The sequence below is a fragment of the Diabrotica undecimpunctata genome, chromosome 9 (genome assembly GCF_040954645.1).
Source record: "Diabrotica undecimpunctata isolate CICGRU chromosome 9, icDiaUnde3, whole genome shotgun sequence".
NCBI lineage: Eukaryota > Metazoa > Arthropoda > Insecta > Coleoptera > Chrysomelidae > Diabrotica > Diabrotica undecimpunctata.
This window is the reverse complement of record NC_092811.1, coordinates 49,743,302-49,887,480: the sequence shown is the minus strand read 5'-3', so window position 1 is coordinate 49,887,480 and position 144,179 is coordinate 49,743,302. Positions and strand designations below refer to the sequence as shown.

The 144,179-nt window shown below is 34.2% G+C and overlaps 5 protein-coding genes and 3 long non-coding RNA genes across 9 annotated transcripts; 6 read left to right on the top strand and 2 right to left on the bottom strand.

The window, feature by feature from the left end:
* Positions 1–23,864: 23,864 nt before the first annotated feature.
* On the top strand, positions 23,865–24,626 carry LOC140450683 (baculoviral IAP repeat-containing protein 8-like). The gene has a single exon (XM_072544350.1). The coding sequence runs from the start codon at positions 23,865–23,867 to the stop codon at positions 24,624–24,626; it is 762 nt and encodes a 253-aa protein (XP_072400451.1).
* Positions 24,627–46,337: 21,711 nt separating this feature from the next.
* LOC140449512 (uncharacterized) lies at positions 46,338–50,244 on the top strand. 2 transcript variants are annotated; one of them, XR_011951815.1, is made up of 4 exons: positions 46,338–46,572; positions 46,682–46,818; positions 46,928–47,196; positions 47,306–50,244. It is a non-coding gene; the product is annotated as an uncharacterized lncRNA (long non-coding RNA). The 2 variants fall into 2 exon arrangements; XR_011951816.1 differs by having other exon boundaries at positions 46,928–47,367.
* A 1,633-nt stretch (positions 50,245–51,877) lies between these two features.
* Positions 51,878–52,639, top strand: LOC140450682 (baculoviral IAP repeat-containing protein 8-like). Its single transcript, XM_072544349.1, has one exon. The coding sequence runs from the start codon at positions 51,878–51,880 to the stop codon at positions 52,637–52,639; it is 762 nt and encodes a 253-aa protein (XP_072400450.1).
* A 372-nt stretch (positions 52,640–53,011) lies between these two features.
* On the top strand, positions 53,012–56,589 carry LOC140450681 (uncharacterized). Its single transcript, XM_072544348.1, has 2 exons — positions 53,012–53,968; positions 54,046–56,589. The coding sequence occupies exons 1-2, from the start codon at positions 53,012–53,014 to the stop codon at positions 56,587–56,589; spliced, it is 3,501 nt and encodes a 1,166-aa protein (XP_072400449.1).
* Positions 56,590–68,596: 12,007 nt separating this feature from the next.
* LOC140450067 (uncharacterized) lies at positions 68,597–97,086 on the bottom strand. Its single transcript, XR_011951944.1, has 3 exons — positions 96,934–97,086; positions 87,756–87,984; positions 68,597–68,802 (listed from the first exon to the last, which is right to left on the bottom strand). It is a non-coding gene; the product is annotated as an uncharacterized lncRNA (long non-coding RNA).
* A 9,451-nt stretch (positions 97,087–106,537) lies between these two features.
* LOC140450680 (uncharacterized) lies at positions 106,538–107,389 on the top strand. Its single transcript, XM_072544346.1, has one exon. It carries the CDS (start codon positions 106,538–106,540, stop codon positions 107,387–107,389), a length of 852 nt encoding a protein of 283 aa, XP_072400447.1.
* Positions 107,390–107,458: 69 nt separating this feature from the next.
* On the top strand, positions 107,459–111,004 carry LOC140450679 (uncharacterized). Its single transcript, XM_072544345.1, has one exon. The coding sequence runs from the start codon at positions 107,459–107,461 to the stop codon at positions 111,002–111,004; it is 3,546 nt and encodes a 1,181-aa protein (XP_072400446.1).
* Positions 111,005–114,737: 3,733 nt separating this feature from the next.
* On the bottom strand, positions 114,738–131,400 carry LOC140450068 (uncharacterized). Its single transcript, XR_011951945.1, has 4 exons — positions 131,269–131,400; positions 131,085–131,211; positions 130,946–131,030; positions 114,738–115,219 (listed from the first exon to the last, which is right to left on the bottom strand). It is a non-coding gene; the product is annotated as an uncharacterized lncRNA (long non-coding RNA).
* Between the last annotated feature and the right edge of the window lie 12,779 nt (positions 131,401–144,179).

Below are 144,179 nucleotides of genomic sequence, written 5' to 3'. Positions count from 1 at the left end.
TTTAAAAAATTTACATTGTTTTCCTATAATTTTAAGTCTCAGCTTATCTTTTACAGCGTTGTGAGACATTCAACGTGAAAATAAAACAGACATGTTTGCATAAACAGCATTTATTTTGATTATTACATAAAATCATTTACAACTTTAATTTTATAATAATATAAATATTCTCTTAAAGCATGACTTAACAAAGTGTCTGTGGAAATTTCGCAAAACGCAGTTAAAGCTTCAAGTGGTCCATATAAACTGCTTCTGCTGCAAAAGTTTGATTGTATCAAATCTATAACATTTCTATAATAAGCATGAAAATGTAAATTATCCAATAACGATACATGATGACACACCAGACTGCTGTTTACTTCTAGGATTTGGTTGACATCACTTTCATCTAGATAGTATTCCAGACCATGCTTTTCAATAACAAGGAACTTGGTTGAATCATACACTATTTGTTTAATTTTACAATAGTCTCCACACTGAAACTCGATAGGATTGTAATCATCTTGAGAGGTGCTGTTAAAGAAATCGCTAATCTTCTGCTTAAAAACTCCGATTATATCAGCCCACTCGAACGTGTTTAAACTAATTCTTGCATTCTTGTTGTGCTGACACAAAATAATGGCTGATGAGAAATGACGAGCTGGAGAAAGCCAACTTTGATTATACAGTTGTCAAGCGGAAAGGATGCTTCTAGTAAATAATATGGTTCATTGTTGGCTGCTTCTTCGAATTTCGCCAAAACTCTTATCTAATTCAGCATCATAATCGATATCATCTGATGGTGAATCAGCAGCTACCACCATATCGTCTGATGAACTATAACCACTATCTTGAGAACTCATATTGATGAACTGGCAGGAACAACTGGGCATGAGCTTGCAGCATTTATGAAATTTATACTTTTTGTCACCCCCCACTCATTTAGTGTATATCTACGCGGTGTATGTAAAAGTAGATCCTAAATGATGTCTTTAACGTTAATCCAACTATTATGGCTACTATCGAATCCCAACCATTGAACATACATCTTATTTCCACGCCTGCGCAGTACTTTCTCTACTAAATATATGTCTTTATTTTTTGTTTTCTGTAATTCTTCTTCGTAGAATGCTCCTTTGATAGGCGCTCCAGTCATATCTTCAATCAAGTATGTTGTGGGATTCGTTATTTTAATTTCAGTAATTTTAAACAGTTCTGTTGTCCAATTCGGTTTATATCCCTTATCAAAAATGTGTTTATTTTTACTAATGCGAACCACGTCACCAACTTTCAATTTTCTTGGGCCAGCAATTTTCAAGTGAGTATAATATTTTCGTAGAATTTCCTTTTCGTTAGATGTATTAACATCAATAGGTCTAAGTCGAATTTTGCTGTGTATCGTGTTATTATACTCTTTTGTAATTTGAGGCAAGATATCAATCCATTTGTAAGTTCCATTAAGACTGAAATACTTGTAAAGTTTTTTCTTCAATGTTCGAATAACTCGTTCACATATGGCTGCTTTTTTAATACTAAAGGTATTATAGTGATTAATACTATGTTTTTTCATGAGATTTTGAAACTTGGAATTGAAAAATTCTGTGCCTTGGTCTGTTTGTAAATTTTTCGGACATCGTCGAGTATGAGCGAGAATATCCGAAAATGTTCGAGTAATTTCCTCACCTGTTTTCGTCTTTAATGGTCGAGTCCACACAAACTTTGAAAAACAATCAATTACAACAAGAATGAGCTTGTAAGATTTATTTTGACTGGCATAAGGCCTCATCTCAGCAAGGTCCATTTGTAACAAATCATCTAATCCTTTAATGATTGTTCGTCGACGAGGATAATTTTTTCGTGCAGGTTTGTGTAGCTCGTTAACTAGTTGTATCTTCTCCTCGGTAAATGCCATGTCTAGCTTCCAACGATTCGATTCTTTGAACTAACGCTAATTCGTTGTTCCGTTAGCTTTATTATGTGAATTAAGATCCGCTGTTTTAATCTTTTTTTCTATTTCCAACGTTTTCATCATAATTTGTGCATTTTGGTTGGCGGCATCTGTAATATTCTTCGTCATTTGTTGTTTAAATATATCAAGATCATTTTTAAATTCATGCATTTGTTTTGATAAATCAGATATTTTCGAAGCAGTCATTTTATTCTCATCAGACAACTCGTTAACTTTTTTACTTAAATTAACTTCTATTTTACTAATGGAGTTTGAGATTTTTTGTTCGAGTTGAGTATCTTTTTGAATTCTATTTTTTTTGTATCAAATTAATCTCTTTTCTTAGAAAAGTTTTCGCACGAACAATGCTGTCATCTACATATTTCTTATTGGAAAGATGAATACCTGCTACAGGAGGATCTCGTGTAATGTCTTTATGTACTTCATGTATCTGGTTTTGTAAATCCAAAATGTATTGCTTTAAGCCTTCACGTAGCTTTTTAACAACTTGTTCATTAGAACGGTAATGATGACGACCAAACTTGTCAACACTCATGTTGGAAATGATGTTCCAATAATCCAAACATTAATATATATCTGCTTCACGTAATTCGTTGATAATGGCAACAATTTCGTTATTGTGGGATGTGTTTCCTGCTTCTTGGGAAGCAACCAGCAATTTGAGTCTGTCGCATAGTTCGTTTGGATCATCCCAATATACATATTCAATAGGATTATCGTTGTAGATCAAATGAGAATTATCGACGAGCCCTGACCCTTTGGAGCTAGATGGTGAAGATAACGATGTTCGAGGAGACGTTGTTATCGATGATGAACGAGTCGTTTTTGCTAAACGAACAAGACCTTCGAAAGGTTGTCTCTTTAATGCAGTAGATCGAGTTTTCGGTGGCGATTTCTTTGTTGTTTCATCGGTAGGTTTAAATAACAGTTTGATAATATGATGATATGTTTTCCCAGTTGCACCTTTAAGACGACCTTTGGAATCCAGATGAACTTCTGTACTATTTAATAAACTTTTATAGTGCTTTAAATCTGTATCATTATAATCTTCAGGGTTATCATAGAAAATTAGTTGGTATAGACCTGGCGTTCCCGGCACCCATCCTCCTTCCCCACTACCATCACTGATGACTTGTATACTACCTTTGTGTTTGTTAAAGTTTATTCGGCGTTTACCCAACATCCAGCCAATTTCATCATTGTAAATAGGTCCATAGTTTTTATCAATTTTATTATCTTTCATCCAAAATTCTTTTATATACTTATGGCTCATTGGAGGATATTGCTCAATATATTCATCAATAGCCTCTTTCGAAACATTATTAGGATCAAACATTTCATGTTCGTTAACTTGGCCGATTGATACTGCATCGGAAAATACATCGTCATCGCCGGCTTCTTTTTTTATCTCTTCCTCCGTTTTCACCTCTTCTTTTTTAACGTGTCTAAGCTTGTTATTAATAGCATGATGCAACGTTTTTGACGATTGCGCAATAACTGTTAGAGGTTTAGCTATGGGCTTAAAGAGTTTATTCAGCGACTCATCTTGTTCTGTTTTACCTAACTTTAATGCCAAACACTTTTTGCGAATGACACGAGCTAGTTCGGCAACTTTACGCTTGCGCGCAGCTACCTCTTTGTCTGACATATTGTTATACAATGCGTGTTTTTCGATCATACCTACAGTTTTATAAACTTGTCGAAACCTTTACGATATCGTCCGTTAGAAATATCGAAATCCTTAACAATGACGAATGTGCCGTATTTGTCCTTCCAACATTCGGAACAAAATTGTTTAAATTGCTCAAATGTCATATCAGTTGATACGTGGTCATCAAAGACGTGTTTCAAATTGAGCTCATCTTGCTTAAACAATACAATAAGATTCGCATTATCACGTAAAAGTTGTTTGCCTGCTCGACTGTATGATTGACATAGGTATGCACAATCAATGCCTTTATGTCTACCCATACAGTAATATTCACGTATTGTTTGTTGTGGATCCGTTGATACGTCATCAAATATGAATATTGAGTTTGGTTTAGCTTTACTTGGGCTTATAACATCATCATTATCTTTAAATGGAAAATAACCTACTTCTTTCACAGACTCCAACACTTCCTTCAAAAATTGATACTTGGGCTGAAACAACGACTTTGAATAAACGTAAACATTTTTGAATTTAGCGCCATTCAGGTCAAACAGTAATGCCAACATAACATTAGTTTTTCCACATCCGCTTGGACCACATATGATAGCACGAAATGAATGTGGTAGCAATGCACCATGTTTGCTGGTTCTTGTCACGTTGTCGACAAAATCCAAGTTTTCCACTGCTAGTGTCTTGTCTTGTTGAATGACCTTCATCTTGTGATTGAGATGTATTTTGTAGACATGGTTATATAAAGACATTTTGCAAAAAGCGATTCATTTCAATGTTGGTCGTTCAAGGTGAAAGAGTGTTGAATTCTCTGATCAATAGTCTACCGTTTGAATTGCATGCTCCTGGTTACCAATATCTAGGACCTGGAACTAAATTACAGAAACGTCTAGCTCGTGGAGATCTGGGGATAAATCCGTTAGATCGAGCTGCGAGAGATCACGATCTCGCATATTCCCAAAGTAATTCATTGAAAGATCGACATAAAGCAGATTGGGTGTTGGAAAATAAAGCGTGGGAACGAATTAAAGCAAAAGACGCATCTTTGGATGAAAAAACCGCTGCCTGGTTAACTACTACAGCAATGAAAGCTAAACGAAAACTGGGTATGGGTATGAAACGTGGTAAAGGTGTTGGTTCATTTAAGCGACATGTGTTACAGCCAATTATCAAAACATTGAAACGTGCTCCTCCGTCACCAAATCTGCGTAAATCCGCTCTACTTGCACTTACAGCAGCTAGAACAGCCGTTAAGAATGTAGGTGGGAAGAAAAATGTACGTGTTCCAAGAATTATTCCATTTGAACCAAAATCTGGTGGCATTTTACCTTTAATCCCAATCTTTGCAGGCCTATCAGCTCTCGGAAGCCTCTCTGGGGGCGCAAGCGCGATAGCGAAAACTGTCAAAGAATGCTCAAAAGAAACTAGAAGAAGATAAACGTCACAACAATGCAATGGAACATCTAGGCAAAGGATTATACCTGCGAAAAAACGCTAAAGGTGGCTTTGGATTATATTTAAAAAAGGCAAAAAACTTCCGCTGAAGCTACCTAATAGACCTTTAACCAATGTGGATTTAAATAGATTTGTTAAACTACTTAAAATTTCAAATTTCCGCGGCGTGTTCATGCGAGATAATTTACCACGTAGCCCTCGTAAACATGAATGTGCTATTATTAATCTCGACATTTCCACAAACCCCGGTACACATTGGGTAGCTTACAGAAAGATAAACAACGATATAGAGTACTTTGATTCATATGGTTGCTTGAAACCACCGCGAGAACTAGTATCCTACTTGAACGGTGGAAGAATTTTCTACAATAACGACCAATATCAAAGTTATAACCAAATTAACTGTGGACATCTTTGTTTAAAGTTTCTCTACAATGGAACCATCTAACGATATATTGGGAAGTGCCATTTGCATTTTTATGAAAAATATAACGAGCGTTGTTTGGTATGAACTACCTCAAGATATTCGTCGCGCACTAGAAGATTATTTACCCTGCAAGAAAGACTATGATAGACATGAATGGAGTGATGTTTGCGGCATGTATATGGAAAGTAGATGTGTATTTTGTAATGTGTCATATTATGAGAACAATTTGTAACAGTATAAGAATAAATAAAGGAATTTTTAACATATTTTGCTATTTAATTTCATACACCTATTCAAATGTATCAGTCATGTCTCGATTGTTGACCTTGACAAGTACTTCCAACGAGTTTTCGTTTACTCCTCAAGTACCTCTTGTGCTTGACCCTAACCGACAGTATTATGTAGCAGTGTTGGGATTTCATACATTTAATTCGATTAATCGGTAATTCGGTAAATTTTCACTGTACACCGGGTGTACGAATTAAACTGTGTTTTTTTCTTAAAGTTTGCATCACCCTGTGGAATATTCTAGCATTTATAAAATATTGAAATTAAAACTTAACTACAGCCTCATATTTTCTCAACATTTTGTTTTTTGATTCATTCGCTTATGTTGGATAATACAAAAGTTAGGTAGTTTAACAACTAGCCATGTTTTTCATCAATACAGACGATTTAACTCACCAGCAAATTTATCCCCTCCAACTTTATTATTGTTTTGTTTACATTACCTGTGACAGTTTGTTTCCTAAATTTGTGTCATCGAAGGATTTTTGACATAGTCGTTGTACGACATTGTTGCAAATCTGTTTCCGTGTTAATAACAATTCTTGAACAATTTGTAATTAAAATTAAATTTGTAATTAAAATGAACAATTAAAATTGTAATTTTAAATTATTGTGAGCGAATATTGTTTAAGTTGACATTTTAGTGCTTATTTATTGTTTGTGATCTTAAAAATGCCACTCGTTCCAACTGATTCTGCTAGGGCAGTGGCTTTAGTTGATGCTGGTTAGAGGCAACGTCATATCGCTGGTATAATCAATGTACCCAGAACTACGGTACAAGATGCCATCACACGATTTCGGGGGACATGATCGTACAACCGCAGGCCAGGCGAAGGCCGAAAACGATGCACTTTAGTTCGAGATGACCGCTTCATTGTCACTAAAGTATTGAGAAATCGCTTTTGCACCGCTCCTGAAGCTCGTAGGTCACTTCTTGAGGTGAGAAACGTTAGTGTGAGTAGACAAACGATTAGAAGAAGACTATCAGAAATAAACTTGAGGGCTTTTTATCCAGTTCGCGCACCACAACTGCTCCCACAACACTGTAAGGCTAGAGTTCATTTTGCGCGAGAATATGCAACTGGACCATGGCGGAATGGAAGAATATACTGTTCCCATATGAGAGCAGAATAGCCCTAAAAGGTCCAGATGGACGCCAACATGTCTATAGGCGTCAAAATGAAAGGTTTGCTGCATTCGCTATAACCAAAACAGTGGCTTACCGAGGAGGGTCAATAATGATTTGGGGAGGTATTTCTTACGAAGTGCGTACTGATCTTGTTGTGTCCGGTAGAGGCAGTGTGAATGCCCAAGTATACGTGCAAGAAGTTCTCCAAGACCATGCCATGCCTTTTGCACCATTCATTGGTGATAACTTCAGACTAATGCATGACAATACACGTTGCCATACAGCAAGATCTACCCGTGAGTACCTTAATGAAGTCGGGATTCAAGTTCTACCATGGCCAGCACACAGTCCCGATCTTGACCCAATTGGGCATATCTGGGACAACCTCAAAGTATGGGTAAGAGCAAGAGTATCAGCCCCTGCATCCTTTGAAGAGCTGAAGACAGCTGCGGTAGAGGAATGGCACGATATCCCCCAATCTGATATCCAGGATATCATTAATGGATTGCCAAACCGGCTCCAAGAAGTCCTAACGGCTAGAGGCGGCAACATCCATTATTGATACCCAATTTTTTTTTCAAGTAGACTTTGATTTCCAAAATATTGTTAATTTGAATTTTCTTCGCAGATTTTATTCATTGGATTTTTACTGTAACAAACGACTTTTTTTCAAAAAGATTATTTTTTCTCTCCACGGAGATAAAAATTGATAAAAAACATGTCTAGTTGTTAAATCACCTAACTTTTGTATCATCCAACATAAGCAAATCAATTAAAAAATAAAATGTTGAGAAAGCATGAGGTTATAGTTACGATTTAATTTCAGTATTCTACAAATTCTAGAATATTCCACAGGGTGATGCAAACTTTAAGAAAGAAACACAGTTTGATTCATACACCCGGTATACAATGAAAATTTACCTGTTTAGTAACAGTATTATTATAAAGACGTTATCATGGAATAAGGCTATAACATATTAAAAAAATCACTTAAATCGGACAACAGGTTTAGGAGATATAAGAAATCAAAAATTAACCATTTTTAAGGTGGCCGGTTAATTTTGGCCCAGAGTGTATTATATGGATAAAATTAGTATTAATCAAAGAATTGAAATTATATACAGAAATATATTTAATATGTTAAAATAGTGCATTTGTTAGCAAAACCGGATGAAGCCTCATGATAACGCGGCCCCGCATAATTCAAAACACGTAATTATCTGATAACAAAATTTATTTTTCATTTTGAAACGCCGGAAATAAAACCACAGTTGCTACATTTTGTAAAATGTATGATGATAGTGGTAAGCATATTTACAAGTTTGAAAATTGATAAAAACCGCATTCTTAATTTTGCATGAAATATTTTATCATGTGGTTTTTACTAATAAAAAAACAAAAAATATAACATTTTCAGAACATTGTACATCGCTTATCTTTGTAACGGATCTATGTAACCGTACGCGCATTAGGTTGACGCAATTTGGGCTCGCGTGGCACGATGTGCAGTTCGAGTCTTTAAAAGACCGAGGAGCGCATACGTTATCACAGTGTGCATCTCAAACTTACTACAACAATTTCACAGTATTCAGTACGTTGTCAGTGACTTACATATTTGATAAAGGTAAGCGTTTTTTTCTTTTTATATTTTTATGTATTTATTATGCCTTTTTATCAATGTATTTTATGAGAATTGTACATCTCTGTTCGGATTTCATGCAGTATTTTATGAAAAATGTATACTTTTTGTATTTATTATGCCCATTCTATCTTAGTTGCTCTAAAATATTTCACGACCGCTAGTTTGTTTTTATAAGAAGTGTTCTCTTCTTTTCGTATTTCGATTTCTAGTAATATATGGTTCTTCTCTATTCCCAAGTATGTAATGCTTCTCTCCATTCACGTTAAGCAGAAAAACTATAGTTTTTTTTCAATTATTGTAGATGAATCTATCAAAAATAAACGCAGTTTCTTTGGTTGCAGAATAAAAACCTGCAATAAAATTAAACCAACTGCCCATAAACGAACCAAAGAAAATTCTAGCCGCCAAGCTGGTAAATGCTAAATTTGGTCAAGCAGAATTTGCTGGAACTGGAGGAAAACGTTGTGTTTCTGCCACATAGAGTCACAGACATATATATTCCATTCATCTCAGAATTCGCAACTAAGAAGTATTCCATCATATTCCGAGGACTAGTCAACACTGGGGTTGTTCATCCAGCAGCAAAATTTGAAATAATAGAATAAAGAAAAAACGGTAAGTGATTTTTTCTTCTTATTTTGTGTGTGACTAGCCATGCATAAACAAATAATTAAACAGTCTGATGATTTGATGCACATTATTAAAAAGCTTCGTAAAATAATTTTTGATAAATTCACTGAAAGGGATTGTAAAGTTTGGACAAGACGGTTAAATAGTCAAATTTGGAGATGTTGTAATGTAATTCAAAACAATAAACTATCCGTAGGAATAGTTAGAAAATTGCAAACTTACATAGAAGATTTTAAGTATTTTAGGCAAATTATTTTAAATTTCAATAAGTACGTTGGGTTGGGGCTTAGTTCAAAATTACGCAACAGAGTTAAATGGGAAAATATCATTTCGTGTTTCGCTAGTCGAATCAAAACCGGGGTAATAGTAAATTTATGTCTTACGGATGTAGGAATGTTTTTGGATGATGCATTTACAGTTTTTAGTAGAAAAATTAAAATTATATTGAAAACAAATAGAATAGTTAAAATGAATACTGCATTTTGTGGTGAATTTATTAAAAAATCGAGTGATAGTGAAAGTTTAGATTTAAAATATTTCAATACGAAAAATGCTATTATAGATACATCGACCGACTTCTTCTTCTTCTACGGCACTACAGCCCAAAATGAGCCTTGGCCTCCTTTATTTTTTGCCTCCACCCTTGTCTGTCTGTGGCTGCTCTTCTCCATACACGGACTCCTAAAAGTGCTTGTGCGTCGCTGCTTACTGTGTCTTCCCAGCGCTTTCTTGGCTTTCCAACTGGTCTCTTTCCCTGCATTCTGGCGTTCAGTGCTCGTTTTGGTAGCCTATCCTCTCCCATTCGTATCACATGTCCGGCCCATTGCAATCTTTGTATTCTAATGAAGTCTGACAGGGGTGTTTCCTTATACAGTTGATAGAGCTCGTTGTTATATCGAATTCTGAAGATTCCGTTTTCCCTCACAGGTCCTAGTATTCTCCTCAGTACTTTTCTTTCGAATGTACATCGACCGACTTACATCTTTGGTTTGTTGAATACGATAAAGATAAAATTTTTACAAATTTGTTGAAAAAGATTCGGGGGCCGCGCTATCTAAAGTAATTTCATTGGAGGACCATTAATATTAATAAAGTGGAAATAGGAAACGGCTCATCCTTCATTGAATTACCAATAGAGGTTCAGAAAAAACGAGCGTGTATTAATGTGCATAATTTCGATCAGGCATGCTTTTATTGGTCAATAGTTAGCGCTCTGTATCCTGTTAACAAAAATGCTGGAAGAGTTTCGAAATATCCACATTATTCTACTATTTTGCAAACTGACCAATTAGAAAGCCCAATGCCATTAAGCCAAATTTCAAAATTTGAAAAATTAAACGCCATATCAGTTAATGTTTTTGTATTAGAATTAAATGTAGTTAAGGACAAAGAATTTTACGAAGTAATACCTGCCAGACTGACACCGCAAAAGATGGCAAAGCATGTAAATTTGCTTCTTGTACAAGATAAATATTTTCCGAAATTAAACGATTACGATGTTCTTCCAGAAGATAACGATCAGACTGAAATACGCCTTCATTATTGTCGGATTAAAGATTTAGGAAAATTAGTGAGGTCAAAAGTAAACAAGAACCGCCGTAAAAAATATATTTGCGATCGTTGTTTAAACTATTTTCACAGTGAAAGCAAACTAGCAGACCACGAAGAAATGTGTTCAGATATGAATAAATGCAAAATGACTGTTCCTAAATAAGATCATGTGGCTTTTCGTAATTTTACATACCAACAAACAACTCCGTTTCTAGTTTACTCCGATTTTGAATGTTAATTACATAATTTTACGGATTACAATGTCACATTGAGTAAAACAGCAAAATATCAGAAACATGTACCTTTTAGTGCAGGTTATTATTTGAAATGTGCTTACGATGACAGCTTATGTTATTTTAATAGCTATAGATATGAAAATTGCATGGAGTGGTTCGCAAAAGAAATGGCCGAAGTTTCCACATTCGTAAATTCCAAAATAAAGACAATTGTACCTATCGTCGAGAAGCCTAGCTCAAATGGAGCAACTGTGTGCCATATTTGTGAGAAACGCTTTTTGGCTACAGATACAATTGTTGTAGATCACGACCATTTTACTGGACAAGTACGAGGATTTGCGCACCAAGCATGTAATTTGAACTTTAAAAAATTGTTTGTCGTTCCCATTGTATTTCACAATTTTAGTGGTTACGACTCGCATGTCATGATTATAGATCTTTGCAAACATGGACACTTGAGCTTACTTCCCATAAACAAAGAAAAATACATTTCATTTACATTACAAACTAATCAAGATCAAATTAAATTACGATTTATTGATTCACTAAGATTTATGGGAGCTTCACTCGACGAATTGGCATCAATTTTAGATACATCGGAAAAGAAGATTTTAAGACGAGAATTTAGTCAAATAGATGATGATACATTCAATTTGCTAACGTGTAAAGGAGTATTTTGCTATGATTATATTGACAGTACAGATAAATTAGAGGAAACTTCTTTGCCTTCAAGTGATCATTTCTATAACAAATTGAATGATGAATATATTAGTGATTAGAAGTATGCTCATGCGCAAAATGTTTGGAAGAAATTTAATTGTAAAAATTTGGGAGAATATAGCGATCTGTATTTAAAAACAGATATTCTGCTGCTGGCTGATGTGTTTGAGCAGTTTGGACAAAAATGTTGAGCCACATATCAACTAGATCCAGCATGGTATTATACTATGCCGGGGTATACGTGGGATTGTATGCTCAAATATACACAATGCAAATTAGATTTATTAAAGAATATTGATGATTTTATTCATGGAAAAAGGCATAAGAGGTGGAATATCTGTTTGTATTAATAGATATTCGGAAGCTAATAATAAATGCACATCGCGTTATGATACCACACAGCCCACTAAGTACATCCTGTACTTAGACGTAAACAATCTGTATGGCTGGGCCATGAGTGAAGCTTTACCAATAGGAGGATTCAAGTGGATTGAAGACGTAACCAAATTTGAAGTAAACTCCATTAATCTTCCCGAAGGTCATATCGATATTATGTCAATACCGGATAATGCGAAAGAAGGCTATTTTTTCCAAGTTGACTTAGAGTATCCACGTGAATTACACGACAAACATAAAGATTTTCCATTTGCTGCCGAACACCGCATTCCGCCTGGTTCAAAATTACCAAAGTTAATACCAACCTTATATCCCAAAACAAAATATATTACTCATTATAGAAATCTTAAACAGGCATTGGCCAACGAGTTAATTTTAACAAAGATACATATAGTTTTGAAATTTAATCAATCTGCGTGGCTGCGATCGTACATTGAGTTAAATACCAACTTACGAATAGCAGCCACAAGTAGCTTCGAGAAAAATTTGTTCAAATTGATGAATAATGCTGTGTTCGGGAAGACCATGGAGAACATAAGACGTCATCGTATTGTAAAATTATGTAATAAATGGCATGGAAGGTACGGAGCCAAAAATCTGATTGCAAGTAGTCGGTTTCATAGTCGTACAATCTGTAGCGAAAATTTGGTGGCCATTGAACTAAAGAAAGCAGAGGTATGTTTTAATAAACCCCTGTATATAGGCACAGCAATCCTTGACATATCCAAATTATGTATGTATGATTTTCATTACAACCTTATCTTCCAACGATGGGAGAAAAAAAACTGTTCATTGCTCTATATGGATACAGTCAGCTTTATTTATGAATTGCAATGTTCAGATGCAAAGAGGTTTTAAAAGCACATCCGAGTAAATTAGATACCTCCGACTATGCTGAAAATAACCCATAAGAGATAGAACGACTAAATAAAAAGGTGCCTGGATTAATGAAGGACGAGGCAAATGGAAAAATAATTACACATTTTATTGGGCTAAGATCAAAAATGTACATATTTAAAATGCAAATAACTAACCAAGAGAGAGAAGAGGAAAGGCAGCGTCTAGAACGAAAACAACTAAACAAAGGGAGAATTGAATGTGACTTAGGAAATTTGGGAATAACGAAAAAGGCAAAAGGAGTGAAATATAACGTCGTTCGAAATAAAATTATGTACGAAGAATATGAAAAATGTCTTAAAGAATTCAAAATTCAAACCGCGAGCTAAAGATGTATTCGGTCATACCAACACTCAGTATATAGCATCGAGCAATCCAAAACGGCTCTAAGTTCTTATGACGATAAGAAGAGGTACTTAATACCAAAATCATTTAATACGCTTCCGTGGGGACATTATCTTGTTGAATAACATTTATTTGTTGTTGCAGAAAAACAGCAACATGGTACCAACACTACGCACACAATCTATAAAAAATATTTGTGAAAATATCTTGGACATAACTGACTTTGTTGAAATATCTCCTCTACCGTGGAGTCTTACTTTAGAAATTTGTAATAATTATAGTATTTATCGCTTTCGAAAATAATATAAATCTGATTATTTGCATCTAATACAAGTATGCCATCAAATGGATTTTGAACAAAGAAAACATGAAAATGAAGCAGAAAGAATTCATCTTTGTGGATCACATTATAAAGAGAGAGAATTTAATATGTATTCTGCCTGTTATTCTGCATTTGTAGCAGATGATATTGCTTTAAACTTTTGTTTTGGTTGTTTTAAACGTTTCTATGACGTACTTAAATCAAAAAATAAATGCTATGGCTATGAACAGGTTGTTAGTAGGGATGAACATCATGAATCTGACATAAAATTTTTGTATGATGTAGCAGATAATTGGTGTCAAAATTCGTTTGATCACGTCTTGTTTGATACTACTTGGTCCTATCCATGTAGATGCACTATGCATAAATAATTTTCTTCTTTTAGTGCAGTATATGGCTACTCATAAGAACAAAAAGAGAAAAGATCACTTATCGCAAAGTTTTTGTAAATTGTAGTTTTGTAAATATAAGTATTTTATAAGTATATTACTTTAGAATTTTATAATGTAAGTTTTAATAATAAATTTGTGTAATCTCAAGTTGTTCTTTTTCTTTTGTTTTTATTAATATTAGATTACAAATAAAAGACAACATATTTGTTAATATTATTTATTCAGTTAAATCATTTACAACTTTAATTTTATAATATAGTCCATCTAGAAAGTATCCGGAATTTTATATTTTTCCTAATTTTAATAGATTTCCTTTTTATAACATTTTAAGACAAAAGTAATGCATCAAGTAGGTTGTGCCTATAGTAAGTTATGGACAAAATCGCATGACAACACCATCTGCCAAATATTGTTGTTAGTAAACAGACTTAAGATTTGTGAAATAATGTCGCAAGTAGAAAAAAGAAAAGTGGTGGAATATTTGTATAGAAAGGGTGTCCGAAACGTTAAAAAATTAGTGCAATTGAATGAACTCGGAAAAAGTGCAGTGTACGAGACAATAAAGAGGATAAAAAATGGCATAGATATGAGATATAAGTAGATGTGGGTCACTTGGCACCACTTGACCGCAGGGTGTAAGGTTGGTGCGAAACCGCAGGCGTGTGGTTGGCGGGTTGTCAGTTGCAGGGTGTGGTGATTCATGCCTCTAAAGGGGTACCTAACAGTGTGTTGTTCGTGTGTTGAGATAAGGTTTATTAATTCAATTTGAAAAAACAAAAAATGTAAAAATACTTCAAATTTTGTCTAAGTTCCCAATGTGAAAAAATTTTTTGTAAAAATCTGTAACTTGGCTAAAACCGGTCATAAATACAAAGGAAATGCGAGAGTCGTTTATTAATTCAATTTAAAAAAACAAAAAATGTAAAAAAACTTCGAATTTTGACTAAGTTCTCAATGTGAAAAAAGTTTTTGTAAAAATCTGTAACTTGGCTAAAAACAGTCATAAATAAAAAGGAAATGCGAGAATCGTTTATTAATTCAATTTAAAAAAAAAACAAAAAAATGTAAAAATACTTCGAATTTTTTCTAAGTTCCCAATGTGAAAAAAGTTTTTGTAAAAATCTGTAACCTTGCTAAAGACAATCATAAATACAAAGGAAATGCGAGTCTTTTATTAATTCAATTTAAAAAAAACAAAAAATGTAAAAAAACTTCGAATTTTTTCCAAGTTCCCAATGTGAAAAAAGTTTTTGTAAAAATCTGTAACTTGGCTAAAAACAATCATGAATACAAAGGAAATGCGAGAGTCTTTTATTAATTCAATTTAAAAAAACAAAAAATGTAAAAAAACTCCGAATTTTTTCCAAGTTTCCAATGTGAAAAAAGTTTTTGTAAAAATCTGTAACCTTGCTAAAGACAATCATAAATACAAAGGAAATGCGAGAGTCTTTTATTAATTCAATTTAAAAAAACAAAAAATGTAAAAAAACTTCGAATTTTTTCTAAGTTCCCAATGTGAAAAAAGTTTTTGTAAAAATCTGTAACTTGGCTAAAAACAATCATAAATGCAAAGGAAATGCGAGAGTCTTTTATTAATTCAATTTAAAAAAACAAAAAATGTAAAAAAACTTCGAATTTTTTCTAAGTTCCCAATGTGAAAAAAGTTTTTGTAAAAATCTGTAACTTGGCTAAAAACAGTCATAAATAAAAAGGAAATGCGAGAATCGTTTATTAATTCAATTTAAAAAAAAACAAAAAAATGTAAAAATACTTCGAATTTTTTCCAAGTTCCCAATGTGAAAAAAGTTTTTGTAAAAATCTGTAACCTTGCTAAAGACAATCATAAATACAAAGGAAATGCGAGAGTCTTTTATTAATTCAATTTAAAAAAACAAAAAATGTAAAAAAACTTCGAATTTTTTCCAAGTTCCCAATGTGAAAAAAGTTTTTGTAAAAATGTGTAACTTGGCTAAAAACAATCATAAATACAAAGGAAATGCGAGAGTCGTTTATTAATTCAATTTAAAAAAAAAACAAAAAATGTAAAAAGACTTCGAATTGTGTCACCAATTCAAGTTCTCAAGTTACCAATGTGAAAATTTTTTGTGTAAAAATCTGTAACTTGGCTAAAAACAGTCATAAATACTAAGGTAATGCGAGAGTCGTTCATTAATTTAGAAAACAAAAAATTTTGTAAAAATCTCTCGAAAATAAAAAATAATTAATTTAACGAAAAAAATGGAAAAAAACATGTTGGTTTTAGTCATTACTCATAACAGATAAAATGTTCTAATATTAAAATTATCTATCTAATATCTCGGTACGGTTAATTGGTAAAATCCAGGTGTGATGCATAGGAAGTTATTTGAAAAAAACGGAAGGCAAATTTGGTCGTTATCGACCGTACAATAAACCGATTAATGAAAAAACGGAAAAGGTTTATGGTCATATTGGTAGATTTTGTTAAAAAAGAATTTTCCACATCAACGATGGCATACCACAATAAAGTCTCTATAAAAGATCGAGTATTAAGTTTTTCAATCAGTTTCCGAATTTGTTCTGCAGCAACGTCTAGTTTTTTGTGCTAGTTAATACGACACACCCCGAAGTTCATCAAGTACCCTGCGAATATATAAGGTAAGCATTAATAGTTTTTGTATTTTGTTGTCTGCTTGAGGGTGATGTGTTACTATTTACAAACAAGGTTCTAAATTTTCCTTGTACGTGTCTTTGTGCGCTCTTACTTATAGATCTTTTTGCTTTTGGTTACAGTAGAGTCAAACAGCGAGTCAGTTTGTTACTAATTAAATCCTGCCCAAGTACTTTCACTTCCTAGTCCATCTTCAGGGACATTTCGTCAATTTTGGCCTATCCAGCAATCAAAGACTAAGGTAAGCATTAATAGTTTTTGTATTTTGTTGTCTGCTTGAGGGTGATGTGTTACTATTTACAAACAAGGTTCTAAATTTTCCTTGTACGTGTCTTTGTGCGCTCTTACTTATAGATCTTTTTGCTTTTGGTTACAGTAGAGTCAAACAGCGAGTCAGTTTGTTACTAATTAAATCCTGCCCAAGTACTTTCACTTCCTAGACCATCTTCAGGGACATTTCGTCAATTTTGGCCTATCCAGCAATCAAAGACTAAGGTAAGCATTAATAGTTTTTGTATTTTGTTGTCTGCTTGTGGGTGATGTGTTACTATTTACAAACAAGGTTCTAAATTTTCCTTGTACGTGTCTTTGTGCGCTCTTACTTATAGATCTTTTTGCTTTTGGTTACAGTAGAGTCAAACAGCGAGTCAGTTTGTTACTAATTAAATCCTGCCCAAGTACTTTCACTTCCTAGTCCATCTTCAGGGACATTTCGTCAATTTTGGCCTATCCAGCAATCAAAGACTAAGGTAAGCATTAATAGTTTTTGTATTTTGTTGTCTGCTTGAGGGTGATGTGTTACTATTTACAAATAAGGTTCTAAATTTTCCTTGTACGTGTCTTTGTGCGCTCTTACTTATAGATCTTTTTGCTCTTGGTTACAGTAGAGTCAAACAGCGAGTCAGTTTGTTACTAATTAAATCCTGCCCAAGTACTTTCACTTCCTAGTCCATCTTCAGGGACATTTCGTCAATTTTGGCCTATCCAGCAATCAAAGACTAAGGTAAGCATTAATAGTTTTTGTATTTTGTTGTCTGCTTGAGGGTGATGTGTTACTATTTACAAACAAGGTTCTAAATTTTCCTTGTACGTGTCTTTGTGCGCTCTTACTTATAGATCTTTTTGCTTTTGGTTACAGTAGAGTCAAACAGCGAGTCAGTTTGTTACTAATTAAATCCTGCCCAAGTACTTTCCCTTCCTAGACCATCTTCAGGGACATTTCGTCAATTTTGGCCTATCCAGCAATCAAAGACTGTCATAAACATAAAATTGTACATCACACTACACTACACAAGGACAAACAGTTTAAAAATTTTAAATAGGCGAAGCTACAAAGGAATACAAGGTAAGCGTTATTATTTTATTTTTTTTTTGTATTTTCTTGCCCTCATGAATAGTACATGGTTGTGTGATTTTTAAATGGGTATTTCATGTCTATAAAGCAGAGATATATTTTTTATATATTCTATAGTGTTAGGGCTCCGTTCGTGTCTATTACCTTGTTGTGCGCTGGTCCTTTTTCCTTTTGTGCGGGTTCGTATACAAGCAGCTACGAATATACAGATTAGTGATATAGCTCTACAGGCTCTAGCTGCTCATGTATCCAATCTAGTATGTGGCTAATCTGTATTGCTTATTCCAGTTTTGATTTGTTCTAGAGTTTGTCTCCATGTCGTTACGACATACAAAAACAGCAAATACATAACATTGTGGTACTTGTTTTTTCTACGATTTTTTCGTTTTATGGTATGTCACATTTCAAAAGTTCTCCAATTTTTCGTAGACAATATGTTTTCTGTTACAATTTCTTTTGTGTGTTTCTACCTTCTTTATGTTTTTTATATTCAGACATTTTTATGATCGAGCCGGCTAATAATATTTTGTAGACAATATGTTGTTTTCTTCTGCATTTTTTACTACTATACCTTACCCTTGATATTCAGTCATTTTATGTACGAAATGGCTGCGTCTGTTCTTCTGCATTTTTGAATTTTCTAGTGTTCTTGCTTTTGTCGTTTGTATCTGATAGGCACATAATTAGTATTTGTATAGACAAAAGTTTTTCTGTTATATTCCCTTGTTTGTTTTCTATGGCTGTCTAATCGTTAAATTTGCGTGTTTTTGCTGTTTTTTCTATAGTTTGTATTTGATAGGCACATAATTAGTATTTGTATAGACAAAAGCTTTTCACCAGTTCTGTTTCTAGAGTTTGTATCCATATTTTTACAACATACAAAAAAAAACAGCAAATACATAACATTGTAGTACTTGCTTTTTCTACGATTTTGAGAGGTTTGTTCCACGATTTTGTCGATTATGTCACATTTCAAATGCTCTCTAATTTTTCGTAGACAATATGTTTGTTTTTTGTGTGTTTCTACTTTCTCTTACGTTTTTATTTTTGGCATTTTTATGATCGAGAGTAGGCAGATAATTTTTACAGGCTGTGTGTTTTAAAATAGTGCTGTTTTGGCTAGGCGTGTTCGTAGACAATTAGTTTTTCTTCTGCATTTTACGTCTGTACCTTTGATATTCAGTCATTTTTATGTACGAAATGGCAGCGTCTGTTCTTCTGCATTTTTGAATTTTCTAGTGTTCTTGCTTTTGTCGTTTGTATCTGATAGGCACATAATTAGTATTTGTATAGACAAAAGTTTTTTCTGTTACATTTTTTGTTTCTATGGCTATCTAATCGTTAAATTTGCGTGTTTTTTCTATAGTTTGTATTTGATAGGCACATGTATTTGTATAGACAAAAGTTTGTGCTGTTCCTGGTTTGTTTTCTATGGCTGTCTAATCGTTAAATTTGTGTGTTTATGCAGTTTTTCGTATTTGATAGACACATGTATTTGTATAGACAAAGGTTTGTGCTGTTCCTTTTTGTGTATCACTACATTACAGTTCTTTGTTATTTGTAATTTTGAAATGCCTCGCCTTCTTGATTTCTAGGGAGTGGTCTTTTTGTAGTTTTTCCTGCTTGCTATCCGTATACATTTAAATATTTGTGTCTTCTGGAAAACTTCTCTCTGAATACATATTCGTCGGAACTGTTCTAGAATATTGTCTTATGCTATCCAACAATTTTCGTCATTTATAGAAAATAGGCTTGGTCTTTTTTATTCAGGGTTATTTTTCAGATGGACTCTTTATTAATTCTTAAGAAAACAGTTCGTGTATATATGTGTAAATATTGCAACAGACCTTCTTCAAAGAAGCACGTGAAGCAGCATTTAACATGTAGGGTTTGTGGTCGAACATACAAAACGGTTGTCGGTCGTCTAAATCATAAATGTAAAACAAAATAGCATGAGCGTGAGTCCTGTATTTTCAATTTTGTCCTACAGTCTGTTATGTATGTACAGTACAATTATGGTTTTTATTGTTTTTCATAAAATCGGATGTCTAAGATATTTTCAAGGTTAGTAGTGTTTATGCCTGTAAGATAATCAGTACGATTTTTCGTGTTTATAAACACAACAGCTTTTGTAGATAAGGTGAACTACCGACCTGCGGTTACGCCCGTGATAAACAGCTGTGTTTTAAAAATAGTATCACACAATACATTTTAATTATTGGATGCTTAAAATGGTCTACCTGTGTAACACGTAGACGACGTTAGTATTTTACCGGGCTTTTAGAAAAAACAATAATTGCGGAGGAGGAATTGCAAATAAAATACCAATTTTCATATAATATATTTTAATATATAAAATCATATACAAAATGTAAGTGCAAATCAATCTTCTAACGGTTGTTTTATTCAATAATATCTAGATCGCGCAATTCGTCTACTAATAATTCTGCTTCTTTTCCATTTAAGGCATTGGCTTTTGAAATAAAGTCCCTCTACTAGGAAATTCGGGTCATTGTTTTCATTATAGAGGTGCCATATTTTACTCAATTCCTCGTATAGCTGTCCACTTTCTGGGCTCTGATTAGTTTTTGACTTGTCAACAGGTGTGCTGCTTTCCAAATGTTTTTTTCTTTTCGCATTGACGTTTTCATTTGAAGCTTCATGTTTGGTCTTTAGCTGCTCCACCGGTGTGTGTTTTCTTTTTGCTTCACCATTTGAACTCGTCCGTCCCGGCAAATGTTTTGAAGATGTCTTTCTTCTTCAACATACAGGGGTTTGATGATTTTATTGAATTTATCTGGGAATGATTGATGTCTCAAATATCCTCGGGAATCTCGATGAATACCTGTGACTTCGAATATTTTTTTATAGTTAATGCAATCGTTTGGTGTAAAGTCTTGCGGTTTCTTGTAGAATAGCAAATTATATAAGCCAGGAGTAGCTTTGTACTGGTTATCGTTAAGCATTATATGTTTAGGAGTAAATTTTATTTCCATATTGTTCAATACCCATTTATCAGTCTCCCAAGTTTATAGCGCTGACTACAAATTGACCATGACAACGTCTCTGATGGTATCTCTATCCGGTTGTTTCACTGGCCAGCTGTATCTCTTGTCTTTCTGCTGATCACCTAGCTGTTTTGTCTTAATTTCATCACACAAGGAGGCCACGAATGTAATGGTTTGCCAACAAGGAGTTTGCAAATATTTCAGTGTAATATGAATAGATTGTGTAGTAAAGGCTTTGCTGAATCTGGTTTTTCCATCATTTTAATCAATAGACTATTTTTAGGCGTTTTGTAAAATTGTGTCATTTTTTTAGTCATGTCAGCTAAGCTGTTGGAATATCGTTCACTATCTAAACGACTGACTTCTTATATCCCAATGACATCTTATGGCCCATCTCCCACCCAATGAAACCTATACATTTGAGCATAGCAGGCTTTAGTTACACCGGTCATAATGATAAAGTACGATGTAAATTCTGTGACACATCAGTAAATAAGTGGTTGGCTACAGACATCCCTATGAAAAAACATAAAGCAACATGTTGTTTTAGAAAGCTTTTTAGGAAAATAAAAAAATTAGTTTCCTACGAGGAACGGTTAAACACCTTTGCTAAATGGTTCGGCGACGATGCATGTCAGTACGCGAAGGCTGGTTATTTCTTTAATGGGTCAGCTTTGCGATTTGTAGCCATGACAGATGTATCTTCGTACGAAGTAAGATTAAAGACTTTTGAGTCACAACCCCGACGAGATGCTGAAGATTTAGCAAAGGAAGGCTTTTTTTATTCAGGTTTTAAGTACATAGTGCACACAGATATGTGTATATTATTAATGAGTGCAGAGGTTCGTGCTAACACTGATAAGTTGCAGAATCTGTTTAAACGCTGAACTTCAAATAGTATTTATGCCTTGTAGGCATCTTGTCACATGCACAGACTGTGGTTACATTGTGGATAAATGCGCTATGTGTCGATGCGTGATAACCGATCGTCTAAGAATTTTTATGTGATACTGCAGAATTTGCGTAAAATTACAAAGGCGTTGTTGTTTCAGATGGTATATGGAATGGTGAAGGTGTACAACTACATGAAATTGTTACTATGTATAAATTGTGGTGAATATAAAGCATGTATGGGTCAACCCTATACACACAACCTCGTTCATTTTCGGTGTCATTTTTGCCGAATGGGTGTGACAGGATTAAATCATTTTAAAAAATTTACAAACCGGGGTAATAAACGTACAACGTCTGCTAAAAAACAACCTATGCGTTAGCACACATCAAACTCTCTCTCTATATCTATCTCTCTCTCTCTAGATATATATATATATATATATATATATATATATATATATATATATATATATATATATATATATATATATATATATATATATATATATATATATATATCTATCTCTTAGTCTATCCCTCTTATCATGTCACACCTCGTCACAGCATGTCTCAGATACCCACAGCTCCTTTCTCTGTACGTCTCTGCTACCCTCTGTACGCCTCTGCTACCCTCTGTACGTCTCTGCAACCCTCTCTTACACTCTGTTAGTGTGTCATTGATGACATCTTTCAGCCTCGTCCTGGATCTTGTCGACTGTGTTAAAATCTGGTTTTAGCAAAAATCACAAAGAGTTCTCAAGATATTGGTTTGTTAACCATTTAATTTCAAAGACACACAAGAGAATGTTGAAAATAAAAAAAGGTTATTTGTGATTTGCTATATATTTTTACAGAGCATTAGTTTGGTTTTGAACTGTTTGAACGCAGAACTTCAAATAGTGTTTATGCCTTGTAGGCATCTTGTAGCGTGCGTAGCGAATTTTTAAGCCTCTATAACTACTAAGTGACATGCCTCTATAATTACTAATGTGCCACAGAGTTTTTTATCATGTAAAATATGTGTACCCTTACAATTTTGTAGTCAGTTGTTTTCCTACAATGCGTAGTCGTTTGTTTTTTGTAATTTTTTGAAAAAATAATGCTTTAACAACTAAACAGCAAGTCTAGACCGTTTATACTTTTGAGCCTCATATTGATAAAAACACGTATAAAAATGTAGATATTTTTTAGATGAACCGTCGTGTTGTGATGGTGCACAAGTATGCATGCATGCTTTTGTGTAGCACATGTAAGACGTATCAACCCTGTATAAGTCAACCAGGTACGATCAATGTAGCAACGTTTCGTTGTCATGCTTGTCGTACAGGTGAAGATTCCGGTCGTAACGGTTTCTATAAAATGACTGTCAGAGATGCTCGACGTAAACGTGTTAAAACAAATAATTGTAAACAATAAGGGTATTCGTAGGTATGTTTTTCTAAGCATTCATACAATGTTTTTTTCCACTCCTTTTTTGTCTGACATAATCTTGACTATTGACATTCAAAGCATTGATATAAACATTAATATAGATCTACTTTTTTAGATGTCTAGGCGAAATCATGAAAAATTTTTACTAGTCTGATCAGGTGTAGCGTGTGTCAAACATGCGTGTGTTAGTCAACCTCTATCAACAAGTTTTGTATCTTTTCGGTGTCATAAGTGTCGTACAGGTGTACCGTCTAGTAATAAAACCTTCTATAAAATGGCCGTTAGAGACGCACGCCGCAAACATGTTAGCACAGTATCTTCTACAAAAAAAACATAAAAGCCTAGCAACCAAACATTAATAACGATGTGTCGTTTTTCTTATTTTTTATTTAAATCTTTTCATCTAAAATGTGCTAACTAGACAATAAAGTTGCTCTTACATACTTCACGACTGATGGCTGAAATAGTTGATTTTTTATTGTAGAAAAAATGATAACCGCACATCTACTGTACCCTGTAATCATCAAGCGCTTGAGCTCTTTTGACGAATGGATGCCCAGCCACCCCATCAAACCGATAGTACTAGCTATTGCAGGTTTCTATTATACAGGTGTAAATGATAAAGTCTTATGTGCTTTTTGCGGTGTTGTCTATAATAAATGGCTTTCAGATGACATAACGTTAGATAAACACAAACACGATTGTTGTTTTCTGATTGCCTATAAACAAGCTCAAAAACTGTGGACAGTCGAAGAACGTCTAAAAACATTTACAAATAGGAATATTTCTGCTAAAAAACACGCAGAAGCTGGTTTTTTTTATGAAAATGGTAAGACTTATTATATAACGAATAAAGACATTACTTTGATGATTGTTCGATTAACAACATTTCACGACAACGGTTCGCCTACTCCTCTACGTAATTATAGTGAAATCAGAGCAGCTCCCTGCAATTTTATACATACAGGCCCATTTAAACGAACTATAACTACGGATCTTTGTATTATCATTGATATCTTCAAAAATGTGGAAGACCCTGAGGTAAACGCAAATGTGGAAACACAAGACACTGAGGTAAACAGAGAGGCGAATCAACTTATTATATGTAAAATTTGTTTAAGTAGGGAAATTAACACAGTCGCACTACCTTGTGGACATGCCACATCTTGTCTAGACTGTTCTCGTTTACTTAACAACATCTGTTGTCTGTGTAGAACATCCGTAGAATGCACACCAAGACTTTATATATAATATATCTAATGTTGACTCATTGTTATGTAATGATTGGTTGTTAGTATAGGCTAACCTGTGTATCATGTAAGATCTTCGCAGAATGACCTACATGATTACTACCATAAAGTCTAAACATGGTTTTACGAAGATCTTACATAGATATACAGTGTCGTTGCCATGTGGCTATGCAGCAACGTGCTTAGACTGTTGCGACTTGTTGATTATGTCGAACCCTCCCCCGTAGCTTTCACGACATGACTTTATATTGAATGTTATACAACCGTATTGTCTGTATTTTTTCTGCGGTTTATTAGTCCTTTGTAGTATTTATATTGTTACAAAAAACAGGCACCTAAATAGGTAAAAGAATCTTTTGTTTTTGTTCTAGTAACATGGCTTGTACTGTAACACTTTTGAATCGCCGATATGTACGAAAGTTTGACGCGTATTTACATACATACTCTTGCACCATACCACGCACAAACAATGCTACAGAGGACTTGCTGACTACATTAAATAGTTGTTTAGAAGATGTAAAAATAAAATCAAACTATGTAATAGTTGATAAAATTAGAATTATTGCTAGTAACCCGCGCTTTAATCAGCCCCTTTCAACAGCAGCGTCTACTTCTACCACATTTGGTAGTTTATTAGATCTAATTGAAAACGTCTTGACATCTGACGAGTCGGTCGATATTCACGAAACAACGTTTGACATACAAGTGCTGAAATTACCTAGAGGCTGTGGTCGTACCACTACCTTAAATTTAGCGAGAAACCGTCACACCAAGCGAAGTATAACTGTAATTCGTAACAGTGATAATTTGTGCGCCTTAAGAGCCATAGTCGTTGCTCTAACATACCATACAACAAACATCTTAAACCACTCTTTAACATCTAGACAAATAGCAAACATACGCCAAGGTCGTCAACTTCAAGGAGTGCTAGCTCGTAAACTATGAAATTTTGGACATAGATGCAGCTGTTGGTTGTTCTCTGAAGGATATTCAGCGAGCTGAACAACTGTTTGATGTACAAATTAAAATTGTTTGTGTAGATAACTTCAATTCGGTTATTTATGCAGGACCGCCCAAACCCACACTATTATGCCTGTATAAACTAAAAGACCATTATGATGTCATTAATAATATGGCTGGTTTTTATGGGTGTGTGTATTATTGTCATAAATGCGACACATGTTACCAAAACAAACATAAACATCGTTGTAAAAAGTCTGTAATATGCGATGTGTGTAATCAGCCCGTGCATAAAGAACAACACAAAATTTATTGTAACAACTGTAATAGATACTGTTTTAATGAGGAGTGCTTGCAGAATCACCAGGATGTGTGTGCACTTGTGCATAAATGTACAGGCTGTAACAAAGTGATACAGAGGAATAAAAAACATCACTGTGGGTTTAGCGTATGTACGAACTGTGCCCTGTGGGTGGAAACCTCCACACATACGTGTTACATGCAGAGAAAGCTCGCCAAAGGGGGTATTTGCTCTGTGCCATGCACGTGCAACAAACAATCTGATCAATTAAACACAGGGTGCAAAGCAAATTACAAACACCCTACCATCTGCACCGTTCCGTGTGCCTGTAACGGCCTTACAGATGTCTTTGTACGTAAATGTACTTACACAGAAAAATACCTATTTTTTGACTACGAAACAATGCTTGTTGATGGAGTACATGTACCTATTTTAATAATAGCACACGATTTTGATGGAAATAAATTTGTTTTTAAAGATAACAACGAGTTTTGCCAATGGTTCATTTCTGAGAAGCACCGTGCATACACGGCGATTGGACACAACGCTAAAGGTTACGACTCCTATTTTATTTTGAAGTACTGCGTAAATAACACAATAAAACCCTATACTATTTACAGTGGTTCCAAGCTGATGCTGTTAACAATACCGCACCTTGCTTTAAAAATTATAGATAGCTCTAATTTTGTCTGTGGACCATTAGCAGGTTTCCCTAAAACTTTTGGTTTGACCGAGTTGAAAAAAGGTTATTTTCCTCATTATTTTAACAAACTAGAAAACCATTCATACATTGGACCACTCCCTGACACATCTTATTACATCACCAAATACAATGAAGCCCTCACAAAGAGAAACCTTTTTAAAATGGCATGCTGAGCGCGTGCAAGAAGCATATGTATTTGATTTTCAAAAAGAACTTCATGCTTATTGTGACTCTGATGTCGATATTTTGCGACGTGGTTGTTTAGAACTTCGTAAAGAATTTTTAACCATTGCCAATATTGATTGTTTTCAGTACGTTACGATAGCTAGTACATGTTTAGCCATTTACCGGTCAAAATATTTACCCCGCAATCAAATAGCAGTTGTTGAAAAAGAACATAAGGACTTGTACAGCTCTGCAGCCGTTTCATGGCTATCACAGTTTCCAGGCGTGCAACATGCACTCAACTGTGGGAATACTGTATACCAGTTTCATGGTTGTTTTTGGCACGGGCATCCCTCGTGTTTTTCGTCGGATATTGTACACCCTGTAAATAACGAAACAATGGGTGACTTATATGAACACACGTTACGAAGAACCCAACAGCTCAAAGATGCCGGCTACAAAGTAGTCGAGATTTGGGAGTGTCAGTGTGCAGCAGTACCAACACACATACCTAAACCTTTGAACCCCCGTGACGCTTTTTACGGTGGCCGAACAAATGCAACCAAATTACTGGTTTACGGTAAAAAACTCCGGTATATAGATGTCGTGTCTCTCTATCCAACAGTCCAATATTATGACGCTTATCCGGTGGGTCATCCTCTTAAGATCTACAATCCTGTTGCTTATGATTTTTCGTGGTTTGGTCTTATTCAGTGCACTGTTCTTCCCCCTAGACGGTTGTATCACCCTGTATTACCGCTAAGAACAACAAAGCTATTGTTTCCTCTCTGCAAACAATGCATTGAAGACATGCCAGACACGTGTCTTCATACGGATTCTCAAAGAATGTTTTCAGGAACATGGACAACGTTGGAGATGAAGAAAGCTTTGGAAAAAGGCTATCAAATCACCAGTATTAGCGAGGTGTGGCACTTTGAGCAAACAACTAGGGAGTTGTTTAAAGGATACGTAAAGGACTTTATGAAAATAAAATTAGAAAGTAGTCCACATACTTGTACATCAAACGACGAATATGCTCTGACTGTGAAAACGCAAATGGGAATAGATTTAGATCTGTCTAAAATCTCTGTTAACCCAGGTAGAAGAGAGGTTGCTAAACTCTGTCTAAACAGTCTATGGGGTAAATTCGGCCAACGAGTGAATTTGTCCCAGACCGAATATATCACTAACTGCAAACGATGGTATGAGATACTATTGGATGACACACTAGATATTACTAACTGTTTATTCTTTGATAACGACATGGCTCAGGTAACATTTTGCGTGAAAGAACAGTTTGTGGAAAAATCTAAGGATACAAATGTTTTTATTGCAGCGTTTACAACTGCCAATGCTCGCTTAAGGTTGTACAACATGCTCGAAAAACTGGACGAAGCAGTTGTCTATTTCGATACGGATTCTGTAGTGTACATTGATGATGGTCTTAACACAGTCGAAACGGGTGAACTGTTGGGTGATTGGTCAGACGAATTACCGGTCGATGACTATATCATTGAATTTTTTTCCACTGGCCCTAAGTCTTACACTTTTAAGACAAAGCTAGGCCGCGAAGTAACTAAAATTAAAGGGTTTACACTAAACTATGAAAATTCTTTATATCTAAATCGCGACGTTCTGGTTGATATAAATACTGAAAAATTAGACAATACTGTTTTATATTATGATCAAATATGTAGAGACGTGCATACTAAAAATATAGTTACTACCGAGAGAGTCTCTAAGACATTCCGCATGGACTATAACAAACGTAGACCATTACCAGAAAATAACAGAATAATAGACACGCTACCCCTGGGGTTCTAATAACATTCTAATTTTATCACCTAGTTTTTTGTATGTATACTCATCATACCTAGTTATCTCTTTTGTTATTGTAGATAATGGCTTTGTGGTACACAGCTGTTGTGGATGAGTGCTGGGACGATGAATGGCACGAATCTCCACTGCCGCACATCAGACGTAGATACTTGTCTCTACATTTAATAGGTGATGACCCCCAACAGACGGGGGTCTTAGGCGGTAGTGGTGATTCGTGCCATCCCGAACCGTCTGTGGATGAGAGCTGGGACGATGAATGGTACGAATCTCCACTGCCGTACATCAGACGTAGATACTTGTCTCTACATTTAATAGGTGATGACCCCCAACAGACGGGCGGTAGTGGAGATTCGTACCATCCCGAACCGTCTGTGGATGAGAGCTGGGACGATGAATGGTACGGGTCACCTTTGCCCTACATTAAAGTCGGGGCATTATTTAAGAACATTATTCGGGAGCAACCCCCGAAAATGTCGAAGGCACAGAAGAAGCGCTTTCGCATGGCGGAACGTGAACGTCACAAAATATTGTTCCTAAATAATGCCACTGCGTAAGAAGATTTAATTAATTTGAGTTAATTAAGTTTTTAGTTAATTTTAATTTTTTGTGTAGATTAGTAGTTTGTAGTTTTAGGTTTTAAAGTTAATTGTAGTTGTATTTTTTGGTTTTTAATATAGTTATTTGACACCTGAAGTAGTCTTTCATTCATAGGTAAGACCTTTTTGTTTGTAGCGTGGCTTCCACCGATGCGCTATTAAGACGTTTTGACATGTCAACCCATCTCGATACACACGACATTCTTATTTTTACATTATAACCTTAACTCCTATTCTTGTTTGTACTTAGCACTCTCATACATATTTTAGAACACAGAGCTATGTCTGATGATTATTGTATTGACGACTACGATTTATTGGTGGATGATTTAGAGATATTAAAATTGGCTCAAGAACTAGAAAATAGCATATTACGGAAGTTGCTAATATGTACTGAAACATGTAATATTGTAGATTTCGCGGTTTAAGCTAATATATAAGGTCTACCAAGCTGTTTCACAACCATACATCATGATCTGCTCTATATGTGGAGTGTTTTGCTTTTGCCCCGAAACGGTCAAGTAAGTTACAAAAATATATATATTCTTTTGAGTATTATTTGTGTATTAACATTTTTAGATACTACGCCATAAGCACCATGCCTACTCTAATAGAGGGGTCCTCCTCGGTGTCCAAGGGGACACAAACTGGGGAGACCACCCCTACAGAGGAGGTGCAGAAAGTACTACTGCAGAACCACACAGAAGAGTAAGTACATTGGTGTTTATACTTTCCTAAATTAATTTTTCTAAATTTTACAGGTGCATATCACAGGATAAAATCAGTGTGTATGAGTAAGTAAATCTACTATTGTTATTTTTTTTGCATAAAATAATGTTACGAACATGCTTTTGACATGACTCATATAACGGTTACAACTCTAACAAGGCCGCAAGAACATTCGCGATCCTTCGAGTGAGAGACAGAACAACAGGTCACGTAGGCGAATTAGAGGTGGGACAACTCCTGAATGTTCTGGAACTTAATACTTTTGGTATATAAATGACGCGATGTTAGAAGTTAGTTTAGTTGATAAGAGAGTACCGAACTGTAAAGTTATAAATAAATATATGTATATAAATTCGAACCGCTCGTTTTATTTAATCACGCTACAATAATTTTTACATTTTCAGCCTGGGAAGCGATATAGACTTGTAAGTATAAAGATACAGCTAATGTGTTATGTATATAACGTTATTTTATTACGTTTATAATTATTGTTATTGCTTTACAGAGACATCTTCGGGGATCCGAGTTTATATGAGTAAGTAGTAACGGTGTTGAAATTTGTATATTATAACGTGTCTTTTGTTTCAGACTTGACAGCGATATTGACAGCGATACGAAGGAGGAGAAGGATAAGGAGGATAAGGAGAAGGGGGAGTATGAGGCAGAGGAGGAGAGTCTAACGCCGACACTGACGCCCCCACCAACAAAAAAACAAAAAATATTAAAAAATAAATAATAAAATAAAATAAAATTTTTTAAAAAATTTCATGTTTTTTATTATTTTACACTTTTACAGTAAAAACTACATATAATAGAACCATTAAATCATTAGAGAATCATTATAGTATTACTGGTAGTAGGTGTGAAAACAATGTACACAGTGCCAAAGGTAAAATAACCATCTTCTACGAATACTTCCATCGTTTCACCCTCGTTCACATACAAGTTCTCGATGTAAAATATCTGTCCATCTATAGAAAACTGCAATTGAAGCAAGTCGCCCTCACCATAATTATTACCTAGCCATATCTCGCCATTGTAGACGAAATTATTTATTGTAAAAGTAATTAACACAAAGTCAAGATCTTGTGTGAATTGAATCAAATTTAAGTTGATGAATTGAAAGTTTTCTGATAAAATGTTAATTTGAACAAGGAACTCGCACTCAGACATATTTATCAAACAAACAAGGTATTAGGTTAAAAGAATATCAAAGACTGTTACATTTCCAGGGTGAGATTCGAACTTTATATATTTGTGTAGAAGCAAACAAACAAGAAACCACAGAGCCATTTTGTACACGATAACAGATAAGAATGGTATTCTTTTAAAAGAAAAATCGTAAAAGAGAAACAAATAAAGTGTTTAATAGGTCAATGACTATCCTATCAGAGGGTAGCAGAGGGTAACAGAGGGTAACAGAGCGTACCAGAGGGTAACAGAGGGTAGCAGAGCGTACCAGAGGGTAACAGAGGGTAGCAGAGCGTACCAGAGGGTAACAGAGCGTAGCAGAGGGTAACAGAGGGTAGCAGAGCGTACCAGAGCGTAGCAGAGGGTAACAGAGGGTAGCAGAGAGTACTAGAGACACACCGAGGGTAGCAGAGACCATATAACAGAGCGTACCAGAGGGTAGCAGAGGGTAACAGAGGGTAACAGAGGGTAGCAGAGGGTAGCAGAGCGTACCAGAGGGTAACAGAGCGTACCAGAGGGTAGCAGAGGGTAACAGAGGGTAGCAGAGAGTAACAGAGACACACAGAGGGTAGCAGAGACCATATAACAGAGCGTAACAGAGGGTAGCAGAGGGTAACAGAGGGTAGCAAAGGGTACCAGAGGGTAGCAGAGGGTACCAGAGGGTAGCAGAGGGTATAAATACAGGAGAAGAAAACTATGACATCATTTGTTAAGATGTCGTCAAACAGAGCAGTTCAAATAAAAAGACTCGCCGCAATTGTGAGAGCAAAGTATAATGATCTCAAAAGGATGCAAACTGATCAAAAAGAGCTACTAGAATCGACGTTAAAACCAGTAACTACACCTCTTAATGAAATACTCAACTACACAAATGAAACCAACACTAATAAAACACCAGATCTCGAAGAAGACGAAGCACAAAATATTCAAACAAAACACCTCACTTCCGAGGAAGTTCGACGTACTCCTACATTACCACTTATTAACTTCACAATGTTAAAGAAGGTGGTGGGTTAAACGATGTACATGACTCTTTGCAAACCACCTTGAGCGATGCTTTACAAGATGCCAAAAAGCTGGCTAATTATAAACCTGGTGACAAAATACGTATAGTGGCTTTTAATGATAAATTTAACACGCCTGTATCCACAACTATGTCCAGTAGCACTGATATGTGCGCTTTACTGGACAAAATAGAAGATATCATTACCTCTGACCAAACTGTTGGCTTACATAAAACAACTTTTGATATACAAATTATGAAAACTGCTTAATATATGCTGTTATTTTTTTAATGTAATATACTTTTAAACATTATACTTTGTTGTTATTTAAAAAACATAATGTATCCTCTATATGTTACTGACTTCAGATCCTACTACATTAATTGGTCTCATTTAGCATAATTAAAACCACTTCTTTGATTTTTCTTTTTACCATCGGTTTCTTTTAAGACCACATTTGAGATCTATCAAATTCAGATCTATCAAATTCTCTTTAATATAAGATTGATTTTTATCTTAACATATTCGTTACCACCTCCCCTTTCCATCGATACCTCACACGTTGTTGTACGTTAAGCCGTTTGGATGTTACAAGCTTAGTGTCCTTTTGGCATTGTATTTTGCGTTTGTTTTTGGGTCAAAGTATTCCCCGTCTCCTCCCCGTTCCAACGAGCCCTCGTACGTCACGATCGGACCAATAACAATTGAGATATGACGTAATGCCGTTTTGGCACAGTCTTTGCGTTTTATTTTTGTCTTAACTTATTCGCTACCCCCTCCTCTTTCCATCGATACCTCACACGTTGTTGTACGCTGTGTCGTTTGGACGTTAGCCGATATCTTGTGACGTCAGAGTGGGAGTGACAAAGCCTTATCTCAACACACGAACAACATACTGTTAGGTACCCCTTTAGACGCATGAATCACCACACCCTGCAACTGACAAACCGCCAACCCTGCGGTGCCAACCACACGACAACCCTGCGGTTTCGCGCCAACCACACGCCCTGCGGTCAAGTGGTGCCAAGTGACCCTGGTGCCAAGTGACCCACATCTACTAATATTGTATTTTTCTCTGAATAAATAACAATCACATCTGTTAAAAATCAATATGTTTTTGTCTATTATTTATCATCTCCTTTTACTCTTAATGTAAAAACAAGCACTAAACATTTGAGATATTTCATTTAATTATTATGTAAAATAAATTGATACTATTAGAAGATCGACAATTCTCAAACAAACAACAGGAAATTATCTAACCGGTGAAAACGATAAATTTATTATTTTGTCCGCATATTGTCCAAACTTATGACGTCTGTTACTTCAACCGCAATTGCTTATAAATAAAAACAATAAAATTTTACACATTTTTTATATTCTTTTCTTTAAAGCAGAAAATTTACAAACATTTGCTTACCCTTACTTAGTCAGCGTCTAACGTTGTCAATTGTTGTTGTTGTTGATTTCCAAATATTAATTACAGAGAGCACTGATGTTTCATGTGTTGTCTCGGCTTCTCATCTAAAATTATAAGTTGACATAATTTGTACAATGCTTGTACTGTGTAATATTTTTTCTAGGTAAACATGTATTCTTTATTTTACATTTAAGAATTTTTAATAACACAAAATTTAAAAACGTTTTTTTATTAAGCAAATACAGTGGCATTCTTGCGCATGCTCGTTAGGCATTTGGGACATCTGCATATTGGGCATTTTGCAAAAAAAAAAAAGCTGCGTAGGCATTTTATTTACATGCTTGTTAAAAACCAGGCACATTTACGGTATTTGTTAAAAAACTAGGCATACTTAACGCATAATAACAATATCTTACCTTAGTATCTGTATACTTCGTCTATTCCTGAGCCCTTTACGGTATTTACGCCCTAGGTTTAGGCAATTTAGAACTTTTTGGGATTTTTATAGTAACCGTTGGTATACTCTGTAAGCAAAAGTAAAACTGTTTTAATCTCTTAATTATTTTACCACTTTTTGAAATATTTTACCGGTACAGCTTCCATTTTGTTCATGTGTATTAAATCTACATTTTTTACAAAATAAAACAACATGCTAGCGCTTTTACTTTCCTTACGTTTTTGAATCATTTTAGGCGTCAGTCATTGAAAAATAGTAGTACAGCATATTACTTACCTCTGTTTTCTTCTGTTAAGCGTTGTTCTTGGTAGGTCCTTACACACCTATAACTGTATATTTACATATTTTTTTCACAAAATTTTTACATTTTGTCACATTTTTCTGATTTATACACTATACTCCATAACACACACATTTCTTTGAAACATATTATTTAAAATTAAACCATGAATTCTTCGCTGTTGTTCTACACCTAGCGATAGATAACAGTTTGCGGTTTTGTCGATATCACAGCCTGCTTTTAACTTTATCAATTTCACGTGTTTTTTCTGCTTTTCATAAATAAAAGTATTGCATTCCGAATATTGGGATATGAACTATTTGTTTATATTACGCTTACAATACCACAGAACTTTTGCGGTTTTCTGCAACACTGATATTTAAACTGGAATCTTTACTAATTTGTAAATAATCGAATTAGATACTCGATTCAAAACATAATTCTTTACAACTAAAAACTGTTTTTGTTAAAAATAGTTTCTCTTTATGGTACTTTGAGTTTGCGGCATTTCATATTTAACACACAAGTTTAAATAAAAATATGGCTGCAATAACCATATCGACAACCTTGACGTTATTGTTGTTTTACCGATGCACCGCCACATCGGGACGCGACCCATCGGCCGTCGTCACATCGAAAAGCGCCGTTTTGACACTACGTCGCCATGTTTTTTTGTATTCGTGACCTCCTCCCCACGTATATTCTGTCCTAACCACGACCTTTGACTTTGTTTTTTTTTATACCTATTGACGCCTACCTACTTCAAATGACCGATTGGCCTAGTAGTCTGGGCGTCTAGTCATCAACGTATGGGTCGCGGGTTCGAGTCCTACATGCGCTATAATTTTTTATTTAATAATAATTTAATAATTTGGATTAAAATTGTCTTATAGATAGTAGATAATAAAAATAGTTGAAATACAAAAATAGTATGTAAATTAATTCATATTAAAAATAACCAATTATTACTGGCCGTGCCGGCTAGCGTTCAAACTATGACGTCATCACGGGGCGTGACCGGAGCGCAGATGGGGCTTGTGACGTCAGGGGTCAAAGGTCAAAGTGGAGCGAAGCGCATACCTTTCTACTCTAGACAGTTTATACTTTTTTGAGCCGCATATTGATAATAAAACACGTATAAAATTTTAGATATTGTTTTTAGATGAACCGTCGTGTTGTGATGGAGCACAACTATGCATGCATGCTTTTGTGTAGCACATGTAAGACGATCACCCTGTATAAATCAACCAGGTACCATCAATTTAGCAACGTTTCGTTGTTATGCTTGTTTTACAGGTGAAGATTCCGGTCATAACAGTTTCTATAAAATGACTGTCAGAGATGGTCGACGTAAACGTGTTAAAACAACTAATTGTAAACAGTAAGGGTAACCATATTTTTTTCTAACAACCAAGCATTCATACAATGTGTTTTTCCACTCTTTTTTTTAGACATATAATCTTGACTATTGGCATAAAAAACAAACATTGATATAAACATTAATATAGATCTACTTTTTAGATGTCTAGGCGAAATCTTGAAAATATTTTTACTAGCCTGATCAGGTGTAGCGTGTGTCTAACATACCAAGCGTGTGTTAATCAACCTCTATCAACAAGTTTTGTAACTTTTCGGTGTCATAGGTGTCGTACAGGTGTACCGTCTAGTAATAAAACCTTCTATAAAATGGTCGTTAGAGACGCACGCCGCAAACATGTTAGCACAGTATCTTCTACAAAAAAAAAACACATAAAAGGACATATTTCCTAACAACCATACATTTATAATGATGTGTCGTTTTCTTATTTTTATTTTTTATCTTTTTTTTTATCATTTTTATCATCTAAAATGTGCTAACTAGACAATAAAGTTGCTCTTACACACTTCAAGACTGATGGCTGAAATAGTTACATAGATTTTTTATTGTAGAAAAAATGATAACCGCACATCTACTGTACCCTGTAATCATCAAGCGCTTGAGCTCTTTTGAAGAATGGATGCCCAGCCACCCCATCAAACCGATAGTACTAGCTGTTGCTGGTTTCTATTATACAGGTGTAAATGATAGAGTCTTATGTGCTTTTTGCGGTGTTGTTTATAATAAATGGATTGCAGATGACATACCGTTAGATAAACATAAAGACGATTGTTGTTTTCTGACTGCATATAAACAAGCTCAAGAACTGTGGACTGTCGAAGAACGTCTAAAAACTTTTACAAATAGGAATATTTCTGCTAAAAAACACGCAGAAGCTGGTTTTTTTTATGAAAACGAATAAAGACATTACTTTGATGAGTGTTCGATTAGCAACATTTCACAACAACGGTTCGCCTACTCCTCTACGTGCTTATAGTGAAATCAGACAAGCTACATGCAATTTTATACATACAGGCCCATTTAAACGAACTATAACTACAGATCTTTGTATTATCATTGATATTTTCAAAAATGTGGAAGACACTGAGGTAAACGCAAATGTGGAAACACAAGACACTGAGGTAAACAGAGAGGCGAATCAACCTATTATATGTAAAATTTGTTTAACCCATTATTACCTAGCGTGCCATATATGATACAGAAAATTTTACGGTATTTAAAAATTTATTTTAGATTCTCCGAAAGGTTTAGATGTTTGCAACCACCATTACACATTAGTATTTTATGTTGCCAAACTGATGGTGTACACTTATTTCATATTTTGTGAAAGGTGTATGTACAGTTTAATAACCTAAAAAATTGTAAGAAAAAATATGGCCAGTTCTCGACCGTAAGTAAATAATTTCTATATTTTTCAATACTAACGTTTTATTTTCATTATGAGTATCAAATGAGGTATAAAGAATGGTATGATAACTGCAGTTTAGTTCAATTATATTTTGTAATTATTTTATAAGTCTTTGTTTATTAGCGTACCATATATGACACACTAGGCTAAACGGGTCTGTCTTTTTTTTTTAGTTTGACTCTTAAAGAACTTACGGACATCATTGAATCTGACGAATGGTGGGAAGACGATGATGTTTCTAAAATATATATAGCCCCACTGGACGAACACAATGTGTCAGATGAAGATTCAGCTGATGAAGACTCTGGAGGTTTGTTAGACAATTTGTCAAGTCATCAGTTACAAGCACAAGCCGAAGCTGTTTCCGTAAGCGGTAGAAGGATAAGTTATAAACAGCATGAAGAAAATTTACCAACTACTTCTCACACTAAACAGAATAAAGAAAATATAATATATAATTGGGCAAAAGATACAGATTTGGCATGTACCCTGAGAAACAACAATTTTCCAGAACAGAATTATACACAATATCGAGATAAGACTGCTGTTGATATTTTTGAACAATTTTTAGATGATGAAGTTATAGAATATTTAGTGAACGAAAGTAATAAATATGCGTTATTCATAAATTGTCCGAATCCAAAGATTACCTTGGGCGAAATGAGATGTTTTCTTGGTATATTCTTTGTTTCTGGATATTGTGATCTTCCTTCTAGAAGAATGTTTTGGGATTCAGGTGAGGATGTAAGAAACAATATGGTCTATCAAGCTATGAGACGTGACCGTTTTGATCAAATTATGAGATTCTTGCACTGCAGTGACAATACAAACCTACATAAAGATGACAAAATGTGTAAACTTAGACCTTTGATGAATTTATTAAAAGACAAATTTATAAAATATTTTGTACCCGAAAGAGAAATTGACTATGATGAGTCAATGATTGAATATTTTGGTCGCCACGGATGCAAACAATATATCCGTGGCAAACCAATACGTTTTGGGTACAAAGTTTGGTCTCTCAGCACTAAAAAAGGATATTTGATCAATTTTGAAGTGTACCAAGGATCCACTTCAAATGCCAATGCGGATGATCAAAAACGGTATGGTAAAGCAACGGCACCTCTCATATCACTTATAAATGATCTAGATATTGAAGTCAGAGAGCTACCGTTTAAATTTTATTTCGATAATTTGTTTACTTCTATGAATTTGCTTGCATACATGACAGAACATAATTACGGTGGAACTGGAACAATTAGAGAAAATCGCGTTCCTAAGACTTGCCCTTTGAAATCGGTAAAAGAAATGAAAAAGAAGATGGATAGGGGAACATACGACTACAGCGTATCAAAAAATGACTCGATTGCCATTGTACGATGGAAAGACAATTCCGTTGTCACTGTGGCGTCTAATGTTCATGGGGTATTTCCTCTAACCTCAGCTAACAGATATTGTGCTTCTCAAAAGAAAAAAATAGCAATTCCACGACCTGACGCTATAACCCAATATAACAACTACATGGGAGGCACTGATCAGATGGATGCTAATGTCAATGTGTATCGGATTGGAATTAGAGGGAAAAAATGGTGGTTTTCCATCTTCACATGGTTATTGGATGTCAGCATTCAGAACGCGTGGGTTTTAGCCAGAAGTACTGGGAAAAAAATTTGCCAACTTCAGTTTAGAAGGGAAATAGTTCAATGCTACTTATCAAAATACAAAAATCCACCTAAAGGAGCCGGTCGTCCTTCAACATCTGCTGGGATCTCTAGAGTTTACGAAAATATTCAGTATGATCGTTTTGATCATTACATTGAATACGTGCCTAATTCCAAACGAAGACGTTGTGCAGGGACTAATCATGTAGGCAGTGCCGTACGAACGCAGTGCCAAAAATGTGATATTGGGTTATGCATTACTAGTTTTGCTTCCTTTCATAGAAAAAAATAGTTTATACTTATTTGTCTATTGTTTAAAAGTTTAGTTTTCTTACGTTTAATTTTCTTTTTTAATAAATTTTCGAAAAAAAAAAAATGTTACTTAAACATACCTTAAAATCCTAGCGTTCCATATAAGGCACGGCCTCTAACTCAAAAAATATTTAAACAAATGAGCTTGTTTAAGTTATAAATTGCTTAGAATACGTGTCTCATGTGTTTATCTAAAATTTACTACTGTAACTTAAAAAAAAAATAATTCAGGCATTAATGGGTTAAGTAGGAAAATTAACACAGTCGCACTACCTTGTGGACATGCCACATCTTGTCTAGACTGTTCTCGTTTACTTAACAATATCTGTTGTCTATGTAGAACACCCGTAGAATGCACACCAAGACTTTATATATGATATATCTAATGTTGACTCATTGTTATGTAATGATTGGTTGTTAGTATAGGCTAACCTGTGTATCATATAAGATCTTCGCAGGATGACCTACATGATTACTACCATAAAGTCTTAACATGGTTTTACGAAGATCTTACATAGATATACAGTGTCGTTGCCATGTGGCTATGCAGCAACGTGCTTAGACTGTTGCGACTTGTTGCTTATGCCGAACCCTCCCCGTAGCTTTCACGACATGACTTTATATTGAATGTTATACAACCGTATTGTCTGTTTTATACATGTTTCAATGCGGTTTATTAGTTCTTTGTAGTATTTATATTGTTACAAAAAACAGGCACCTAAATCGGTAAAAGAATCTTTTGTTTTTGTTCTAGTAACATGGCTTGTACTGTAACACTTTTGAATCGCCGATATGTACGAAAGTTTGACGCGTATTTACATACATACTCTTGCACCATACCACGCACAAACAATGCTACAGAGGACTTGCTCACTACATTAAATAGTTGGTTAGAAGATGTAAAATATAATTATATTTATTGTATGTACAGCAAGACAGTTGCTGTAAATATAACATAAAGCTCATTTTTATTTTACCCTTTGAATATGCCTGTACCTGTGACATATAAATGTACAAAGTGTGGTGGTGAAACTGAGATTCCAAATACACTTTGTGTAAATTGTTACTTAAAAAGTATATTTAGACAATTTGGTGGTGACAAAAATAACCCAAGTCATCTATTTATCCAAAAATAAGTATGCCTGTACCAGTAAAGTATAAATGTCCAAAGTGTGGTGGGGAGACTGAAATATCTAATAGGAATTGTATAAACTGTGACTACATAGAATATTTGAGATCCAGATCTGGTGCTAAAAATATACCAAGTAGTATGTTTGGTGAAATGTGAGGTCAGTTGTCTGAAGAAGAGAAAAAATATATAAAGACTTATATTTAGAATAACTATGTATTAATTTGTAAATCGTCTACGAGTACGCTACCAATATGTTAAACGCTGTCATTAATAAATTACCTTTCGAAATGCACATGGAGGTTATAGGTTTTGTGGACCCGGCACCAAATTACAGAAACGACTAGCACGAGGAGATAGGGGAATAAATGGATTAGACGAGGCGTGTCGTGAACATGATATTGCATATTCTCAAAATAAAGATCTATCCGAACGACATAAGGCTGATAAGATTCTAGGTGAAAAAGCTCTTGAACAGTTTCGATAAAAAAATACAGCATTTTCAGAAAAGTTGGCAGCACTTGGTGTAGCTGGTGCAATGAAAGCAAAAGTGAAATTAGGTATGGGTCTAGGTTCTACTAAATATAAAGCTGTAACAAAAAGTTGTAGTAAAGAATTGAACAAAGCTAAAAATAATTTAGAAAAACTAACTGAAAATATAGACCATTGTACTTTATTACTCCAAGGATTAACTATTTCCAAATCAAGTAAACGCAAACAAAATGTAAAAAAAATAAACAAAAAATACAACAAAAGCTTTTAAATCATAAAAGAGCAAAACAATTAGAAAAGAATATGGATGTGGACATTACAGATGATTTTGTTGATGATGATGATGACCTTCTTTCCAAAAGAAGAGAAAAACGAAAAATAATTGATGACAATGTAGTTGGTGTCAAAAAACCAAAAATCAACTTAAATTACTTATTAAACAATACCCAAAAAAGAAAACGAGACATAAACAATGAAGATGAGGATAATGATGATCCAGTTAAGAAAAAAGTTAAGATATAATAAGTAAATTGTATTAAATTAAAAAATATAATAAAAAATATGTAGATACTATATATACGCACATATACCAATAACTAATTCAGTCTGATCTGTATCGTTGTTAATAAGCTGTGTGTTAACAGTTCAACAGCGAAAAAGTAAAGATAACAGTGAAATGGGAGTTAAGAGTTGTGTTGTTGAATTCCATAGTAAGCAAAGAGACAATGCCAGGACAAGACTCTTCGCGAGAGAATTCAGTAGGTATCGGCAAAGAGATGAGGGTGTTCAAGCACAACAACTAGGGAGGCTTAACCATGTAGAACCCCATAGAGATGGCGATTACCCATTGGGAAGGAGACCGCTACCATTTCCAATCGAAGGAGACAACAACATTAGAAGACAGTGATTTTAAAAATTTTTATGTAATTAATAATAATTAATATATGCTCTATTTTCTATTGTCGTTTTTTTTAATGAGATAAAAGACTTGTTGTTGTGTGTATTATGGGTAGTTGGTTGGAAACAGTCAAGATGGTTGGTAATAAGAAAAAGACAAGAAACACCACTAAAAGAAAGGTCACATCCTCCTCCTCATCTTCTAAAAGAAAAGCTTCCAAAAGAAAAATTTCAAAGCAAAAGTCATTTAGTTTATTGAGAGTAATTAGAGACATTAGGAAGAAACTGTTGGAAATCAAACCGAAAACTTTAAAGGAAGCTATTCAGCAAGCATTAAAAATTGTCAAATCTTACAAGACAATTAAAAGCCACGTGGTCGAGTAATCCAAGTTCCAAAAACTGGGGGTATATTACCTCTAATACCGATATTTGCTGGATTGAGCGCTTTGGGCACTATTGCTGGGGGCACATCAGCTATCGTGAAGACTGTTAACGACGCAAAAGCAGCTAAAGATGATTTACTCGAAAAACAACGTCATAATCGTAAAATGGAAGCACTGGCAATTGGACATGGTTTGTACTTGAAACCATACAAAAGAGGAATGGGTATTTTTTTATGAATGAGAAAATGGATCAAATAAAGATTCCAAAACATGCTTTGTCAAATGTAGGGTTACAAAAATATGCAAAATTATTGAAAATCCCCCACTTCAGAGCTGTATTTATGAGAAATGGGTTTCCGAAAAAAATTTGGCAATATGAGAGTGGAATTATTAATTTAGACAATAAAGACGGACCTGGAACTCATTGGAGGTCAGAAAGATCAAATCTGATGCAGATAAGTTGTTATTCAATGTGACTGCATTTTTATGGGTCAAAAGATCAAATCTGACGCAAATAAGATGTTGTTCAACGTGACTGAATTTTTATGGGTCAAAAAGGTTAACTCTGATGTAAATAAGTTATTTGCAATTTTAAAATTACAAAGTCAGTTTAATGTTAAATTGTTTTTTCTCTCAGTTTCTTGTTATAAATACAGACAGTCGTTTAAGACTAATCCAATTGTAAGTAGCAAGCAGTGAACAAACAACATCAAGAATGGCAACAGTACCCTGTCAGTTGGTAATTTTAACTGAAGATCCGGTTCATTTTCCTATTGAAACGGCTTTCCTTATTATAAAGGAATTGTTTGTGTAAGTATTGAGTTTATTGTTTATACACTTTTTTCCTTGTTTATTTCACCATATTTGCATTTGATTTTATTGTTTATCTAAATATTTATAATAATTTTATTTTGTTTTGTTTTACCTCTTGATATTTTATTAATTTATCTCATTTCTTTTTTCTATATTCTATCTATGTATTTTTTATTCTAATGATCGTATTTTAATAACATTTTTATTTATGATTGTTTAATTTCGTTAAATTTTAGATATGGTGTCAAAGAGGTGTCTCTTAAGGGAAGTTAAATATTTGTGAGTCTCAGCTATACACCCAATAGCAAAAGTCTTAAAAAGAAATTTGGGAATCTTCCGGTTCGGTATATGAGGACCAAAGTAAAGACAGAGCAAGAATTCCAAATTTTAGAGAATGTCGTAAAACGATACAGATTTAACTTGTTGGACGATGAATTGGAAGAGTTTGAGCGACATCAACAAGTCCAAAAGCAACTTGGGTTGAAGAGACCACTATACATACAAGAGGCACCGGATGAGGCTCTTGCCTCAACATCAAGCAAGAAGCAAAGAACGGTTCCTCCTCCTCCTATAAGTACAATAGTACATATAGAAGAAGAATGTGATGAGGATGATCTGAATATAGATCATTTTCTAAGTCAAAGGACATAATAAACAAGTAAGTGCTTTCTGCTTCCCACTAGAAAAAAAGGTAACTAGTATATATTTCATTTCAGATATGTGTTGGTATTGGAATGAAGATTGAGCGAGAGGAAAATATTTTTGTATGTATATCTGTGTATATATTTTTATAGATTATAATAAAATACTTTTTAATAATATCTCTTTATTTATTTATTACTTACAACTCTTATTCTAATAAAAAATATTGATCAATTTTTTTTCTATATCGACCATTCTTTATTTCACTGTCATTAAAAATTGATAAGAATCCATAATTCTCTTTCCAGCATATCGAACATATTTTTTTTAAATCTTCAAAAGTCATATCTGTTCCGACGTGGTCATTGTAAATGTGTTTTAGGTTTAAATCGTCTTGTTTGAATACAATTAAAATATTTGCATTGTCTCTTATAAGGTGTTTAGGTATTTTTGCATAACTCTGACTCAAATAAAATGGATCCACCTGAGAATGTCGAGACATGCTAAAGTATTCTCGAATAACATCTTGGTTGTCACAAGCAACATCATCAAAGATAAAAATTGAATAGGGCTTCGCTTCAGATGGGTGCATTATATCCGTACTTCCACTGTAAGTATAATATCCTATTCCTTTAATTGGTTCTAGCAAAGTTTCTAAATATTTGTACTTTGGTTGCATTAATGATTTTGAGTAAATATACACATTTTCAAATTTTAATCCATTAGCATGTTCCAATAGACTTATCATCACATTGGTCTTACCACAATTTGAAGGGCCAACTATAAGACATCGAATAGTTGAAGGGAACAAAACTCCATGCTTTTTAAACTTATTCTCAATTGGTTCCAATAAATTATTCTCCACATCAAGCGTAGTCTTTTGTTTTACAAGCTTCATGTCTGGTATCAATTTAAAAATAAATGTCTTGTGTGTATCTATTAATAAAAGACTATTTTTAATTTTTATTTTTTTATTGTCAACACTTTCTACAATATTTATACCAATAATGAATATTAAATACATTGTTTAGAGCACATTGTAAATTTTCATTGTTATGTTGAAAACATGGATGTGATTTAAAAATATGATTCATAGTCTCATCGGCAAGTATATTAGAGTAGTTATGGGTCATTTGGCACCACTTTGGGTATGTTGACACCACTCGTGCGGTGAAGCGTCCGGGGTGCTGTGAAGCGAGGGGCGTGAAGCGTTGTGACGGGGTGTGGCGTTATTAATTCAATTTAAAAAAACAAAAAATGTAAAAAAACTTAGAAATTTGACTAAGTTCCCAAAGTGAAAAAAGTTTTTGTAAAAATCTGTAACTTGGCTAAAACCAGTCATAAATACAAAGGAAATGCGAGAGTCGTTTATTAATTCAATTTAAAAAAACAAAAAATGTAAAAAACTTCGAATTTTAACTAAGTTCCCAATGTGAAAAAAGTTTTTGTAAAAATCTGTAACTTGGCTAAAACCAGTCATAAATACAAAGGAAATGCGAGAGTCGTTTATTAATTCAATTAAAAAAAAAAACAAAAAATGTAAAAAACTTCGAATTTTAACTAAGTTCCCAATGTGAAAAAAGTTTTTGTAAAAATCTGTAACTTGGCTAAAACCAGTCATAAATACAAAGGAAATGCGAGAGTCGTTTATTAATTCAATTTAAAAAAACAAAAAATGTAAAAAACTTCGAATTTTAACTAAGTTCCCAATGTGAAAAAAGTTTTTGTAAAAATCTGTAACTTGGCTAAAAACAATCATAAATACAAAGGAAATGCGAGAGTCGTTTACTAATTCAATTTAAAAAAACAAAAAAATGTAAAAATACTTCGAATTTTAACTAAGTCCCCAATGTGAAAAAAGTTTTTGTAAAAATCTGTAACTTGGCTAAAACCAGTCATAAATACAAAGGAAATGCGAGAGTCGTTTATTAATTCAATTTAAAAAAACAAAAAAATGTAAAAAAACTTCGAATTTTAACTAAGTTCCCAATGTGAAAAAAGTTTTTGTAAAAATCTGTAACTTGGCTAAAACCAGTCATAAATACAAAGGAAATGCGAGAGTCGTTTATTAATTTAATTTAAAAAAACAAAAAATGCAAAAAATTTCGAATTGTGTCACCAATTCAAGTTCTTAAGTTCCCAATGTGAAAATTTTTTGTGTAAAAATCTGTAACTTGGCTAAAAACAGTCATAAATACTAAGGTAATGCGAGAGTCGTTCATTAATTTAGAAAACAAAAAATTTTGTAAAAATCTCTCGAAAATAAAAAATAATTAATTTAACGAAAAAATGGAAAAAAACATGTTGGTTTTAGTCATTACTCATAATAGAAAAAACGTTCTAATATTAAAATTATCTATCTAATATCTCGGTACGGATAATTGGTAAAATCCAGGTGTGATGCATAGGAAGTTATTGCTGTATGAACAAAACATATTTGAAAAAACCGGAAGGCAAATTTGGTCGTTATCGAGCGTAGAATAAACCGATTAATGAAAAAACGGAAAAGGTTTATGGTCATATTGGTAGATTTTGTTAAAAAAAGAATTTTCCACATCAACGATGGTATTCCACAAAAAGTCTCTATAAAAGATCGAGTCTTAAGTTTTTTCAATCAGTTTGCGAATTTCTGCAGCAACGTCTAGTATTTACTAGGGTAATACAGTGGTAATACAGTGGTCGTCAGTGGCGTGAGGTAAGCGTTAATAGTTTTTTGTATTTTGTTGTGTGGTGTATTTACAATGTTCTGAATGTTCGTATCTTTTGTGCACTCGTACTTATAGATCTTTTGTTTTTGGTTACAGTAGCGAATCCGAAGAGCCGTACATACAGCGAAGAGCCGTACATACAGCGAAGAGCCGTACATACAGCGAAGAGCCGTACATACTGCGAAGAGCCGTACATACAGCGAAGAGCCAAGAAACACTAAAAAAAATCTAAGGTAAGCGTTAATAGTTTTTTGTATTTTGTTGTGTGGTGTATTTACAATGTTCTGAATGTTCGTATCTTTTGTGCACTCGTACTTATAGATCTTTTGTTTTTGGTTACAGTAGCGAATCCGAAGAGCCGTACATACAGCGAAGAGCCGTACATACAGCGAAGAGCCGTACATACAGCGAAGAGCCGTACATACTGCGAAGAGCCGTACATACAGCGAAGAGCCAAGAAACACTAAAAGAAATCTAAGGTAAGCGTTAATAGTTTTTTGTATTTTGTTGTGTGGTGTATTTACAATGTTCTGAATGTTCGTATCTTTTGTGCACTCGTACTTATAGATCTTTTGTTTTTGGTTACAGTAGCGAATCCGAAGAGCCGTACATACAGCGAAGAGCCGTACATACAGCGAAGAGCCGTACATACAGCGAAGAGCCGTACATACTGCGAAGAGCCGTACATACAGCGAAGAGCCAAGAAACACTAAAAGAAATCTAAGGTAAGCGTTAATAGTTTTTTGTATTTTGTTGTGTGGTGTATTTACAATGTTCTGAATGTTCGTATCTTTTGTGCACTCGTACTTATAGATCTTTTGTTTTTGGTTACAGTAGCGAATCCGAAGAGCCGTACATACAGCGAAGAGCCGTACATACAGCGAAGAGCCAAGAAACACTAAAAGAAATCTAAGGTAAGCGTTAATAGTTTTTTGTATTTTGTTGTGTGGTGTATTTACAATGTTCTGAATGTTCGTATCTTTTGTGCACTCGTACTTATAGATCTTTTGTTTTTGGTTACAGTAGCGAATCCGAAGAGCCGTACATACAGCGAAGAGCCGTACATACAGCGAAGAGCCAAGAAACACTAAAAGAAATCTAAGGTAAGCGTTAATAGTTTTTTGTATTTTGTTGTGTGGTGTATTTACAATGTTCTAAATGTTCGTATCTTTTGTGCACTCGTACTTATAGATCTTTTGTTTTTGGTTACAGTAGCGAATCCGAAGAGCCGTATATACAGCGAAGAGCCAAGAAACACTAAAAGAAATCTAAGGTAAGCGTTAATAGTTTTTTGTTTTTTTGTTGTCCTCATGAATAGTACAGGGTGATGGCATCCATTGTCTAACACCGTGATATTTTCCAAATAGGGTTGTCCATGTCTATAAAGCAGAGATATTCTATATTGTTTTATTCTATATTTTTTCTAGTTTATATTCTCTAGTACAGTGGTCCTTTATTTCCTGACGTAGTAATTAATGTGTGTTTGATCTGAGTTTTCCTTTTCTAGTGGTTCGTGCAGCTACGAACATACAGAATAGGCTCTAGCTGCTCATGAAACCAATCCAGTATGCGGCTCACTAATCTGTATTCCTGTCTCCATGTCTTTACAACAGACAAAATAAACAGCAAATACATAAACATTGTAGTACATGTTTTTTTCTATGATTTGAGAGGTTTGTTCCACGATTTTGTCTGTCACATGTCAAATGCTCTCTAAGTTTTTTGTAGACAATATGTTTGTTTTTTGTGTGTTTCTACCTTCTTTTACGTTTTTATGTTTTTATGATCGATCAGGCAGACAATTTTTACAGGCAGTGCTCTAAAATAGTGCTGTTTTTGGCTAGACGTGTTCGTAGACGTTTTTCTGCAGTTTACTTCTGTACCTTTGATACTCAGTCATTGTACGAAATGGCAGCGTCTTGCATGTTTGAATTTTTTCTTGCTTTTGTCGTTTGTACATGTACATGTACACAGGCACATGTATTTTGTATAGACAAAAGTGTTTTCTGTTCCCCTTATTTGTTTCTATGGCTGTCTAATCGTTAAATGTGTGTGTTTGTTCTATAGTTTGTATTTGATAAGCACATAATTAGTATTTGTATAGACAAAAATTTTTTCATTTACATTTTTTGTTTCTATGGCTGTCTAATCGTTAAATTTGCGTGTTTTTTCTATAGTTTGTATTTGATAAGCTGATAATTAGACAAAAGTTTTTCATTTACATTTTTTGTTTCTATGGCTGTCTAATCGTTAAATGTGTTTGTTTGTTCTATAGTTTGTATTTAATAGGCACATAATTAGTATTTGTATAGACAAAAGTTTTTTCATTTACATTTTTTGTTTCTATGGCTGTCTAATCGTTAAATTTGTGTGTTTTTGCAGTTTTTTCGTATTTGATAGGCACATAATTAGTATTTGTATAGACAAAAGTTTGTGCTGTTCCTTTTTGTGTATCACTACATTACAGTTCTTTGTTATTTGTAATTTTGAAATGCCTTGCCTTCTTGATTTCTAGGGAGTGGTCTTTTTGTAGTTTTTCCTGCTTGCTATCCGTATACATTTAAATATTTGTGTCTTCTGGAAAACTTCTCTCTGAATACATATTCGTCGGAACTGTTCTAGAATATTGTCTTATGCTATCCAACAATTTTCGTCATTTATAGAAAATAGGCTTGGTCTTTTTTATTCAGGGTTATTTTTCAGATGGACTCTTTATTAATTCTTAAGAAAACAGTTCGTGTATATATGTGTAAATATTGCAACAGACCTTCTTCAAAGAAGCACGTGAAGCAGCATTTAACATGTAGGGTTTGTGGTCGAACATACAAAACGGTTGTCGGTCGTCTAAATCATAAATGTAAAACAAAATAGCATGTGCGTGTGTCCTGTATTTTCAATTTTGTCCTACAGTCTGTTATGTATGTACAGTACAATTATGGTTTTTATTGTTTTTCATAAAATCGGATGTATAAGATATTTTCAAGGTTAGTAGTGTTTATGCCTGTAAGATAATCAGTACGATTTTTCGTGTTTATAAACACAACAGCTTTTGTAGATAAGGTGAACTACCGACCTGCGGTTACGCCCGTGATAAACAGCTGTGTTTTAAAAATAGTATCACACAATACATTTTAATTATTGGATGCTTAAAATGGTCTACCTGTGTAACACGTAGACGACGTTAGTATTTTACCGGGCTTTTAGAAAAAACAATAATTGCGGAGGAGGAATTGCAAATAAAATACCAATTTTCATATAATATATTTTAATATATAAAATCATATACAAAATGTAAGTGCAAATCAATCTTCTAACGGTTGTTTTATTCAATAATATCTAGATCGCGCAATTCGTCTACTAATAATTCTGCTTCTTTTCCATTTAAGGCATTGGCTTTTGAAATAAAGTCCCTCTACTAGGAAATTCGGGTCATTGTTTTCATTATAGAGGTGCCATATTTTACTCAATTCCTCGTATAGCTGTCCACTTTCTGGGCTCTGATTAGTTTTTGACTTGTCAACAGGTGTGCTGCTTTCCAAATGTTTTTTTCTTTTCGCATTGACGTTTTCATTTGAAGCTTCATGTTTGGTCTTTAGCTGCTCCACCGGTGTGTGTTTTCTTTTTGCTTCACCATTTGAACTCGTCCGTCCCGGCAAATGTTTTGAAGATGTCTTTCTTCTTCAACATACAGGGGTTTGATGATTTTATTGAATTTATCTGGGAATGATTGATGTCTCAAATATCCTCGGGAATCTCGATGAATACCTGTGACTTCGAATATTTTTTTATAGTTAATGCAATCGTTTGGTGTAAAGTCTTGCGGTTTCTTGTAGAATAGCAAATTATATAAGCCAGGAGTAGCTTTGTACTGGTTATCGTTAAGCATTATATGTTTAGGAGTAAATTTTATTTCCATATTGTTCAATACCCATTTATCAGTCTCCCAAATATACTGCGGCCCGTAAGCTCTATCGATATCCGCTGAATGTTGCCAATATTTTTGAAGGTGATCGCTGACCGACTGAGGCGTATTGTTTTGATGTTCGCAGGTGTCTTCATGCTTCTCCGATTGATGTGTAGTGTTCAGATAATTGTTGATTTCTGTAAGAGGTTCAGGTGTTAAAATTGTTTCGAGCTGTTCTTGCTGATCACTCTGCATTCTTTATAGAGCTTGGTACTTTTGTCTAATAATTTTAGCAAGCTGCGTAATACGTTGTTCTCTGTTCGACATCATACGACGGAATGCTGATTCTCTAGTTAAGAGCACTATTTATAGCCGGTTACTAGAGGCTGACTACAGGCTTACTTGACGCTGACGTGACGCTATATATATATATATATATATATATATATATATATATATATATATATATATATATATATATATATATCTCTTAGTCTATCCCTCTTATCATGTCACACCTCGTTACAGCATGTCTCAGATAAACACAGCTCCTTTGTCTGCTACCCTCTGTACGTCTCTGCTACCCTCTGTACGTCTCTGCAACCCTCTCTTACACTCTGTTAGTGTGTCATTGATGACATCTTTCAGCCTCGTCCTGCATCTTGTCGACTGTGTTAAAATCTGGTTTTAGCAAAAATCACAAAGAGTTGTCAAGATCTTGGTTTGTTAACCATTTAATTTCAAAGACACACAAGAGAATGTTGAAAATAAAAAAAGGTTATTTGTGATTTGCTATATATTTTTATAGAGCATTAGTTTGGTTTTGAACTGTTTGAACGCAGAACTTCAAATAGTGTTTATGCCTTGTAGGCATCTTGTAGCGTGCGTAGCGAATTTTTAAGCCTCTATAACTACTAAGTCACATGCCTCTATAATTACTAACGTGCCACAGAGTTTTTTATCATGTAAAATATGTGTACCCTTACAATTTTGTAGTCGGTTGTTTTCCTACAATGCGTAGTCGTTTGTTTTTTGTAATTTTTTGAACAAATAATGCTTTAACGACTAAACAGCAAGTCTAGACAGTTTATACTTTTGAGCCTCATATTGATAAAAACACGTATAAAAATGTAGATATTTTTTAGATGAACCGTCGTGTTGTGATGGTGCACAAGTATGCATGCATGCTTTTGTGTAGCACATGTAAGACGTATCAACCCTGTATAAGTCAACCAGGCACGATCAATGTAGCAGCGTTTCGTTGTCATGCTTGTCGTACAGGTGAAGATACCAATCGTAACGGTTTCTATAAAATGACTGTCAGAGATGCTCGACGTAAACGTGTTAAAACAAATAATTGTAAACAATAAGGGTATTCGTAGGTATGTTTTTCTAAGCATTCATACAATGTTTTTTTCCACTCCTTTTTTGTCTGACATAATCTTGACTATTGACATTCAAAGCATTGATATAAACATTAATATAGATCTACTTTTTTAGATCTCTAGGCGAAATCATGAAAATATTTTTACTAGTCTGATCAGGTGTAGCGTGTGTCAAACATACCTAGCGTGTGTTAGTCAACCTCTATCAACAAGTTTTGTATCTTTTCGGTGTCATAAGTGTCGTACAGGTGTACCGTCTAGTAATAAAACCTTCTATAAAATGGCAATTAGAGACGCACGCCGCAAACATGTTAGCACAGTATCTTCTACAAAAAAAACGTAAAAGCCTAGCAACCATGCGTTAATAACGATGTGTCGTTTTTCTTATTTTTTATTTAAATCTTTTCATCTTAAATGTGCTAACTAGACAATAAAGTTGCTCTTACATACTTCACGACTGATGGCTGAAATAGTTGATTTTTTATTGTAGAAAAAATGATAACCGCACATCTACTGTACCCTGTAATCATCAAGCGCTTGAGCTCTTTTGACGAATGGATGCCCAGCCACCCCATCAAACCGATAGTACTAGCTGTTGCAGGTTTCTATTATACAGGTGTAAATGATAAAGTCTTATGTGCTTTTTGCGGTGTTGTTTATAATAAATGGCTTGCAGATGACATACCGTTAGATAAACACAAACACGATTGTTGTTTTCTGATTGCCTATAAACAAGCTCAAAAACTGTGGACAGTCGAAGAACGTCTAAAAACATTTACAAATCGGAATATTTCTGCTAAAAAACACGCAGAAGCTGGTTTTTTTTATGAAAATGGTAAGACTTATTATATAACGAATAAAGACATTACTTTGATGAGTGTTCGATTAACAACATTTCACGACAACGGTTCGCCTACTCCTCTACGTGCTTATAGTGAAATCAGAGCAGCTGCATGCAATTTTATACATACAGGCCCATTTAAACGAACTATAACTACGGATCTTTGTATTATCATTGATATCTTCAAAAATGTGGAAGACCCTGAGGTAAACGCAAATGTGGAAACACAAGACACTGAGGTAAACAGAGAGGCGAATCAACGTATTATATGTAAAATTTGTTTAAGTAGGGAAATTAACACAGTCGCACTACCTTGTGGACATGCCACATCTTGTCTAGACTGTTCTCGTTTACTTAACAACATCTGTTGTCTATGTAGAACACCCGTAGAATGCACACCAAGACTTTATATATAATATATCTAATGTTGACTCATTGTTATATAATGATTGGTTGTTAGTATAAGCTAACCTGTGTATCATGTAAGATCTTCGCAGAATGACCTACATGATTACTACCATAAAGTCTTAACATGGTTTTACGAAGATCTTACATAGATATAGTGTCGTTGCCATGTGGCTATGCAGCAACGTGCTTAGACTGTTGCGACTTGTTGCTTATGTCGAGCCCTCCCCCGTAGCTTTCACGACATGACTTTATATTGAATGTTATACAACCGTATTGTCTGTATTTTTTCTGCGGTTTATTAGTCCTTTGTAGTATTTATATTGTTACAAAAAACAGGCACCTAAATAGGTAAAAGAATCTTTTGTTTTTGTTCTAGTAACATGGCTTGTACTGTAACACTTTTGAATCGCCGATATGTACGAAAGTTTGACGCGTATTTACATACATACTCTTGCACCACACAACGCACAAACAATGCTACAGAGGACTTGCTCACTACATTAAATAGTTGTTTAGAAGATGTAAAAATAAAATCAAACTATGTAATAGGTGATAAAATTAGAATTATTGCTAGTAACCCGCGCTTTAATCAGTCCCTTTCAACAGCAGCGTCTACTTCTACCACATTTGGTAGTTTATTAGATCTAATTGAAAACGTCTTGACATCTGACGAGTCGGTCGATATTCACGAAACAACGTTTGACATACAAGTGCTGAAATTACCTAGAGGCTGTGGTCGTACCACTACCTTAAATTTAGCGAGAAACCGTCACACCAAGCGAAGTATAACTGTAATTCGTAACAGTGATAATTTGTGCGCCTTAAGAGCCATAGTCGTTGCTCTAACATACCATACAACAAACATCTTAAACCACTCTTTAACATCTAGACAAATAGCAAACATACGCCAAGGTCGTCAACTTCAAGGAGTGCTAGCTCGTAAACTATGTGAAATTTTGGACATAGATGCAGCTGTTGGTTGTTCTCTGAAGGATATTCAGCGAGCTGAACAACTGCTTGATGTACAAATTAAAATTGTTTGTGTAGAGAACTTCAATTCGGTTATTTATGCAGGACCGCCCAAACCCACACTATTATGCCTGTATAAACTAAAAGACCATTATGATGTCATTAATAATATGGCTGGTTTTTATGGGTGTGTGTATTATTGTCATAAATGCGACACATGTTACCAAAACAAACATAAACATCGTTGTAAAAAGTCTGTAATATGCGATGTGTGTAATCAGCCCGTGCATAAAGAACAACACAAAATTTATTGTAACAACTGTAATAGATACTGTTTTAATGAGGAGTGTTTGCAGAATCATCAGGATGTGTGTGCACTTGTGCATAAATGTACAGGCTGTAACAAAGTGATACAGAGGAATAAAAAACATCACTGTGGGTTTAGCGTATGTACGAACTGTGCCCTGTGGGTGGAAACCTCCACACATACGTGTTACATGCAGAGAAAGCTCGCCAAAGGGGGTATTTGCTCTGTGCCATGCACGTGCAACAAACATTCTGCACCGATCCGTGTGCCTGTAACGGCCTTACAGATGTCTTTGTACGTAAATGTACTTACACAGAAAAATACCTATTTTTTGACTACGAAACAATGCTTGTTGATGGAGTACATGTACCTATTTTAATAATAGCACACGATTTTGATGGAAATAAATTTGTTTTTAAAGATAACAACGAGTTTTGCCAATGGTTCATTTCTGAGAAGCACCGTGCATACACGGCGATTGGACACAACGCTAAAGGTTACGACTCCTATTTTATTTTGAAGTACTGCGTAAATAACACAATAAAACCCTATACTATTTACAGTGGTTCCAAGCTGATGCTGTTAACAATACCGCACCTTGCTTTAAAAATTATAGATAGCTCTAATTTTGTCTGTGGACCATTAGCAGGTTTCCCTAAAACTTTTGGTTTGACCGAGTTGAAAAAAGGTTATTTTCCTCATTATTTTAACAAACTAGAAAACCATTCATACATTGGACCACTCCCTGACACATCTTATTACAGTCCAAATACAATGAAGCCCTCACAAAGAGAAACCTTTTTAAAATGGCATGCTGAGCGCGTGCAAGAAGCATATGTATTTGATTTTCAAAAAGAACTTCATGCTTATTGTGACTCTGATGTCGATATTTTGCGACGTGGTTGTTTAGAACTTCGTAAAGAATTTTTAACCATTGCCAATATTGATTGTTTTCAGTACGTTACGATAGCTAGTACATGTTTAGCCATTTACCGGTCAAAATATTTACCCCGCAATCAAATAGCAGTTGTTGAAAAAGAACATAAGGACGTGTACAGCTCTGCAGCCGTTTCATGGCTATCACAGTTTCCAGGCGTGCAACATGCACTCAACGGTGGAGAAGTAACAATTTGTGGAGCAAAAGTTGATGGGTACTGTAAAGAATCGAATACTGTATACCAGTTTCATGGTTGTTTTTGGCACGGGCATCCCTCGTGTTTTTCGTCGGATATTGTACACCCTGTAAATAACGAAACAATGGGTGACTTATATGAACACACGTTACGAAGAACCCAACAGCTCAAAGATGCCGGCTACAAAGTAGTCGAGATTTGGGAGTGTCAGTGTGCAGCAGTACCAACACACATACCTAAACCTTTGAACCCCCGTGACGCTTTTTACGGTGGCCGAACAAATGCAACCAAATTACTGGTTTACGGTAAAAAACTCCGGTATATAGATGTCGTGTCTCTCTATCAAACATTCCAATATTATGACGCTTATCCGGTGGGTCATCCTCTTAAGATCTACAATCCTGTTGCTTATGATTTTTCGTGGTTTGGTCTTATTCAGTGCACTGTTCTTCCCCCTAGACGGTTGTATCACCCTGTATTACCGCTAAGAACAACAAAGCTATTGTTTCCTCTCTGCAAACAATGCATTGAAGACATGCCAGACACGTGTCTTCATACGGATTCTCAAAGAATGTTTTCAGGAACATGGACAACGTTGGAGATGAAGAAAGCTTTGGAAAAAGGCTATCAAATCACCAGTATTAGCGAGGTGTGGCACTTTGAGCAAACAACTAGGGAGTTGTTTAAAGGATACGTAAAGGACTTTATGAAAATAAAATTAGAAAGTAGTCCACATACTTGTACATCAAACGACGAATATGCTCTGACTGTGAAAACGCAAATGGGAATAGATTTAGATCTGTCTAAAATCTCTGTTAACCCAGGTAGAAGAGAGGTTGCTAAACTCTGTCTAAACAGTCTATGGGGTAAATTCGGCCAACGAGTGAATTTGTCCCAGACCGAATATATCACTAACTGCAAACGATGGTATGAGATACTATTGGATGACACACTAGATATTACTAACTGTTTATTCTTTGATAACGACATGGCTCAGGTAACATTTTGCGTGAAAGAACAGTTTGTGGAAAAATCTAAGGATACAAATGTTTTTATTGCAGCGTTTACAACTGCCAATGCTCGCTTAAGGTTGTACAACATGCTCGAAAAACTGGACGAAGCAGTTGTCTATTTCGATACGGATTCTGTAGTGTACATTGATGATGGTCTTAACACAGTCGAAACGGGTGAACTGTTGGGTGATTGGTCAGACGAATTACCGGTCGATGACTATATCATTGAATTTTTTTCCACTGGCCCTAAGTCTTACACTTTTAAGACAAAGCTAGGCCGCGAAGTAACTAAAATTAAAGGGTTTACACTAAACTATGAAAATTCTTTATATCTAAATCGCGACGTTCTGGTTGATATAATTACTGAAAAATTAGACAATACTGTTTTATATTATGATCAAATATGTAGAGACGTGCATACTAAAAATATAGTTACTACCGAGAGAGTCTCTAAGACATTCCGCATGGACTATAACAAACGTAGACCATTACCAGAAAATAACAGAATAATAGACACGCTACCCCGGGGGTTCTAATAACATTCTAATTTTATCACCTAGTTTTTTGTATGTATACTCATCATACCTAGTTATCTCTTTTGTTATTGTAGATAATGGCTTTGTGGTACACAGCTGTTGTGGATGAGTGCTGGGACGATGAATGGCACGAATCTCCACTGCCGCACATCAGACGTAGATACTTGTCTCTACATTTAATAGGTGATGACCCCCAACAGACGGGGGTCTTAGGCGGTAGTGGTGATTCGTGCCATCCCGAACCGTCTGTGGATGAGAGCTGGGACGATGAATGGTACGAATCTCCACTGCCGTACATCAGACGTAGATACTTGTCTCTACATTTAATAGGTGATGACCCCCAACAGACGGGCGGTAGTGGAGATTCGTACCATCCCGAACCGTCTGTGGATGAGAGCTGGGACGATGAATGGTACGGGTCACCTTTGCCCTACATTAAAGTCGGGGCATTATTTAAGAACATTATTCGGGAGCAACCCCCGAAAATGTCGAAGGCACAGAAGAAGCGCTTTCGCATGGCGGAACGTGAACGTCACAAAATAATGTTCTTAAATAATGCCACTGCGTAAGAAGATTTAATTAATTTGAGTTAATTAAGTTTTTAGTTAATTTTAATTTTTTGTGTAGATTAGTAGTTTGTAGTTTTAGGTTTTAAAGTTAATTGTAGTTGTATTTTTTGGTTTTTAATATAGTTATTTGACACCTGAAGTAGTCTTTCATTCATAGGTAAGACCTTTTTGTTTGTAGCGTGGCTTCCACCGATGCGCTATTAAGACGTTTTGACATGTCAACCCATCTCGATACACACGACATTCTTATTTTTACATTATAACCTTAACTCCTATTCTTGTTTGTACTTAGCACTCTCATAGCTATGTCTGATGATTATTGTATTGACGACTACGAGTTATTGGTGGATGATTTAGAGATATTAAAATTGGCCCAACAACTAGAAAATAGCATATTACGGGAGTTGCTAATGTGTACTGAAACATGTAATATTGTATTTTGTTGTAGCTGTAACAACTATATTCTGGGTACTACCAAACCCGTTTCCTGTTTTTGTATTAGTTGTAATGAAATAAAAATATTTGAACCTTAATCACGTTGTTTATATACATACCTACCATCAGACTTTATATATAAAGGCTAAGAGCACCTATTGTGTTTTATTTACAGACAGTCACACTTGTGTTTCAGGACACCATGAATGGTCCTTGGTTGCTGCATACCCTGCATACACGTCAGGTTAAAAAGTTTAATACCTACATTACCACTTATCAACTTCAAAATGTTAAAGAAGGTGGTGGGGAAAAGATGTACATGACTCTTTGCAAATCACCTTGAGCGATGCTTTACACAATGCCAAAAAGCTGGCTAATTATAAACCTGGTGACAAAATACGTATAGTGGCTTTTAATGATAAATTTAACACGCCGGTATCCACAACTATGTCCAGTAGCACTGATATGTGCGCTTTACTGGACAAAATAGAAGATATCATTACTTCTGACCAAACTGTTGGCTTACATAAAACAACTTTTGATATACAAATTATGAAAACTGCTTAATATATGCTGTTATTTTTTTAATGTAATATATACTTTTAAACATTCTACTTTGTTGTTATTTAAAAAACATAATGTATCCTCAATATTGACTTCACTACATTCTGCCGAGGAATTTGCGACACAATTGGTCTCATTTAGCATAAGCCGCTTCTTTGATTTTCCTTACATCCGTTTCAAGAATACATTTGAATTATTCCAGTGAAACCTATGCATCCGTGCTTACATATTTCAGATCTATCAAATTCTCTAAGATTGATGTTCACTTAATCTAACATTTAACGGTCTTGATGTTTCACCGAAACTGATCGCTCAAGGTATTTTCACTTCTTTGTTCAGTTTTGGACAAAATAGTTCGCAGCGTGTTTGTTTGAATGTTGTTGAATTTATTTTCCTATCATTTGTATGTTTTTCTGATAATCCTGTACGGTTATTTTCCTCGTTCCTTGTGTGCAGGATCTCATTTATTCGTTGATCCCACCACGATGTGTCGTTTAGACACTGCTAGCGTCATTTTGGCGCTGCCATGTGTCTACGTATTCGTTGATCCTAACCCATTCCAACGAGCGTCAGTCTTTTACATGCTTAATACCCTCTTGGCGCTACCATGTTTTTTCTATGTATTCGTTACCCTCCCCGTAGCAGTCGGCTAGCTGTACTGTTTTGGCATGCATGTGACATTTCACGTCGAATGTCATTCACGTGACATTTCACGTCCTGCGTTGACTGTCACGCTGACTATGTCCTATGTAGAATATCACGTCTTTTCTTAATTCTATTAGCGTAATATACATTATTATCTGTGTATTACCAATGATACGTTGTTTCCTCTTTACCCTTTTCACCACATTGCTACATCCCGATGACACATTGACGCTACAACCCGTCGCCACACCCCGTCACAACGCTTTACGCCACACCCCCTCACCCCGTCACAACGCCACACCCTGTCACAACGCCACACCCCGTCACAACGCTTCACGCCCCTCGCTTCACCGCACCCCGGACGCTTCAACGCACGAGTGGCGTCAACATACCCAAAGTGGTGCCAAATGACCCATAACTACTTACGTTTTTTGCGATTTCCCTAAAACTTCTTAAGGTGGACATGATTGATTTTTATTGACACCTCCTCAATTGTAATCTCAGGAAAAAAGACAGTTAAGATTTTATACACACTTAAACAATTTGTTAGTAATGTATTTCTTAAATACACACAATCATTGAAAAATGATTCATGCTGTTTAAAATATCTTTCTGTTAACGACACTGTCATCGACAAAGTAGATCAAATTCAAACGTCATCATATTTCTCTTCTGTTTATCGTTAAAAATTAATTGATGGTCGTGGGTTGTATTTTTGTGTTTTAATAATTTAACAAAATACATAATCAGCAAAAACCTTATTTAAAACATGCGAACGGTTTTGCAATCACAATCAATACAGTGTTTATGCTTATTTAGCATTGGCTGTTAAATAATTTGTGTTCGATTGTTTCATCTGTTGTACAACCCTCGTCCTTTTTAGGGTGTAGTAGTTGTATATAAGTACCTATTTTTTATAGTAGTGTAGTGAAGAGGTACTTTACAACATGAGTAATTTGGAAGAAAATAAAATACAGTCGAAACGTAGGGTGTTATCTCCAGAAGAACGACGTTTAGTTCTAAAAGTCGAAAGTTATTTCAATTAGGAAAAAAATAATATGGGTCCATTGACATCTGTTATGGCAGTTCAGAAGCGCACATGCGATGCTTGCGGTATCTCAGAAAGAACATTCCGATGAATTAATAACATGATTGAATATGAAATAAATAAAATAAACAAGAGAAATCGCCAACATCCAAAAACTTTAGATTTGCACCAGTCAATTAAACTTGCAATTAAAAATATTATATATAATATGTATAAAGCCAAAGAACATGTAACAGTTAATGCTGTGTTGCAAAAAATAAAAGACAAGGAACTGTGTGATATTAGTTTAACAAGTTTGTGGAGAGTGTTGAAATATTTAGGTTTTCGATATAAAAAGATAAATAATAGACAAGTATTGTGTGAACTCCCTAATGTTGTTTCAAAACGGTGGCATTTTTTAAGAAAATTCATGAACAATAAAATGTCCGATAGTCCGAGGCAAGTTGTATTTTTAGACGAAACTTGGATTTTCGCTAAAGGAAATATGTCAAAATCATCTTGGCAAGATGGCACCACGAAATGTTATTCTTCTAGTCGTTCCGGTAATGGTACACGCTACATTATACTTCATGCTGGAAATGATGAAGGTTTTATTCCTGACGCTAGTTTAATTTTTTCGTCCACAAAGAATACAGGTGATTACCATGGAAATATGGATGCAAATATTTTTGAAGAATGGTTTGAAGAAAATTTGTTAAAAAAATTAGAGCGACCATCCATAATAGTGTTGGATAATGCATCCTACCACTCAAGAGTAGAAGAGAGATTTCCTTCAAGCAGCTGGACAAAAGAAGAAATAAAGTTGTGGTTGACAGAAAAGAAAATTTATCACAGTGACATATAGTGATGGCTGATCCAACAAATTTTGCGGATCAGTTCCAAACCGATCCAGTCCAAAAAAATACCTGTTCCATGGATCAGTTCCAAGTCCTAGTCCGACCTTAACCCAAATAGGTACCTACACTGCGGAACTAACCCGATCCCGATCTGTATAAATGCCATCTCTAGCACCACTGTCCAAGTTGAAAAGGTTTCTATTCTGTACATTCAATAAAAACAGATGGTATCTGCTATTTCTCTATGCTTTCATATTGAGTGAATAGATGGCGCCTGCGAAATTAATATTTTTAATTTAATTAGGGGATATACCAATTTAAATAATTATTATACGTACTTGGTAATTCCCCGAAATACCAGAAAAAATCCCTACTTACACATCGCCCTTTCCCTCCATCCAATTTTTGATTAATTGCAGTTTTGTCAGCGGCTCCGGCTGTTTCAGTTTCGTTTCGTTGTGCATTATATGTTTAATTTTTAGAAGATTGTTTTTTATTATTACACTGATTTGCCTTTGCTTTTGTCTACTTGATTTCACTTTTTATAATTTTAATTTCTAATACAATTTTTTGTTAAAAGCAATACGTGTTGGTTATTGGTAAGTTTCGGTTTTTTGTTTAGAAGTAAATTTAAGTTTTCTTTTCTTAGTTTGTAGTTAAGATGTCCAAAAGAAGTGTAATGTGGCTATACTTTTCCGTTACCGACGAAGAGAAAAAAATAGCCAAATGTGATGTTTGCAGTGACAAGTTATCCTATAAACATTCAGTCTCGAATTTAAAAAAACATTTTAAAAGGAAGCATCCTACCATCAACATTGATGTCGTGGCATCTAATACGTGTGCAACATCGGGATTACCTTCTTCTATCCATGAAATTAATAATGGCCCTGGTGAAGAACAAAATATGCGAACCGAAGAGAATATTCCTAGAGCTTCAACTTCAAAACCATCAACTTCAAGCAATGGAGAATCTTCTGTGCCAGTGTCAAGCTGTGGTGTATTTTCCGTTTCCAGCAAAACCAGAAACATTCAAGGTACTATATCTGCATATATACCGAAAAAGTTAAATGCAAGTCAAAAGAAAAAATATGATGGTGATTTGTTGGAAATGTTTATATTTGACTATCAACCTTTTAGCATTGTGGAAGATCGGGGATTTAAAAAATTTGTCTCTGGTTTAAATCCGTCCTACAAGCTGCCAAATAGGCACACGATTTCTGAGACTATGATTCCTGCAGAATATGAGACTTGTTTCAGAAAGGAAAAGAAGAAATGAAAAAAGTCAGTAATTGTTGTGTTACAACAGATTGCTGGACTTCACAAAAAAATGAAAGTTATTTGGCGCTAACTTGTCATTACATTGATGACAATTTTAAAATTAATTCTATCCTCCTTAGCTGTGAGATATTCGAGGAGAGTAAATTAGCAGTAAATTTGGCAGCCAGGATTCGGGAAATTGTCAATGAATGGGGCTTGGAAAAAAAATCATTTTAGCTGTGACGGACAATGCCGCTAACATTAAAAAAAGCCATCCAAGTTGAACTAGGGTGCAAGTTTTTTGGATGTTTTGCCCATACATTAAATCTGATAGTCCAAGATGCACTTGCTCTACCAGCGATCCAAAATGTTGTAGAAAAAGTAAAAACAATCGTTTCCCATTTCCACAGAAGTGCCTCTGCAAATACTAAACTAAATTCGTTCCAGAAACAATTTGGAATTGATCCCCCCAAAAAACTGATTCAGGAAGTGGTTACTAGATGGAGTTCCACATTCTACATGTTGCAGAGAATTGTGGAACTGGAAAATCCAGTTAGATCTGTTTTGGGTCTCTTGGATGACCGGTTGCCACTTCTTGAAGCTGATGAGTGGATCCTAATAAAAGAGTTTTGTGAAGTTGTAATCGTTTTACAAAGAGGGCTTGTTAATGTATGCGAAAAACTAAAATTGAAAACATTTTCTGAGCCTACTATTGACATAATCCAATGTTTAGAAGATGGTGGGAAATGTAGAGTATAGTAATACTTTAGCTCTTTGTACATTCTTGGACCCACGCTTCAAAACATTTGCTTTTGTCAATAATGATGCTATTGAGGCTATTCGAAAACTAGTCACAAATATTGTAACGGAAATGATTACCAAAGATGCAAAAAGAAATGAAAACACAGAAACAGAAACATCTAATCAAGATCGAAATGAAAATAAGTCTACCACTCTATCTGTATGGGATTGCCTTCACGAAAAAGTTTCGAAAAATAAACCAAAGACAACACCATCTAGTTCTCGGGCAATAATGGAAATACAGCGCTACTTGGAAGATGATGTCTTACCAACAAATGCCAATCCATTGACATTTTCGAAAAGCAATCAGTATAATTTTCCATACCTGAATAAGTTGGTTAAACAGAAATGTTGTGCCCTTGCTACTTCTGTGCCTTGTGAAAGACTATTTTCAGATGCTCAATATGTTCTAGGTGACCGCCGCACTAGACTAAGTCATGAAAATTTAAGTAAAATTTTATTTTTAAGGACTTATAAATTAAGGGACAATAATGAATAATTATCAATAAATAAATATTAATGTATGTTATAATAAATAAATATTTTTTTAAACTAGTTTGTGTTTAATGTAGGAGTTGAAAAAATTAAATATTATCCATAAACAATCACATCAATCACTTACTTTGTATAAGCCTTTTCATCAATTGTCACTTCTTTCAATAACAATTGAACTTCAAGCCATTTGTACATATTTTACTTGCAACTGCTGTTTGGAAGATTCTGTAATGGGGACATTAGGTAGTGGATATCCACTAATAATGCATTGTCCATATTTATATTCTTCATTTTACATGGGTAATAAGTACCCACATATGCAAAAGTATATAATGACCCTTAAAATAGTATTTGTAATTGCTGTTCCATATTGTATGATGATGATGAGTATTATGGGTTTTAGATTATGGTATTCTTTAACTTTAAATGACAAAATAATATTTAAATTCAACGTTTTATCGTGTTTTCTTTTCAATTTCAATGTTCTTATTTAGGTAACAAAACATAAACAAATACAATTTTAGAATTTTATAGGTTACTTTTACAAAAATATTTAATGTCATTTGTCAAAATAAAAGATTCAAGATTCCTACTCGTACTCGTGCAGATACCGTGCAGCGATACACAAATAACTGAAATAACAGATCCAGACTGGGTTTGAGTTCGAGTTGAGTACGCGTACGCGTCCGGGATCAGGATCAGTCAACCTGCCAATTCGAATAGAGTAGAGTATCGAGTTCGACGTGACTGTCACACTACGCTGAGTTTGTGTTCGGTGTTCGTGCAGTCGGACTCGTACTCGTACTTGGACCTATATGTTTTCTAGTGGATCGGTTGTTCCACGGTTCCAACCGTAAAGATCAGTTCCAGTATTAGGCAGCCATCACTAGTGACATATTTTTAAAAGTCGATTTACTTCAAAGGTGTGGAGAGCACAAAATTCAAAAAAATTTTGTTACTGACCAAATGGCTCTTATATATGGACATGAAGTCCTTCGACTTCCGCCCTACCATTGCCACTATAATGCAATTGAGTTAGTTTGGGGTATAGCCAAAAATTTTTATGATAAACATGCATCCAAAACAAAAGATGACGCTAGCGTTCTTGGTTTATGGAAAGAATCGCTAGAACAAATAAAGGCAGAACAATGGCAAAATTGTATTAGACATACGGAAGACATAATCGTTCAGTCTTTTCAAACCGAACGAGTTATAGATGAGGTCCAGCCTCTAATTATTCGGATAGACAATTCAGATAGTGACGACTCTGCTAGTGAAATATCAGACAGGGAATAGGACAAATCGTTTGCTAAAAAGAAGAAACAAAAAAGTGTTTCGGAAATTCAATTCGGACTTTGTGGCGTGTTTAAGTTAAACGATAAAGTACCTTCGGTCTAATTACTGGACTTCATACTCTCAATAGCTTTGGTATTAATTACTGGACTACACATGTTTAAACCTTTTGTTTTGCTGAAAACTAGGAAGTGATTTAGTGTCAATTTGTTTCAAGGTTATATTTAATACAGTGTCTGCAGAAAGTAAAGTCTTGGATGTATTTTATTCAAATTTGGACATACCAGCAACTTGGCAAGTATTTTCCAATTTAAGTGCATGCAAAACCATTCGTATAATTTTCACTCTACGAAAAATAGAGACTTATAAACACCTTGATGAACATTTGATGTCGACAAATAATTTCGATTATTCGAAATATTCCATCCCACTTCTTTTAACCGCCCTGTATATACATATTGTGTGTATATAATATTATACATATTGGAAAATCCAATATTATTACTGAACATAAAATGCAGGAAATTAAATATTTTTACTTTTCAAGCGATCGGAATTAAATATTAACGTCCCACTGATCATATCTTAATTACATATCTTCCTTCATAGGGTAAAAGGAGTATAGCTACATAGTACACGTAATTCAGTTTTTTAACCCTCCTGTAAAATTCATAAATTGGGGGTTACGTCCTTTGGCCTTTATATCATCGATATATGAAATAATTTGTTCTTTTTACCTCTGATTGAGAGGACAAAGTGCGTTAGATTTGCTTCTAGATATAATTCCAATTTCTTGTTTTATAATAATCATAAATTGACTTTTAAAATTTAAAGTCAATGCTAAGCTAATGATTGTTATAAACAAATATATACGTATAGAAAACCGTCCTTGTGTTGGAAATCCTTGATGTTGATCTGCCAGTTAGAGCTGTGCGAACTACAGCCCGATTCGTTTTTTTAAGCAAAGAAAAATGAAGACATTAGTACCTTTTGGAAGTTAGTCTCCAAGGATCGTTTTCCTAAACTTCGTAACTTTGCGTTGAAACTATATTCAATGTTTGGTAGTACGTATATATGTGAAAGTACATTTTCTGCTTTTAAGCATATTAAATCTAAAACACGTAATCGCATGGAAAACGATTCTCTGCAAGCGTGTCTTAGACTCACTACGACTAGCATATATATAGATGTGCAAAAGTTAGAAGATAAACCGTTGCCTCAAATATCCCATTGATTTTTTATTTTATGTTAAATTTTAAACATAACATGTAAACCATAATAACATACTTGTAAATAATATTTCGTTTGTATATTATTTTTTAAAATAAACTTTATTTGAACGAGTTGAGTTCTCTGGCCCTTCATAATAATTTCAAATTTAATACAGCCCGCAACATCTAAATTTAAACACAGACAGGATGTCGGCGGCGTTGAAAGCGGTCTCTCGTCTATGGTACTTATGTTGTGCAACACAGACAAGCCGTCGTTTGTCAGCTCGCAGCGCGGCCTATGCTGAGTACCATGCGCCGTCGGCGGTTTTATGACTTCTGGCGGCACATCAGTAATAGATATCTCGTGCTTTAACACAGACGTGTGACTGTTTTGCAACGGTTTTATTTTATTATTTTTGTGAATGTTTGCCAAATTTTGTATATATTATGGAAGCTATAGACATCGATAAATTAATTACCGAAATTCACACACAAAAGTTTTCGTTCATTTTCTATTTTGGTGTATTACTATAAATGTCGTTTTTAGCCCCATATGTCAAACGAATAAATGTCCTTCATAAAAAAATCAAAGGAAAAAGTAATGTTACTTATATTGTAAATTATGTGTAATCATCAAAATAATAAATCACTAACTTGAGAATTTCCGTAAACTTAATACGGTTCAATTAAATAACTTTTTTTAAATATCTTCAATGTTGTAAATAATGGCAAATGGAATTTTTGCAAAGAACGCCTCAATTGTAACTAAGATCGTTTTTAGCAGTTACCCTTCATATATGAAATAATTTGTTCTTTTCACCTCTGATTTAGAGGACAAAGTGCGTTAGATTTGCTTCTAGATATAATTCCAATTTCTTGTTTAATAATAATCATAAATTGACTTTTAAAATTTAAAGTCAATGCTAAGCTAATGATTGTTATAAACAAATATATACGTATAGAAAACCGTCCTTGTGTTGGAAATCCTTGATGTTGATCTGCCAGTTAAAGCTGTGCGAACTACAGTCCGATTCGTTTTTTCAAGCAAAGAAAAATGAAGACATTAGTACCTTTTGGAAGTTACTCTCCAAGGATCGTTTTCCTAAACTTCGTAACTTTGCGTTGAAACTATATTCAATGTTTGGTAGTACGTATATATGTGAAAGTACATTTTCTGCTTTTAAGCATATTAAATCTAAAACACGTAATCGCATGGAAAACGATTCTCTGGAAGCGTGTCTTACGACTCACTACGACTAGCATAGATATAGATGTGCAAAAGTTAGAAGATAAATCCTTGCCTCAAATATCCCATTGATTTTTTATTTTATGTTAAATTTTAAACATAACATGTAAACCATAATAAAATACTTGTAAATAATATTTCGTTTGTATATTATTTTTTAAAATAAACTTTATTTGAACTAGTGGAGTTCTCTGGCCCTTCATAATAATTTCAAATTTAATACAGCCCGCAACATCTAAATTTAAACACAGACAGGGTGTCGGCGGCGTTGAAAGCGGTCTCTCGTCTATGGTACTTATGTTGTGCAACACAGACAAGCCGTCGTTTGTCAGCTCGCAGCGCGGCCTATGCTGAGTACCATGCGCCGTCGGCGGTTTTATGACTTCTGGCGGCACATCAGTAATAGATATCTCGTGCTTTAACACAGACGTGTGACTGTTTTGCAACGGTTTTATTTGATTACTTTTGTGAGTGTTTGCCAAATTTTGTATATTATATTATGGAAGCTATAGACATCGATAAATTAATTACCGAAATTCACACACAAAAGTTTTCGTTCATTTTCTATTTTGGTGTATTACTATAAATGTCGTTTTTAGCCCCATATGTCAAACGAATAAATGTCCTTCATAAAAAAAACCAAAGGAAAAAGTAATGTTACTTATATTGTAAACTATGTGTAATAATCAAAGTAATAAATCACTAATTTGAGAATTTCTGTAAACTTGATACGGTTCAATTAAATAACTTTTTTTAAATATCTTCAAGGTTGTAAATAATGGCAAATGGAATTTTTGCAAAGAACGCCTCAATTGTAACTAAGATCGTTTTTAGCAGTCACCCTTCATATATGAAATAATTTGTTCTTTTCACCTCTGATTTAGAGGACAAAGTGCGTTAGATTTAATTCTAGATATAATTCCAATTTCTTGTTTAATAATAATCATAAATCGACTTTTAAAATGTGAAGTCAATGCTAAGCTAATGATTATTATAAACAAATATATACGTATAGGAAACCGTCCTTGTGTTGAAAATCCTTGATGTTGATCTAACACTTTTCATGTCATAGTAATGCAGTCAAGATCTTGTATGAATTTCAGTTATTGCTCATTGTGTAATAATACACAGATTTTTTTAATATAAAGCAGACACTAACGTAATGATTATTACGAATAAACTAAAAATATATTACTACTTTTTTCTGGTAGTAATGACTTTGGTTACGACCAATTAGTCAGACTTTGTTGAGTATCATTACTACGTTACACCATGAGCATAATAAATATATTATTACATATTAGTAAAATAGTTTTACTTGCAGATTGTTCTTGAACCAGTCTCTTTAGTCAAAAAGTATTTATATATAAACAAGACGATGAGGTCCTCAGAGTTCCACAACAAACTCTTCTGCAGCTCTCTACTTAATTCGAAAGCTACTTTGCTGTAGACTGTCGAAGTGCCCCACCACATCTGTATTATATACATACATTTGTGTGTCTGGTCAAGTAATTTCACAAATTTGTGTTGATAAAGTACGTAAAATATTAATACTTCTGAAAAAATATTACAATTTAAATATATAGGAAAACTGACTGTAAAAAAAATACACCACAACAAAACATTTATTATTAACAAGTACATTGCTATATCTATGTTAAATCAAGATTTGGAATGCTATTTGCCGTTGTCTCTTTTTTGTGAAAAGCTTTTGTGGTAACCAACAAACATAACTCCATGATGTATGCATTCCTTAATCACCAAAAATCCATTTATATGTATTCAGATACTCATCATGGCTTCTACTGTTAACCTAAAAAAAAAAATAGAATTAGAGTAAATCAACATCTATTATGTTTCAAATAATATTAACAAAAACGAAGATCAGTATAAACTGACCTGGCTGAACTTTTAACGTTGATTAATCAGCAGATTTGTGCAATTCTTTCATTAAAGGTTTTTAAGATATTTCGTAACTTTAATAAGCTTTAAACTGCACCATTTGCGGAAGGAGTAACGAATGTAGTGGAAAAGAGTAACATGAATAATTTTCAACATCATTGTCCCTCTCAAGCCAATATTAAGCAGTAGTTTCACTTTAAGAGGGATTAGAGGATTTTTTGAATTTTTTTACTCAACAGTAGAACTCTTCAAGAGTATCCAACTAAAATTACAGAGTGATCGGGGCAAAAGTGATGGAGCTATAGGCATTTAGCAGTTAGTGAGGTGAATGAGTGACGTGAATAAGTAAAGTGAGTGATTAAAGTGATTGACGTGAGTGAGTGAGCTGAGTGAGGTAGTAAGGTGGTGAGGTGAGTGAGTGGGTTACTGAGTGAGTGAGTGAGTGAGCGAGTGAGTGAGCGAGCGAGTGAGTGAGAGAGTGAGTGAGCGAATGAGAGAGTCAGTGAGTGAGATGAGTGAGATTATTCAGTGAGATTAGTGAGTGAGTGAAATTAGTGAGTGACAGTAGTGAGTGAATGGGTGAGTGAGATTAGTGAGTGAGTGAGATGAGTGAGCACTCACATAGAAGTTGGAATAAGTACAGAGTCAAGTTCTAGTTATTATGCCCGCGCGGTAGATAACAATCGAATTACTACAGCCAAAAAAAGCTGCAGGTGCCACAAAAAAGGCATTGTTCGTCGAAGGCGGGAGCAAAAAGATGCTCTAGATATTTTAGCAGGAAGCACGTCGCTATTTGAGCCAGAAATAAACAATGTGTGAGTATAAAAAAATGCTTTTTTTAACGCGTTTTTCTCGAAATAATTTTGTTTAATTCGGTGTTCACTTTAGCTCAAAAACTACTTGATCGATACTTCTCAAATTGTGCACACTTGTATAGATAAATTATTAGGTCGCAACGTCTAAACATTATCCATTTTGTTGTTATAATAATTAATTTAAATTAATATAATTGAATAATAAATGAAAGATTAAATTAATTAATTAAATTAGTAAAATATTAACAAATAATTTTAAAAAATTCGTCTTTTTTCACATCTCAAATTCGGGTATGTTCTAAAATTTGGGCTGACTATATGGTTATATCGAGGGCTATACAGGACTATATGGATATACAGTTTCAAGAATTGAAATTATATCAAACAAATGGTGAAATGGTCCAAGTTTAAGAAGAGTTTTGTGCCATTCTATGATTTGCAAGATGCATAGCTGCAGTTACTTGTACTTTAAAACGAATTGATTCTTATGGAGATGCAAATGCAGAAATATATCGTTCAGAAAAAGAATTTTTGCATTAACACGTTCATCTCCGGCAACGCGCCTGGAGTTTTATCCTTTTATATCTATTTGCTTTCTTTGGTACCAGCACGCCAGAAAACAGAACAAAAATGAACTAGCACATAAAATTAATATATAATTTATGCCTAGGTAAACTTGGATTTAATGTGGGTTTTGTTATTTGGTCCAAAAAAAAGTAATTCGGAAATGATACCGTGTCCAGATTTGCCAGACATCTAAAAAGGCTAGATATCTAGACCATACATGTTATAAACATCTGACGAGGACGATGTAGATTTAATGAATGTTGGAAGTGACTCTAATTGACAAGATAATAGCGATACTACCGCAACCGATGATGATGATTTTATGCAAATACAACATTTTATTCAACTACCCTTAGGAGAACAAAATCAAAATGAACCGGAAATAGCTGTTGTCTTCAAAACTAAGACAATATCGTGAAATACCATTTGCTGTTAGAGCCGGATTTAAATTAGATCCAAGTGGAAATGATCCCATAGACTATTTCAACCTGATAGCCAATGACGAAATTTATGAACTGATTATTTCCAATACAAATTTATATGCTGTCAAAATACTTTCACAAAGTCGATCAGAAAAATCTAGGATTGATTGATGAAACAAACGTTAACATAAGGATTCTACATGGAAATGTGCAATCATAATGAATAAAGTATATGAACTGAAGGTTTTTACGGCAGATAAGAAAATTGATATTCTTTATATAACAGAACATTGGCTGAAGGAAGAGGAGATTCAAGCAGTCCACTTACAGGGAATTAAACTGGCAGCTTTTTTAGCCACATTGTATTCTGTATTTTTGTTAGGGAGAATTTGAATCTTAATGTGTTTAATTGTAATGTGAATTTTAATTTAGAAAAGTGTATTGAATACTGTATGATTGTATTAAAGAAGATAAATAAAAGTATTATTTGTTTATATCAAAGCCTATCTGGCCCTTTTGACACCTTTTTAACATGTTTAGATGGACTTTTGGAAAGTATTGGTCTTGGCAGGTGACTTTAATGTAAAATTTTGTACAAATGAGGTCAATACAACTAGGGTATGAGGCTAGAGGTTACAATTTAAATCAAGCCATTTTTGAGCCGACTCGAAGAGAAAACTTTCTTGATAACATTTCCCTGGATTCTGAGATACAGTGTGAGATGGCCGGAGTATGTGAACTTTATTTCTCTGACCACAAAGGACAACAGGTTGGAAGAAAAAATTACTTTCAGCCATTTACACAGAAAGGGTATTTGGACTAAATTATTTGGTATAATTTTGGACTTAGTGAATGTGAGAGAAATTAATGTGACTGAGAAGTTTAACAGATTTGTGAATGTTCTGGAAGAAGCTTATTTGGAATCTTTCCTAGAGAAGAGGTATAAGGTAAGGGGCAATCAAATTAATAAAATTCCTTGGTTTAACAATGACTTAATACGAGTGCCTTGTTTACATAATTATCCACTCTAGTCAGTAGCGCAGCGTTAACCGTTCGGTGCCGTAATTATATAAAAAGCATAATCATGCCACTGTCCACCTCTTCAAACACAATCGGTACACGCCACATGCGTGAGGTTGGATATATCTTATGAGACGTATACAGTATCTGCATCAAAGAACATGTTTTTCATGTCTTTAAAAAAGCAATAATTTGTCCAATATTCAAAAAAGGGGACTCAAACCTGCCAGAAAATTATCGGCCAGTCTCACTACTGCCAATTATTTCGAAAATTGTGGAAAAGTGCATGGCACTACAAATAGAAGATTTCTTTGAGGACAATGGTATGTTTTCTGAATGTCAATTTAGTTTTCGCAAGAATAAAAAATACAATATTTTGAACCTTATATATTACAGTCATTTCATAAGCTTCAATTTAACTTTTTGACTTGGTCAGTCATGAAATCCTACTGCAGAGATCAGAAAAATATAACTTTTGTTCCGAGAGTATTGAGCTTATAAAATCATATCTTAAAGATAGGATACAGGTTGTGAGGGTTGGTGGAGTGTTATCGTCAGAGAGTGTGTTAAATAATGGAGTACAATAGGATTCAATACTGTGCCCTATTTTATTTTTGATTTATATACACAATCTTCCAAACATGGAATATAAGGCTAAATATAAACTCTGTAGATGACACTGTGGTGGTCTTTGTAGCTGATAATATTAAAGATGTGCTGGGGGTTCTATGGTGGCATGGCAGATGACTGAGCAATGGTTTACTACAAATAGGTTGGTTCTGAGTAACAATAAAATTAAAGAACTGATTTTTCACAATGGGAGATGTGGGTGATATGAATGCTGGAGTCAGCGAGATTGGATTTTAGGAGTTCTTTTGGAGCCAAAATTACATTGGGTCCACATATTATTAACTTATGCAAAAGTAATAAGAAATAAGTCTCTTTATTTTGAGAAATCTTTCAAAATGCGTCTCACTGAAAACTCAATGTACTACATATCACTCCATAGTCCACTCACATCCTTCATACTCTCTCCTTGTCTGTGGCCATGTAGCTGAAACTCACAGGGTATTTGGTCTGCAAAAAGAAAGACAGTGAGGGTCCTGGCTGGTTTGGGATTTAGGTAAGGCTGCTGTTAGGCTTATGAAAGATTGGGAATTCTTACTGTATCAGCACTTAGAAAATTCATGAAGAGGAGTACCAATCCTTATAGAGGTCACAAGGATCAGCATGGTTACAATACTAGACAAAAACAGAATATGATACCCGCATATTGGTATTTGAAAAGGTGTCAAAATGGACTAGAGTATTGGGCAATAAAATGTTCTGCCTGAAAATATCAGAAACTTGTCTGAAAAGGAATTTGAAAATAATATTAAAAAAATATTGATAAAATTTCCTTTTATTCAATTCACGAATATTTACAAAATAATTTTAATTTTAATCTTTTGTACATATTTGAGGTGTGTAAGACTTTATATTTTCAACATGAATAAACAATATTGAGTATTGAAGCCACTCCTAATGTTCATCTTAATTTGAAAAGAGTGAACACAATTTAAGGCTATACATTTTCAATATAATTAAATGGACTTAGGAGTCAAGGATACCAAGAAAAAAAGAGAATATAAATAAAATAAAATATCAAACAGAAAGAAAACAGACTATTTACTGACGCAACAGGAGACTGAAGCAGCAGACCAGGAATATAAACAACTATGTAAAGAAGAAAATTGACTGAAGAAAAAATAGAGAAAACATGAATAAGGAAGTGCAAGAACTACAAGAATAAGAAGTCAACAGAAAATAATTCAAAATGAGAACAAGGATGTGTAGAGATAAGGAGCATAATATATTAACAGAACAACAAAAAATACACAGAAAATGGACAGAACATTTTAAGGAAAACCTTGAGACGGGTAGGGTAGAAGCAAACGATGTACTATTAGACCAAGCAGACAACAGGGAAAATAGTCCACCAACGATATCTGAGATTAGAACAGCAGTAGTAAAATTACCAACGGTGTGGTTGAATGAGCAGTTGCCAGCAGAGTGAAATCATGCAATTGAAAGCAGTATACAAATGTCCAATTTTATTGATGAAAGGCTTAGAAACGCTGAAAACATAGTTGGCAAATACTAATATGGCTTCTGCAGACAGAAAACAATATAGAACAAAAAAACAAGTGAATTTAACATCTACACATCATGACTTCAACAGTACATATGACAATATAAACAGAATTCTTCATACAACTGACAAAAACACTTTGTGATAGACCCAATGGTCAGAGAAGAAGAGGAAGACCCAGAACAAGATTCCTTGATAACAGCAATTAAGTTATGAGAAATATGGGAAGAAATATGGTTATGAAAAATATCGTTCCTTGAGGAACAATAATTAATAAAAGTGTGCAAATACTAGCATGTTAAACATAAGGACAATAAGAGAAATAATAGAGGCATTCAATCAAATAGAACGAACTGCACAAAATAGTGGCATTAAAATCAATTAGTCCAAAACAAAATATATATGTACATGAAAGTAAAAAGGCAGTAATAAGGCAGCTACAGAATCTAAGAATATAAGAATACAATATTGAGGGGTAAAAAACTTTAATACTTAGCATCCTTAGTTACCACATTTATCCACCCTACCCTACCATAAGATGTTGACTATATTTTCAAATATGCAATGCCAAAGAAGTTGACAGCCACAATTACTCGACTGAAAACTAATCACGGTGCATTCCCAGCTCACTTGGCTAAGTTAAATATTATCCCTTCTGGGGTATGCTCATGCGATAATATATCACAATGTGACATCAACCATATTCTTTTTAAGTGCGATAAACATAGGTATGAAACAGATCAGCTGTATTCAAAACTATCAGAACTTAAAATTCAGACTCCCATAAACATCACCCATTTACTCTCCTTAGATAGTAGAGAAGTATACGAACTAATATGTAACTTTTTATTTAAAGTTGGTTACATTATTTAAAAACTAATATCGTACATTACAATTCTGTGGCTTGTAACAGTCGTTACTTTTATTACAATTTGTATTTAAATAATAAACAATTTATATGAAAATAATTTCAGAGATGTAGTATGGGTTGCCTAACTTTAAGTGTTCATTTGCCCATTAAGTGTGTATTTTTAATAATTTAAGTTGTCACTCTGTTCTAATTTGGTACCATTGTGAACTAAAGAGATGACAGGAGACTAGGGGAAGTGGAAAAATGGCTCTTCTTGGTTAATTAACTGTGAATTAAAATTGACTTTTGATCGAGAGTTTGGAGTGGTACAAGTGGCAGTTAGCGAAAGAAAATCCAATTAATGCATAGAATTTCCTTCACTTCAAGAAGTTAAATATTCTAAGTATACCATAACGATTTAATTGACGGTGTTTTCGCAAACTCGGGAGGTGAAGTGAGATTTCTAGCACGGAATTAAGTAGCTATCTGGTAAATAATAATTTTTTATATTATAAACATTAGAGTATTTTATCTATATCCTATTATTCAGATTCATTATTTCATATTTTAATATAGTATTTTGTCCAAGGCCATTATATTTTTACTCTATGTGAAGCAAGGTCACGCTACATCCGATTGGATGGTTTTTTTTATCTACCATAATTATCTTTTTGCTCCGGTTTCTTATGCTGAAAGAAACTTTCCTCACTTCTTCTTTGATTTCTTTTTATCAATATTGAGATTAGAAGTAACGGGGAATTGTTTTCAGCCACCTACCATGGAATTATAAATTTCCCTCAGAACATCCGAGGGAGAGTACCACTTCAACTCTATAAGAATCAGGGTCATTGGGACAAGCCAGGGGGTATTGTCTACTCCACCCTCATTTTTTTTTCTCCAGCCTGCACCTAGAGGTAGGGCAGGACAGTCATCATCGAACTAAGCCAATTAGCACCAGCTCCGTGCTAATTTCGGACCTCAAGGAGGACTTCGCTGGGACACCGAAACCATTCGGGAGTATCCTTCCAGACAGCTGTAGGAGGACAGTTGGTTTTTGATTCAGAACTATATATATATATATATATATATATATATATATATATATATATATATATATATATATATATATATATATCTTGTTTCACCAGTTCTAGTTTTTTTTATAACATATATATATATTAATTAATATAACTCCCCTTGGTGTAAGGTATCGGTAAGTTTGAGCTCAAATTCTACCCAGAGATTATCTTCCATTGTTTTTTGTATTAACCATTTATTTCTTTATTAACTTTAATTATTTCATTATTAACTTTAATTATTTCATTATTTGTCTACTTAACTAATTTTTTATATTTCATCTTGCGTTATTAACTCCGGTTATTATCCCTTCAGAATAATATACAGTTTCAATTGTTTAACTTGGCTTGTTCCCATTTATATATATTATTTTGTTTGTATGTGCATTTAGAGTTGTTTAACAATATTGTTGGTCATATTGTAGGTTAGTATGATATATTTACTTGGCTATACGTTCTTCCAACGTTAGCATTATTTTTTGTTTAAGGTTGTTTTAACCTAGATGTAGGTTGTACACTCTATATCAGAGTTATTCTGTGTAATTTTCAACTTGTTATTATAGTTGTTTTCAACATTTTTTTTAAATATTTTATTGTGAAATTTTCATATACTTTTTGGTAACTTAGAGATTGTCAAAATCTAAAAAGTTATATTTAATAAACTTGAATTTGTTTTGCATATAATTTTTTTTATTAATATTTCCTTACCTTTTTACATTTACAGCATTTTTGTTTATTAGCTCAACTTTAATTAATATTAGCAGTATACGATACCTGGAAGAGTGACTGTTACTCTTTTTAGAGTATTATCCCTCTTCTGGCGCCCTCAATTTGTTTTCTTTGTTAATTTTCATTATATCTATTTATTTTTCCTATCTTCTTTTCTATCCATCATACATATTTTCCTGATTTACTGTCTTTAAAAGGCATGCAAATTGGCCGTATCCATCCTTGAGTTTCTAGTGGTCATTCTCTGGCCTACATTGCTAGCCTAGCCACATTCCGTTTCATATTTTTTACTTCTTTACTTAATTGTTATCTATTTTACTTCTATCAATTTTATCCCATATATATAGACCACTCTTCTTATACCTCTCTCCTCCTACACACCCCAGTATTTTGCTACAGGCTAAAGGACTAGTTTCCAAGCCAACTCACCAAACACACACACACACACACACATCCTTAGTTACATCTGATAACAATGTTGTAGGGGAAGTGAAGAGGAGAATATCCATTGCCAAAAAATGTTACCATATTTTATGGTAACATTTATAGCACAATTATGCAACTTGGATCAGATATTGTCACAAGAAAAACAAAATTCCAAATATACAAAAACCTATTAAAACTGGTTCACATATGGTTCAGAAATCTGTACACTTTCTAAAAGTGTGGAAAGATTATTAGCTACATTTGAAAGAAAAATCTTGTAACACATACAAAGGCACCAAAGAAAATGGAGTTTGGAAAAGAAGATATAACTGAACTATAGAAAATATACCAGGATGCAGATATTATAACATTTATTTAAATGGGAAAGCTGCATTGGAATAGAGCATGTGGAAAGAAGAATGGAAGAAAAAATAAGCCAACATGTGCCAATAGGAAAAATAATAAGAAATCATCTACACAATTCCCTTCTACCCATAAGGAGTAGAGATAGAAAATGATATAACAACCTTAGATATAAAAAATTGGAGAAAAAACACCGTAAAACAATTCAGAATGGAGAAGAAATCTGAAACAGGCCAAAACCTAAACAAGCTTGTTGAGCCGTAATGATGATTATTAGAGCTGAGGCATGGATATTAAAAAATGTAATTAAAAAAATCAAGGCTGCAAACCAGCATTTGCAGATGATATCTGCATCATAGCCAGACACAGAAGAAATATATGATAGAAACATTTAAAAATTAATGCAAACTGTTAATATAAGGTCCCGCACTAATGTAATATTCAAGATATAAGAAAAAGAAGAATTAAGTTTTAAGGTTATGTCTATGTTCTCTAATGTAATAACGGTTACACATGTGTTTAATTAATATTCTCAGGCTAATAATTATTGTTTAATAAACTTTTTATTACATGGACAGTATAGTTATTTTATTTATCAGGTTATGGTTGCCCAGACACGGTATTACGAAATTTGAAAACTAGTCTGTCGTTCGCACCGGTGCGGTAAAAAGTTTAGTTGTTTCACGTTCGAGTCGTGAGTGGTCCCGTGTTTAGTTTTCGTTACGTTCGAGTCGTACAATTATAAAATAAACATTTAGTGAAGTGCAAAAATGACTTCAGCTGTGAAAATGACTGGAAAGAATGGGATGACAAAAATTCAAAAGCACAGGTAATTTTGTTATCCACTATATGTCAAGATCAAATACAACATTTGATAAATTGCGAAAATGCTTCAGAAATGTAGTCAAGACTGATCACAATACACGAACAAAAGACAGAAATATCTGGAGAGTTGCTATGGCAAAAATTTTATGAATATAAAATGCATGAGAATGCAAAAGTTGCAGAGCATATATCAACAATAGAACTATTAGTTAGAAAGTTAAAAGATATTAAAGAAACTATGAGTAATAGTGCTGTTTGTTCCAAAGTAATTAATAGTTTACCTCCTAGATTTAATGCCTTTCGTACAGCCTGGGACTCTGTAACTAGTGATCAGCACACTTTCGAAAATTTAGCAGCAAGATTGCTTAAAGAAGAAACTAGAATGAATAATAATGACTCTGAAATATCCCGTCTTGCTTTACAAGTAGAGGCTTTACAAAGTAAACTGGAAGCCACCAGTAAAAAGATAACAAATATACAGGACTTAAAGAAGAATTCCACCTGTAATTATTGTAAACGCAAGGGACATTGGGTTAGAGAGTGTAGAAAGAAAATACATGATTCCAAAAATGAAGATAAAATCAAGTCATCAGGAAGTAATTTAGCATCAAGTTCAGCTTATATGTGATATTTCTTCCATGTACTTGTCAACCTCCAGTGTAAATAAAAGTGAGTGGATATGTGATTCAGGAGCAAGCCTGCACATGACTGGTGAAAAATTGTTGTTTTCAAAATTAGAATCTCTATCTGAACCTGTTTGCTAGAATAGCAAACGACAAGCTGATTCCTGCAGAAGGTAAAGGTGTTATTGAAATACAGGCATTTGTCCAAGGTGAGTAGTATGATCGTACTATAAATAATGTCCTATACATTCCTGAACTTAGTCACAGCTTATTTTCAATGGGAGCTATGACAGATAAAAACTTTACCTATCATTCTCATAAAAACAGGTGTCAATTTCTAGAGCCAAATGGAAACATTTCATGTGTTGGAGTAGGTAGAGATAATCTGTGGGTCATGCAATTTAGAGTTAAGCCTATTGTAGAATGTAATTTAGCTTGCAAATCATCAATAAAGTTATGACATGATCGCCTAGGGCATATCAACTTCACTACAATTAAGAAAACAGTTAATTTGATAGACAATATGAGAGTTGATGACAAAGAAGAATTTTTCTGTGCGACATGCCAGTATGGGAAGCAGTCAAGAAAGTCTTACAGGAAACAGATCAGACAAACCAGATGAAATGATTCACACAGATGTATGTGGACTAGTAAACATTTCTTCTCCAAGTGGATCAAAATATTTTGTTTTATTTAAAGATGATTGTAGCGGTTACAGCAGTGTTTATTTTCTAAAGCACAAGTCAGATGTTCTCAACAAGTTTAAAGATTTTAAAATACTGATTGAAAATCAAACTGGCAATAAGATTTTAAGAAGTGATAAAGGTAAAGGAGAATATATCAATAATGACTTTCAGGAATTTATCAGGAAGAATGGTATATTACATGAATGTTCAGCTCCTTATACACCTCAACAAAATGGCCGCAGTGAGAGGCAGTTACGGACAATTGTTGAAAGTGCAAGAACTATGCTTATCAACAAAAATGTGTCACAAGAATTGCGGACCGAAGCTGTAAATACTGCTGTATATGTTCTTAATCGAACAGCTTCAAGTCAAGTACAAAACATGACTCCATATGAAAAGTGGTTTGGGAGAAAACCAGATCTAAAGCACATCAGAGTTTCAGAGTTTTTGGCAGTATAGCTTACTGCCATGTTGATATTTATGTTGATACCATCACAGTTTCGTAAGAAGTTCAAAATTCAAAATTCCAGATTCAAAATCAAGAAAATTATTGTTCGTTGGATATGATGGATATTCATCAAATTATAGACTTTGGGATTGTGAGAAGAGAAGAATTGAAGTGAGCTGCAATGTAAATTTTAATGAAGATGAAACAATTAAAAATAAGAAGGAAATCTTTAGATTAAAATTTGAACTCTTAGATGATAATGAAAAAAGAGACAATGATGATATGTACGATATTCAAGAAAGTGACAATGAAGAGAGTTTATACATGTCACAAGGTAGTAGGTCTCGAGCAACAGATCGTGATGATGAGGATTTTGATTGTAATCTGTTCTATAGTGCCAATGATGATAATGTTAGTGATAGACAGCTACGCAACAGAAATACACTGTCTAAGCCTGACTATTATGGTGTAGCAAACTAGTGTGACATAGTTGAACCCATAAGTTATGACAGTGCAATAAAGTGTGAGGACTCTAGCAAGTGGCAACAAGCAATGCAGGAGGAAATATATGCCCTCAAGTTTAATAAAACATGGAACTTGGTGAAATTGTCCAATGGTGCAAAAGTGATAGACAATAAGTGGGTTTATCGTGTTAAGACTGACTCAGACGGTAATCATGTTCGTTATAAAGCACGTCTGGTTGCACGCGGTTTTATGCAAGAACGTGGAATAGACTATGAAGACACTTTCGCGCCGGTTGTGCGGTATGACTCTGTCCGGATTTTGCTATCGTTAGCAGTGGAAAAGGACCTTGGACTTGCTAATTTTGATGTAGACTGCATTCCTATATGGTGACCTACCAGAGTGTGTGTATATGAAGCAGCCAACTGGTTTTGAAAGTAAGAAGTCACACAACTTGTGACGTTTACTCATCATTGGCGCATAGTTTCATCATTATCGCCTTCGTGACGTCAAATCTCATGAACGTACGGTCAGTTAGTTCGCTTGAATTAGAATCCATTTTCAGTTATTCATTATTGTATTTTCTTCATCAACTTGCTTAGTATTCTTATTTATTTTGAAAACATTGAAATTTTTTAGTTTACGGGTATGTTTAAGTAATATATTATTAGTTTAGTGGTATAAGTTATAAGTTCTTCATTTTCATGCAACGTTTCTTATATGGAGATTATCAAAGAAAAAATGGACGGATTGATAAGTACATTGACTGTTAAATGTAAAATGTGCAATATTGAAAAGGAGATAGCAACAGAGGATTCTGGTAACAATTCACTGAACTTGAATGTAGCACAAGTGATGGCTACTATATCCACCGGGTCTGGTTATTCAGACATACAGCAGCAACACGTTGCATTAAATATACCTGTGATGTCCTGCAGGCAGTATGCAACACATACAGAGACAGTTGCAGATATCATCTGCCAAACACTTTGTGATTCCATAGAAGAGGCTGGACGGGAGGAATTAGCTTTAGCCAAAGAAATTAGTGAAGTAGATTCCGACGGAAATGGGGTAATAACCGTTATAGCTGATGGTGCTTGGTTCAAAAGATCGTATAAAGTAAACTACGATGCTTCTTCAGGTGTAGTAAGTGTGTTGTATTGACAAGATAGACAATCATTCTATATATTTTGTTTTTTAGGCTTGCATAGTCGGTGCCAAAACTAGAAAGATTTTATTTGTTGCTACAAGAAATAAATACTGTATTATATGCGCGAGAGCTGCAACAAAAAATGAAACAGTTAAATCCCATACATGTTCTAAAAATTGGGAAGGATCATCCACTTCCATGGAAACTGATATAATAGTTGAAGGTTTTAAAGAAGTGTGGAGATGCATCGATTAAAATACATACAGTCAGTAGGTGATGGAGATAGTAGTGTATATAATTCATTATGCATTAAAAAACCATATGGTCCAAATTTTTTAATAAAAAAAATTGAATGCATAAATCACCTTTACGCAATTATTGCAGTAAATTAAGAGATTTGGCAGCAAAAAAAATTCAACTAAAATGAAACCTGTGGCGCCAGAACTAAGAAAACGTTTGTCTAGTATATTACTGAGATTAAGACTAGGAATCAAAACAGCGATAGCCTACAGAAGAAATGAAACAAATAGTATAGAAATTCAAATGAAAAACTTAATAAAAAACATAAAAAATTGTCCGTACCATGTCTTTGGACAACATACAAACTGCGATCAATATTTTTGTCAAGGATCCAAAAAAAACGAAATAGATTTCAAAGTTTGTTGGGGGGTAAAAGAATTAATTTTGTTTTGAGAGGTAGCTACGATACACGGTGTAAAGCTGCAGCGATATCATTTAATGAAAGAGAACATTACTTTAGTGACCTACATAAGAAAATGACCACACGACTCAAAAATAGCAAGTCCCCAGGAGTGGATTGTAGCCCCGCATAGCTCATCAAACATGGAGGTAACAGCATTATGCACCAAATTCACAACATAATAGTCAAAGTCTGGGAAGAAGAACAAATGCCAGAGGAATGGTGCACTGGAATCATATGTCCACTGCACAAAAAGGGAGATTTGTTGGAATGTAAAAATTATAGGGGTATAACTCTTCTGAATACAATGTACAAAATATTCACCAACACCCCGTACAGCCGTTTAAGTACGTACGTGGAAGAAATCCTTGGTGAGTATCAAAGCGGTTTTAGGCCAGGTAGGTCAACAATTGACCAGATTTTTGTGCTACGTCAAATCTTAGAAAAAACCAATGAATTTAATATTGACACGTTCCATCTCTTTGTGGACTTTAAGTCAGCGTATGATAGCGTCCTAAGAGGTAAATTATACGAAGCCATGAATGAACTTAACATTCCCCATAAATTAATAAGGCTCGTAAAAACAACTATGAGTAAAGTGATCTGCAGAGTGCAAATACAAGGCGATATGTCACAAGCGTTTGAAACATATGCAGGGTTACGGCAGGGAGACGCGCTGGCGTGCCTTCTCTTTAATATAGCGTTAGAAAAGACTATAAGAGATGCCGAGTTACACAATAGGGGAACAATCTTTAATAAATCAACGCAGATTATGGCTTACGCTGACGATCTGGATTTGATCGCACGTACTACACGAGGACTTAAAGAGATGACTTCCACCTTCTTGACAACCGCACAAAATATGGGCCTTAAAATAAACGAGGAAAAAACCAAAATATTAGCATCTATTCCAAATAACAGAGATAGAGCTAGAAACGCCGAAGAAAACTTCAGTATAGACCAATATAATTTTGAGGTAGTAAATAAGTTTACATATTTGGGTTCTCTCATAACAAACGATAATGACACATCTGAAGAAGTAAAACGGAGGGTACTGCTAGCAAACAAATGTTATTTTGGACTAAGCAAGCAGCTAAAAAACAGAAATTTAAGCCAGAAAACCAAACTAATAATATATAGAACACTCATCCTACCAGTGCTGACATATGGGTCAGAAACATGGACAATCTCCAAAACAGACGCAAATCTTCTGCTCGTCTTCGAAAGGAAGATACTAAGAAGAATAATGGGCGCATTCTGTGAGAATGGTATTTGGAGAAGGCGATATAATTTCGAATTGTACGAGAAGTATAAAAAAATAGTAAATGGTAGAGATGTAATATCCTTCATAAAAATAGGTAGGTTTAGATGGGCTGGACATGTGTCAAGAGCAAATGAAAATTACCCACCCAAACGAACTCTATTATCGGTCCCAGTGGGAAATAGGAGTAGAGACAGACCACGACTGAGATGGAGGGACGGTGTGGACGAGGACGCAAGGAAAATCGGCGCGGCAAATTGGCAACGGTTGGCGATGAACAGAAACGACTGGCGAAATAGACTGGGGAAGGTCAAGGCTCAACTAGAGCTGTAGCACCACTGATAATGATGATAAGAAAATGACCATGAAAAATCCAGGAAAATATACAAACAAATACATAGATCAAATCAAAAGAGTAGGGAACAAAAGAAGACTGCGTAGAGCATTACACCCAGAAATAAAGAAAAATTGCACCAGCTGATAAAAATTACGGTGCATTAGATATAGAAATACCAACAAGCAAGAGAGTTTTTTGGAATCCTTATTGGAATGGGGAGATTGCAAAAATAGAACAATCTACCAGGGGCCAATCTACAAATTTTTTGTGGAAAGAATACAGGCACAATCGTTTGACAGCCTCTAATTTTGGAATTGTATGCAAATTGAGGAAATCTACAAATCCTGCAAACACCACAAAAAAATATTGTTTTCAGATTTTCATGGATCTGCTGCTACAAGGTGGGGACAAGATCATGAGACAATTACCAAACTGGAATTTGAAGCAAAATATAATTTAAACGTACGCGAATGTAGATTATTCATTTCTGCAGAAAATCGGTTTCTTGTAGCGAGTCCGGATGGCATTATTGATGATGATCATATCGTAGATGTTGTAAGTTGTCCCCAATTGAAGCTGTTAAATTAAAAAAAATTAAATACCTAACACGCGAAGAAAATACTTTTAAATTAAAACACACCGATAATTATTTTTATTAAGTTCAAGGACAGCTAGCAATAGCTCAGAAAAAATATTGCTACTTTATTGTTTGGAAACCTATGGGTTTTATTGTTTCATGTCAGAATTTTTAAGATATTCAAACAATATTTTTATGATTACTATTATTATTATTTATGTATCATTATTTATCGTATACTTAATACTGATACCTGCACATACTAAACTACACCAACTAATAAATATTTTCCAATTACAGATAGAAACCGAGCCGGAATTTTAGAAGCAAATATTGCCAAAATTGAAAAAATTTTATATTGAAAATATGTTGCCACGTATTTTAAGTATGATGGAAAAGCTGGTAGTCGAGGGTAGAGTTGAAGGAAAGAGACCTAGGGGAAGATCTTCAAGCCGCTGGGTAGATCAAACAAAAATACTGATTAACCAAGGGTTACATGAAGCCGAACAACTAGCCCAGGACAGAGAAGGATGGAGAGAAATCGTGAAAAAACTGTAAAGGCCTGATGGTGTCACCACATCCCAAAAGGGATTAGGACTGAGGAGGAGGATTTTAAGTAGTTAAAAACAAAAGCATTTTCAGATTACTTTCTTCTTCAGAATAAAATACAAAACAGGGTGTTTTAAAATAAGACAGAAAATTATCCACGATTTGTGTTTTATTCATCAATTGGATACTTTTCTTATGTTCCTGCAACCTATAAATATATTAAAATAATGTATATTCCATTCAGAGAACTTTTTCCTCACAGTGCGTCGCCTCGAAATACTTGCCAGATAAATACATTTATAGTCCTTTTCCATCATATTGATAGCACATTATGTATGCAAATCCTCAACAGGTCAAAAAACCATAGGCGTCACCCTATACTTGTTTTGAAATAAATAAAAAAAATTAATATTTTAAGATGCCATCAACAATTCATTATCTTTTAAAAAAACTTCTGTAAAATAAGTGTCCACTAATCTCACTATACCTTTTTTGTGCGTAAAAAACGTCGGTATATATGCCACACGATTATTGTTAATTATACACGGGTGATTAACGAGAGAATTCAATGTTTCACGAAATAAATTAATGTAAACAGTAATTTAAAGGTGAATATTGTTTTCTATACAAGTTATAGTCTGACACAAAAAGAATACCTTCTTTGAACGATTACCTGGAATTACTGATAAGGCTTCACTAATGATAGTTTAAGTAGTTTTTATGCCACATTACAGCTTATGCCAATAATATAAATTAGAAATTGTTTGCATCTTCCATTTAGTTTGTAGATGTACATTGTTCATGTCTTACCTACCTACGTTTTTGGTGTCGATATTTTGTTATTTGCATTTAAAAATGACGTCGACAACAGGTTTTATCCCGGTTAAGTGTAGTTTTAAAGGTGCCTTCAGTCTGAGAGAAAAATATAATATTAAATGTACACGATGCACTTGTACATCAACGCCCTTTAAGTAATGTTCGTGAAATCGTTAACATGTGTTCAAATATGACAGGGGTTGAAGAAAACAATTTATAGATTCCTAAAAGAAAGAAAAGGAGGAACTGTTTCATCTCCCAAGAAGAGTGGAGGGAGTAAACCCTTGGAAATTGAAGCAATACATAAAATCATGATAAGACGCAGCGTCCACTCATTTTTTTTTTTTTTTAACAAAGAATTTCCAACATTGGACAAAATCCAAACATTCATTAGAGAAAACGAAGAGTTACCAATCACAAGCAACAAGAAATTATGGGGACTATTGAGAGAGATGGGATTTCGTTGGCAAAAGAATAGAAGAAAATCCGTTTTAATTGAAAAAGATTACATTGTATGTTGGAGACGAGATTATCTAAGAACTATTAAAAAGTACCGAGAAGAAGGGAAAACAATTTTTTATTTGGACGAGACTTGGCTAAATGAAGGTCATACTGTACCATATCTATGGGTTGATACAAATGTGAAAAGTTCCCGTCAGGCATTCATTAAAGGTGTATCTACTGGAATAAACAATATTCCCGTTGGAAAAGGACGCAGACTCATAATAACCCATATTGGAAACGAATACGGTTTTGTCAATGGTGGATTATTAAGTTTTGCCTCAAAATCAACCAAAAATTACCACGAGGAAATGACTGCTGACGTTTTTGAAGAATATTTTGAGCAAATGTTGGATTTAATTCCAAAAAAATCTGTCATAGTCATGGATAATGCTAGTTACCATTCAAGACTAGCAGAAAAATTGCCAACAACGGTATGGAAAAAAGAGAGATAATCGAATGGTTGGATAAACACGCAATTGAGTACAAGGAGAATTCGACAAAAAAGGAATTATTACCTATTGTAAGGTAACATAAAGCAGCTTATAAAAAATATATAATTGATGAAATCGCATTAAACCGTGATGTAATTATTTTACGTTTACCTCCATACCATTTATAAATTAGAAGACTTACAACAATTATTAGAACATTCCTTATCAAAAGTAACTCCAGAAAATTGGAAAAATGCTGTTAGTCATGCTCACAAGGAAGAAAATAAAATGTGGAATTTGGATAATATGAGTGATGCAATGCTGGAACCGGTAATAATTAACATTGGAGTTGAAGATTCCTTAGATTCTGAAGAAAGCAGTGAATCGAAATAGAATTTGATTAAAATAATATTCATTTTTTTACAAATCGGCCCCTGTTACGGCCACAAATTATTTTATATATAACCAATAAAATAAACATCTTACATTTTGTATTCTATTCTATTCTATTGTATTCTATTCTGCTTCAACCTTTATACCTGGTGGTCATACTCAATTTAAAATTATTTTCCTATATACTTCTGTAAACTTGTTGACAAATATCTATTTTTCATTGAGTCACCCGTATCAACAGTTTAGGGATTTGCATACATAATGTGCTATCAATATGATGAAAATGGACTTTACTATTATGATGGTTTTGCAGGTACCAATTTTTTATAGATAAAATATTTTTTGTTTAATTTTTACTAGGTTCATATCAGTTTTCTCTAACAAATAAATAACTTCATGAGATAATTTTTAAGCTATAACTGCGAAATTGTTTGTTATGTTATTTTAAATTTATTATAAATAAACACCACGATGTTTTTGCAGTCACGTTTCAATAATTTTTATTGAATAGTATATTTAGCTAAGACATATAAATTAAAAATGTGATAAATCTTTTTAAAATATTATCTACGATAATCAATCTAAAACTTAATTGAATGGAGAATAATGCATTTGTTGTCATTAAACTACCCGTCGGCCGGCGCCACTGAGTAAAGATCGAAACAAGTTAACACTGTAGATTTCAAATTAGGGAGTTACTTACGTAGGTCTGACGGAAGCAGTGTAGAGAAGTAAGTGATACGCCCATTTTAAATTGTATTGTGCTTTAACTGCTAAAACAGTCTTAAATACAGATGTTCCCTGTAATTTTAAACAGAAATGCCATGGCAAAATCGATCCTGTACACCAGAAGCATCTTTTTGATAGATTTTATGCAGTGGAGAGCTTTGATTTACAATCTTCACATCTCTTCTCTTTGGTCAAGGTGTTACCTAAAAAAGGATGCAGTTTAACCACTAAGCTAGTAAAAGTGCTGTTATCAAAATAAAAAATATCCACCAGGTCAATAGTAATTATATTTTTACCAAAATAATTACTAAACTTCATGAACTACAATCTCAAAAAATTAATGTATCACTTGTTTGGATTAAAGGGCATTGTGGAATAAAAGGAAATGAAGAAGTAGACGAAGAAGCTAAAATAGGAAGTAGAACAGGAGAATATTTAAGGTATAAATGTCCTCACAATGAAATTGCTTGCCACGTAAAGCCCATATTACTAACAGAATAGAGAGAAATGTATAGAAGCAGTCAAAAAGGAAAATTTTATAAAAACATAGCCTCCTAGCCAATCTTGGTTCTCAAGACTGTCGGGAAGCAAGCGATTTTTCTCTGTATTGTGCAGATTAAGGTTCAACCATGTTTTAACTCCGCAGTATAAATATAAAATAAAATTAAGTGATTCTCCTAATTGTCCATCCGGAGAATAAGGTACAACAGAGCACATGATATTAGGCTGTTCTAAAATAAGTAATGAAGTAAAAGTATTAAGTGAAGAAATAACTAAAATACCCAAAATCACCAAACCATATAACCTAACCCAATTATTAAGTTCAGAAGATTGTAATATTTATCAAATTTTGTATAAACATATTTTATGTATTAGATTAAGTTTATAACCTATGTTTTTTTCTTTTTCCCTTTGTGCAAAGCCCTAAGTCTATCCGAGGTCCACCTGTCTAACAGTCTCCGAGATCTCGTATCCTAGTCTAATATCCCAAATTATATAAGATTAAAAAAAAAGGAATTAAAACAAGCTGAATATGTTATTAAGAGAAATAAAAATCTAATTTTGATTAGTATAATAGTATAATTGTAAAATTAGATATCGCCGTTCCAGAAGAACAATGACGTAACTGCAAACATATGGTAATTGCAGTTAAATACGTCCCTGTTCTCAAAAATATGTAACACACATGGGAGAACAACGACGCAAATGTAGTTGCTCTTATGGCCGCTAGAGGAAGTTACGTCGTTGTAGAAATATTTGATGTTTGTGGCGTAGTTTCGGAAGAACAGTGCCACATGATTCAGTTCAGTCCTTGACGTTAGTGAATCTGTGTTAGTGTCCAGTGGAACAACGACGCAATTGGAAGATTTGGTGCAATTTGAACCACTTCGATCAAGATTCCAGTGCAACAACGACGTAAGTGTACTTTGTGTCATTGTTTATTTAGGGTCTTATTTCAATTGTGTGACTTAATTGTACTTTTCGTCGTTATTGAACCTGTTAATAAGCTTTATTTACTTCATAACTGTTGTTAACGTCATTGTCAAACTGATAGACCGTCAGATAATGACAGATTTTGCTGAATGATTTTCTCTTTTCTGGGATTTTAACCACTAAAAATTGTCACTGTTCAGCTTAAAAAATGAAAATTTAGCGACCGGACTTGTACTATACATTAACATTTACAGGGTGGTCCAGATTAAACGTCATTAATTTTGAGAGATGATTTAAACATCTGATTAATTTTAATCAAATATTGACTAAACACTGACATAATTTTCAGTGGTTAAAATCCCAGAAAAGAAAAAATCAGCAGCAGTCAGCAAAATATGTCATTATCTGACGATCTATGAATTAGTCGACAGCAGGGATACTATTAAGGCTCCTCTCTATAGTGAATTTTAGCGCCTATCTTAAAGCATTGGACCGTATTTTAACGTTTTGTTTTTGCACAATTTTAACATGTAAGGAGCGGATGATATCTCAGATTATAGGTATTATAAAACTCTAGGCCGCTGACATTTTTTTTAAATCTCTATATTTTTTTTTAATAAAATGTGTTTTTTCAATTTTACGTTTTTTTCGTTTGCTATGGCATCAATTGTCACGATTTTATGACATAAGATTGAGGACTTTAAGATCTAGGCCGCTGACATGTTGTTTTCTATTAATACGTAATGATAATGACGATAAGTTTAATTAAAAATTTAAAAGTTAGGCAACTTGTGATGCAAAATGTTCGATTTCAATTTAGCTTACCGATGATTTACTACCGGCTTACATGAACACAGCGGGAAACCAGATAAAAACGACCCTTGAAAACGAGAAACCCCTTATCTATAAACAAGTTACGCATTAAAATTTATGAGAAACTTTAACTACGGGTGGTGGCCTGTCAAAACAAGTGTGTTTAATGTTGCATACCTTGGTCTGAAAAATATAAAATTCACTAGAGAGGCCCTTAAGTATGTCTTTTTGTTAGCAATACATTCTTTGTTTTTAGCTGAAAATGAACTCTTGAACAAAGAAGATTTTACTCCTTGTTCGTGAAAATGAAACGAAAGATAATGTAATGGAGAAGAATAATGATACCTCATTGAATGATCCGCAAACACTGTGCCGCACATCACCTTCGGTTAGCAATGAGGAGCCACATTTATCAACATCACAACGCAAACTCACAACCACGCCGATTAGCAACCTGATGTAACCACAACAAGATCTTACAAGAACTTGCAGCAACTTAGTGCCACAGCCTTCAACCTCTCAATGTGATCTGAATGTCACATATGAAACTGAAGGAACAAATTTTTATGTTATTCAAAGAACTAACTCTACAAGATCGGTGATAAAAAGGGTATCATCAACAGCAGCCCCTGAACCTCCTAGCAGCAGTTTTGAAATTTGTTCAGATTTTTCCTCAGGCTCAGACGACAATTACGAACCAATGAGCAACGATGAATCTTCAAGTTCTGGGTCATCGACAGCCATTGCGCAAGTATCTGTGAACCAATTGCTGGATGAAATACCCCCTGAAGAACCTTTAACAAGGAAACCTAAAAAAAGGACACGTAATGCAAGCAATTGGTTAAAAGTAAAAGCAAAAATTTTTAAAAATTCAGGGAAAGCTTACACATCGAGAACAGGAAAACCCGTCGAAGCTCGAAATATGGGTGTTTCATGTACGGATAAATGTGTCCTCTCTTGCTCTAAAAAATTTTTAGAAGATTGGAGAGCTCAGGTGTTCAAGAATTACTGGGCATTGGGCTCGTTGCAAAGACAACGGGATTTTTTAAATTCGTGTATTGAAAAACTCGTTCTAAAGTACCGTCAGATCTCTGCCCAAGAACCTAGAAATCCGAATTGTGGTTTCTATCTAATGAACAATGACCAGAAAATTCGTGTGTGCAAAAAGTTCCTTATCAATACGTTGGGAATAACAGAGAGGACTATCCGTACTGTTATCAAAACTAAGTTGACTGGGACCGGCATGGCACCTGCAGATAATAGAGGGAAACATGATAACCGCAAAAAAACTCATCCTGAAATTTTGAAATCAATTAGAGCTCACATAAATTCAGTTCCTAGAATTGAGAGCCACTACATAAGAAGTGACACCAACAGGGAATTCATCGACGGCGGTTTATCTATAGCAGAAATGCATAGACATTACTCCTTAGAACGGTCTTCTGCTAACCTGGCAGCTGCAAACTACGACACATACGCGCGCCTATTAAATACAGAATTTAATATTGGATTTTTCTTGTCTAAAAAAGATCAATGCGATCAATGTGAAGGTTACAAAAATGCGACAGATGAAGAGAAGGCAAAGCTGGAAGAAAATTTTCAAAAATATCAAGAAGAAAAAGCACTAAGTAGGACAGAGAAAAACGAGGACAAGGAGAAGGCCAAAAGCAATGAGATACAATTAGCTATTTATGATTTGCAAGCAGTCTTACCTGTGCCAATGGGACAAACATCGGCTTTTTTTATAAGTCAAGGCTGAATTGCTGCTATAATTTTACAGTAAGTTTAAAACTCTTGAAGTCCGCTTGAGCTAACTTTCTTCTTTGTTTTTGTTGCAGGTGACTATAGACCTCCTTATAGTGTGAATTTTAATACTTCTATTACGAAGTTAGAACTATTGTTGCAGAGTATTTATAACAATAATGATTTTTATGTGGAGATTTTAATATTAATTTTTTAGAAAATAGCAATCAGAAAAATATTTTAATAAACTTATTTTTAGAATATAACATTAAATTTCACATAAATGTACCTACTAGAATTACTAAAAATTCTTCAACATGTATTGACAACTTTTTTCCAATTTAGGTGTTCAAAAGGTGAGTGTATGTGACACATTTCTATCAGATCATACTTATCAATTATGTGCTTTTAATATGAAAGTTACTGGAAAAAATCCTCAAACTGTTTTTACCAGAAACTTATGCGATGCTAACTTAATAACTTTTCAAAATATTTTAGCTAATATTGATTGGAGTGATCTATATGTGGCTAGTAGTTTTGAAGAAAATTTTTCAATATTTTATGATACTTTCTTTATTATTATAATACTACTGTCTTAAAACATAAAGTAACTACCAGACCAAAACAAAAAACATGGTTTGCACCTCATATTAAAGGTTTGCATGATCAATTTTGTCAGATGAATGGATTAAGAAAACAACTCAATAACCCACAGTATTTGGAACGATACAAGAAATTTAAACAAGAATATCAAAAAATTGTTAAAAAACATAAAAAGGAACAATATGATAATCAATTTAGAAATAGTAATAATGTAATGAAGGAAAGTTGGAAAAATTTTAATAAAAATAGAGGTAAAAACTGTCAATCAAATCAAAATTTAATATCTTTTAGTAACAACAATGACTTACAAAATTATCAAAAAGCTGATCAAATCAACAATTATTTTATTAATGCTGTAAAAAATAATGAATTATCAGTTGTTAACTGTACCGTACAAATTGACCAATTCAATTCAAGTTTGTTTTTATCACCAACCACTGAAAAACAAGTTATATCTATTGTATTAAAAACTGCTTCTCAAACAGCTGCAGGGGTAGACGAAATTGATGGAAAAGCGTTGAAACATGTTGCCACTTATATAGCTTCACCACTATCCTATCTCATAAATGAATCATTTACATGCGGAATATTTCCAGATATAAAGGAATCGAAAGGAATCCCTATTTTTAAAAATATAGGCTGATTTGTGTGTCAAGTGAGTTCTCTAAAATATTTGAAGCAGCCTATGCAAAAAGATTAACAGATTATTTAGAACATTTTAAAATTCTTCCTGTTATTCAAAATGCGTTTAGAAAAAAGAAATCTACAAATACTGCTATTTCTGACTGTCTTCAATTTATTTATAAAGCATTAAATGATAAATTAAATGTGTCTTTTTTATGACCTTGGTCATGCATTTGATACAGTTGATTGTGAACTCTTATTACAGAAATTGCAGGGTATTGGAGTATGTGGTATACCATACAAATGGGCCCTATCTTATCTAAGTAATAGAACTCAAGTAGTCACAGTGGAAAATGTAACGTCGAGGCCACTTCAATGTACGATGGGTGTACCTCAAGGCTCAATACTGGGGCCTTTATTTTTCATTATATTTGTAAGTGACCTAAACACGTTTTGTTCAATGCCAGATAAAATTGTTCAGTATGCTGATGATACCAATATTCTCATGTCTCACAGTGAACCCATACAACTGATGGAAAATACCAATGTTGCATCTGCTGAATTTAGCACATATTGAAAAAATAGTGGACTCAAGCTCAACGTAACAAAAACACATTTTATGCGTTTCTTACTAAAAAACTTAACTCCAAATTCTGACTTTTATTTACATGTGGACAGCAAATCAGTAGAAAGTTATACTACAACGAAATTTTTGGGGGTAACACTAAAGCATAAACTTACATGGGAAACTCACGTAAATCATGTATCAGCAAAATTAAGTACATGTAGCTATATAATGCGTAATTTAAGAGAAACTGTTTCATTTGATATATTGCAAATGATTTACTTTAGTTTAGTCCAGTCTGTACTTCAGTATAGCTTAATATTTTGGGGTTGCTCAGCTCATTTTGAATGGGCATTTATAGCTCAAAAGAAAGTTTTAAGAAGTATGTATGGCGTTCCATTTTCAGATGGTTGCAAGCCATTATTTAAGAAGTCTAATATTTTAACACTACCGAGCCTTTTAATTTTCCAATTAATATTGTACACTGAGAAAAACAAGCTCAAGTTTGACAGAAATGAGGACATTCACTCACATGATACTAGAGGTAAATCAAATTTCCGACAACCTTTCCCTAGATCAGGTGTATCATGCACCTGAATATATTGGAATAAAATGTTACAATAAAATAGTCAATATATTAACTCTCAGTAATTCTTCATATAAAGGTTTTCGCCAAACTTTATATTCATTTTTAATGGACAACACAATCTACAGTGTTGATTGATTTTTAAATTTTTAACATTTTTGCAACAATAGTTCTAAATTTGTATTTGTAACTTTTATTTCTTATTTATTTTATTGTAATCACTGTTTTATTTTAATCATGTGTACTTTTACTATATATTGTACTCTTTTGTACTAAAATTTTGACTAGTCTGATACGATTTATACATTTTTTTTTTGTAAGAATTGTGTAAATTTTGTGGATGAATAAATTCTATCTATCTATCTATCTTAAGAGTTTCTTTTGTCATTATCAATAATAGAATCACACTATTGTCGTAAATCGTCAACTAAACTATATCTAGAACCTATTTGGGCCTCAAAAAGTGTGATTTACGAGCACTACAGTACGAAATTACGAGCACAAGTCTTTTGAAAATTTAAATCTAGCTATATTTCAACCCAAAAAGGACCAGTGCAATTTGTGTAGGGCGTATTCAATGAAACATATAAGTGAAGAAGACTATCAATATCACATTTACTACTATTTCCAAAGTCAAATGCATCCACACTTTATTATAGATGCAAAGTTTCCGTTCACAACTTTAGTATTTTTATTTTGCTAAGTAAAGAAGGTTATTGTATTTTATGGAATGAGAGTGAAGGTAAACTAACATCAAACGAATTTTCAAGCATACTTTTCGATTTTCTTGAAAACAAAGTTCTCTCTGATAATAGTTCTGATATTCCTAAGAAATTTATAATTTACAGTGACATTTTGTAGATATCAAAACAGATGTGCTACATTATCAAATGTATTGTTAAATCTTGCAATAAAACATAAGGTGACAATTGAACAAAAAACTCTTGAAAAGGGCCTTACATACAATTAAAAGATATATTATTGAAAGACATATTAAAAATAAAGATCAATGCTCCAGCAGGTTATATCAAGTGAAATATTTAGACTATTCTTTTTTTAAAGATTTCAACAAGGCATGAAGTACAAATCTATAAGACCTGGGAATAAAGTTGCCAAGGTAACTGACATCAGATGCCTTAAATATTTTACTGAAGGCAAGATTTATTTCAAATTAAATTACCAAGATAGCTATGAAGAGCTTATTATGCCTGATACAGAAAAAAAGGGGCTCAAAGGAAATCAACTAGAAATTCAAGTAAATTAAAAACTGATTCTGACGAAGGTAATAATGTTACTAACTTTAACTTCCTCAATTATATAAAGCCAGGCAAAAGATACCAGGAGAAAAATTTAACCACCTTCAAGAACTAAAGCTAAGTACCCAAGGATTTCCATCCATTTTCCGATAACCTATCAACTGAAGTGTAAATGAGAATAGGAAATAGTAACTATTTTTAAAATCATGTAGCTCATTTTTAAAATCAAGGTTAGTTTTGTTTAAGTATTTTTTATTTTGTTCAGTTTTTGTATTTAAACTAAAAAGTATTGTTAGTTTCTTTGAAATTTTAAAAATGTAGGTTCATACATTGATTGTTCTTCAGTTTACAGTTCCTAAGTGTTCTTATTTATATGTAGCGATTTTGTATGGAAAAACACTTTGTATGCCAAAAATAAAAATAATAAAAGAAATGTTTCAATTAAAATAGCTCATTATTACCAATGAAGTACAATTTTACTATTAATCTAGTATGCATAAGCCATGTAACTTCAGTTAGAAGGTACAAGTATGTATCTAATCACCCAACTCCTACCAATAAAACACATAACTCCAGTAATTTCATTAAGCCAAATTTATTACTCTGAAAGTAAATCACCTTATAACTCCAGACATCTTAATTATCAAAACATACTACTCCAAATAATCCCTCTTGTACACAATATTAATGTCTGTTAAATCTTATTTAAAGACATTCTGTAACATTGCAAACAATTTAAAAAAATCCACAAAAAAACTTTCTATAAGTTTTTAAGGAGCAAGTTTTTTGTGTCTCCTGTATAATTAGAAATAAGTGAGTTAGATGATTTTACAATTAGGCCGACAGTATAAGAAAACAGAATTATATAAGAAATAAACTAAATGAAAATTCTTCATGACAATATAAAATTTAATATGAAATAATTTACAAGATGTCATTTTTGAAGTTTGCAAATAATACTGTTATAACAAAATGATTTAAGTTTCTCTAATATATTTTATATGGAATAGAAATTGGTTGTAGTTAATGAAAATTGGGTGTAATTTTTACCTTATTTAAGTAATAAAAGTTACTGAAAGAATAGAGTTAGGATTGTAAACAAAAACGAAAAAGGAAGTTTTAAATACTGTATAAATATATTGTTTAGTGAATTTTAACTTTTTCTAAAGGGGTGTAAAACAATTCCAACAGAAGTATGTATTAATCACAAATGCAATTTAGTTATCCTGATTTAACAAATAAAATAGTATGGCCTCTAAAATTATACATTTAACTCCACAAACAAGTGTGTCAACCTGCAGATCAATTATAATTTTATCATAAATATTTAGAAATGTATTCAGTCTGGATTTATTTCCAAAGAATATAGACGCTTATATATTCTTTATAAGCGTCTATATTCTTTGTTATTACTATGTGTGTCCGCTATAACTAGCTATGATTGTTAAATATATATAGTTAAAACAAATTATAAAGAAAAATTAAGAGTAGGATTAAAACGTAGTTATGAACTAAGCATAGTACTTACATTCCTTAGTTGTCGTCGACGATACATTTAATGTGGTCAAATATAAATTCAAGCGTTCGACACCAACTATTTTAGTATTTTACCATACCAAAGTCAAAGTACACACGCCAGCTGCCAGCTCAGCAGACTACGACTACATTAAAAATTTAAAAATGACATTAAAACACGTAACACGGTTCGTAGACGTGGCGTGAACTTACTACGGTTGCCTCTTCCCACTGGGGTGGGGATGCTTGAGTTACGTCACCAGAGTACATAAGAATACAAAACCCATTTAATCGCGATTGAAACTGAATGTAGAGGGCAGGTCGATTGCAGTGTTGATTGGTTGAAGGGGAAGAATTACGTCACGAGAGTACAGTTTCGGGCTTAATGTTCATTGGTTAGGCGGAAGAGGCAACCGTAGTAAGTCTACGAACCGTGACATTATAATGCACAGCCTAGGTTTGGCGTGATTGGTTGGTGGGTGGGTCCCAATTTAAAAATTGGCGGGTTTCATGTTTATTAAAAAGACAATTGAGGTATCTCTCTTAGGTTATTAATTTAACTTGGAAAAATTATAATAATTTTATATTTATTTTATCTTTTGGGACTCTGAAATATTTTCAGCCCGAAAATAATTTAGACGTATTTTGCTAACATTATTTTCTCTTTTAGGGACTTCGAAAATGTTTCGAATATTTTATTTCTTTTACAGGTTAAAAATGACTTATTATTATTATATATATAATATAGATTATTTTTCTGATATTTATTTACTGTTTTGGGACTTTGAAACATTTTTACTATAAAAATAACTTGGGATTATTTTTACTTTTCCGGTCTTTTTCGACTTAGAGAATTTTTAATACGAAATTTGTGAATAACTTTTTATTTGTTTATATTTTGTTGCAGGTCTTTGTTGATTAGTCCCGGAGGCACTACGACAGACACAAATTTCGCATTTTCAGGAAAATCTGACAATTTTAAATAACTTTTGTTTCCCGAAATTATTGGGACTTAGAAAAATTTTCACTTTTTTCAAATTTTACTTTTTTTTGCTTTTTGCATTAATTAGTCTTAGGTGTCTAAGAGTCTAAGGTGTAACTAAGCAATAAAAACACAATAATAAACTAGTATGACATAAAAAAAAATATTGTAGCCTTTTTTTATATTTATGGATTTATTAATAATAAAATTGTTCCTAAACTAAAGTGTTTAGATTGTATTCAATGTTTATTTAAAGCACAATTCAATCACTTTTATGCTTCTGTTGGGAAATTTAGCAGGTTAGTAAATTTAAAAAATAATGGGCGTTAGTGATTATCACAAAATAAGGTTTCAGATTTTCAAAAAAACCTTGTTCTTGGCAAATGGTGACTTCAAAAATAATTTGTTTGTGAATGCTAAGATAGTCGATGGCATTGTTGTGTCTGTAGTAAAAAACCTTTCTTCAACCTGTATGTGGTGAGTCGACAAATATTCGGATAAGATTAATAATAATACTACATCGTATTCGATTGTAGGTCGTTGGTAGATGATTGTAATGTGTCCATTTTTTGTAGACCAATTACTTAATAAGTTCACATATAGGTAATTCATGAAATTTGGGCATGACGTTAGCCGACACAAATTACTTATTTTTACATAAAAACTCTAATGTAATAGATAAGAAATCGTTTGTAGATTATTATAAATATAACCAATCGTTTATAGGGTCGATTATTTAGTTGTTTTTAGGATTAAATAATTAAAAAAACAAAATATTCTGAGTGCGTCATCTCCTAGCCGAATGCTAGACTAATTAGTATTAAAAATAACCTAATTATTTTTTTACAATTTTTAAATAAAAACTAATCTAATATACGGCAAATAATTCGTAGGTTAATATAAAACTAACAAGTCGTTTGTAGGGTGGGCTATTTAGTTGTTTTTAGGATTAAAAATTAGAAAAAACAATTAAATTTTTTTGTGTATGCGCCATCTGCTAGCTGAATTCCAGACTAATTATTATTGAAGAAAAACTCATATGTTTTAAATAAAAACTAATCTAATAGATGAAAAATCACTTGTAGGTACTAATAAATCGTTTGTTGGGTCTTTTATTTAGTTGTTTTTAAGATTAAGGGAGTTAAAAAATGCCGAAGCGTGATTAGTTATGATAATTATATCAAAAAACGTAGACGCATATAGAAAGAATCTTTCACTGTCATCTTTTTGCTCGGCAAAAGTTATATACTAGGTCCCTTAAGCTAGCGGGGACACATGAGCGGAATCCAATTTAACCTACGTAATATTTTTTCACCAATTTTTCACTAATTTATTACCACCCTAATAATTTTTCACCACCAAACCAACCTTAAGGGGAGCGATTCTGCTGGCTTAAGGTTCAAGCTAGCAGAATTAAAAAAAAAAACTTTTTGTTGATGGCATATTTTTTCACCCATTTTTCACTAATTTATTACCACCCTAATAATTTTTCACCACCAAACCCCCCTTAATGGGAGCGATTCTGCTGGCTTAAGGTTCAAGCTAGCAGAATTCAAAAAAAAAACTTTTTGTTGATGGCATATTTTTTCACCAATTTTTTACTAATTTATTACCACCCTAATAATTTTTCACCACCAAACCACCCTTAATGGGAGCGATTCTGCTGGCTTAAGGTTTAAGCTAGCAGAATTCAAAAAAAAAACTTTTTGTTGATGGCATATTTTTTCACCCATTTTTTACTAATTTATTACCACCCTAATATTTTTTCACCACCAAACCACCCTTAATGGGAACGATTCTGCTGGCTTAAGGTTCAAGCTAGCAGAATTCAGAAAAAAAACTTTTTGTTGGTGGCATATTTTTTCACTAATTTTTCACTAATTTATTACCACCCTAATAATTTTTCACCACCAAACCACCCTTAATGGGAGCGATTCTGCTGGCTTAAGGTTTAAGCTAGCAGAATTAAAAAAAAAAACTTTTTGTTGATGGCATATTTTTTCACCCATTTTTCACTAATTTATTACCAACCTAATATTTTTTCACCATCAAACCACCCTTAAGGGAAGCGATTCTGCTGGCTTACGGTTCAAGCTAGCAGAATTAAAAAAAATATTTATGATCTACCACAGTGTTCTGCTAGGTTTTTACGAATTTATTACAACTTTAGTAATTTTTCACCCCTGACTACCCCTTTAACAAAAATTAAATAAATTTGTTTTTTTAAAAATACTTGAATACATTTACACGGTGTGTGTGTGCGAGTGTGTGTGTGTGTGTATGTGAAAAACAGTTCTGTTGTAATAATTGGTATATTAAATTAAAAATTACTACTTACCTATTACTTATTAATTACTTACTAAAAGTACTACAAATTTCACTGGACTGGTAAGTCCGAAAACGTTTTGAACTTAATCCTTTAGGATTTTTAAAATTTAATTAAATATACCAATCACAACAGTGTTTTACTTCAATGTTCGAGTTTTTTAACTATATGATATACAGCCAACTCACGGGAATGATCCCTTTTTAAGTTGTAAAATTTTGTTAAAAAATAGGTAGTGTACAAAACAACAATATTGCAATGTTTAGCATATAAAAAAGTTGGTGAAGTTGGTGTTTGTGTAAATTCTAGCATTTAAAGATGTAAACTACTTTCCTTATTTGAATTTCTAGTATTTATGGGAATTATCTTCCACACTGACACATACGGATTTCAAGATTGGAGGGTTATTGGAAAACAGATCCACTATTCAGCTTAAAATCTTTTTTGCAGAACATCGGAAGAGATCTTTTTCTTATAATTTTAAGGTGCTTAATCTTCATCCATAATCCAATGGGACCGAATGTTATTCCTGAAGATCGGTTTTATAGAATTGGAACAGTTATAGACTTTTTAATAATAAAATGACTGCTCTGAGTTATCCAGTAAAATAATTATCGCTAGATGAATCGATGGTACCGTGGAAAGTTAGACTTAGTTTTAAACAATATACTAAACAAAAGACATAAAAGACGATATCAAGGTTAGAATTAATTCGTAAATTAATTTATAAAAAAGCAAAGAAAGACGGAATATCGCACGCGAACATTTACCTATAAATAATTGCTAATAAATCGGACAAACGCGAAACGAAAACGAAAAGATGCAGAGTATGTCCTATCCTAAAAATAAGAAAAAACCCAATTTATGAGTGTGTGGATTGTGCCGAGAAACCAGATCTCTCCGTGGGCGATTCTTTCAAACATTTTCATAAACAAAATAAATAAGTTAATATTTTTTTGTAATAACCTTTAATTTTTACCTATATTCAACTGACAATGAATGAAAAATCGACAAAGAATTAAAATACAAATATCTTTAAATTTTTAAAATGCTGCTAATATAAATTTATTATCTTATTTATTATCTTAACTTATTTATTATTTATTATTATAAATCTATATCAGCTGTTCTGACCAACCGGTAATTTCGGTCTCATTTGAATGTACCTACTTAAAATGTTTTGCAATATAAATTCTTTATGTTATACACCTAATCTTAAAATTATGTTTTGACCAATCGTTAATACTCTTCTTATTTAAATATTAAATACCTAAATTATTTTTCAAATTTTCATCTACCTAATGAATGCAAATCTTTTAACAATAGGGTGCAATAGGTGCGCACGATCCCGACGACCCTCCTTTACAATCAGATAAATAATGTAATAGACGTAATAAAATTATTTCAATTTGAATATTTCTTACCTGGTAATTTATTCTGTGAAATATAAAAATTCCATTGTATGTATTTACTAAAACTCAACTTGATTTCAGTTATTTTATATTCATAAAAAGGACTAACGATTCGATTTCGCTTAGCCATGTAATACGACTCGAATCAGAGTCAATTTTTTAAAACGGGTAAAATTTATAGTTTTTGGAATAAAGTGTTTTCATATTTTTAATATTTAAACATTGAAGAAATAAATATTAGTTAGTATAGTATGAAAATGTTTTTCAATTAGGGTAGTTGAGAAAAACATGACTAGGCTGGTAAAAATATAGTAAAATTCTAGCAGAGCACTCTTGTGTTTTCAAAAAGATTTTTTATTCACCTAGCGTCAATGTGTATCTTGTTGAATGTTTCCCATTATCTGAAGCTTAGGGGGTCAAAAATTATAAGGGTGGATCACATTTAGTAAAAACCAGGCAAGCAATTTATATTTTCAGTTACAAGTAGAATACAGTAAAATTATAAAAATAGATTTTTTATCACCTTAAATTTTAAGGTAGTAGAATTATTGACTCCTCATAGAGGGTAGTTGAAGGGTGAAAAATTACTAGGATGGTAATGTATTAGTACAAATCTAGCATAATACTGTAGTATCTCATATTTCCGAAAAGATTTGCTTTGCATTCAACCAGCGTAAATGTGTACATGGTGGAATTGGTGAAGTTCGTTAACATTTAGTAAAAACTAACCAGAGAGTTTCTTATTTTACTTATAAATAGTATTTAGTAAAATTATAAAACAAAACTTTTTCACCTTTAATTTAAACATAGCAGAACTATTGACTTCCACTAAGGGTTAGTCGAGGAATAAAAAATTACTAGGTTGGTTATAAATTCGTAAAAACTTAGCAAAATACTGTGGTATATCATAAATAATTTTTTTTTAATTACGCTGGCTCGAATATTAAGCTAGCACGAATGTTTCCAAATAAGTTTGGTTTAGAGATGGAAACTTATCAGGGTAAAAATACTTTTTTATGTCAGTTATAAGTAGAGGATAGTGAAATTGTAAAAAAAGATTTTTTTCACGTTAAATTTTAACCTAACAGAATTATTGACTTATCACAAGGGGTAGTTTAGGTGTGAAAAATTACTAGGGTGGTAATAAATTAGTAAAAACTTAGCAGAATACTGAGGTATTTCAAAAAATACGTTTTTTTCCTATTTTGCTGGTTTAAATATTCAGCTACTATGAAAGTTTTCGAATAGGTTTATGGGAGCAAAATTATCAGGATGGTCAAAGTTTAGTATAAACTTAACAAAACACTTTTTTATTTCAGTTATAAGTAGTGGACAGTAAATTTGAAAAAAAATTTCTCCTTAGATTTTAATCTAACACAATTATTGACTTTTAACAAGGGGTAGTTAAGGGGTGAAAAATTACTAGAATGGTAATAAATTCGTAAAAACCTAGCAACTGTGGTATATTATAAATATGTTTTTTAATTCTGCTGGCTTGAACCGCAAGCCAGCAGAACCGCAAGCCAGCAGAATGGCTCCCCTTAAGGGTGGTTTAATGGTGAAACAATATTAGGGTGGTAACAAATTAGTGAAAAATGGGTGAAAAATATGCCATCAACAAAAATTTTTTTTTTGAATTCTGCCATCTTGAACCTTAAGCCAGAAGAACCGCTCCCATTAAGGGTGGTTTGGTGGTGAAAAATTATTAGGGTGGTAATAAATTAGTGAAAAATGGGTGAAACTATATGTCATCAACAAAAAGTTTTTTTTTTGAATTCTGCTAGCTTGAACCTTAAGCCAGCAGAATCGCTCCCATTAAGGGGGGTTTGGTGGTAAAAAATTATTAGGGTGGTAATAAATTAGTGAAAAATTGGTGAAAAAATATGCCATCAACAAAAAGTTTTTTTTTTTGAATTCTGCTAGCTTAAACCTTAAGCCAGCAGAATCGCTCCCATTAAGGGTGGTTTGGTGGTGAAAAATTATTAGGGTGGTAATAAATTAGTGAAAAATGGGTGAAAAAATATGCCATCAACAAAAAGTTTCTTTTTTGAATTCTGCTAGCTTGAATCTTAAGCCAGCAGAATCGCTCCCCTTAAGGTTGGTTTGGTGGTGAAAAATTATTAGGGTGGTAATAAATTAGTGAAAAATTGGTGAAAAAATATGCCATTAACAAAAAGATTTTTTATTTTATTATTCTGCTAGCTTGAACCTTAAGCCAGCAGAATCGCTCCCATTAAGGGTGGTTTGGTGGTGAAAAATTATTAGGGTGGTAATAAATTAGTGAAAAATGGGTGAAAAAATATGCCATCAACAAAAAGTTTCTTTTTTGAATTCTGCTAGCTTGAATCTTAAGCCAGCAGAATCGCTCCCCTTAAGGTTGGTTTGGTGGTGAAAAATTATTAGGGTGGTAATAAATTAGTGAAAAATGGGTGAAAAAATATTACGTAGGTTAAATTGGATTCCGCTCATGTGTCCCCGCTAGCTTAAGGGTCCTTTATATACTAAACACTCAGAAGGTGATCATGATTTTAGTTTCGTATTTGTACCACCAGGGACCGGTCATGTCAGCGCTATTACTGCGCCAGGGAAGCTCTAAAACAGTAAAATAAAACCAACACAGCTCCAACATTTGATCTTCCAAACACTAAAAATAAGAAAGAGTGGTACAACAATGCAACTTTAGATATTTTTACATGAAGATGCCGCGTGGTCGTAGAATAGCATTAAATTTTTGCGTTTTATAAAATTTTTTTGAAGAAAATAAAATATTATTTTAACTTTTAATAAATGAATCTTTTTAGAAAAAATATTATGATTCAAATTTTTAATTTAAATATGTACAAATCTACAAATAATATAATTAAATCCCTCTTCTTATAAACTATATAAATAAAATTAATTTAAAAGTCAATCACCGGGAGAGGAAGCTCAAAAAATTGTAAGGTGTTTCGATCAAAAAACAATTCCTGATCTTGTTAGTACGCTAGAATTGCTTTTTAGCACATACACCAAAAAATTATTTTTTACAAATTGAAAATTCGAAATTGTGAAATATAATTTTTGTTTATTTACAAATAACGCCCCACTAGAGCTCAACAAATGAAGATGAGAAAAAAGGCAAAAATGGCTGCTGGGAAATGGACCATAGCAAATCCCAAGAAAAACAAATCAGCAACACCCGAGGATTAAAAGAGACTTCGACAGAGTACCATCAACCCCATCGTAACAGAGTTGCTAAGAATCCAAGAGGCTCTAACGAGCAGACTAGGTCATAAAGCATAGAGAAGTACCAGACAAAAAAGCTACTGTTTTAGAAACGACATTGCCTGAATTGATAGCACTGTTAGGTTTGTTATTTTTATCTGCGGCTTCAAAAAATAATCACCTCTCAGCTTACGTTTTGTTTGATAGCACTTATTGTGGTCATAGATATAAAGCAACGATGAGTAAAGAAAGGTTTAACTTTTTGATCAATTCTTTACGATTTGATAACTTCTTGACAAAAGAAGACCGTAAAAAAAGTTGTTTTGCTCCAATATCTAAAATTTGGAACTTGTTTATTTAAAACCGTGTCAAAAATTATAAAGCTAGTTCATATGTGACAATCGACGAACAACTCCTAGGATTTTGTGGTAGGTGTCCATTTCGCATGTCTATGAAAAACAAACCTAGTAAATGCGGCATAAAAATACTTACGGTTTACGATGTGCCTACGAGATATGTAATAAATGCAACACCGTATCTGGGTAAATCTACTGTAACCAACGGCATTCCTTTAGTAGAACATTTTGTCACAAGCCTGACGAGACCTTTACATGGAAGTAGACGTAATGTGACAATGGACCACTTGTTTTTCAGCATCCCTCTTGCGAATAAATTATTATGTTCCTTTTACAATTTGACAATGGTCGGAACCCTCCGGAAAAATAAAGGAGAAATACCTCCTGAATTGCTCGATAACAAAATTTGGAAGTGCGGTTCAAGTATGTTTGTGTACGATGAAAACATGACTTTATTATCTTATAAACCTAAGCAAAATAAGAAAGTTCTTCTACTTTCAACTATGCATTTTTCTGGAAACATTGATTATAAAACAACAAAACCCGAAATAATCCATACATATTATTCACCTAAAGGGGCTGTAGATACGTTTGACCAAATGTCTCAACACATTTGCTGTAATAGGAAGACTAGAAGGTGGCCGCTATGCATATTTTACAATATGATGAATATTGCAGGAGTAAAAGCTTTTGTAATCTACCATCACAATGCAACTAAAAACGAATAGGAGCCATTATCAAGATTAAATTTTATGCTGAAACTTCATGTCAGAGACACTCAGTAGATTATTTTATTATTGTTTTATTGTTTATGGCTTGGTTCGAGTATTATTGCTTATTAAGCGTAAGACGCACTTAAAAGATGTTTATTCTGAATATTAGGGCGACGTGGTTTTTATGTTTATGTCTCACGTCGAGAGTGTGTAATTAAATTTAACGACTTCCCGCTTTGATTATATTTTTATTTCGGAGAAGCCGTGGCATGTTGATATTAATTTAAAAGATTGTAAAATCAGTACCTTTGTGAACTTACCACCGATATATTCTTTAGAATTATTTCATTTTAAAACTGCCTGTAATTTTTGAATAGAAGTTATTGTTGATAATTTTGGACTTTTATTCCATCGAACGATATTGATGTAGAACGGGTAGATTTACATTGATACAACCAACATTTGGCGACCGTGACAGGACAGGCAGTTTACGGGAATAATCGTTTTTGAGTATACCGGGTGTGCCGAAAGTGTAGTGATCTAACCGGACACACTTGACCGCACGTTTAATTTGTTGTTGTTCCGATAAACGTGTGTAGTTTGTTCAAGTGTGCATTGTGAATCATGGATCAAAACAAAAAGCACCGTAAAGTACTCCGTACCACCTTTACTAAATCGGCGAAAGAGTTGGAAGAGCTGTTGTCGGCGCCGGAAGGAAAGGTACGTTTAATCGTGGTGACCTTAGAAATTTTGAAACAAAAATATGAGGATCTAAGGAAAGTTGACAGCGATATATACCAGTGTCTGTTGGAAAGTGATGAAAGTGAAGCAGACTTGTTGGCAGAGATAGATGGCAACGAAGTTTATCTAAGGAAATTTACCGACCTGAACACACAGGCTGAGGATTTTCTACAGAAGCCGCGGGACGAGCCAGGTGAAGAGGTAGACTCCATGGCCTCGGAAAGTAGTGTAGGCAGCAGATCAGGTAGGCGTAAATTTAAATTACCTACTCTAGAACTTAAGAAGTTTGATGGGAATATCAGAAACTGGTTGCCCTTCTGGTCCCAGTTTCAAAAGATACATAATGATCCGGATATAGATTTAAATGATAAAGTGGAATATCTGGTCCAATGTACGTTAATGGGTAGTCGGGCAAGACAGTTAGTTGATAGTTTTCCAGCCACTGGGAACAATTATGGTAAAATGGTAGACTGTCTTCTTTCGCGATTCGGGCGGGATGATTTGCAAATAGAGGTATACGTGCGGGAGTTGCTAAAATTAGTAATTAATAACACCTCGTCTGGCAATAAAAGGGATCTATCTTTGTTGTACGACAATCTCGAAACTCAATTACGGGCGTTAGAGACACTTGGGATAAAATCAGATAATTACGCGGCGATGCTGTTTCCGTTAGTAGAATCGTGTTTACCATCGGAACTATTGAGAGTTTGGCAACGTATTCCCGAGGGACCCTAGGTCGCTGGATCACAAGCTTTTATAAATACGGTGGGCGTTTCTACTGTAGAAAATCGACTTAACAATCTCATGCACTTTTTGAAAAAGGAAGTCGATAATGAACAGCACATTTCTTTAGCGGTGGAAGGCTTTGATCTACCTAGTGCAGCAAATAGAGATGTTAAACGGCCTAGTCAGAAATCGCGGATACCACAAGAAAACTTTTCTACGGCAATGGGTCTAATAAATTCAGAAGTGACAACGAAGTGCCTTTTTTGCCAAAATTCGCACGACAGTACTGGCTGCTTTAAAGCTCAGAAGTTGACCTACGAGCAAAAAAGAAATATTTTGGCACAAAAGGGTGCATGCTTTCGATGCTTAAAAATTGGCCATCAAGCTCGAAAATGTCGAGGTCATTTAAGTTGCTTAATTTGTAGTAGATCACATGTTTCTCTAATGTGTCCGACACTTTCATTTAATAGAACAAAGGCAAATAATTTGGAGCAAAAACAACAAGATGATACGGTAGCGAAAGTCGATCAGGCACTTGCGAATAGTTCTAATACGAACACACAGGTTTTTTTGCAGACGCTGCGCGTAAAAATGACTCATTTAGGTAAATCGAGACATGTGCGAGCATTGATTGATACTGGATCGCAGAAATCATATATTTTGAAGGCGACAGCTAAATTTTTGGGATATCAGTCGAAAGGAAAAATTATTCTCGTTCATGGGTTATTCGGAGGAAGTAATTTGATGCAAAATCATGATTGCTATGACGTGGAATTAAAGCACGATACTTATAGTTGTACCTTTGAAGCACTGGATCAAGCTGTTATTTGCAATAGTGTATCTTCCATATTCGATGGGCCCTGGACGGAAGAGCTTCGTAAATTAAATATTGAAATATCTGACTCATATGATTCTACTCCAATTGAACTTTTGATAGGATCAGATATCGCGGGCAAACTTTACACTGGAAGAAGACATATTTTGAATTGTAACTTGGTAGCGATAGAGACCCTATTAGGCTGGACTCTAATGGGAAAGATACCAGTTGAAACGCATAGTAACTTATCTATGATCTCGCTCTCTCTTTTTGTCAATAATGCCCCTATTACGAATCTTTGGGAGCTCGACGTACTAGGCATAAATGATCCAATGGAAAGGAAGACTTTTGATGAAACCGCATTAGCAGCAAAGAAACTTTTTCTGGAAACCATTTCTGTTGAGACCGATGGACGATATGAAGTTAGGCTCCCATGGTTGGAGGGACATCCAGCGCTGCCTAGTAACTATCACTTGGCAAAAAGCAGATTAGATAACACGGTGAAGAAGATTACTAAGAATGGTTATTTTGAGGTATATGACCAAGTATTTCAAGAGTGGTTAAATGACAATATTATTGAGGAGGTAGTGGAGGAGCAAAGGAACCAGGAAGCCCATTACCTACCACACCGGCCAGTGATTAAACCAAGTAGCATTACTACGAAAATACGACCAGTTTTCGATGCATCAGCCAGAGAAAAGGATAGCCCTTCTTTGAACCAGTGTCTAGAAAAGGGGGTGAATTTAATTGAGCTAATTCCCGCTATTTTGTTGAGGTTCAGACAGCAGAAATTTGGAGTAACTTCAGACATTAGCAAAGCTTTTCTACAGATCAGTGTACATCCGAAAGACAGAGATTTCCTTCGATTTCTATGGTATGATAAGGAGAACAACCTTAAAGTGTTTCGTCATCGACGGGTAGTGTTTGGAATCAACAGTAGCCCGTTCTTGTTGGGAGCTTCATTAGAATATCATCTGTCAAAACTTGTGGATGAGTATGACTCGAAAGCTTCTTTTACTACAGACACTGTTAAGAAACTGTCAAACAGTTTTTACGTGGACAACTGTGTTACTAGTGTTGCTAGTGAAATAGAATTGAAAACCTTTATCAAAGAGGCAAATATGATAATGGCTAAAGGAAAATTCGACTTAAGAGGGTGGGAGTTTACTCACCAAGTTCAAAATGATTCCTTTAACATTTTTACGGTGGTTCTGGGAATTAAGTGGAACAAGCTGGATGACACTTTATCTATAAATAAAGATCGACTCAGAGGTCACTTATGCTCCGAGGAAATTGACCGAGCCGAAATTTTTGTTCTTCGTATAGTGCAAAAGGAGTCCTTCTGCGATAAGAACGATAAACGACTATGTGGCATGGACGTTTACAAAGATGATGATGACTTAATTCGACTAAAGTCACGGATCAGTAACAGAAGCGACTGTAAAAGCTTTCTATTTCCCATAGTTTTGCCTGCCAAACATTTTTTGGTCAATCAGCTTATATTCAGAGAACACTTAAAATCATGTCATAGTGGCACACAGGGACTTATGAGCAGATTACGTCAAAATTATTGGATTCTAGGAGGACGTCGGACTATAAAATCTGCAATTTCCAATTGTGTCGTGTGCAAGAGACAAAATGCCAAACCTTTTATCGTGAGTGCACCTCCATTACCAGTTGATCGTGTTCGAGATGCCAACGCGTTTGAAATAACAGGGGTTGATTTCGCAGGCCCTCTATGTCTGAGGACTGGGGAAAAGGTGTGGGTATGCCTGTTCACATGTGCCGTGTATCGTGCCGTACACCTTGAACTTTGTACTGCATTATCGGTTGTTAGTTTTATGCAGGCTTTACGACGCTTTATTGCCCGACGGGGTCGTCCAAAGACTATTTATAGTGATAATGGGACCAATTTTGTTGGTACTGAAAATGCCTTTCTTCGAGTGGACTTTGAGAAAATCGCCGAGAGCAGTAGTGTCGAACGTATTCAATGGCGATTTAACCCTCCTACGGCCGCGTGGTGGGGAGGATTTTGGGAAAGACTTGTGGGGGTTTTGAAGCAGTTATTGCGCAAAGTGTTAGGACAGGCCTCGCTAGACTACGAAAGTTTAATGACGGTAATTTGCGATTGCGAAGCCATCATCAATTCAAGGCCACTTACCTCTTCTAATGACCCAAACGACTTGATACCTTTAACACCCATGATGTTTCTTAGAGACCAGACAGAGAGTGGGGTTCCAGACTGTGATGCTGTTGACCAAAAGGCTCTATCTAGGAAAGTGGTGTACAGACAAAAACTGGTTGATGATCTTCGACGAAGGTTTCGCAACGAGTATTTAGGCCAGTTAAAGTTATGGTTTAAAGGAAGAAGTAGCCAACAAGTTAAAGTGGGAGACATGGTCTTGGTTGGCAATGATCAAGATAATCGAATCAATTGGCCACTTGGTCGAGTAGTCGAACTTCTTCCTGGAAAAGATAAGCAAGTGCGACTTGTGAGAGTTAATACCGAAAGGGGACAATTTCTGTGCAACGCTTGTACCCTTTGGAATGCACAGTCAATTCTATCCGAAGAGAGGGCAATTCGAACAACTTGGACTCTGAGGGAAACAACGACCCAGGCATCTCTTCTTGAGCCCAGTGGAAAGAAGTTGAGGTGCGCGCGGTTGAAAGTGCAAACGAGTGTGATGACGCGAAGACGGGAGTGTCTAAAAACAGAGTACCCGAAACGCACAAAAGTGATACGCGCTACGTTACGCGGAGTGGGCGTAAGGTTAAAACATCTGCTAGATATACTGACTTTTTTATGAACTAGTTTGTAGAATGTTTTAATTTTCTTGTGTGTTATTGTTTCTGTTTCTTGTGTAGTAGGTTTTCTTTTATTTTTTATGTTGTTGTCTCTGATTGTTTGTGAGTCACGTTTCTTATTGTAACTTTGCCTCAGGTGGGAGGATGTCAGAGACACTCAGTAGATTATTTTATTATTGTTTTATTGTTTATGGCTTGGTTCGAGTATTATTGCTTATTAAGCGTAAGACGCACTTAAAAGATGTTTATTCTGAATATTAGGGCGACGTGGTTTTTATGTTTATGTCTCACGTCGAGAGTGTGTAATTAAATTTAACGACTTCCCGCTTTGATTATATTTTTATTTCGGAGAAGCCGTGGCATGTTGATATTAATTTAAAAGATTGTAAAATCAGTACCTTTGTGAACTTACCACCGATATATTCTTTAGAATTATTTCATTTTAAAACTGCCTGTAATTTTTGAATAGAAGTTATTGTTGATAATTTTGGACTTTTATTCCATCGAACGATATTGATGTAGAACGGGTAGATTTACATTGATACAACCAACACTTCATGAATAATTAACGGAGCAGTGGCAACAAATAAGACTTCAAACAGTATTAACTTTATCAAGAAGTCTCAAAGAGAGTCTCTCCATGCTTTTGAATTTAACGCATGTTGCTGAAGACCGCCGAGGTCTCCAAGGGAAAGGAAAACGGATTTACTGTAGTTTATGCTTTACAGCAAAAAAACAAATGACTACCAAATGTTACAAGTGTGCTAGTACCTTGCGTGGAGAGCATTAAATAAAAATGTGTATGGGACGTGTATATCAATAGAAGGTTATCGTTTCTATATTTGTAATGTTTATTATATGCACGGGTTTATCGTGTACATATCATTACAAGATTCTGTTCTGTGTCAAAAGTATCTATTTTATGTTGTTTATGTTTGGATTATTAATATTTCAATGTTTGTTATTTATATCGTTCCTAAATAAACTTCTCTTAAAATTAAACCATTTTGTTTTAATTAGATATGAAATAAAAAGAAAATACTAGACCTAAATCAGTGAGTACGTAAAATTTACGTGTAGTTAGCATTTACGTATGTTAAAAAAACGTTAGTATTGTAGGGTTAAATTAATATCCTTGGAATCTATGTGTCTTGGTTTCAATGCATGTGCAGGTGTACCATGTTGAACTTTCTCAAACACTTTTTGAAAATCTATATAACATATGAATAAGTTTTAATTATATTTCGTGCATTTTTGTAATAATACCGTTATTGTGCACAATGCCTCTCTTTGTCCCATTCCATCTTTAACACGTTAAGCCGCATGTGCACCATACTGGTGCACAGCATGTTTTTACCACAGACCATGTGTACCAATTTGGCCTCAGTATAATGAACAAAAAAGGATTATCAGAAGATGAACTTCGTCGAATACTAGAAGAATCTGATTTCAGTGATTATAATATATCAGATTATGACTCTGATGCTGATCCTACTTATCGAGATAATGACAGTGATCAACTTTATTCAAGTAGTGATGAAGAAACTGGACCCAGAAATTCTATTGATAAAGTGGTAATAGGTAATTAATTTCGCTCACACATTGGTGCAAGATCTGGTTTCATGAATATGCGTAAAATGCTCTGTAACCCCAAGCTATCAATCTCAATGAGATTGAGAACACTAAAGTATTATGTGTGGTCTCTATTACTATATGGTTGTGAGATCTGGACATCAAAAGACATCAAAACAGTATGACGTCAACAAATTAAATTCATTTGAAATGTGGATGTACCGCCGAATGTTAAGAATAAGCTAAACCAGCAGAACTACGAATGAAGAAGTACTGAGAGCAATGAACACACGCCCTCATCTGGTCAATACTATCAAAATTAGAAAGACGTCATATCTAGGACATATAATGGGCCATAGGGAGTTTGAGCAGCTCCAGGTAATATTAGAAGGCAAGATTGAAGGTAAAAGGGGCATAGGACGAAAGAAAAAATCTTGGCTACGAAACATCAGAGATTGGACTCACATAAAAGGAAATGAAATAATTCATCAAGCCCAGAATAGAGAGAAATTTGCCATATTGATCGCCAACCTCAACAGAGAAGGCACTTAGGAGAAGGACACATTGGTGTCTTGATTGTTTTCTTACTTTATAGAAAGAGTGACGATGTTAGTAGACCAAGAAAGAAACAAAAGTTGTATAACGAAGCAGGTCCTTCTAATTTAGTCGATGATTTAGTAATTGGTAAGATGTCTTATTTGCAATTTTTTATTTTGTATTGATTTGTTAATTATTCAGAACCCAGAGGAACTGAAGAAATCGTCAACATAGACGATGTTAATTTAAGAGCAGATAAAATAATGTGGAAAGAAATAGAAGGCCCGGAAGAACTACATAAATTCGAATTCACTGATAGTCCAGGAATCAATATTGACGAAGAGCAGCTACGTGGTCATGAACCGATTGATTTTTACTTAGTATTTGTTGATATAATTCAAGATTTGTTAGTAACAGAAACAAATAGATATGCTATATGTTCAACAGAAAGTAGTTGAGAGGATTGTAAATGAAACCATAAAAAATTATTCGCTTTTGTGCAAATGGCAAGACACAGATGAATTACTTCGTTTTTTAGCAGTTAGAATGTGGATGGGATTAGACAAGAAACCAGAGTTGAAAGACTATTGGAGCAACAATCCACTTTATAAAAATGTGATTTTTCAAAGTAGCGGTTTTAGCAGGAACCGATTCGAGGCCTTTTTACATTGTTTTCACATTTCCGATTATGAAAATATTCCACTAAATAACAGACTATACAAAATCTCAAGTAGTAAGGGGGCCCCGATAGCCAGCCAGACAGACACGTAATATTTCGGTAAGCATTGGATCTACATTACCGGCCGCGCGTTAGTCCAGTTACTGAAGCTTAAAATATGGTAATACCTCCGAATTTTTTATAACTGCATCGAGTTCTTTGAAAATTTCAAATTAAGCTTATCTTACCCTTCACTTCAAAAGTTATATACGCTCTAAGTGCGCTTTTTGTTTTTAAGGAGTGAAAACTACCCCTTATTGAAGAAACTGGGAAAAACACGGATTTAATTATTTTATGCACTTAAATCTTGTTTATTCGCATAAGGTAAATATTGTAATGTGTTCTCTAATATAAAAATTAATTATTCACAATTTTCAACCCTTAAAACCCTTTAAAACCCCTTAAAAGCTAATACTTTTTATAAAAATAATATAAAAAAAAGTCGTAGCAGCTTGAGACATTTCAATTATGTATTTAAATACAAATAAAAATTAATACCCTAGCTATACAATAATATTTTATTTATCGGAAATTTTCAACCCTTACAACCACCCTTATGACAAAAATGAATTAAAAATAAATCAAAAAATATTTTTATCGGTTTGAAACGTTTCTTGAGTGCATTTTATTTAACTAAAATTAATTTTTTGCATTTAAAATAACGTTTTATTATAATTTCAACATTTCAACCCTCACAACCAACCCCTTTTTTAAAAAATGAATTTAATATATTTTTATTGGTCTGAAACATTTCTTGAGTGCATTTTATTAAACAAAAACTAATTTCTTGTAAAATAACATTTTATTATAATTTCAACATTTCAACCCTCACAACCACCCCCTTTGTCAAAAATGAATTAAAAAATATTTTTAACGATTTGAAACATTTTTAGAGTGCATTTTTTGTAGACAAAAATTAATTTTTTACTTATAAAATGAGCCTATTTTTTTCGACCCTTGCAAGCACCCCTTTTGATGAAAATAAAATCCTTAAATCCTTAACTTAGACATGGACATAAATAGAAAAAATTTAGTTTATAATACATTACAATCTTTGTATTTTCCAAAAAACTAAAAATAAATAATATTTATATAAAACGAGGTATAAAATAAATGAATATCTATTCATCATCGGAATCATAATTTTCACCGTCCAATTGGTCTTCGTTTACTGGAGGACAATTTTGGCAATTGTCACTACAGCATGTTCCGCGTGTTGCATTGCAAAATAATCCCAGCCTCCGACAGCCACACGCTGATCCGCAACCTTTTGTACAATTGCAAAACATCATTTTCAGCAGTTCCTCTGGAGCTGGTAAATGTCTATTAGTTCCATCAATTTGATCCAATGCTCCAAATTATAAAATTTTTCCATGCTCCAAAATTTATTCTAAATAAAAAGTATTATTGGTTTTTTTACAATAACTCGGTTAATTTTGATTCTACAACATGCATAAAAAAACGATTTTACAGGTAATTTAACGGGCTATAAGTATAGGAATGTTAAAACATTCTAAAGTCCTTCATGTTTAAATATTGAAGGGTCAAAGCGCTATGCGTCATGCGCTATAAAGCAAATTTCAACCAACTATATCTCCGTTATTTTTTAAGCTACAAAAAAAATGAAAATTTTTGTTGAAAAAAAAAACTATTTTTTTGTATTGTGTCATCTTTTACGTATCTTTTATAGTTTTGAAGTTATAAAAAAAAGATTTTTTTTTAATATTTACAAAAAAAAAAATGTAATCATATTTTTTTCAAAAACTGGGTATTCTAAAGTGGCTAAACTTTTGGATCATACAAAAAACACTAAAATAAAGTGAATTCTATAAGGAAAATAATTTATTTCAATTATAGTGAACATGACGTTAATTTTATTGCGTTTTTTTTTACAAAAATTTGAGAAACTCATGTTTTTTTGATTGTATCTCACGTACAGTTGATGCAAAGGACTTTTACCACCACTCATTTTGAAGGTCTTTTCAAGCTCTTTTAAAAATATTTTATGAGTTTTTGTCGAAAAATGTACCCGTTTTCCGTTATTTAACGTTAAATACTCGTATTGAAAGACAAAAACAAAAACCTTTGAACAGCCATAACTCAGTTAATATTGAACTGAAAATATTCATTAAAAAGCCAATCTTTTTGTTTTTTTATGAGCTTTAATTTTACGTTACACTTTTTTTGATAAAACTCTTAGTTTCAGAGTTATTCTTAAAAAACCTTTGAAAAACATGTTTTTTTTTTAACGAAAAATGACACTTTTCAACAGCGAATAACTCAAAAAGTATTAATTAATGAAAAAAATGTTTACTACATTTTTTGTTTGAAATTTGTCCTTCTATCGAATAGCGTAGTTATTTTGAGTGAAAAAATTTCCACCCTCGAAAAGGGGTGGCAAACACCCCCAGGGTGGAAGCGCACATCGGCACTATATAACTTTTGTTCCTTGAGTAATTATTTACCAACACACAAAATTTCAAATGAATCGATTCAGTTATAAAGAATTCGGAGGTAAAAACCCTCAGTAACTGATCTACTTAGTAAAAGCATGAACTTAGCCAAGATCTGAACCATACTGACGTCAGAATACTGAACCCTCTCCTACCGCGCCTGCACTTGACCGGTGTGTACGTATTTAATTTTATTATTATCGATTTGTTAGGATAAGATGCACGAAAAAAAAAATCCGATATACCTTGTATATTATTGTTCTATAATAAACGTCGAGGTTCTCGATATAGATATTTCAAACATATTTTTATTAAAACTTGGCTGTTGAATATGAAAACCGCAAACTCGAAGTACGATAAAGATACAAAGAAACATAAATATTTTAAACAAAAACAAGGTGGTTTTTAGTTGTAAAGAATTATGTTTTGAATCGAAAAGATAAGTTTATCTAAAATATGAAAAACATTACGATATTATTTACAGACCAGTAGAGATAAGGTTAAATATCCGTGTTGCAGAAAACCACAAAAGTTCTGTGGTATCGTAAGCGTTGCTGATGATAACAAAAGTTCAAAGGCTATATTATTTTACGAAAAAAATAGAAAATTAAAATATGTTATTTAATAAAGAGTTCAAAATAAACTTAAAATTCGTAATAACTAAAGTGAATATGCTTAATGGTAAAAACTTATGAAGTATGCATCTGTGTGTGTGTGTGTGTGTGTGTGTGTGTGTGTGTGTGTGTGTGTGTGTGTGTGTGTGTGTGTGTGTGTGTGTGTGTGTGTGTGTGTGTGTGTGTGTGTGTATGTGTGTGTGTGTGTGTGTGTGTTTAAAAAATTCAGCCACAGCAACAAAGGTTCCAGTAACGGGTCATGATCCATGCTCTTCCATATCTAAAACTGAAGCGTCTTGTGAGCAAGACCCAGTACGTATATTCTCAAAAAAAATATACGATATTCCTTCAGAAGATGAGATCCAAAAATGAAAAGCAAGTTGAGAGATCAAGAGTATGACGATGATGAAATTGGAGCGATAATCAGAAATATGGTCGAAACTTCTACGGTGATACATCTTTCAATGCTCACCTAGGGTCTGTGTGCGACAAAATTAAAAGATGTAGAACCCGTGGTAAATACCAAAATAATATTCGAGGACTATGCAGAATGTATAGATACTTTTACAACAAAGACGGCCACGCAGAATCTAATACACTCAGATAAGCACCGTGTTTATACCATAACTCAAAGCAAGAGTGTCTAGCTTAAACGCAAGACCGGGGCAGCTTCAGGCAACTATTTCAATTCCCAATATCACTAAATGTAAATTCAGCATAAAGCTTGTGAACAAGCTAGAACTATTTTAATTTGTTATTAAATAATACGTAACATCGTGGTATAGTATGCCGTAATATAAAAAAATGCGTTATATGAAAAGAAGAATGGCAAAGGAACAGTAAAACAGGTATTCCCGCCAACCATCCGTGCCAGTTAAACCGACACTACAGCCTCTCGTACAAAAAAATAGGTTAAATATGGGATTGCAAACATTTAACAAAAAAAAAGTCGGTATAAGTATCTAAGTTCGACGATATTGCGTAGTCACGGTACAGATGAAGGTAAAAAAAGGACTGAAAAACCTCTCATAAATGCCAAATATTCTTTACAGATATATTTAAAGAATACCAAAAGCATGGTGAGCATGCCTGTAAAATTATACCATGCGGTCCATATGTATGGAATAAATTCATTTTTGGCGTTATTATGTACTATGTGAAAAAAACCTGAAATAGGTCGATTTTTATTCTTAAATTGACAATTTACAGTATGAAAATAATATCCCCCTCCAGTACCGCCTTTGAATTATAAGCACCCCCTCGAAAATTTTAAATAACAAAGAGGGTCATGAAGCACCTTATTAGAAAGGGATTTTAGTCCTCTGTTCAGAAATATAAAGTTTTTTAAGTTTGGTGCAATCTTAACTGAGAAAATTGATTTTGAAGATGTAAAATTTTGATAATGTCTCTTTCACAAAATTTTAGGTTGAATAAAGATAATAATGTCACATAATATTTAGAATGTATTTTTCAATTAAATTAAATGTTCAAAATACTGTTTGGTCTATTAAAATATACTTTAGATTTTAAATAACCCCATAAGAAGTAATCGGGAGGAGTCAAATCGGGGATCTAGCTGGCCATTCGATCGTTCCACGTCTTCCAATCCATTTATTGGGAAAACCTCGTTTAAATAATTTCTAACTATACGTGCAAAATGCGGAAGAGCTCTGTCTTGTTGGTAGTAAATAGATCGATCTATCTTATTTGGATGATTGACATCAGGAAAAAATCTTCGTAATGTAGGCACTAAAAAGTTAATAAAAAAATCTGGATAAACCTCACCATTAACTGTGCCCTCAAAAAAATAAGGACCAATAATTTTATTGTTAATGATACCAGCCCAAACGTTAATTTTCGTAGGATATTGCGTGAGTCTCACACACTAAGTGAGGATTTTTGTCGCTTCATTAGAAAAAACTATTTTGTTTATGAACTGCAAAAAATGCGTTCATTCTGTCCATAAATTATTTTACAGAACTCTTGTCTTCTATCGGAATAATCTTCATTAAACAACAGAACCAACTGAACTTTGTACGGGTGGTATTTTTCTTTATGCAAAACTCTCAAAATAGATGATTTACTGACATCATTGACAGCGACCAGTTTTCGAGTTTTCTTATGTGGATCTTCCTCAATCTCTAGGAGTACATCTAACTCTTTTTCATCAGTAAATTTAACATTTCTACCTGGTTTTCCAATATTTTTTACATGTCCAGTATAACGAAACTTCTTTTCAATTTTTCTTTCTGACTGCGAAACTTGTTGACCAGGGTATTTATTATTAAACATTTCACAAACCTCCTTTTGAGTTCTTGTTTTATTACCAAAACCAATTAAAATTAAAATGTCTATTCTTTGAGTCTCGGACAAATGAGCCATAATTATCTTCAAAGTTTTTTCCCTAATGTTTAGCAGAACAGATACGAAAATACCTGATTATTTCTAAAGTATATTTTAATAGACCAGGCAATATTGCTGATTTCAAAGTTACTATAACGGAAAAAACTAACAAAATAACCCCAGAGGTCAAAATCGCCTCGGTTATTGTCAAGAAGCGAATAATGGTACTCAAGTTGAACATTTAATTTAATTGTAAAAATCAATTTTCTCCGTTATGATTGCACTCAACTCAAAAAACTTTATATTGCTGAACAGACGACTAAAATCTAACAAGGTGCCACACGACCCCCTTTGTCATTTAAAATTTTCGAGGGGGTACTTATAATTCAAAGGGGGTGCTGAAAGGGGATAATATTTTCATACTGTAAATTGTCAATTTAAGAATAAAAATCGGCCTGTTTCAGGTTTTTTGTCAGATAGTACATAATAACGCTAAAAATGAATTTATTCCATACATATGGACCCCATAGTACCTATGTTTATACAAAAACAAAAACCATTTTGATGTGACTAATAGTTCTTTAATAATAAAAAAAGACTAATAAAATCTTTCAGATATTGAAAAACTTATTACTTAAAATCAATTCTCAAGAACGAGCCTCTACAACTAATTCAAAATTTGGAAGTTATAGGCTCAAATTTTTTTGTTGCTATCGATACACTTAAGAATATATTTGAAAACAAATGTTTAATAATTAACACTTATTTAAAACAACTTTTGAACGTTCCTTCATTAGCAAAAAATACTGCTCAAACTTGCGAGAATTCTTAACTCACATAAAAAAGAATTTAATTGCGCTAAATAATTTAAATATCTCCAACAATCTTGCAGATTTAATTTTAATTTATATATTCACAAAAAAATTAGATTTTAATATGAAACGATTCTTTGGATCCGAAAGAGATTTCAACGAACTTTCTACAATAGATGAGTTTTTGAATTTCCGCTGTGCACAATTTATAAAATGTCTAAACACAACTTTAGGACTATTAAGCTAAAAAAAGGCCTAAGATTGAACCGAAAGTACTTAAGCTAAAGACAGCAAAAGAACTGTCGACAAACAAAAGCAAGTATAAAGACCTTTTCCAGCAGTTTATGGAAATCTGGACCACAACAAAGAGTCCTTCTCCTAAATTCAGCTCTCAGAAAACACAAAAGCTTGAAGCTCACACTGAATGTGTTGCAGAGTTCAAAAGATGGTACGATATTTTGCTGGATGGTAAGATTAATATATAACAAATGTCATATTTATAAATGATTATATTGCGTGTCTTAAGACAGACCTAAGAAACGAAAACAAACATCACCACCACAACTAACCAAAAGAACCGAAGGCAGTCAGAAGAAAAGCAAGTATAAATAAAAGAGCTACTTTAATAAGCATAAGTGTATATTGTAAAAAACATCTATGGTTATCGCTAAGCGGTAGTATGTATAAAATAATCGCTATAACGTTATCGTTAAAAGTTATAGATTACCCAACAGGCCATTAGATGTATAAAATACCTGTTACATCAAAATAGATATTCCGTAAAGAAAATTAGAGAATTACACATAAAAAAATCACGTTTTGGAAGTATTGTCAGTGCCTAATTAAAACACCAAGTATTAGCAGTTTCTAATTATAATGCTTAGGTGCTATGAGATCTACCCCTATAGAACCACTACATGTTGAAGCTTATGAACCTCCTCTTGAAATTAGAAGAAATTTATTAAGCGAACAATGGGTACTCAAAGCCCACTCAACAAATCCCAAATTATTTTCCAGTATATGTCAACTTAACGAATCAGACCTAACTCACAAATATTGGATTAAAAAGCCATCTCCACCTTTGTGCACTGCTTTATAGAACAATTCTATTTTTTCAAAGAATTTGGCTAAAGTGGATAAAAATTTAGACTTCTTTGCTTTCTTCCATAAAACTGAAGTTGTAATACCCACATATAGTGACAACATCAAATTGAGCAACAATATTCTGAGATCTGTTTTGAACTGTTATAGTGATGCCACAGTTATATACACGGACGCATCTAAATCAATAGAAGGGACTGGCTGTGCCTATTTTCTACTCTCAGGAGGTTCTGAATTTAAGTACAAACTTTCCAATGAGTTTTCAATTTTCTCGGCTGAATCATTGGCCATACTCGAAACTTTAAAATATGTTAAAAACTCTTATATTAAAAAATCGTTAATTCTTTCAGATTGTCTTTCAGTTTTACAGAACATAAAAAATACTTGTTTGCCCAAAACATTTAGTAATCCTTATATTTTTTTAATAAAGGATCAATTAAAGCACTTAGCAGACTCTGGCTTTAATATAAAATTTATTTGGGTTAAGGCACATATTGGACTCAAAGATAATGAATATGTAGATTACTTAGCTAAAACCAGTATAATATCAGGCACTTTATTGTCATATTCTTTGTGTGTATCAGATGCCATTACGATTTAAAAAAAAATCAGCTATCGACATGGAAAGATCAATGGAATCTTTATTGCTTTACAAACCCAACAAGATACACCACTTTACAACCAGTTATTCCACAAACTACTTGGTTTAAGAATTTTAAATCTCCACGTAAATATATAACTACCATAAATAGACTACGCTTTGGACACGCGTGTTATCCAAGTCATTTATATAAAATAAATGTGATTGAAGATGATAATTGCAAACATTGCGGAAAACTAGGTGATCTTGATCACATATTTTTTGAATGTCCTAAGTTTTACCAGCATTCAAACTCTCTCTACAAAAAATTAATTGAATTTAATATGTATGCACCATTCAATATCCAGTCGCTACTGGCTACAGGCTCACAACAAATATATAATATCATTATAGATTTCTTGTCAGACACATGCACAGTTCTATAGAGTTTGTACGCGAGAATGGAATTTTTCATGATCGTGTGGAAATTTAGATTTGTATCCTTTGTTTACCCTAAATGTTATAACACCTTATCCGTGGTCTAGTTTTGTTTGTCTACTAAGAATGTCTTGATGGGCCCCTAGACGAGAAGCAAGTGACCCTGTAAACTTCCTTGTCGTATATTCTTCTATTAATTATCCGTTAGTTTTCTATTAGGGATAGAGTTGTGTATTTGTCTGATTGGAGAATTTATTGCAACTGGCTGAATGACTATGCTATTAAAAAAAAAATGCTCTCGGAAGAACCTGTAACTCCTAGAGAGCGGGTTCCCAGGTGGCGGATAGGGGAATGGCCGATCCGGTTTACCGGTGGGTAGGAGGGAAATAAAATACCTCATGCGGACCAAAACAGGTAATTCACCGAATGATTGCCGGTATAAACAATCCCCTGCTTACCGACCAACGGCTTCGGACGGATGAGTTGATAAGTAGTAGGACACTCTTTTGTCCTAGAGCTGAGAAATCGACTCCAAAGGAGGAAGAAGAATGCAGAAGGCAATGGGAAACTAGTGCATTAAAGACTCATGGAGTGTCCCTAGACATCGTCATGGCTTATAGAAATGACAATCAACAACCTACTAATCATGGTCCTCGCATGCCAAGATTCGGCAGGGGAAGAAACAACAGTAACGACAGGGCTTCCCAGGCCGTTAGCGAAATCCTTGTTCACTAAATATATACAAATCCATCTGCAAAATCGCTACATGGAACGTAAGAAGTATGTATGAACCTGGGAAACTGAGGAATATACAGCAATAGATGTTGCGACTGGAGATTGATATATTAGGAATAAGCGATACAAGAGTTCGAATGACATCTTGCTACGTCTTTCCTGTCCTGCTGTATGGAGTGGAAGCGTGGACTCTAACTGGGGCTATCCTTAGACGCTTGACAGCCTTTGAGATGTGGGTATACAGAGAACTACTGAAAATAAGCTGGGTCGACAGAGTTAGAAATGAGGAGGTCCTTAGACGGCTGAACCAAACAACACAACTAGTCAATATAATAAAGAAACGCAAGCTGGAATAGTTCGGTCACATTATAAGACACCCTGAAAAATAGGATCTTTTACATCTGATCATTCAGGGAAAGATCCAAGGTAATCGTGGTCCGGGTAGAAAAAAAACATCATGGCTGAAAAATCTAAAGCAATGGTATGGAAAATCAACTACATCGGTATTTAGAGCTGCTGTCAATAAAGTCACGATAGCGAATATGGCAGCCAACATTATATCCAATGATCAATAATGGTCATGGAACTAGAAGAAGAACATACAAGATGGATCAGCTCTGGCGAACTCAATACAGACAATGGGCGAATTTATTACTCTGGAAGCAGCGACACTTAACACAGATATAAAGTTGCTATAATCCTAAGTGAAAGAGTAACGTGATCAGTAACAGGCTTCGTTCCGATGTCCGAAAGAATTATAATGCTGCAGCTGTTGACAACCCAAGGAAAATGAACTTAATTCAGATTTATGCGCCAACTGCTGACAAAAATGAAGAAGAAATAGAAAACTTTTACAGCTAACTTCAAAAAACATTATATCTCACAGCATCTAGAGATATAACAGTGATCATGGGTGATTTCAATGCAAAAATTGGCAAAGGAAGGTGCTACCCTAATGTAGGACCATATGGGCTTGGTAAACGAAACGACAGAGAAGATCGCCTAACAGAATTTTGCCAGGAGCGTAATGTTATAGCCGCAAATATATATATATATATATATATATATATATATATATATATATATATATATATATATATATATCTATATATATATATATATATATATATATATATATATATATATATATATATATATATATATATATATATATATATAATGGCTATACACCCCAGTGTGGGGTTAAACCGCAAATGCTTTCTAGATCCGATTTCTTAAGTGGATCAGTCTTTTTTGTTTATCTTATCTTCTTGACAATATCTCTCCATTTTTTCCTGTCTCTAGTTCTTCCTCTCCATTCTCTGACTCCTGCCCTTTGGAGGTCTTCTTCAACTTCTTGCAGCCACTTTGATCTAGGTCTTCCCCTTCTCTTTTTTCCTCCTGGATTCCATTCCATCATTGCGTATGTCACTGCCTCATCGCCTGCTCGCCAAATGTGACCTAACCATCTAACTCTGCATTGCTTTATTTTAGTTACGATGTCTTCCTTAAGTTTTTCCTTAATTTCTGCATTTGTTCTGCTTCTATATTCATTTTGCTCTGTTCTGATTGGTCCTAGTATGGTTCTCATAATCTTTCTCTCTGCTATTCTTAAGTCTTCTTCATCTTTTTTAACCATCGTCATTGTTTCTCCTGCATATAATAATATTGGCCTAATTATGGTGTTATAAATGCTCATCTTACTTTTTTTAGTCAGTGTTTTGCTTTTAAGTAATGTTTTGTTTGCAAAATAAGCTTTATTCGCTGCTAATATTTTTTCTTTTATTTCGGATTTCCTTTCTCCGGATTTACTTATTGTAACTCCTAGGTATTTGAAGTATTCTACTTCTTCAAACTCAGAACTTCCTATTTTGATTTTTTCTTTTATTGGTTTTTTCCCTAATCTTAATATTTTTGTCTTTTCTTGATTTAATCTTAGCCCCATTACCTCCCCTTCCTCTCTTATTTCTTCTAGCATTTCTTTCATTATTTTTCTGTTCTTTGCAATAATAGCAATATCGTCTGCATATGCAATTATTTGACCACCTCTTGTTCTGAGATTTCCTTTATTTATATTTCGTAGTACATATTCTAATGCTAGATTAAATAGCGTTGTTGATAAGGCATCTCCTTGTTTCATCCCTTTATTTATAATGAATTCCTCTGTCTCTCCTCTTTGTGTCTTTATGCTTATTTTTGTAGTTCTCATTGTCATTTCTATTAATTTTCTGAGTTTATGTGGAATTTTTAATTTTTTAAGTGCTATCATTAATCCGTTCCTTTTAATTGAATCAAATGCCTGTTTGAAGTCTATGAATAACATTTCCAATTCTAATTTATACTCATTTGCTTTTTCCATTATTTGTTTTATTGTGTGTATTGCATCTATTGTAGATCTTCCTTCTGTGAATCCACATTGGTACTGTCCTACTGTCTTCTTTGTGATCTTTGATAACCTCTTTTTTATTATTGATGTCAATATTTTATATGTTGTATTTAGTAACGTTATTCCTCTATAATTTTCACAGATTTGTTGGTCTCCCTTTTTATGTACTGTTATGATCTGCCCTACCTCCCAGTCCGCTGGCATTTTCTCTTCTTTCCATATATTTTTCAATAGTGCCAGTATTTTTCCTCTTAGTTCCCTTCCCCCGTATTTTATTAGTTCCATATTAATGCCATCTTTACCAGGGGCTTTTCCATTTTTGCTTCTCTGTATTAATTCATCCAATTCCTCTAATGTTGGTTCTTTTGAAATTTCGATATCTACTTCATCTGCTTCTTCTTCGTGCACCGTTTCCTTCTCATTATGCATTTCTTCTTCTGTTGTTTCCTCCGTCAAGAGCTCTCTGTAGTAATCTCTCCATACTTGTTTGTATTCTTGGTCCTCTATTATCACTATTCCCTCTCTATTTTTTATTCCGTTTGTTTTGCCCTTGTATTTTTTGTTTTGTTCTTTAATTTTTTTGTAAAAACTTTTCGTATTTCTGTTTGTTCTTTCCTGCTCTATTTCCTGCATTTTTGTGTCTACCCATCTTCTTTTATTTTGCCTTATCACTTTCTTAGCATTCCTTCTTAATTTTTCATATTCTTCTCTGTCTTCCTCTTTATCTGTTCTTAGCCACTTATTTCTGGCTTGCACTTTTTTTCCTGTTATTTCTCTACATTCTTGGTTATACCATTCGTTTTTTGTTTTAGCCTGACTTTTACCTATCTGCATATTTGCACCTTCTTCTATTGATTTTTTGATCGTCTCCCATTCTGTGTTTATATCTTCTGCTTTATATTTCTCTTTTATTTGAACTGTTACTGCCTCTTCATATTTTTTTCTTACTTCTTCATTACTCATTTTATTGACATTCCACTTTTTATGTTGGTTTTTTTGTTTTGTTTCAATTTTAACTTTTTGTCTTATAGTGGCTGTGACCATGTAGTGGTCTGAATCTGCACACGCACCTCTGAACGTTCTTACATCTTTTATTGACGATTGCTATCGTTTATTAATCATTATGTGATCAATTTGACTATATGTTTTCTGATCTGGTGACCTCCATGTTACCTTATGTATTTTAGGGTGTTCAAATTTTGTTGAGCTTATTAACAAATTTGTTCTTGTTGCTAGGTTACATAGTCTTTGCCCATTGTCATTCGTGTTTTCGTGTATTGTATGCTTTCCTGCAATTTGTTGTAAAAAGTCCTCTTTTCCAATCTGGGCGTTGAGGTCTCCTAGTACAAATATGACATCTTCTTTGGGTATTTTTTCTATCTCCTCTTCGACCCTATCATAAAATATTTCTTTTTCGTCTGCATTGCTTGTTTCTGTGGGGGCGTATAAATTCAAGACTGATATATTAAATGGTTTGCTGTTGACTCTAACATAGGCCATACTTTCGCATATTGGCTTGAAATTTATAATTTTCTCTCTTAGGTGCCTTAGTATCATGAATCCCACGCCTTTTTGCCCTTGTTTCTTTCCTCCTGAATATAACATTGTAAAGTCTTGTTTGTCGATCTGTCCCTGTCCCTCCCAGCGTAATTCTTGCAGTGCTGCAATATCTATTTTATACTTTTTGAGTTCTTTTTCTATTTCTAGCATTTTTCCTGGAGTTAGCATGGTTCTTATGTTCCATGTGCTTATTTTCAACTCTTTATTTTTTTTGTTCTGTTGTCTTCGTTTTTTATTTTTGTTTTCTTGTCTATCTTTCTTTATTGCACTTTTGTTGTACCCGGGTTTATCTGCAGTCATTTCCTGTTTCTTTGCCTCGTCCGTCAACGAATAATGCATCGTCTCATCCCTTGCTAGTTTTTTGAACCACCTCCATGATGGTCCTCCAGCTGGTTGGTGTTTCTATTCCATCTCCTTTCTAGACCATCTATTATAAGTTTGTTGGCTTTAATTTGGACACGTTTACCTTTCTTTATTTCATCTTTTGCTATTCTTCGTATTTCCTTCTGTATTTGTAATTCCTCTGTCGTTAGATCATTGTTTATATATATTTTTTCTTTTTTCACTTCTTTAAGTTTACTTTTGTTTTCCATAATTTTTGTTTTTTCTTCTTTGTTTGGCAGTCTGACTAAACATGTTTTATCTCCTAGTTTCACTGCTTCTTCTATATTTACGGTAATATTTAGCTCTTTTGTCATAAAATTTCCTATTACTTCTTTTAGTATTCTTCTATCTCCAGTTTCTATTGTCATTCCCTGTATTATCACATTATTTTCTTTTCTTATTCTATCCAGCCTTTCAAGGCGTCCTTTTGTCTCATTCAGATCCTTTTTGATTTGTTCATTTTCTTTCCAGATTTCACTATTCTCTTGTTTTAGTTCTGCTAGTTCAGTTTTGAGTTCCCTCATTTCTTCTCTGTATTGTTTTTGTTCCGTTTTTACTTCTTTTATATCAGTTTTTAATTCTTGTAACTCTATTGTTAAATTTTTTATCATATTTAGTATTTGATCTATTTTGCTACCATCTTTGTGACTTTTAACTGGACTTCTTTGTACTTTTTTACTAGGACCAAATAACAGTCCCTCTTCTTCTCTATTTCTTTTCCGATTGTCATCGGATGTATTATCATCTGAATCCATATTTTTACTGCTACTACTCGCGATAGAGCCAACCTCCCCACTCAACGCGTCGAGGGAAGATGGTTCTCTCAAGCAGTAGCTTGTAGTACTTTATTTTCACGTTTTCTTCCCGAATAAATTAATTTTCAATTAAAATAATTGTCAGTTACTTTGGAACGGTTTGATGTGGCAACGCCCACCTCTAGCTTTTAAAACTGATATAGTGTTAATTACCTGGGCCGGTTTTGTTCTTAGTTTTTTGTGTTGAGAGTAAATAAAATTTCCTTCGCCTTCCTAAATTTATCGAGGTTATGCACTTACCTCTCTTCCGATGTCTTTGCTATAATTACCATTAACACTTTTATTCTTCTAACACACACTGCACGCAAAATCAGCAAAATTATCGACTCACAATAACCAAAAATTGAAATTATTATGGAGCAGAATTTACACACGTCTATTTCTTACACTAGAGATCTAAACTCTTAATAAGTATCCACTCTATACTATACTATATTTTACTATTCACTTGCATTAACCTTTTTCCTGTTGTATAATTTACGTTCACAATTAAGTGAACATAAATTCTATATAAGAAACAAACATAATTCAAATACATTTTTAAATTACCTAAGCGATGCCTTTATACATGGAAATAGCCAGCTGACAAAGACAACAAAAATCGTCAGAAATCAAATTCAATACATCCCAATAAAACACAGATATCGAAACTCAATTCAGGCAGTAAACGCATATCCAGGAGCAGACGTATCCTTTAATAACAGTCTTTTTATTGCTAGGTATCAACTTTAACTAAAAAATAAGCAAAAAAGAAGAAACAAAAGAAAATCTGAAACACGAAATCAACACAAATCTAGATAGAAACCCAAGAAATGATTACAACGTAGACCAGCAGAGGCAATTTTTCAAAACCTCTATATTGGAGCCAAGTAAGAAAGTACTTACAACAACCAAATGTAAGAAAAAAGAGTGGATGACCGAGGAAATTCTAGAATTGATGAATGAAAGAAGAAAAAACAACCGTCAATACGATCCGCTATAAACAGCTTCAAAACCAAATAAGAAAAAAAAATTAGGGAGGCTAAAGAAACTGAGAGAATGGTTTCAATGCAGCTCAAAACAACTATTTAGAGCTACTGCCTCAAAAATTAAAATAGCTATGATGATTGTCAACCTCCGTAGTGGAGATGGCACCTGAAGAAGAAAAATTAAAAGCCATTGGGAATGCGAGTGGTTGAAATCAAAATAATGTAAAAATGCCCAAATTCCTCAAATTGTTGAACCTTTAAAGCCTTGCGAAGCATTCTTTGGAGGGCGGCAAATGCTACAAAGCTAAAAGTAACAGGCAAAAAACTCAGATATATAGATATTGTATTACTGTATCCAATCGTACAGTATTATGACCGCTACTCTGTAGGCCACCCCACAAAAATACATGCCCCTGAAGTATACGACTTTAAATGGTTTGGTCTGTTACATTTTCAAATACTACCACCCACCAGTCTACATCACCCCCTCCTGCCTGCCAAAACTGACAAATTAATGTTTCCTTTATATAACCAGTGTGTTATAGATAGACCAGAAGAATGCAGACATAATGAATCTGAAAGAATGTTGACGGGTACGTGGACCACTTTGGAAATTAATAAAGCGCGGGAAAAGTGATATCAAATACAAAGTATATGAGGTTTGGCACTTTAAGTAAACATCAAGTGTTTGTCCCTTCATGGAAGCTACAACCGTTGCCTCGACCAGAATACATACTTGCGGTGAAATATTTTGCAAGATTTGTAAGAAACACTGTTCTGCAGGTCATCTCTGCATCAATCTGGAAGATAATAAAGACATACACAGATATACTGAAAACAAAATTCTGTTACACAAAACCCCTTTAGATGCCAGAGATGCTTTCTTTGGTGGAAGAAACCAGGCATAGTCAAGTCAAGTATGTCAATTTTACGTCTTTGTACACTTACGTGAATAAATACTGCTGGTACCCTATCGGACACCCCACAGTTTATATAGATTATAACTTAAAAACTATGGAAGGTCTTACCAAGTGCACAGTACTTCCACCTACTGATCTGTTTCATCCTGTACTGCCATGTAAAATAAATAACAAGCTGATGTTTGTTTTACGCAGTAGCTGTGGTGAACAAATGGTTCAGACGGCGTGCCCTCACTCAGAAGATGACAGGTCTTTGACTGGAACTTGGGTAACTTTAGAAGTCAAGAAAGCCTTAGAAAAAGGGTATAGAGTACTAGAAATTTATGAACTATGGGACTACTGGATGGAAAAATATAATACGGAAACAAAACCAGGAGGTCTATTTACTGAATATATCAGTAAGTTTTTGGGTATTAAGCAGGAGGCTAGCACTTGGCCTGCAGATTGCGACACTGAGGAAAAACAAAACAAATACATTACAGACTATCTTGAAAAAGAGGGTGTTGACTTAATACCTGCCATAATAGAGAAGAATCCCGGTGCAGTAAAAGACTAGAAGAAGACGGCCGCTACAAAATTATTTTACGAGAGAGTAGGAAGACCAGAAAGACGAAGTCTGATAAACATTATTTACGAGAAGAAGACTAGTAATTGTAACAAGAACTAGAACGTTATACGAAGAAGATGATTTCCTGTTAACCTCTGTTTTATCGAAATCTAGTGTACTATATTATTAAATACATATATTATTGTTATTATTATTATATTGTTAGAATAAATTTATGTTTCTAAGCATTTTATTACTAGCAACAGGCACCCCTATATTTACCGATCGATAGCCCGTAGGCCCTTCGCGTAACCCGACAGAATTTCAAATTTTTGGAAAGAATGGGTAAACCTTTAATACTTCACTCACGAAGAACTAAGCCAGCATATTTTACTGTGTATTAGCCCTTTTCTATAACGGTCTGAAATGCAGAAATACATATTTAAAAGCGTATATTTACCTTCCCTTCATCCGTCGTTCTCTGCCGTTTCTCCGACTTTCCAGTCTTATATTTTCGTCTTGTTGATCTACCCTGTTCTGGGCATCTGTAACACGAATAACGTTTAATTTCGATTATTTTATAAACATTTTTAACTTACCTCGCTGATCGATATACCGGTTTACTCCCATCCCCGTTTTTCTCCGTCTTTCCTTTCTATATATTCGTCAAACCACCTCTGATACCCCGCTGTCGTCGCTGCCTTTTCCATTTTCTGTTTATTTCATCTGTAACAAGAACAGTTTTTAATTTTTATTCGTTTATAAGTATTTTTTTTAACTTACCTCGCTGAACAATATGTGCGTTATAACACTATATTCAGTTTGCCGAACAGCCAACCGAGATATCTATTTGTTTGCGCCTTGACCGTTAACCACAGATTTTATCGCACACATTTGTATCATAATTCAGTTTTCTTATCTCTACCTAGCAACTGTGAGGTTTTGTATATCGCATCAAACTTCTAGCCTTCAACTTTATCAATTTCGAGGGTTTTTCCTAATCCACATTCAAATCATAGTTTCACGAACACATTCAATTTTAAAAATATTAAATATTTTATGACTTAGTTTATACTTTGCTGGGCTTCGACAACCTTGACGTTTATTGTAGAACAAAAATATACAAGGTATATCGGAATTTTTTTCATGCATCTTATCGTCGCTTAAGATGCAAAAGCTCGTAACCCACAAATAGCTTTTTTATAGGAGAATAAAAAACTATTCTCTGCAAGTGAAAATCGTCAAACCCAAATAAATAATTATTGATTTAATATCAAGGCATTCGTATATTATATTGTGAAATACTCAATTTTTTTGATTTTCAAAATGATTTTGGTCTAACGGTGGGTTACTATGCCAAATGATGTTGCAAAATGTGGTTTAAGTATTTTATCGAATTAAAAAGTTATTTCGAAATTAAGTTTTATTTATAACTAAAGTACATATTATTAAAATGATTTTAAACAGAAATAATTAATTATGTTTGATATTATCGTAAAAGTAATGACAATCAGGAGGGATAACAGATCTTGACGATGTTTCCATTTCTGAGCCTTTATTTTTCTTTTTTCCAAATTCATTTGGGGCCAAACACGGCATATTTCTTTACTCCTGCAAATGCTTCCAGTTTTCTGCACATATCTTCGTTCAAGGTCCACGATTCAACACCATAAAAAAGGACAGAGCAGACGTAGCATCGCAACATTCTTACTTTTGTATCAAGAGAGAGGTTGCGACTCTTGAAGAAGGCCCCGATCCAATTGAAGGTGGATCTAGCTTTTCCGATGCGTGCTCTAATCTCCTGGTTGTTGGCCCATTCTTCATTTATTATGGTGCCAAGGTAGTTGTAGTGCGTCACTCTTTCTATAGGGGATTGGTTGACGTAGAGTTGACCTTCTGTTATTCTTTTCTTGCAAATTATCATAAGCTTTGCCTTCTTAACATTTATATTAAGTCCATATTGTTGACTGTTATACGTGACTTTGGTCATACGAAGGTCTTCTAAGTTGTCCGCAAATACTATGTTGTCATCTGCATATCTGATGTTGTTTAGCCGGTAACCATTTAGTAGAATACCTTTTTCAGTTTCGTGCAAAGCTTTGATAAATATTCTTTCACAGTACAGATTGAAGATTAGAGGAGACAAAATACAGCCTTGCCTCACTCCACGTATGATTTTCACATAGTCAGTGTGTTCACCTTCAACTCTGAGATTTGCTGTCTGATTCCAGTAGAGACTTCTAATTATTTTCAGATCTTGGTTGTTAATTCCAGATAATAACTAGACATGCGTATATGTCGCAGTTGACGTCTCTGCATCTCTGGAATAAGACTTGTACTGAGAACAAAGCCTCTCTAGTAACAACAGCATTTGTGAATCCGAACGGGTTGGGGGAAATTTGACTTTCACACAGCTTGTAGATTCTCTTATGAATTATCTTTAGGAACAATTTTAGGAGATGACTCATGAGGCTTATAGTACGGTAATCTTCGCAATTTTTGGCTCCTGGTTTTTGGAAGTGCAATAAACTCAGATTTTAGCCATTTTGTTGGTATTTCTCCAGAGTTGTATATGTTGTTGAATATCCTTGCTATTGATTCGTTGTCCATTAGTTTGAGTAGTTCTGCTTGTATATTATCAGGGCCTGCCACTTTGCCATTCTTTAACTGTGTTACAGATTGTCTCACGGCCCGCTCTCACAAAAACTATTATTTGTTTTATTACTCTAGTTAAAAATACTCTATTAAAATTAAAAACACGTCTTAGTTAAAAAAGACATTTACACTGAACAAAATCGTTCACTCTTATTTCTCGCTTAGTATATATTTGGAAATAAATTCACTTTTAAATAAAAAATGGAAGCTTTAAAGAAAAAGTGCAAATTACTTAAAGCATCAATTACACGTATATCAGAATGGTTTATAGCCAATAAAGATACAGAAAACGAAATATTTGATTTCGAAAAAAGGAAAGAAAAATTTTTTAATTTTTTCACACAATATGGACAGATTCAATTAGAAATCGAAGAGACTGATGACAGCGAACAGCAATCAGCTGATCGATCAAATGTTGAAGAAAAATACTTCAACACACTCAAAGGTTTACAAAGAAAAATAATAGAATTAAATTTAACAGAAAATAAAACACCTAGCTCAAACAATAATGCTGTTTCCAGTGCGTAACTTCCTGCAATTAGCATGAAAACCTTTACCGGCAATTTCTCAGAATTCAATGAATTTTTTCAACTAGTTGGAACTCTGATCACAAACAATTCAAGTTTAAATAATGTACAAAGTTTTATATATTTAAAATCTTTCCTCAAAAGAGAACCTTTAAATTTAATCAGTAGTATTGAAGTAATAGATGCAAATTTTGCTATCGCTATAAAAACGCTAAAAGCAAGAAATGGTGACAAATCACGAGTGATTAGTACTCTTCAATCTCTAGTCAAATGCACTCCTCAGGTACTAAGAGATTTTCTTGTATACACGAAGTAAACGCTTCAAGCTCTTAGTAATCTCGAAGTTCCGATTGAACATTGGGACCTCCTTTTAATAGAAATATTTTTAGAAAAAATAGATTTTGCTTCTCACAAGGCTTTCGAATATGAAGTAGGTTCTAAGAATGTTCCAACACTCATTTGAATTTATAGAAAAAAGATGTGATGTTTTAGAAAAACTTAATTACACTGGAATTCATTTTTATTTCTACACAGTGTTTCCATTGTGATATTTGGCAGATATTCAATTTTGTTTTTTTAATAATAACTTTTCTAACTTTGTTAATTGAACTAAATTTTTAAGTGTCAGTTAATTTGTAGTTATCAAATATATCAGTTGTAAAACGAACGTATTTCTTCTATTTCATACTGTACATTCATTTTACCCTTTAAAATATTATTTATATTATTATCTCTTTCAGATACAACTTGTTATTTGACTGTATTAATTTATCTTTATGTATAGTATGTCGTGTTTTTAGTGTTTACCGCTAGATAAATAAATCATAGTTTATTAAAAGTGTATTGCACGTTTTTAGATTATGATTAAATCTTCTGAATAACTAGTCATATTTGTATAGTAGTTTTATTATTATTGAGTCCGGCCCTAATCCCACCGCCATATTGGTATGATCGTTAGCCACACCTACTGACGCCGTTTTTAATAGGTATACACGTTAATATGCTCATAGCGTCTCCAGAGATTCTATCTCGATGCTTATTTCATACTCTCACATTACATAAAGATGAATTTAAAAAAATGAATAATAGAAATGCATTGAAATGATATATAAATTCATAGTTTTTAATTAAATTAAATTAAAGATGAAAAATTAAGATAAGCTAAACAGTACACTACATTAAACTAAACTTAAATTTATTTTATAACTTAAACTTAATTTATTAATTTGCAATGTTTAACTGCATTTAAAGTAAAAGAAAAATATTTATAAATGCTGTTTTATACTTATTCTAAACTTGTATCTTCTCATAACACAAATTATAATTTCGTAAAAGTAAATTTATATTTTAAACATTCATATACATATTAAAATATGGCAACACTGTGACGCGGTGTCTAGGTTAAAGTATATATTTGGTTATGTTGGGTGCCCTAAACTAAACTAATCATTGTCCAATTTTTCTTTTTTTTTAGTCTTTTTTCACCCAAATCTGTGTTACCGGTCACCGGTCCTACTGCAATTTTGCCTTCCAAATTCGGAACACATCTGTTTGTGACACGGACACAATGCGTGCGCATATCGGAAATGCTTGACGAGATCACAGTTCGTAGACTGTGTGGCAGATTAACAGTTAACCTCCAGCCACACATGGATTGACTGTGCTACCGAAGTGAGGGAACGTCGACGGAGAAAAGAAGAGGAGATCAGAGCAGCTGATGGCTGTCAGAACACGATCACACGATGAGGTGACAACGAAAAGAACTCTTACAGTTTTCTTACTTGTTTTTAGTTTGTAGTTTATTATTAATAAATCAATAAAACAATTTAAAGTTTGCCCAGACTACTTTGCTTCCCGCAAACAGGCCACATTGGTGACCCCGAGAAAAAAAACTGTAAGTACAACGTTTTATACACAACTATAACAAACACCGATCAAACAATGCCAAACAATATGAATATTACACCGTGCGAAGGCGATGATCACTCACTAATTGCACGGGTAGGCATCAAAGCGCCAGAGTTTTGGCGCACTGAACCAGAACTATGGTTTCTTCGGCTGGAAGCGCAGTTGTAACAAGCCAAAATCACAACTGACAACTGTAAATTCGACCATACTGTTGCTAGTTTAAACCGTGAAGTACTTATAGAAGTAGCAGACATAGTAAAGAATCCCACTGCTGGCAATGCCTATATACAACTAAAAGCTCGACTTCTCGACAGGTATGGCACCAGCTCAGATGAAAAGATCCACAAGTTGATGGAACTCACTCTGGGTAACCTAAAACCCACTCAACTACTCTATCGAATGCAAGTTTTGGCCATGGATAGCATTAGTACGCAAGTTCTCAAAATTTTTTGGTTGGACCGTCTACCACCTTCAGTTCGAAGCGTTATATCTATTCTTGATGGAGACCTAGAAGAACTTGCTAAGAAAGCCGATACGTACCTCCGGTGTTCCAGTTTTCTAGTCATGGTTGTTATAGAAAGCTCTACCTTAGAAAAAACATTGGCTGCATTGAGTGACCAAGTGAATGCTTTATTCAACAGATTAATTGTAGCTGAAGAAGGGCAACAGATTCAAATGGTCAAGAGTACCAAGTCATAATCTGACGAAAAGTGGTACTACCATCGAAGGTTTGATGCACAAGCAAAGAAATGTAGACCACCCTGCAATTTTACAAAAAACAATCAAAGGGCGCAGTAATAGCGGCAACCGCAGCCCCTCACATACCATGCCGCCTCTTCATTACCGATAGTGCTCTCCAACTTTAGTTTCTTATTGATACAGGGGCAGACCTAAGTGTGCTTCCACGTAAAATCTGCACTAAGACTCAGCCCAGCACTGTATGCCTGGATTCTGCCACCGGATCGTGTATCCAAACATATGGTCAGAAACAGCGCACACTAAACCTTGGTCTATGACATTAGTGTAGACATGAGAAACAAACGACTAGTATGTCAAGCAATATTACCTGTGTGTCTCGTCGTGTTAGGGTGCCAGAAGTAAGCTTATCCACTGCCCATCCTTATGATCGTCCAACTGTTGCTATACGAGAGGATACTGAAAGAGTCCAGCACTATATTGAGACTCGAGGTACACCAGTTTTCTCTAAACCACGAAGACTTGTACCAGACCGTCTTCAAGCTGCACGAGCCGAATTCAACGAGCTGATGCAGGCAGACATTATCCGACCATCAAAGTCATCTTGGGCCAGTCCGCTTCACTTAGTTCAGAAGTCCAATGAACGATGGCGTGCCTGTGGAGATTTTCGCCGTTTAAATGCCATGACGAATCCAGATCGCTACCTTATACCGCACATCCAGGATTGTGCTAACCAGCTACATGGTAAGAAAATTTTCTCTTGCATCGACTTGGTACGTGCTTTTGACCAAACTCCAGTCCATCCGAAGGATGTCCAAAAGACGGCTGTAATCACCCCCTTTGGGCTGTACGAGTTCCTCCGAATGCCGTTCGGTTTTCGAAATGCTGCCCAGACGTTCCGGAGATACCTCGATCACCTTTTTCGAGAATGCTCATATGTGTATGTATACATTAACGATATTTTGGTTGCCTCGGAGACTAAGACTGAGCATGAGCAACACCTGGCATCAGTACTTCGGATTTTGGAAGCAAATGGACTCCAAATCAACAAGGATAAATCAAAATTCCGTAATCGTAAAGTAAACTTCCTGGGTGCCATGGTATCCCCAACTGGCGTTCGTCCATTGCCGGCTAAAGTTAGCGCGATTCGCAAGTTTCCACAACCTACGACCTATCGACAGCTACGACGATTTATGGGTATGCTCAATTTCTACAGACGTTGGTTACCTAATACTGCCAATGGGCTAATGCCACTAAAGGAGTTATTGTCTCAGCAAAAGAAAAAGCAGCAAGAAGTAATATTAACACCAGCAGCCGCAGCAGCTTTCACCAAGGTAAAAGAACTCTTGGCCGCGTCGACTGAATTGGTCTTTCCAGCACCAAATGCCCAATTGAACATGTCAGTTGATGCCTCAGATGCTGCCATCGGCAGTGTTTTGCAACAGCTTATAGGTGAACACCTACAGCCCATCGCTTTCTTCTCTCGAAAGCTTTCTAGGACGGAGCGAAACTACAGCACTTATGACTGAGAGTTGCTTGCCATATTCAGTGGCATACATCACTTCTGCCATTTTCTTGAGGGCATGCCGTTTACCATTTATACTGATCACAAGTCTTTAACGTTTGCTTTCCAACAGCGACATGGGCGGCAGTCTCCACGACAGATACGTCAACTAGAATTTATTGGCCAATTCTCGACCGATATTCGACATATATAGGGCGCAGCCAATATCGTTGCCGATTGTCTCCCACGACCTGAAGTAGACGCTATCACAACGCTGATAGACGCCATTATCATTGACTTTGACCGGCTATCCGAAGCTCAGACTACAGATGAGGGTCTTCAACAGACCCTGGACGATCCTGTCAGTTCCTTATAACTTCAAAGCATAGTTCTACCAGATAGACAGCGACCTATTTATTGTTCAGTCCAAGCTGGTCGTATACGAGTTTATGTGCCAGCTGTGTTCCAAAGAGATGTTTTCCTGAAGTTCCACACGCAGTCCCACCCAGAGCATGCTGCTACATTACGAATGATTGCTGAACGTTTTGTGTGGCATAACATGAATCGCCAAGTCAAGCAGTGGTCACGAGAATGCATCCAATGTCAACGTGCCAAAATTGGACGTCACACTGTTACACCTGTGACACCTCTAGGAATGCCAGACGATCGATTCGCAAAACATAAATATCGACATCGTGGGCCCACTTCCATCAAATCAGAACTTTCGATACCTGCTCACAATCATCGATCGTTTCACAAGATGGCCAGAGGTCATACCTATCTCGGAGATTACAACCGAAGTTCGCGCAGAAGCTCCTTGAGAGATGGATATCCCGGTTTGGGGTGCCAGCAACCATAATAACGGACCGAGGTAGGCAATTTGAGAGCCAGTTGTTTCGCCAGCTCAATGGATTGCTAGGTGTACAACATATTAAAACCACTGCCTACACAGTCAAACGGATGTATTGAACGTTTCCACCGAACGCTCAAGGCTGCTCTCATCGCCGCGGACACAGTATCGTGTGTTGAAGCCCTCCATCTGGTCATGTTAAGCCTTCGAAATACTTTCAAACAAGACATTGCATGTACAGCCTCCGGGTTAGTGTATGGTACCCCACTGAGTCTCCCTGGACAGCTGCTTGTCCCTAGTGCTGTTACACCCGACGAGCATAGTTTTCTCCAACGACTACGTGAGACCACGGGAGCATTGCGTCCTGTACCGACGAGCAACAACTCAGCCCGCACTAGAGTGTTAGAAAGAAGTGATAAATTTTTAACTGTGAATGTCCAAAATGTTCCTCAGCGAATTTCATATGCCAACCGTCTGATGAGCAACACAAGTCAACATAGCCGTTTGAAACCAGCAGGTTCCTCACTGAAGGGGAGCCCTGTGGCAGATTAACAGTTAACCTCCAGCCACACATGGGTCGACTGTGCTACCGAAGTGAGGGAACGTCGACAGAGAAAATAAGAGGAGATTAGAGCAGCTGATAACTGTCAGAACACGATCACACGATGAGGTGACAACGAAAAGAACTCTTACAGTTTTCTTACTTGTTTTTAGTATGTAGTTTATTAATAATAATAAGAATTATACGTGACAGCATGCGGGACGTCGGTGGCAGGGTGTTGAGGAGGCGGGCCCCTGTCATACAATCAGCTACAGCCCAAAAGAACAACAACCACAAGCGAGCCAAACAACAACAAGAGTTCCACTCGCTGAAGGTGCTGCGCTGGAACATCAGCCGGCGCTCACTCAAGCGGGACGACCGAGGCAGCGCATGAAATGGACTGTGTCCATGAATGAAAATATTTTGCGCTTTTATTATAAGGTGACAAACCTCGGTCAAGGAACGATTGGCTATCGACAAAATCTGTATGCCGAATTTTGAGGAGAGTACCCAGAAATCCAAGTATCTGAACTACGAGTAGCAGATCAATACCGGGTAATTATCAGAAATAATCTCATCCCAGAGACTAGACGCAATACCATCAGAAGCGAAGTCGAACGGGAGATTCATAATCAAGAGGTAGTTGGAAATCAAGCCCTTAACGAAATACAAGAGCCAATTCCTGAGGTTGTCATACAAGAACAAGAAACTCAACCTGATAATACACAGCAGGACAACGAGTTGCGCGATAGCCTAGTTAACGAAATGGCATGCGCCGTACAAGAGTTTAATGGAACAAACCCACTTAGCAGACCACCGCTACCAAGAGTAAACTCTTGTAAGCAACTAGGAGTGCTGTTACAAATTGTGAACACTGAAGTCCTGCCCAATTATGCCGTAGAAGCCCATACATTGGAATATATGCACACGCTGATTTACTGTGCAGCAACAGCAATTGCTAATGTTATGGGCATTAAGACCAGAACACGACGGGGTACTAATATCGGAGGGACAGATAACAGAGTTGCACCTTGGAAAAAACGGCTGCTAACGAAAATTGAATCATTACGTATGGACATTGGTCAAATCACGGAATATGTTCGAGGAACAACAAGTAGAAAAGTAATCAGAAGAGCTGAAGAAATAATGCTAACCACCGCAAGACACTCACAATATAATCCAGAAAACAACACAACACAACAGTGCCTGGATACAGTAAAACAAAAGCTTTCCGTTTACTCAGGCCGACTAAGGAGATACAAAATTAGTAACAAACGAAAATCTGACAATACGCTTTTTGAAAATGCCGAGAAGGCGTTCTATCGGAAACTCAATTCTACTGCAGAAAGTGCCAATAAATCTTACCCAAGCCGAGAAGAAATCCATGAGTTTTGGGGAAATCAACTTTCCACACCAGCTGCTCTTAACACCAATGCTGGATGGATCGAAGATACGGCGCACAACTGCCAACACTACGTTACTCCTCCCTACGAACCCTTCACCACTGAAGAAGTTTCAAATATTATCAAAGAGCTTCATAACTGGAAATCTCCTGGACCAGATGGCGTTCAGAACTTCTGGCTTAAAAAGTTCTGGAGTATTCATGAGTGCCTATCAGCAATAATTAATCACACTATTTCTAATCCGCAGGAAATACCATCTTTCCTAACCCAGGGAACAACTTATTTAATTCCCAAAGATCAAAATAACACCCAAGATCCAACCAAGTATCGCCCAATTACTTGTCTTCCAACTCTGTATAAATTGGTCACATCCTGTGTAGCCCGGCGTATCAACCAACACTGTGCTCTAAACAATATCATAGAGCCACAACAGAAAGGATGCGCTAAGGGTTCCATGGGCTGCAAAGAACAACTTATCATCGACTCTGTCATCTCTAACCAAGCATATAGCAAAAAACGGAATCTCTTTACTGCTTTCATCGACTACAAGAAAGCGTTTGATTCAGTGCCATATGAGTGGCTTATAGATATATTAAAAATATATAAAGTCGATGATAACATAGTGACCTTTTTAAAACATATAATGTCAGATTGGAAGACAAAAATTCACCTCAAAATACCTGGTGAAAACAACATCGAAACTGAAAATATTGCAATCAACCGGGGCCTATTTCAAGGAGATTCGTTGAGCCCACTGTGGTTTTGTCTAGCGATGAACCCCCTATCCCAGATATTGAACTCAACTGATACAGGTTTTAGCATCAAAAATAACACTACTGTGGTTGCAAAGCTTAATCATCTATTGTATATGGGTGATTTAAAACTGTTCGCTTCCACTGGAAGCCACCTGGATCAAATGCTAAAAACAGTAGAAAATTTCTCTAATGATATTAGTATGCACTTCGGTCTTGACAAGTGCTGTGTCTTGAATATAATCAAAGGAAAGGTTCAGTCCGGCGGATTCGATATGCAAAACGGCCAGAACATCAAGGCCATGGGTGAAAATGATATGTATAAATACCTCGGAATAAAGCAAGCGCGGAAGATTGACCATAAGCAAATGAAAACTGAGATAACTATTGAATTTATACGAAGGGTAAAACAGCTGCTCCGTTCACACCTTAACAGTAAAAATTTGTTTAAGGCACTAAACACCTACGCATGTTCCGCGCTTAGCAACTCATTTGGTATTGTTAAGTGGACAAAAACGAATATAGAAAATCTTCAGCGAAAAGTACGAACACGCCTCACAAAGGCACAAAAACACCATCCTTGAAGTGCAGTAGAAAGAACGACATTACCGCGGTATTTAGGAGGACGAGGACTTATGGATATAAGTGAGCAACTAGAAAAACAAATTACTAATTTAAGAACTTATTTTCAGGTTCAAGCTGAGACATCTACTTTACATCGCGCGATTTGTGCAGTAGATGATACAACACCGATCAAACTGAGGGAACCAGAAATGCGCCTAAACCATCTTACTAAGAACGAAAAAATGCGCACCTGGATGGGTAACCCTCTGCACGGCGACATCTCAATGAGGTCAGTCAAGACCATGTCGACAATATAGCGTCGAACTATTGGCTCACATTAGAAAAGATGTTCCCTGAAACAGAAGGTTCCGGGAACACGGGAATAGTGTGTGACGACATTTAATTATATTTATTTATGTGTATAATAATCTAACATTGTGTAGTTTAATTTCAATTTACTTATATTTACTTACGACATTTAATTATATTTGTTTATGTATGTAATAATCTAAAAACATTGTGTAGTATGTATATTACATGTATTTAATTGTTTTATATTTATACGAACGAATATAAAAAATCACTCTATTGCAAATATTCTTCTGTTTTTAATTTTAATTAATCTTAATTAGTCATATCGAAAAGTGTATGCACAAACATACGATCTAGACTTAACACATACTTTTTAAATATAGATTTTACCATACTTATTGAATTAAGAGTATTAATATATATTTTATATATGTTGGGCAAGTGATTAAATATTTTTGGAGCATGATACATAGCAGATCTCTGTCCTATTGATTTTTTGATATTTCCCAATTGAACATGTTGATTGGTTTTAGTGCGAGTCTCGTAGTGATGAGGTAAGGTACGCAGAATATGCTTATGATTGTATGTGTACAGTAGCAGGGAATACACATAAAGTTGCCTCATATCCATAACGTTAATATCATAGAATAATAAATGAGAAGAGTATGTAATTTTTTTATTAATTATTATTTTCAATATTTTTTTTGTAATATGTCGACTTTCTTTAAATAAGTCTTTTGTACACCGCCCCACCCAAGAATTCCATAATCTAATTCTAGACTCAACTAGTGCATAATATAATATTTTAAATATTTGAAATCTATTTTAGATTTGAGAAATTTAAACTTTGGAACTAAAGCTCTTAATCACTTTGTTATTTCATCTATCTGGACATCCCATCTTAAATGAGAGTCGATTTTTATTCCAAGATATTTTATAATGTTACTTGATTTTATAATTACGTTTTCCTTCGTGTTGTTAATTGTTATAGAAGTATATGAAGGTAGTGTTACTTTGTAACTGCAAAACGGAACAAAACACGTTTTTTCATAATTAATGGTTAAATCCTTATAATTAAACCATTTTATTAGTTTGAGCATATTTAGCTTAATTTTATTCTTTAAATGTTCCCAATTGTCTGCGCTATATAAAATTGCAGTGTCATCGGCAAAACTTACTATCTTCCCCTCAGTATTGAGATTATATGTATAGGTCGTTGACATGGATATTAAATAATGGTAGTCCTAATACTGTACCTTGGGGCACACCGCATCTTAAGTGAAGTGTTTTGCTGTTTATATTATTTATCCTAACAATTTGTTGTCTGTTGTCCAAGTAAGACTTCAGTAAATTATGAGCAGTGCCTCGTATTCCATTATTTTCTAGTGCTTCTAGTAGTTTTGGATGGCTTACAGTATCGAATGCTTTTGCCAGGTCTAGAAACACACAACCAGTAGGTTGGCTATTGTCAATTCGATTGTATATTTCATTGGTGATTTTTATTATTGCGGCATTTGTCGATAAACCTTCACGGAATCCAAACTGTGAAGACGATAATATGCTGTGTTTATCAAGGAAAGATGTTAATTTGATTTTAAGACATTTTTCAAAGATTTTTGTTAAAGTGGTAATTAGTGAGATTGGTTTAGTTTATCTCCTTTCTTGTTTATAGGAATTACAACTGTTTCCTTAAATTTGTCTGGACATTGACCAGATTTAAATATTAAATTTATTAGTTCCACCAATGGTTTGATGATTTGTTTATCTATAAATGTTATTGTTTCTGCTCTAATGTTGTCAATACCGGGTGATTTTTTCTTCTTAAATGTTTTAATATTTCCCTCAATTTAACTTTCAGAGACCGGTCTTAAATACATAGAATGCATCACGCTGTTGTATTGTGGGAAATACGATGTCGGTGGTGTTATGTTCTTGGCATAAGTTTCTCCAATTTCTGTAAAATAACGAGCAAACGAATTGGA

Coding starts and splice junctions, on each gene's coding strand:
- LOC140450683 (XM_072544350.1), top strand. CDS start 23,865: ATGATAACCGCACATCTACTGTACCCTGTAATCATCAAGCGCTTGAGC.
- LOC140450682 (XM_072544349.1), top strand. CDS start 51,878: ATGATAACCGCACATCTACTGTACCCTGTAATCATCAAGCGCTTGAGC.
- LOC140450681 (XM_072544348.1), top strand. CDS start 53,012: ATGGCTTGTACTGTAACACTTTTGAATCGCCGATATGTACGAAAGTTT. Junction 53,969..54,045: donor GTTTGCAGAATCATCAGGAT/GTGTGTGCACTT, acceptor CTGTGGGTTTAG/CGTATGTACGAACTGTGCCC.
- LOC140450680 (XM_072544346.1), top strand. CDS start 106,538: ATGGATCAAAACAAAAAGCACCGTAAAGTACTCCGTACCACCTTTACT.
- LOC140450679 (XM_072544345.1), top strand. CDS start 107,459: ATGCACTTTTTGAAAAAGGAAGTCGATAATGAACAGCACATTTCTTTA.